The sequence below is a fragment of the Pelodiscus sinensis genome, chromosome 5 (assembly GCF_052426305.1).
Source record: "Pelodiscus sinensis isolate ZL-2025 chromosome 5, ASM5242630v1, whole genome shotgun sequence".
NCBI lineage: Eukaryota > Metazoa > Chordata > Testudines > Trionychidae > Pelodiscus > Pelodiscus sinensis.
Window position 1 is genome coordinate 7,247,982 of NC_143056.1, and position 141,079 is coordinate 7,389,060.

At 53.1% G+C, this 141,079-nt stretch overlaps 3 protein-coding genes across 3 annotated transcripts; 2 read left to right on the forward strand and 1 right to left on the reverse strand.

The window, feature by feature from the left end:
• The first annotated feature begins 486 nt into the window (after positions 1-486).
• On the forward strand, positions 487-22,294 carry RTRAF (RNA transcription, translation and transport factor). Its single transcript, XM_075926198.2, has 8 exons — positions 487-643; positions 4,687-4,811; positions 6,856-6,955; positions 8,007-8,093; positions 12,787-12,875; positions 15,329-15,397; positions 21,130-21,178; positions 21,962-22,294. Exons 1-8 carry the CDS (start codon positions 583-585, stop codon positions 22,114-22,116), a joined length of 735 nt encoding a protein of 244 aa, XP_075782313.2. The 5' UTR covers positions 487-582; the 3' UTR covers positions 22,117-22,294.
• A 171-nt stretch (positions 22,295-22,465) lies between these two features.
• NID2 (nidogen 2) lies at positions 22,466-72,348 on the reverse strand. Its single transcript, XM_075926197.2, has 21 exons — positions 72,118-72,348; positions 71,428-71,727; positions 56,223-56,455; positions 52,710-53,422; positions 48,986-49,135; positions 48,650-48,895; positions 47,409-47,609; positions 45,531-45,761; positions 43,600-43,743; positions 41,681-41,809; positions 39,391-39,534; positions 38,388-38,507; positions 36,913-37,143; positions 36,327-36,548; positions 35,198-35,367; positions 32,602-32,731; positions 31,851-32,022; positions 30,382-30,539; positions 27,715-27,838; positions 24,195-24,307; positions 22,466-23,154 (listed from the first exon to the last, which is right to left on the reverse strand). The coding sequence occupies exons 1-21, from the start codon at positions 72,310-72,312 to the stop codon at positions 23,144-23,146; spliced, it is 4,137 nt and encodes a 1,378-aa protein (XP_075782312.2). The 5' UTR covers positions 72,313-72,348; the 3' UTR covers positions 22,466-23,143.
• Positions 72,349-128,967: 56,619 nt separating this feature from the next.
• On the forward strand, positions 128,968-141,051 carry PTGDR (prostaglandin D2 receptor). Its single transcript, XM_025181326.3, has 2 exons — positions 128,968-129,793; positions 139,738-141,051. The coding sequence occupies exons 1-2, from the start codon at positions 128,987-128,989 to the stop codon at positions 139,933-139,935; spliced, it is 1,005 nt and encodes a 334-aa protein (XP_025037111.2). The 5' UTR covers positions 128,968-128,986; the 3' UTR covers positions 139,936-141,051.
• Positions 141,052-141,079: the final 28 nt, after the last annotated feature.

The window sequence follows — 141,079 nt, forward strand, 5'->3', positions numbered from 1 at the left end:
AGCACAGATGGGGAGGGGAGGGGCACAGATGGAGGGGGAAGGGATGGGGAGGGGCTGTGGGAGAGCACAGATGGGGAGGGGAGGGGCACAGATGGAGGGGGAAGGGATGGGGAGGGGGCTGTGGGAGAGCACAGATGGGGAGGGGAGGGGCACAGATGGAGGGGGAAGGGATGGGGAGGGGCTGTGGGAGAGCACAGATGGGGGAGGGGCTGGCACAGATGGGGGGAGGGGCTGGCTCAGATGGGGGCAGGGGCTGGCACAGACCCCTCCCCACGCCCTTCCCCCTCCCGCAGCCCCGCCCCGCTCTCTGCCCCGCCCCCCGTCTCCGCAGCCCGCCTGGGTCCGCCGGTGGCGCTGTCGGGAGACTTGGTGGAGCGCGAGGCCTCGCTCTCTCCCCGCTCCCCGCCCGCTGGCGTCGCCCCTCGCGCTCGTTCAGCGGCAGCCGATTGGCCGCGGCAGGTGCCGCTCTGGACCTTGGGCCAGTGGGAGGCCTGGGCCGCTCCCTTTCCCCGCCCCCTGCCCGGCGCTGCGAGCGAGCGGCTGGTGCGCGCAGACGGAGGCGCTGCGGCCCGCGGAGGGATCATGTTCCGCCGCAAGCTCACGGCGCTGGATTACCACAACCCGGCCAGCTTCAACTGCAGAGGTGGGGCCCTGCCCCGCCCCCCCCCCCCCAGGCCCCCCCCCCCCCCCCCCGGCCCCCCCCCCGCTCCTGCTCCGCCCCCCCCCGGCCCCGGCCCCGCGCCCCCAGCGTCCCCCCCCCCCGCTCCACTCCCATCCCCCCCCCCCCCCTCTAGTCCTGCCCCCCCCCCCCTCCCCCCCCCACCCGCGCCCCCCCCGCTCCGGCCCCCCCCGGCCCCCCCCGCCCCCCCCCCGCTCCACCCCCATCCCCCCTCCCCTGCCCCCCCCCCCCGTCCTGTACCCCCCCCCCCCCCCCGCCCCCCGCTCCGGCCCCCCCCGGCCCCCCCCCCGCCCCCCCCCCGCTCCACTCCCCCCCCCCCCCCCCCCCCTTCCCCCCTCCCCCTCCCCCCCCCCTAGTCCCCCCCCCCCCGCCCCCCCCCGCCCCCGTACCCCCCCCCCCTCGCCCCCCCCTCCTCCCCCCCCCACTCCGGTACCCCCCCCCCCCCCCCCCCCGCCCCCCCCGCTCCCCCCCCTCCCGGCCCCCCAGCGCCCCCCCCCTCCACCCCCCCCCCGCTTACCCCCCTCCCCCCCCACTCCGGTACCCCCCTTCCCCGCTCCACTCCCACCCCCCCGCTTACCCCCCCCCTCTAGTCCCAGCCCTTCCTCTGCTCCATTCCCCCCCCCACTCCCTCCCCCCTCCCACTAGCCCCCCTACTCTACCTCCCCCCTCGCCTCCATCTGCTCTGGCTCCCGCAGTGCCCCGCGGTTGGTTGCTCCAATGGACTCTTCATCTTCCCCCCCCTTCGCCCCCATCTCTGTCTCCACCTGCCCAGCTCGTCGGCAGCTGCTCCAGCTCCTGTCCCTGGCTGCAGCCCAGGGTTGCCCTGCCCTCCCTTCTCCCTGCCCACAGGAGCAGCACAGGCTGTGCGTTTGGGGGGTGATCCAGTCCCTGCCTTGGGCTTGCTTGAGCTGAGAAAAGGCAGCCCCAGGGAAGGTGTTAGCTAATAATCAATGCTTTGCCCTTTGAGCTAAAGTCCGATCAGGCTTTTTCTGGAGTCAATATTTTGTTTGTTTCATGAGGGTTGCAACGTTCCACAATTAAGTTAGCAAGTGTGAGAATTCAAGTTGCCTGCGCAGCTGTAGTCCAGCTGTGTGTGCACATTGTTTTACAGGGTGTTGTTACATGGGCATATTGTATTTTTTCCACACGCTAGCTATTGTTTCATTCAATACCAGGATGTGCTCAATTAGTGAGCAGTTATTCAGAATTGTATTTTACCTGCATTCAGTTTGTGGTCCTAGACTTACCAGTGTAAACAGGCGCCCACCAGTGTTAGCTGTAGGGATATTAAATATGGGTTAATTGAATAGTCGATTAACCTCATGAATTCTTATTGGTTGCTCGATTATTCTAAAGTCCTCGGAGGTGGAGCTGACAGCCAGTGCACTCTGGCCTCACTCCTGAGGAGCCCCCTTACACTTCATGCTTCTGCCTCTGTATCGGTTCCCCTCGCGGACCGGTTGCCTGGTACTGCTGCCTCTGATACAGAGGCAGCAGCATGGGGGGCGGGGGCTGAGTTCCTGGACCAAGCGCAAGCCTAAACTGAGCCAGGCTGCCTGCCCGCCTGGCTCCTAATCCAATTTAAATGCAGAGCCCCTGCAGGGGTAGGTCCGAGACCCAGCGCAAGCTAGGACTGAGTCAAGCTGCTGGCCAGCCTGCTAAAAAATGTACATCCAGTCCCTGACTTACAAACAAGTTACGTTACAAGCACTTGGTCGTAACTCGATGTGTTTGTAAGTTGGACCCCATTCATTTCAATGGGACCACGCTGTTCGTAAGCGAGGATCGCCATTCATAAGTCGGGGCCCACACTTAATGGCCAGCTGGTCGTGAGTGCAGGTGGCCATGCGTTGATGCGTTTGTAAGTCAGGGACTGGCTGTACTGACAAGGTGTGCGTGGGGGGAGAATGCGTGTAGTCTATATCAGTTAATCAATTACACTGTTACATCCCTAGGGAGCTACTCCCCTTGTGGAGATAGTTTGCCGTGACCGCACTGGGACATAAAAAGTAGTGCTACGGCAGTGCTTTAAACTTGGCAAAGACAAAGCCTTAATCATGAGACCATCCTTTCTCTTCCTGTAATCCCTGCTTTGTTCATTACACACTTTCCAACTTCTGCAACCAATGAGGGGCAGTTGTCCTGCAGATAGGTGTCCTTCATAGGTAGAGCTAGTTCATCCCCAGAAAACCTCCATTGACTGAGGTGAGAATCCTATGGAAAAAGTAGTACATGATCACAATGCATATGCACAGGCAACCTTAATTCTGGCATTTCCAAACTTGTCAGTGCTTGACTCTTGCAACCTTAATATTCTTTGGATGTAATCTTTTGGAAGTTTGGTCTGTGTGTTCAATTTTAAGCTTCAGATTTGTCAATTTCCTTGGCGGCTCTTTATGTGCTTAAAAATGAGAAGTTCTTGCATACTGACATTTGCCATTGTTTGCTTGTCTAAAGTGCTTTGTGATACACCTTCATCACTCTTGAGGCTACCTTATCAAGTCTGTCCTGTCAGGTAGCTCCCCTTCATTTGTTGGGAGTACTTTTTTTTTTTTTTCTGCTTTCAATGTTTTTTTTTTTTATTCTCTCTCCTTCCCCCGCTCCCCTCCCCCCCAAAAAAGTGGGCATTGGGAACATTGATCTCCTTGCTCAAAGAATGGCTCACTGCAAGGGTTGAAAATTATCCTGGTCTGAAGTCTATGGGCAGAAGTTACTACAAGATACTAAAGACTGAACCATTGCAAAATAGCATGGCAGTTTTGAGGGACCAGTTATGTTATTAAGCGATGGTTTCTCTCAATTTGTTTTCTGGCCCTGATGAGATATTATGTTCATGTCACTTTGATAACTATCTTGCGCCCTTTCATCCATTTCTAGTCACAATTTAGTGATTGCTCTGTAGTACCTGTTACATTTGAAATTAAAAAGCATTTTGTATTGAATCAGATCTTAGAAATCCAGGTCTTCATTCACTAAGGGGCTTAGGAGCTTTATTACCACATGGGCACCTGCATCCCAAAAACAAACCCCATCCCTGTTCATCTGATCTAAATCCCGTAGGTACCTGAACGTACTCCATTTATAAAAGCTTTAGTGGGTAGCTGAATTAGTCTGTACAGGATAAATTTAAAAAACAATAATTAGTTTGGTAGCACTTTATAGACTAACAAAACATGTAGATGGTATTATGAGCTTTTATGGGCACAGCCCACTTCTTCAGATGTCCGAAGTTTTTAGTTTAGGATGTCCAGACACAAAATAAATAGGGGGAAGGAAAAAAAATGGAAGGGGGTGGGAAACAAGAAGCAGAGGGTATGTAAATATCAAAGTGAAAACCAAACAGGCAAAATCTATAAGCACCAAAAAATTGGATAGTTAAAAGAAGCAGATAAGGATAAGTTTTTGCAGCAAAAGTTTGCTCATCACCTGTTTTTGCCTCTCAGCATGCACAGTGCTTTCTCACCCTAGACATCCGTTTGCCTAAGCTGTAGTACGTACAACCCAAGGGAGAGAGAGCTGTTTTTCCGCCTACCTTATTTGTGGGGTTTGATCTAGTAGGTATGTTCAGGCTGCTTATGGAAATAGGTCCTGCATACGAGTTCATAGATCACTGATCAGGAAAAATATCTTTCTATGCTGCCTCATGAGGGAGTAGATGGGTGAGAATGTGTATAATGTATATGACTGTCGTCTTTCCACAATATGGCATTCTTGTTTAGCTAGCAGGTCATTAAATCTGTCTAGTAATATGTGACTTATAAAAGATGATTAAAACACTCATGTAAATTCTCACTATCCACATGGTGAAAGATGATAAATTAAGGTGTAGTATTAGAGTGACTGGACAATAAATAGTGTTTAAAAATTAAAGAGTGTTGTGAAGACAGAGGTATTTAGATTTGATGCACTGTGGGGAAACACGCAAGGGTCTGCTTCTGTCCTCATAGAAACAGAAGTCAAAGAATGTTTTTTTTTTTTTAGCATATTGTTTTTTTTTCTGGCTATAGATGAAACAGAATTTAGAAACTTTATTGTCTGGCTTGAAGACCAGAAAATAAGACACTACAAGATTGAAGACAGAGGAAATTTAAGAAACATACACAATGATGAATGGCCTAAAGCCTATGAAAAGGTAACTTCATACCTAAAATAATAGAACACATTATAATCTCTGTGTGGTAGCTAGTTTTGGTGATAAACCACGTCTGTCTGTGTGTATCTTACAACAAATGTATTTGAGAGACAAGGCATGTGAGGGAATATTTTTTATTAAACCAACTTCTATTGATTAAAGATTTTACACGCAGCTGAAGAAGAGACCAATGGAACTTGGTCCAGTCGAAAATATTTCTTCATCCAGGTTGTGTCTCTAATATCTTGAGATGGTGGTGGCTACCACTGCATACAACAGATATATATGAAAGGGGGAAATGATGAATCCTTTATTTGCTGGATGCCAAAATGTAGGACTAATTGTGGTAATTTATTATACATGATTTTTGCTTTAATCTATACATGATTAATTTGTCAATAATTGGTATCCTTGCTTCTTGGATAAGATGTTCCTGCTTTTGATGCAAAAGGAAATTGGCTAAAAATAGTTTCTTCTCTGCATAAAATTAGACACCAAGGTGGAAATTGATGAGGATCAGCTAATCTTAGTCTTAGCCATGCGTAAAGAACTACTGTAACTGCTTCAGTCTGTTACTATTTCTGATGGATGATTTCCCACTACCCGCAGAAAGTATGGCAGACAGCTATAAATTTGTGGCAGTCCTGCAGTGCATGAGCACTTTGCAACTCTCCTCACTGTGACCTCCTCAGACAGAAAGGAATGTGGGCTCAGTCCGGCAAGATGCTGAACTCTGGATTTGATGCTGCAAAGCACTTAATTTTTCCGCACATTTATTTCAGTGGGTCTACTTGAGGGATGTAAAATCCTGTTTAATTAGTAAACCAGTTAAACTGAACATTTAACTGATTAATTGAACAGGGACATGTGGGGGGATGGGACACCACTGCCAGGCTGGGGGACACCACACACACTCCACACACTGTGCACGGGGGCTGCTCTGGCTGTGCTGGAGTGCCACTGCCTGCAGTGCAGCCTGAGCCAGGCCTGCCATGGACAGAACTGCCCCAGCTAGGCTGGAGCATCTCCTGCCTGTGCTGAGCCCTGCAGGGCTGGAGTAGGGATGTGAACGACTAGTCATCCCCCTTGCTGCCTCTATCAGAAAGAGGCAGCAAGGGGGGAGGGGAGGGGAGTGGGAAGGGGTCCTTTAAAGCGGTGGCGCCATGTGGAGCCTGGGGCCAGATCCTGCATGCAGTGTTTCAAGAGGCAGCACCACAGGGAGCCCGGGGTCAGCTGGGGACTCAGACTCCCCAGCTGACCCTGGGCTCCCCACAGCGCTTTTGCCTTTGGAATGTAGCTACAGCCCGGGGGCTCTTGCTACGCTCCAAAGGCGGAGGCGCCCGTATCGACTAATCAAATAGTCCATGCAAGTTGCATCAACTATTTGATTAGCTGATTAATCTACATGTAACATCCCTAGACTGGAGCAGCCCCTTGCCCATGGTGGACTTAGTTAACCAATCGGTAAGCTTCACCTATCGGCCATTAACATCCTTAGTCTACTTGTGTACTTCATTGTCTTGAGGGATGAGGTTAAAGTGTTCCATACCTTGTAGGATAGAGCCCTAAAGCACTGAAGGTGCAATTCTTTGGTTTTTCTGACCTTTTCCCCACTTTCTACTGCTTGTGCTGTTAGGAGGAAGCCAAGGGAGTGGAGGTGACAGGAAGATGGCATGTTTTGGAGTGTCTTAAATCTCTTGTGTATAATATTACCATGAAAACATCAATTATTCACTTGTTCAGAAGCAGAGATGATTACTGAGCTAAGAGACATGATGAATTGTGGCATCAGAAGCACTGAAATGTGTCAGATGAGCCACAGTAGGAATATAACATTTTTCAGAACGATATTACTCAAGATTATTGGCCTTCCAACAAAACTGGGCTTGATAGAGGAGATGACTGTTGGAAATGCTTATTTATCAAAGTAATTGTACAATGTTGAATAATTTGTGGATCTGTTTCCTCCCAACCAATAATGATAAGAGATGCGTTCTCTCTCTCTCTCTCTCTTTTTTTCCCCCCCCCCCCCCCCTTTCTACAGTATCTGAAAGATGTCAACTGTCCCTTCAAGACCGAAGAAAGACAAGAAACCATTGATTGGCTTCTTGGATTAGCTGTTAGGCTTGAGTATGGAGATAATGGTATGGCTGATTTTAAATACTTTTATTTTAAAGGTGTTAGGGAAATTATTTATAACAGCTATCATTCCAATTAACTTTTCAAACAAGCAATGAGATTACATAGAAAATGTTTATTAAATGTATAATTTACTTCAGGTATTTTTATGAATTCCTGTTTTATTTTGTAATTTTGTAACATTTGAATAAGAGGCTTCTCCTTTTTAAAGCAACTTCTCTGGGTTGATTTTAGCAGTAAACTCATAATTTCCTGGTTTGTCGGCAGAGATAGGACTGAAATAATACGCAGTGTTGTCTTCCTTATGGGATTACACTTGAGGCAAAAAGGTGCAAAAAAAGACAGTTTTTCTCTCTTTAGCACATCTTTTGATTTTAAGCAGAAATAGCAAGTTAAATGTTCTTAGCAATATATACTTATTTTTCCCCCAGTATGAAAGTAACTGGTAATATTCCTGTCATGTTATCTATAGGAATGGTGTCAGTTGTATGGTAGCACATACTAGAAGTGTTGTATTCTGTCCATCTGATGTCCAAGGATCAGGGTCAACTAAAATGTGTGACTAATGGTCCCATCTACAATGATCATGGAATGCCATCCATTAACAATGAAGAGGTTCTAGCTTAGAAATCTAGTTGGCAACCTTTTTTAGAGTAGTTCTCCACTCTACAGTCAGTTGAATTGTTCCTTCTTGCTTAGCTAGGATGAAGACTGCCATTAAAGAGTCTGTTAAGCTTTAAAGCCCTCCCTATGATGTAGCACACATCCGCAGTTCTGCCCTGCCTTTGAAGTAGTACATAATAGTAACAGCTCTTACCTGAGCACGGTTTTTAAAATCTCTGACTTTTGGGGTTTCAGTAGTGGGAAATAACACACTGATTTGGCTGCCAATGTTCCGGTAAATCTTCTCCTGTTTGCTGAAAATGCAGTTGGCCCAGTTGCAGTTAACAGTATGCACTAGTACTTTTTTCTATATTTTGAACTCTGTTAATTTTTAATTATCAGTTGTCACCTGAATTTTATATTAATGAAACAAAACTATTTTTATTTTGACAGCTGATAAATATAAGGACGCCACACCTGACGGTGCTAAAAATGCTGATAATGCAGCAAAAACTGCAGAACCACTGATAAACTTGGATGGTAAGTGCGCAAGTTACTATATCTTGTTGATCTCTAGGAAAACATTTTTGTTGCTACATCTTAAATCTGTTCCGCTTACATCTGCAGACCCCCTGTCCCCCTGCCCCTGTGTGTGAGAGTATATATTATATAATTTTTTAAAAGAGTCTGAAAGTCATATTTTAGTATTTTGGGTACCAGATAGATCCAGAAAATCATCTTAAGAGTTCTTGAAATGCATGGATTCTGATATTGTAATGCTGTCCATTGGGCATGTAATGTTTGTTTGAATGCTTTTATTTCCCAACACTCTGCATTTATACTGAAGAAAAGATGAGTACTACTGTTTTGCCCCATATTAATTCTAGTCTTTTTTAACTGGATTGATGAAGCGTGTGTTCTGGTGGGAGATTCTTTCTTGTAGAGCAAAGTACTTAGAGCTTTATTAGGGCACGAGGAAGGAAGGAATACAAGCTAGAATAAGGAAAGAAGAGAATATTCTGAAGAATAGTTAGATGTAGTCTAGTCAGCAGGGCCTGACAAAATGCACTCTAGGTACTTAGGGAACTAGCTGAAGCAATCAGAATGATGTAGTGATCATCACTGAGAACTCAAGGAGGATAGGTTAGGCCCAGAGAACCAGAAAAGGGCAAAACATAGTTATGTATTTGTAAAAAGGAGACCTAGGGAATTGTAGCATAATTTTGATACTTGGAAAGATATTAGAACAGATTATTCAGTAATCAGTTTGTAAGCATCTAGTGGATAATAAGGTGACAAGTAATAGCTAACAGAGACGTCAAGAACAAATCATGACAAACCTCTCCTTCTAATTTTCTTCTTTGACGGTTACTGGCCTGGTGGATGAGGGGTGCAGGAGAGCAATCATTGTTATATCTTGATTTTATTAACACTATTGTCACAGTTCCATGTGACATTCCCAGAAGCAAACTAGGAAAATGTGGTCTAGATGAAATTATTATAAGGTGGGTGCTTAATTGGCTAAAATATTGTACTCATAGTTCCTGAGTGATATGTTATCACAAACTGGGAGATTTATGTAGTGGAACCCCATGAGGGTCTGTCCTAGATCTGATACTACCCAGTATTTTCATTAAGGACTTGGGTAATGGGGTGGATAGTACATTTGTAAAATTTGTAAATCACACCAAAATGGCGGTGGACAGGGAGCTGTTCCAGCACCCCCTGGTTAACTGTTAAGGGTGATGCTTACTGGTTAACCTTTCACATCCCTTCGGGGAGGGGCTGAAACTCTGCCTGACTCCCTCCCACAATTTGTGTGGGAACATTGCTGGCTGTTCCCCTTCCTCAGGGAGCAAGGGGAAAGTGCACAGTTTGCTGCATTCCTCACTCTGGCTGGGGAGCACAGGGGGCAGATGAACCTGACCTGTCCCAGTGGGGAGACATGGACCTCCTCCTCTGCTGTGTCCTCTGGAGCTGCAGCAACCATGGAGAGGCGCTTCTTACCTGGCCCCAAGCTGCTGCAGTGAGAGGGCTGGGGTAGATCTCTCTCCACAGGGCAGCCTTCATCCCCAGCTCAAGCAAAGATTTTAGCAAAGCATGTACGTTTTCATTTTATTTCCCAAAAAACAAAAATTAATTGAATTAACCTGGCGTTGCTCGGGTCCTTAATCTTCTAGTGCTGTGGTGTCCAACACACTAGCCACATGTGGCTGTTTGGCTGGTTGAGTGGCTAGTTCACTAGTGGCATCAGAACTGATTGGACACTTCAGTTCTAGTGGACGTCTATAGAGGCAATATGCTATTTCCTGTCTTATCTGACCTTTGCTTAATGAGTCCCAACATTCTGTTAGCTTTTTCGACTGCCGCTGCACGTTGAGTGGATGTTTTCAGAGAACTGTCCACAATGACTCCAAGCTCTTTCTCTCTTGAGTGGCAACAGCTAATTTAGTCACTATCATTTTGTATGTCTAGTTGGGATTGTTTTGCAATGTGCATGACTTTGCATTTATTAACATTGAATTTCATCTGTCATTTTGTTGCCCAGTTACCCAGTTTCTTGCGAGCCCTTGGTTAAATCCAAAGTGGACTGTGTGCAAATTTTGCCATTTTTATGTTATGCCAATACCACTTTTATCAACCACACTTGTAATTTAATGAAACATTGTATCAGATTACTTCAACAGAATCGATTTTTCCATAAAAGCAGGCTGCTTTGCATCAATTATGTTGCCCTCTGTTAAGTCTTTATTAGAATCCCATTTCAGTTGTTCCACTGTCTTTGCTTGGGTCAGTGTCAAGCTAACTACCCAGATCACGCTGTTGAGTCTTTTTTTAAAATTGTCACCACATTAGCTTTCCTCCGGTTTTCTGTGAATTGCCCCAGATAAGCGCCCCAGCCCCAGCCCTGAGCCTCCTCCTGAACCCTAATTCCCTCCCAGACCCTGTGCCCCAGCTCTGAGCCCACTCCTTCACCCTAACTCTGACCCAGATGCCACACCCTCACCTACTCCCATCAGTCCGCTTCTGCACTCCAAGCCCATTAACCCCAGCCTGGAGCCTCCTCCTGAACTCCAGATGCCTCTGCCCCATCCCGCAGCCGGCACACCCAGCCAGAGCCCTCCTCTCTCCCTTACTCTGACCGCCCCTCCTTCCCCACACGCCAGATCCCTCGGACCCAACCCCACCACAGCTCATCCGTATGCAGAATAAATGTTATGGAGGTGATATGTTGCATGTCATCTTCCTATTGATGCACATCACAACATTTATTCTGTGCATAGACATTACAAAATTAGAGAGACTACTGCCCCCATTCCTGCTGCATACTTACCCCAGTATAACATCTCCCTCCCAGCTCTGAGGGCCATACGCATCTTTCTCATGATCATGTTAGTTTATTTTTTTTAGTTATAAAACATGCCTATGACTGGTTAGCTGTAGGTTTCAATAAACAATTTCAGCAAAATGTATCCGCTCAAGCCAGTGTTCATTAAAGCAAATAAAGTAATCACCAAACAAATACTCTATCTATTAGCTCTCAGAAAAGTCGGTCTGGCTCAGACTTCAGTCAGCAAGTACAATCCTGCTCTGCAGCCAAGAAGTGGTGCAGAGATCTTCAAAAGAGATCATATGTTGATGCAGGGCTACTCAACTTTGGAAGCACCGGGGCCACAATGACACTCACCGCACATGCTGAAGGCCACAACATAAATGTGGTTGCATATATAGGCAAATGTATTTGCAAATACAGTAAAACTCCAGTTGTCCAGCATCCAGTGGTCCGGCACTCCCGATAGTCTGGCACCAACTGGAACCCAGAAGTGCTACAGCCAGCTGGACATTTGGAGCTGCTGTGAGCCCCATGGGTGCTCGCTGCTGGGAAAGGAAAGGCGAGAAGAGGGGAAGGGGATTATACCCCTGTGACGGGTCTGCTGGACTTGCACTGTGTCCTGCTGGGGGTGGGCGGGGAACGGTGCAGCGAGGGGCGAAGCCTCCTCTGTTTTGCAGGATGGCGGAGGAAGCCCCTCACAGCCACGAGAGCTAAGTCCCCGAACTTGCCCCGTTCCAGCTGCGCTCAGCCCCGCGCCACCACCGAGAGTTTCCCGAGAGGGGCAGCACTGTAGGACCAACCTGGCAGCACCTCAGCTGCTCTGCACCGCCGCCGCTTCCCCAAGTCCACTGCTCGTCAGTTTCAGCAGCAGCGCTGCCGGACCAACCTGGCAGCACCCGGCTGCTCTGCTCCACTGCTTCTCCAAGTCTGCCGCTGCTGAAACTGACAAGCTGGGGTGCTGCCGGATTGGTCCCGCAGCGCTGCCCCTCATCCCCCCTGCTCAGTGATAACTACTGCAGTCTGGCGGGTGGGGAGCCTGCTCCCCTCCCGGAAACTCTCGGCGGCTGCACAGGACTTCCCCCGCCTTCCTGGAAAACGGCGGCGGGTTCACCCCTCATCGCGCCGTTCCCCACCCACCCCCTGGACGCAGTGCAGGTCCTGGCAGACCTGTCACAGCCCTCCTCCCAATAGTCCGGCATATCCGATAATCCGGCACCACCTAGGTCCCAAAGGTGCCGGATTATCAGAAGTCTACTGTAGCTTCTTTCTGAACAAAGAATACAAAGCACTTCCCACAGTGCTCCAGCTCACCTGGCACATCCTCCCTGGAGGCTAGAAACACCGACACCCTGTACCCGTCTGTTCCAGCCAGCCCGTCTGCTTGCGTCTTTCAGAGCTCACCTGCCTGGGAGATGCCTCCCCGTTGTGTTTTCCCAGTGGAGGCCATGTTCAAAGCATCCCACCTGTGGGCCATGTGTTGAGCCCTGCGTAAACCCAAAACCAAACAGGCCACGGGCCAACATGTGTTGAGTAGATGTATGTAGTTACATAAGACTGAGATTGACCTTCTGCTTATTAAGACATTTCCATGTAGTTAACATGCATACTGGGTTAAAAATAATGTTAATTATGCTTTGCCTATTTATATAGTCTCTTTTCAGAATACAGCTGCAGTGTAATTGCTCAGCCGTTCTCGGTGTTTGCTTGCTTTAATAAAATAAAATGTAGGTTAAACAAACTTATTGTCAGATTGTGAATCCCTTACTCACATATGTAGTCACATGGAACTATTCATGTGAACCCCTTACTCAAATTTGTGAACAGTCTGATTGATATATGCAGAGTAAGAAATCTAACCACTGCTTGGAACCAAATATAATAACTGTATTTGTTTGGCAGTGAATAATCCTGACTTCAAGGCTGGAGTGATGGCTTTGGCTAACCTTCTTCAAATCCAGCGACATGACGACTATTTGATAATGCTTAAGGTGAGGTTTACATCTTTAGTTTTTCATGTTTTGGGACTCTGGTCTGAGCAACTAATATCTACCAGAAAAACAAGCCATAGCACGGGGTGGGTGAAGTCAGTAACTTTTGCTTCTTGGGTGCAAATAAGTTTTTGTTAGTTAATACATTTTGTATTCAACTTCTGGTTGGTTTGAGTGAAAAATGATAGTCTTCCAACATGGCCATTTGTATTTCAGAATTTTTCAACAAATGGTAACAGAATTCCTCAAGTCTTGTAACTGTGAATTTCTGTTTAGTACTTGGAATGCTTCAGTGCCATTTAAAGCAGTTGTGTTGCATTTATTTCTTGCCTTTTTTCCCAGCATCTGCAAGTGCTTTAAAATTTTAATGAGTAAGCCTCACAGCACACTTGTGAGGTAAATAGGTATTATTCCATTTCTTGGAGAAACTTAGGGACAGAGAGGCTAAGCTGTGTGTCCAGAGTATGTTAAAAAGCCTGTGGCAAAGCAAGAATTAAAACCTATATCTCCTGACTTCCAGTCTTGTGCTTTTTCCACATGACACAACTTCCAATAACTAAAGCAGATTTTATTTTATCCTGAAAATTAATCATACTTTCCAGTAACCAGATGCAACAAATTAACTGATAATTTTTTTAAATTTCTGCTCCTGTCCCAAGTACTTAATTGGAAAGCATAGATCTATATTTTCAGTAGTCGTCTGTGAATCTCAAGTCAAAGCTATCAGAGGGGTAGCTGTGTTAGTCTGAATCTGCAGAAGCGGCGAGGAGTCCTGTGACACCTTATAGACTAACTGTATTCCTACATCATTGTACTAGATTGGAGCCAGCTAACCCTTCAGTCTTGATCAGAACAGAATGCAGAAATAAGCTTTGTTTTGTTCAGCAACCAAAAATATGCACTGCATTTCAAACAAAAGGATCAGGTCCTTGCCCTGCAGGATATACAATCTGGTGTAAGCTTGTTTTGGAGATTGTGTGGATTGTGAAGTTTGTGATACCTTTTTATGAAGTACATGGAAACCTGTACTAGCTATGCTAAATGTGTAGTTTTTACATCTTCACTATATCCAGTGCTAGACAGCAATAGTCGCTATATTTCTATTCTGTTTTATGATGTAAATTTATTGAAACTTCAAAATGTGGAAAAAAAGGAACTAATAAGGACCAGAAATGTGGAGAGCATGACAAAATACAAAGAGTCAGGAGGAGAGTAAGACAAAGAACATCCTGGAAGAAAGAGCTCTTTTGCTTTTAACTGGGTTAAGACTAAAACTCCACATTGGCATAAACCACCCTAACTTTGTTCACTAGCTTGATGTGACTAGTGTGTGTTAGTGGAATTGCTGTTTTATTATACATAATTTCTGTATCTGAACAATGGGATGATCTAAACTAATACTTGGATATTGTACAGTGGCTGTTTTAGAAAAGCAGACGAGTACCAATGTTCCAGTTAAAACTTACTAAACTTTAGTAGCTAGTAAAGCAAAAATTCCTTGTTCTCCTTATCACACTAACATTTTGAGAAATTTGCCAGGAAGAACATCATAGATACCAGCAATGCTAAAAAAATTGTATTATACTAAGTTTCATTATTGGTGTCTTAGTCATCACAGATCTAATGATTTCGTGATGAGACACTAAACAAATTCAGATTCAATCCCCTGCTTTGCAAGAACGTTCTGTGTTGCTTTAGAGCAATGTTGCAATGTCACACACCAACTTGAATCACGTGCCATGCAACAGGAGAAAGTGAAGTGATGCATGAAATAGTTTGAGTGCTTTTGTCAGACTTGGATAACTCAATAGCAAGGAAATGGTGAGAGGAACAGCTGTAATGAGCAGGCTTTTTGCTTTGTTATGGTCTAATTCTAGCTCTCGCCTATCCCTTGAGTTATTTTTAGAGGCCTTTATAGAGACACATATCAGTATGAATAGTAATGGATTAAAGTTGCCAAGTTGCAGATAAATTAACCAGATGGGCAGAAGGATTGTAAGATATCCAAGATCAATGCTGGACCTCCTCCCCCCCCCCCATTTTTAAATAGCACATGTCCTTTTGATTTTATATTTTATAGACAATTCAATAGCCTGATTTCCTTCACCTTCTGTGCTGGTAGATGAGGGCTCAGACTGTGGCAAAGGGTTCCCAGCTGCAGAAAGTGCCCTCATTGGAAAGGTTCCAGTAGTACAAAATGTTGGGGTCTGTGCAGCTAGCAGTATAGCTTCAAAAGAAGGCACAACTCTCTTGGCAGGAGCCATGCTAGTTTTATCCTGGGGATGAGCTAACACAGTGAATCTGTATCCTACCCTGTGTGAGCAGGGCTCCTAGAGAGCCTCTGGTAGCGGCTAACGCTGCTTCAAGCTGTTTGATTTTTTGGGGGTGCAGCACTGAACAGCCAATGCATCAACACAGAATTGTTACTTTGGTCTTCAAACTTTGTTTCCTAGGCAATTCGCATTTTGGTTCAAGAGCGCTTGACTCAGGACGCCATAGGAAAGGCAAATCAATCCAAGGAGGTATGTGCACGTAACACGAGTTCACCAGATGTAATGAGTTTCCACAGCATTCAATCGAGTACATTTACATACAGAAATGGATGTTGTTTGTGGCTGGAATCTGTGCGCAGTAGTGTTCAGGAAGGAGCAGTAGAAGATTTATCCACTTTATATAGCAATCTGAAGGACCAAGGGAAAGGTCTCACAGAATAATCAAGTGCATGTGATGTTTCATATTGCAAATCTAGCTCCATTTGTAAATGATAGGTATTTGAGCAAAAGTGTACTGAGTAATGGGGGTGATCAGTCCTTCAGCATTACATTAACGTACACGGCGACGGCTTTCAGTATCATTTCAGTGGCATGGGAAGCGAGGAAGACTGACTCTTCTTTCCAAGAAGTAATGGCTCTTTGGGGAGGGGCGTTAACTGTCTGCACAAGTTAACTAGCAGCAGGGGAACACAAATGTAAAATGTTGCTGAGCAGTGCACAAGGTATAACGCTGTACTGTGCCACAGAAAACAATGACTATCTCACGTTACACATTGTATAATGGCAACCCTTTGCGCTTCTAGAGAAAAGGGAGCCCTCTGTTTTCTAGGACTAATATTTAAAATTGTATTGACATGCCCATGCTGGCGTGCAATGACTAGACTTGGAACAGTGTTTTGCACAGCCTGGAATCAGGCAGGCTCTGATTTTATTCGCACTGGATTGTAAAAAAGAGTAGGTCACTTCAGTTATTTTTGGTCACATGAAATAGAAATTGGCTGCTTATTAAATTTGATGCTTCCTGGGCATGAGTCCACAAATTGAATTAATGTACTGGATGGAGGGGATTTTAAATGACCAGTTGTTTCCTTTCCTCTCTATATTGTTGTCAGGGCTTCGTTTCAGGTTGCCAGCTCTCCATTAGAGAGCTAAAAGCCACTTTGTGCAAAGAGCCTGGCGCCACCAGGGAAATGAGAGCACACAGCTCTCTCCGCTCCTTGCCTGCCCCGATAACGTTGCTAGAAAGGATGAGGAAGAGGAGGACTTCCCTGCCACTTGGAGCATGAACAGCTGCGGCGAGAACCACAGATCACTCTGTATCACACCACAAGGATCCCTGTTCCCCAGGCAGCGAGCTGACCCCCTTGTCCACGTGGGAAGGAGGCATTGGCGTAACAGTATTTGTCATCAGAAAGGCAACATTAGTGGCCTCAGTCCTCCAAATCACCTTAAAACTGACAAGTCACCAATTCGTTATTGGTTGTCATGTTTACATTGGTGCAAGGAGTGCTTCACCCTCTGCTCCGAAACTGAGAATTTCACCTGGATTATCTGGTCGCCTAAAAGTCAGGAGTTTTCATCCCTGTATCATAGAATACTAGGACTGGAAGGGACCTCGAGAGGTCATCGAGTCCAGTCCCCTGCCCCCATGGCAGGACCAAACACTGTCTAGACCGTCCCTGACAGACATTTATCTAACCTGCTCTTAAATATCTCCAGAGATGGGGATGCTACAACCTCCCTGGGCAATTTATTCCAGTGTTTCACCACCCTGACAGTTAGGAACTTTTTCCTAATGTCCAACCTAAACCTCCCTTGCTGCAGTTTAAGCCCATTGCTTCTTGTCCTAGCCTCAGAGGCCAAGATGAACAAGTTTTCTCCCTCCTCCTTGTGACTCCCTTTTAGATACTTGAAAACAGCTCTCACGTCCCCCCTCAGTCTTCTCTTTTCTAAACTAAACAAACACAATTCTATCAGTCTTCCCTCATAGGTCATGTTCTCTAGACCTTTCATCATGCTTGTTGCTCTTCTCTAGACCTTCTCCAATTTCTCCACATCTTTCTTGAAATGCGGTGCCCAGAACTGGACACGATACTCCAACTGAGGCCTAACCTGTAACAACTTTCTAAATTGAAACTTCAAAGCCAGCTGTGCTTCTTGCATGAGTCATTTTTAGTTCTTATACACAGCACTTGCATGAAACAATGGGCCATGACTGCTGTGAGCGCTCATTCAACGCTGACTGTGCTAGTTGTGGCTTTGTGGGGTTTCTTTGTCATTGGGAACCCACCCACAAGGAATTGACTGTCCACTTATGGCCACGGGTCTCTAAAAGGTATAATAAGGCAAGGAGGGTCAATTTAGGTCCCAAATTCTTTTTATGCTTGTTAATAAAAACACTTCCAGCTTTTCACAAATTTTAAAAATAGTTTCCACTGAAACTTAACATTCTCCAGAGCATTTGCAGTCCAAACATATTGCATCCTGTGAATGTAGAGCAGTGGTCTCCAACCTTTTTACACCCAAGATCACTTTTTAAATGTCAGACCAAGCCAAGATCTACCGCCCCGCCCCTTCCTTGGAGCCCCGCCCTCTCTCTTTTCCTCCTCTCCGTCACTTGCTATCCCCAATCCTTATACTGCTACTTTAAAAAAAAATTCCCACCATTCCTCGCAGCTACTCACCTGTGCTGTTGCTCGGTGAATAGCTGCTCCTTATATGAAGAAATCTAATGTAAATGTACTGCGCAGGGGCACAGTTCAAAGAGGGCTCAAGAGCTACTTTTAGAGCCTCTGAGATCTACCAGTAGATCGCGATCTACTGGTTGGTGACCACGGATGTAAAGTATGATACATTGTGTCAGATGAGTGTAGTAGTAAAGTTAAACAGCATACATTGTGGGAAAATAACACCTTAGATGATTAAACTTAGATTTAAAAAAAATCTCATTGATGAGGTAAGAAATGAATACGTAAGTTTGACTGACAGTTACCCTTCACAGGCGGGAGGAGAGATGGGGTGGAAAGAAGTGCTTATAAAGGACCACTTACTCTCTCGTGCTCTCGAAGCCTGGGTGTAGCTGGACTGGGCCTTCTGCTAGTTTTGACTTAATTCCCTTGGTTCGGCTGTGACCTCTCAGTTGTACATAGAAGTTGAGCTGCTTTAGTAATTCGATTGCTCCTTCTTGTGTTTAAATAGCCTTGTAGAATCACAGTTGAAACTATTGAGGTTGGTGTGCACCTAAAGCTGTTTGACCTAGCTGTGCTGCTCAGGGCACAATTGACAATGGTGTTCAGGGCTGTGAAAAATTGTGATAGTTAGACCTAATCCCCACTGTAGATGCGGGTAGGCCCGCAGAAGGATTCTTCCATTGATAAAGCTAGGACCTCTCAGCCATGTAGATTAGGGATGTTAAATTTAGTTTCATCTACTAATCGACTAATGGATGGATTTTTTCCGTTGCTAAGCGAGGAGCCGCAGCAGGCTTAGCTCCCAGCTTGGAAGCTAACCCTGCCGTGGCTCTGCCTTTTAAATGTATTAAGAGCTTGTTGGCTTTTAATGTATTTAAAGGGCTGGTGCGCAGGAGGGGGACCCTGTGCCAGCCGGGAATCAGCTGTCCCAGCTCACTCTGTGTCCCTCCTGCTGCGCTTTAGCTTTTTAAATGTATGAAGAGCCAGCAGGCTCTTAATACATTTAAAAAGCAGAGGCGTGTCTGGGACTAGGCACGAGATGGGAATCGGCTGATTCCCCACTGCTTCCCCTGCCCTCTGTGGAGACGGTACTGAGGGGAACTGGCTTTTAAGCCGGTTCCCTCCAGCACTGGCTCCTGCTCCTCCCTCCCCTTTGCTGCCTCTCTCTGATAGCGGCAGCAAGTGGAAGGAAGCAACTAGTCGAGGGACTAGTCAACTAGTCGAGGGACTAGTCCACAAATCGCTTACATCCCTAGTGTAGATTATCTACAGCTGGAGAGAAACCCCTTCTTGTCAATGTAGGAAGCTTCTCATTCTAAACTGTGGCTCTCTAGTAACATAGCTGCACCACCATAGCCATGTCACTGTAATGTAGACACAACCTTACAGCGGTGCCACCGTGAGATTTCTATTAGCGACACTGTAGGGATAGGACCTAGATTTCTATAGCCAAGTTTCTACTTCATGCTGAACGCTAGAAGAGCCTTTAAGAATTTTTTAACAAGTGGGCGGGTATTTCCAAGTGGATCAGTATTACCTGCTTAAAATGAATTTACAGCACGATTGATTTGTTTTGGGTATTTTTAAAACAAAACACTAAAATATGGCAGTTGCGCTTTGGCAGTGAAAGCCTCGACTGTGCATGCTAAGTGTGCATTTGGGTGGCTAGAGATGTTGATCCGTTGGGTAAACCTGAATTTTGGATGTTCCCAATTCCTGGATTGTGGCATGGTCAGCTTTGAGGATAAAATGTAGAAATCAGATTAATTGGAGGGGTAAGGAATTCTTGGTGAAGAATACCAACACCTCAGTGCCTTGGGGAGCATAGGTTTAAAGCAGGACTAACATGTTTTGGGTAAACTGCATCTACCAGCCATGACGATAGTCCACAAACCTGGACACCTTAAAAGCTGGCCCACAGAAGAAATCCTTGCTCATCCAAGATGGCTTTGGTAACAGATTGAACGTGGAGGCAGAATGTGAGAGTAAATAGAAAGAATGCAGCTTCTGAACTGCAGCTCCAGGATGTGAAAAATCTAGTAGCCACCCGTCTGTGTGATGTACAGTCTGTCACTCCTGAAGTTTGAAGCTCAGCTTATAAGCTTAGCAATAGTCATGCTGCTCGCATGTGTGCTATAGCTGCTGAGCTGATCAAGCACAGCAAGGATTTCCTCTTGGAAATAGCTGATCCATATTAACCAGGTGTGAAATGTTGAGAAACTACCCATGACTGGCACCAGTCTCCCATTTTGGAAAGGGAAGGATGATTCTCTGGTGTGCTCCAAACTCTGGGGCAGTGCTTTTTGCTTTCCCAAGCAAACTGTTTGTGCTGGTAGTTCATGAGTGTGTTAAACCTGCCATAAGGAATTGATGCTGTTCAGAGCTAACGGGCAAGCTCCTCGATCTTTTCTCACCTCAGAGATGCATTTCTATGTCAGCTTAAGCACTAGAATGTTTGTGGTTTTTTCTCAGCTGACTTGGAAGGCCAAACTGATGAAAGTGGGTATGGAGCTGTACTCCACCCCCATCATAATCAATGGACAAGTTCCATTTGAATATCTTGCCTCTGCATCCCAAGAGGAGAGCTTGCCTAGCTGAGTCAATATCAGTAAGGTTACAGGTGTTACGCATGCTCTTTGGAAGCCTCTGACCACATACCAACCCTTAAGATGCAAATCTATCAAGCAGTAGGGGCTTCTGTCTTGGATAGCTCTGAAACCTGGGTCTCCACAGACAAATACATACCCCAGCTGGATGCTTTAGATGGGAAATTGCTGCAGTGTATTGAAGGTTTTAGCACAATACAAATAAATATATCCGGTGCCAAACCAGCCAGGCTCCATTGTCTCCCCAAATGATTCATCGCTGTCCATACCGGCCTGCCAGCTGTAGGCATTTAATCCCACAAAAGCTGGATGGAGAAGACCTTGTGGCCTCATGATGGAGAGCTGTCATAGCTTCTGACCTTATCTGCCTCAACATAGAGCAGGCCACAACCATGGCAGGAAATCAGGCTCTGGCTCTACAAGCAGGCAAGATAATCAATGAAAGTAGGGAGTGGTGTTAAGGATGAAACTCTTTCCCTTTTATGTACAAGTAGATGACCATGTTTCTCAGAACGACAGCATTTGACCCTGTGTAGCGCAATGGGTCATCAACAGTGAATTCTGGCTGTAGCCACCTGTGTAAAGTGGGCACAATTATGGCCCACTTTGACTGAATAACTTTGGAATAAATGTCTAAAATTTTTCCCAAGCATTTCTAATGGCATTTTAATTTGTTTTCTTTAAGGGGTTGCCTGTTGCTTTAGAAAAGCACATTCTTGGTTTTGACACAGGAGGTAAGAGGGTTTTTTAAATACATATACTGTTTTTTAAACAGAAGCTGCATTAGACTAAGAATATAGTTCTTCTCTAAAATTATGTGATATGTACAGTAAAAAGACAGTTTTGCCCAAAGCTGATGGATATCTTCCTTATGTACAGGAGTTTACAAAAGTCCTTTTCCATCCTCTGCTGGAGCATAAAAGTAGAAGACTATATTGGAGTCAAATAGTGGCTAAGGATAATGTTTACATTGCTGCCCTATAACGGCTGACATTTTATTGCAGGAGAGATCCTTTGACAGTGTCCGGTTATAAAACTTTATTTCTACTGGCAGGTTATTTCTGTTGATTTAAGGGGTGCCAAAAGGACCAATGTTGATCTGCTGTGCTTTGCTTGTGGGTTTGCAGGTAGCATGCTTTACTCCCACAACGTGCTCTGAGTGAATAATGGTCAAATATCAATAGTCTATTTGGAGTGGCACAGATACTGCTTGTACCATTAAACTGCTACACACAAACTTCAACTCATTTTTAGCTCTTTTTGTTCAGTTTTGAGTGGCTTCAGCCTTGGAGAACCAGAAGGATTGTAGAAAGCCACCATTGGTCTTGCACAGAACACACTGGCCAGACCTGAGAAACAGACCCATTACTAGGGGTGCGTGGTAAACTGGCAATATCTTACCGCTCTCCGCTTTATACAACTGTGAGCTGTTAGAAATTATTCTTGTCTGAGTGTCTCATGTTTTTAAAGGGAAAGCACATTATCTATTAATCCATTTCTTCTTGTGAATGAACTAGATGCTGTTCTTAATGAAGCTGCCCAGATTCTGCGATTGCTGCACATAGAGGAACTCAGAGAGCTGCAAACAAAAATTAATGAAGCCATAGTAGCAGTTCAGGCAATTATTGCTGATCCAAAGACAGACCACAGACTGGGGAAAGTTGGAAGATGAGCAAGTTGAGACTGTAGTGTCCTGTGTACTTAGTACAATTAGGAGCTATGTACAACTGTGGCATGCATTTTGAAATGGATAGTATCCTCTGTTTTGAAAGAGAGAGGAAATGGAATTGTGACTGTTCTGGTGAATTACCATCATTTTTCTTTAAATAAAGTTGGGGAAATAAAATGCATTGTTCTGTCTCTGACCATTCTTAAGCTTTGTTTTTTTATTTAAATGGGAGTCCTGTATAAAGCTTTGGAGATGTGTTGCTGTATTCCTACGTTATGAAATCTTAGTTTAGGCACAATTACTACTACCTGGAACTCTGACACGTAACAAACACGCAAAACTAAATCATATGGAAAATTGAAAACAGACACTTTAATTACTGAAGTAACCAAATAAAAAAAAAAGTTACAATGCAACAGATTTTTATGAACATGTATTGGTCAACAATGAGTAGTTCTCTAGAGGCACTTAAGGAACATCAGATTAGCATATTCTTCTAATATAAATACTAAAAGACATGCATCAAGGCAGAGGAAAAGAGCTAGAGAATCCTTAATGCATTTGCCATTTCCCATGATAGTTTGGCGCAGTTTCTAAAATACACCCGTGATCAGGGCTGTAGGGGAATTGACCCAGGTATGACACTGCATTAAAATCTTTCCATGCTGATTTAACTTTTTGGCTATTTGTGGTAAGTTCTCGTTCCTGCCAATAAAACAAAACCCTGGCTTAAAGTTAAGACTTTTTAAAAATTGCTTACATAAGCAAAAGTTAGAGTAATGGCATAGGATTCCTAGAGCCATTTTATTGTCTTGCAATATATCAAAATGTCTTTTAAAAAAACCCACACAGTAGTAAAGATTGAGGTATAACTTAAAATACTTGATAATCTTTTGCACTAAAGTAGATCACATCATTGCCTTTGTGATGAATTCCTTCCCTTGAACTGTAGGCAGGGATAATTTCCTGGGTCTGGAATTCTTCCTCCATTTGGAAAGACTGGACTTTTTTTTTTTTTTTAAGTAGCTGATTATTTTCTTGCTGCAGGAAGAAAGGAAATAGGTACAAGTTGGTGTTAATACAGTGATATGCACATATTGGCAGTAGTCTGGCTACAGTGGTGTTCACCAACCCATGAATTGGGATCAGCTGTAGATCCTGGCACCTCACAGGCTGTGTCTACACTGGCACAATCTTGCGCAAAAGCGGCCACTCTTGCGCAAAAGCTTGCTGCCTGTCTACACAGGCCGCGTGTTCTTGTGCAAGTAAACTGACGTTCCAATGTATGAAATCAGGGCTTCTTGTGCCGGAACAATGATGCTCCTGCTCAGGAAGAAGCCCTTTTGTGCAACTGTTCTTGCACAAGAGGCCAGTGCAGACAGGCAACATGAATTTCTTGTGCAAGAAAGCCCTATGGTTAAAATGGCCATCAGAGCTTTCTTGTGCAAGAGAGCGTCTACACTGGCAAGGGATGCTCTTGTGCAAAAGCACATGCCAGTGTAGATGTTCTCTTCTGGAAGAGTTCTTGCGCAAGAAGCTGCCAGTATAGACGTAGCCACAGGGTCCTGTCCAAACCAGTCAGGATCACCCATCAAGTAACCCCCCTTCAGCTGTGCTTTGCCTCAATACCATGCTGCTCTTGCCCTCTGCCTGAAAGCTGCCCCCAGGTGCCTGCTGCTTGCTGTGCGGGGTTGGGAGGGCGAGGAGGAGAGCAGCGATGTCAGGGTGTTCCCATCTCCCTGTCTTTGTACCCCAATCTCCAGAGGAAAGGGTACAACAGGGCTCAGGCTAAATGGTGCTTTCTGGCCACTGCAAGGCAATGTCCAGCTGGAACCCACATCCCAAACCCCTGCACCTAAGCCTCCCTCTAAGAGCCCAAACTGCTCCTGTACATCTGTCCCAGGCTCAACACTCCCCCCACCCCCACCCCAGTCTGGTGAAAGTGAGTGAGCCAAGAGAGGAGGTGGAGCAAGGTTCGTTGGGTGTGATGTAGATCGCGGCTTGCACTTAAATGGAACATGTGCCCTTGTGCTTAAAAAGGTTGCAGACCCCTGGTCTGCAGTAAACAGAACAGCCTTTACCGCCTGGGCAGTAGGGGTAAACTGCTGTTATTCCATAGAGGTGTGAGCGCTGCTCTGGAAGATACTCGTCGGTAAGGATGCCGCTGGCTTTATTCACAGCGATGACGCCGTCCCTAGTAACAGAAGTGAGAAATGCTTTTTTACTTGCCCATGAAAAGAAATCCTTTCAGTTGGCGCAGGCGCATGGAATTTGACAGACACGAGAAAACAACTTACTCGGACTTCCTGCGTCACCCAGGCCAGCGACTGTCACGCAGCACCTGCATCAAGCCACTTCACCGTGCTAGTTTCATTACTGAACCAGCACAGGGCAGACTCCCTAAGCACGTCCCAAAGAGGTGGTATTCCCCCCCCCAACCCCGCTTCTCCCCCCGGCAGTGTCACAAAGGATGTGCAGGTTTAAATTCAAATGAATGCAATCCGATTAGCCTCACGTTAATACCTGCCGTGAGGTTGGGAGTGGTCCCTTGTTGCCATCACAGTCACAAAATGGGTTTTTTGGAGTGGGCAGAAGAAATGAGGCCTTTAGTTATGGGGCATGTTGCATATTTGGAAATAGGAACCGCCCATGTTTTTTTCCTGCACCAAAAGTAACTGTGTTGTATAAAATACAGCTGCAGTACCACCCTCCATAGCGGCCTGTACTGATAATGAGAAAGCTGGGGTAAGGTGTGACGATGTGTCGGGGTTTCCCCGGCACTGCACCCCCCCCCCAGCAGCAAGAACAGACTCCGCCAGCCCGTAGAATAGAGGGAGTTTATTGCTTCTCTGGGATACCGCACAGCACCCACATAATGTGTCTTACAGGAGTCTGGGCCAGTATGCCTCAGACCCCTTGAGATGGGGTCCCTGGGCCCCTAGATTCCAGCCCAAGACTGACCCTTCCCCCCAGCACTCGTTTCCCTAGTTCCCTCGCAGCTCCAATGCGTCTGACCGGTTGGGTCTTTGTCTACCTGACTTAGGCAGCCCCCCTGCTGGGCAGTGCTCACAGGCAGAGGCCAGGAGGGGTCATTCACAACCCACAACCCAAACACAGCAACCGGCAAGGTACTGTCACTACACCACCACGTGTGGGTGAGTCAGTGGGAATCACCCAGCACAGCGCAGGGGGACCCCGAGACACAGGGAAGAAAGGCCCCCCCACTATGCTACACGGGCCACGTCTAGACAGGCATGATTTTCCAGAAAGGCTTTTAACAGAACAGTTTTTCGTTAAAAGCATTTTCGGAAAAGAGCGTCTAGATTTGCGGAAAAGCGTCCGTGCCAATCGAGACGTGCTTTTGCGCAAAAAATTCAAGGGGCCAGTGTAGAGAGCTGGCAAGTTTTTCCAGAAAAGAGGCTGATCTTCCAGAAAAACTGGCCAGTCTAGACACAGCCATGGGGTCTTAAATAATCCTACACTTTGTACATTCGTGTCTGTGCATATTACGCGTGGGCCTCCCTTGGAATGACTGACGGGAGGTGACTTGAGGAATAGGGTGTTGGGTTTTGCAGTCTATTGGACATGCCTGGCTTTGGGGAACACGGGTAGCATTTTAGCAAACTGATACAACTGGAAACCAATGTCTGTAATACCAAAACAATTTGGGAAATAAGACCCACTGGCTGCGTCTACACTGGCATGATTTTCCGCAAATGCTTTTAATGGAAAAGTTTTTCCGTTAAAAGCATTTGCAGAAAAGAGCGTCTATATTGGCACGGACGCTTTTCCACAAAAGCACTTTTTGCATAAAAGCGTCTATGCCAATCTAGACGCGGTTTTGCGCAAGAAAGCCCCGATCGCCATTTTCGCCATCGGGGCTTTTTTGCGCAAAACAATACCGCGTTGTCTACACTGGCCCTCTTGCGCAAAAGCATTTGCGCAAGAGGGCTTTTGCCCGAACGGGAGCAGCGAGAACACTGACAATCTTACATGAGATCGTCTGTGTTCTTGCAGAAATTCAAGCGACCAGTATAAGTCGCTTTTGCGGAAAAACTTCCCAGTCTGGACGCAGCCAGTGCGTGTAACACGATTCAGTGCAGGTTGAACAAGTGCTATGGAACAGAAAAACTCTGGCTCAGAAGGCTCCCCAACCCCACTCTAACTCGGGGGTGAGTAATAATTGTTGATGGGGGCACTCCCAGATTTTGGTACATGGTCAATGACCGCACTTTTCTCTGGGGGAGCAGGCGCGCAGAGTCTGGGATGGAGGCTGGGTGCAGAAGAGAGCTTGGGGTAGGGCAGTGGTTCCCAACCACCATGGTGACTACCGGATTGTTCAGTGGCTCAGCTCCGGCAGTCGTGCTGGCTGAGGCACGGCAGGAGGTGGAGTAGAAGGCGCCTCCCTCCCTCCTTTGTGCTTGGGGAGGGAGGTGGGGCACAGGAGGAGGGTGCCCGCACACCGCCACTGGCCTCTCCCCACCCACGCAGCTGCTTTTGCTGGCAGTGGCACTGAGGTGGTGGCAGGAAGAGGCAGGGCAGGAGGTGCCTTCCTTCCTCCCCCTTCGTAATGGCAGCCGGCCAATGGCTCCGCGCTCCCCCCCACTGTTGGGTGCGCAAGATGCGCTTGGGGAGGGAGGGAATGCACTGCTAACGGCCGCTTCCCTGCCCGCGTGACAGTAACAGACACACTCCCTAGTGAGGGCAGCCTCACTTTGGGGGGGGTGCAAGGACGGGGTGGGGGCAAAGGAGGTGTTGGGTGAGGGCGTGGTGGGGTCAGAGGACAAGAGGGTGTTGTCATGGGCTGTAGAGGTCACAGGGTAAAGGGTCAAATGGCATCGGGCGTAGGAGTGGGGTCAAAGGGTCTTAGCCACTGGAGAGCAAGAGGCTGGGCTGGGGGTTAGCCAGTCAGGTAACGTTTTATTTGCATATTCATTACTTGCAGAATTAATATGCAAACAACAGGTAACTGGTCCGCCAAAAGTTTGTGAAGGGGCTTGCCAGTCCCCAGCATAAAGGTGGGGAACCACTGGGGTAGGAGGCTGGGGGGCAGGCGAGGGTGTGGGATGTGAGAGTGGGTTGTGACCTGGGGCAGGGAATTGGGGTGTAGGGTCTGGTAGGGAGGATGGGTGCAGGGGAGAGTCTGTCCTGGGGAAGGGTTTAGGCGGGATACAAGATTTGGGAGGGAGTTGGGGGGCATGTGGGGGTGGAGTGTCAAAGGCAGGCTCCTGACCAGCTGTCTGTGCATAGGGCTCTCTGCACTGCTGGGAGGGGTAGGGAGAGGTTTTGCCTGCTGCCCTGACCCCAGCAAAACCTCTCAGCTCCCATTGGCAGGTTTCTGGCCAATAGGAGTTAAGAGATTTTGCTGGGGGGGGCCCCTCTCCCTCCTGCCTGCAGCGCACAGTCCCAGGAAGCAGCTAGTCACTTGGAGCGGTGCTGCTCCCTGCTGCCGGCGTGGGCCGGGTCAAAAGGCACGGCAGGCCGGATCTTGCCCACCCCTGCTCTAACTGGATACCACTCTCAGAATCGGCTCGGCTTCCCCAAAGCCGACTGGCGGGGATTTAGCCCCTCCGCAGTTCGGGTGGGCGCGTGGGAGCCTACCTTCTCCAGTCAGTGTGATAGAAGTGATTGGCGTAACTGACAATGCTGAAGGGGTAGTTGAGGTTGTTCTGAATGACACGCCTTCCGGTTCCGTCCGGGAACGTGCACTCCAGCTTCTTGGTTCCTTTTGCAAAGAAAACAAGGAGTGAGGCGAGACGTCCTGTATCTTCCACGGAATGATCCGCACGCTACAGGGCCACGGCCCAGGATAAACTTGGATCCTACCGCCCTCCTCCTAAAAATGTGAAAAATCCACCCAGGGGAGGAGGTGGCGTATGTGTACACAGAGATCCAGACCAGCAAGGAGGACTAGAATGTTGGTTTTTCAGGGTGTATTGTTTTTACTCTAGGGGAATTGGTTCCATACTGGGCCTATAGTGACTGAAACGGGTTCGTATGCATGCACCTCTACACCAGCAACTATAGGGATGTAAAGGAAAGCACGTACTTTTGTCTGGTTCTGGACAGAAGCACAGTGCTGCAGTCCCCTATATTCACTGAGTCTAGACTCACTCTGCTCCTGCGTTCTCCTTAGATGCTGCTCTATGTACATAAAATATTTATCTGCCAATATGTTCTTGTGATGAAATATTCACTTATAGACTCATAGACTTTAAGGTCAGAAGGGACCATTATGATCATCTAGTCTGACCCCCTGCACAGTGCAGGCCACAGAATCTCACCCACGCCTCCTAGAATAATCCTCTCACCTATATCTCAGATATTGAAGCCTTCAAATACTTTGAAGACCCCAAGATGCAGAGAATCCTCTAGCTGTGATCTGTACCCCATGCTACAGAGGAAGGAGAAAAACCTCCAGGGCCTCTGCCAATCTACCCTGGAGGAAAATTCCTTCCCGACCCCAAAAATGGCGATCAGCTAAACCCTGAGCATGTGGGCAAGACTCATCAGCCAGACACCCAGAAAGTTCTCTATAGTAACTCCTATCATCCCTCCATTGACCTATTCCCACTCCACTGATAATGAATGGTCAATTAGTTTAAAACTTAACTTGTGTGTTAAGTCTTAAAATTCCACGTTAATATTCAGGACAGTCCAAACAGCCTGTGACAGGCTTGCGGAGAAATCTGTAGACACTAGACAAATGCTTCTGTAGACACTATGGGTATGTCTAAACTACATGGCTCCATCGATGGAGCCATGAGCCATGTAGATTTGTTTGTTTGGCAAAGGGAAATGAAACCGCGATTTAAATAATTTAGATTTAAATAATCACGGCTTCATTTAAATTTACATGGCTGCCGCGCTGAGCCGACAAACAGCTGATCAGCTGTTTGTTGGTTCAGCGCGCTAGTCTGGACGCTCCGAGGTATAACGGGGAGGTCGATAAAGGGCTTTCAGGTCGGCGCGGGAGCGTCCAGACTAGTGCGCTGAGCCGACAAGCAGCTGTTCAGCTGTTTGTCGGCTCAGCGCGGCAGCCATTTAAATTTAAATGAAGCCGCGATTATTTAAATCGCCGCTTCATTTCCCTTTGCCGATCAGCCTAATCTACATGGCTCCATGTAGTTTAGACACACCGTATGAACGGACACTTCACTTTTAGACGTAAAATTGTGTCACCTTGCCTGTAAAAACAAAAATCTAAAATCCGTATCAAGTGACGGGCACTTGTACGTTCCAGTGCTTGGGGGTAGCAGCCCTTGCTCTGTCTGCCACCCTCTCGCTGGGACTCTAATGCTGCTCTGCCCAGTACACACCTAACCTTCAGTCTCCTACATAAACCTGCAGGTGGGATACAGGCCAGCTAACACAACTAAAAAGAACACTGCACAGCCCCCATAAGGCCATTTTATTCAGTAAGATATGTTCAGAAGGCAGTTAAGTATTTTTTGCCTTGTCAATCTAAAATGTGTTATGTTTAGACAGGTCACGTCTGGGAAAAGTCCACTCCCTCATGGTTTGTTTTTATACGTGGGACAGCGTTTCTCAAACTGTGGGTCGCGAGCAACTTGGGGGGGGGGGGTCACAGCTGGATGCAGGTTTTCACTTGCGATCCCTCTCCCCCGGGCTGCGGAGAGGCAGGGTGGCAGAAGGCAGCCGCTGGCAAGCCACACAGCGTGGCCAGGGCCGCGGGACTCCAGGAGTACGGCTCGGCTGCAGGAGGAGGCAAGGCGGTGGGAGAGTGAGGCCGGTGCCGGAAGCGTGAGGGGCCGGCTGGGGTGCGGTTTCCGGGCAACCAAATATTTCTCCAGCTAGGAGAGGGCGGGGTCCCTCAGGTAGCGGGCTGGGGGATCGGGTCGGGGCAGAGGACCCAGAGGTAAATAAGGGCACGTGGAGGTCAGAGGAGAGGAGAGGAGAGGAGAGGAAGGAACCAACCAACGGGACGCGGAGCGGAAAAGAGGCACAGAGGAGGAAGATGGGGGGTGGGAGGAAGGAGCCTGCAGGGGGGAAGGACGTTGAGGGCTGCAAACGCCTTGAAGGAACCCCAGGAGGGCAAGGAGTCTGGAGAGAAGGGGGCAGGAAGCGACCCAAGGCAGTGAGGGTGGGGAAGAGGGGGTTGCACAAATTCATTTAGCATTTTAAGGGGTCGTGGTATCACAAAGTTTGAGAACCCCTAAGTGGGATCATGAGAGGTCAGGTTCAGGGAAGACTTCAACAGATGTGATTTGTCTCCAGCGTGTTTCAATCTATATTAGCCTATGTTACCTGCATCTGCCCAGCAAATCAATTTGGAGAAAGGGTCAAAAGTCAAGCCATTTGGTAAGCCGATGTCTTGATTCACCAGAATCCTTCTGTTCGCGCCATCTACAGTTGAGGTTTCAATTTTAGGTGCTTCACGATTCCAGTCTGTCCAGTAAAGGTTGCTGTGAGGGAACCAATAAGCAAACGCTGGTAAGGATGTACAGCGGGTAAACCCATTTAAAAACAAGGCAGACTGCGGTAACGATCAGAAAAATCCCAGGCCTCTCGGTCGGCTTTATGGATCAGATCGTTAGCTGCTTTGAAATCCCCTAACAGGAAACCCAACTAATCTCCAGAATGTTTTTAAACAACCTATCATTTGCAATTAAAGATATTCTTCTGTAATAAGAGCCAGTCCCGTTCACTTTCTAGCTAGCAACTGTACATACACGGGGGTTACGTCTACACTGGCATGATTTGCCGGAAATGCTTAAAACGGAACAGTTTTCCGTTATAAGTATTTCCGGAAAAAGCGCGTCTACATTGGCAGGATGCTTTTCCGGAAAAGCACTTTTTCCAGAAAAGCGTCCGTGCCAATTTAGACATGCTTTTCCGCAAAAAAGCCCCGATCGTCATTTTCACGATCGGGGCTTTTTTGTGGAAAACACTACTGCGCTGTCTACACTGGCCCTTTTCCGGAACAGTTTTCTGGAAAAAGGACTTTTGCCCGAACGGGAGCAGCATAATATTTCCAGAAAAGCAGCTGATTTCTTACAGTAGATCGTCAGCGCTTTTCCGGAAATTCAAGGGGGCAGTGTAGACAGCTGGCAAGTTATTCCGGAAAAGCGGCTGATTTTCTGGAATAAGTGGCCAGTGTAGACACAGCCGGGGAGTTAAAAGCTCTCTTCATGCAACGTATGTTCCAAATTTGTACAAGATTCAACCCTTTTAATAATATTGTAAATCTGAGCACAAGGAGCAAGTTTAGCCAAATTCACTAAATTAGTAAATAGGAGGGGAAGATGCACGGGGTAAGTGTGCCACGCTCCAACTGTTGTGATCTCGAGAGCTGCTCTCCTACACCTGTTAAGGAGATGCGCTGGAATGAGAGAGGTCTCCTTGTACCAGACATGGCTACTCTTGCTTGCTTTACTTATATTCAGAGCAAAAAGGTTTGGACCAGGTCAGGGACCGATTAATTAATTCGTCAGGGGGCATGTGCACTAGAATTCAGATCCCTCACCGGGCGTGTTGCCAACGGTGGAGCCAGGCCGCCAATGCACATAGGTTTGTCCAACCCTGCTTGGAGACTTGTCTACGCTGCAGCTTCCGTGACTGGAATGGTGCACGGGGTGAACCCTGAAAGTGCCGCGCCTGGGTTAGGCATTGCAGTCCATCGCCATGGCGGCAAATCTCCCGTTTTGTTCCAACCCGCCAGGGCGGCCCAAAGGCCTGTGAGATTTCCAAAGCACGTGCACGGCGCTGCCCTTTACCCTCTCACGGCATCCACGGTGATTGCACGAGGATTCACAAGGTCTGCGTCAAACAGAACCCGGCGCTCAGACCCGTCCAATCTTGCACGCTCAATTTTGTCCAAGCCGCTATCGGTCCAAAACATGGTTCTGTGGATGTGGTCGACAGCGAGTCCTTCGGGACTCATCAGGCCTGGAGGGAGGCGCAGAGAAGAGCACGGTCAGGGGAGTAGCGCACGTTGACACTTGGCATTTGTGTAGCACCATCAATTGTATAGCATGCAATTAATCAGCCCGCTACCCCTGTTGTTCCAGCTTGCTTGGTAATTATAACCCACCACCTCCCTCACTGTTCCCTGTAAACTGAGCACTTGGGATACCACCCAGGAGAGAGTCCAAAGCTGCCCAGCTGATTAGCAGAGCGCCCACAGCCGGCAGCATGTGTTTCTATGGTGGTGCACATCCAGCCATGCCTGGGTGCACATAATAAAATTTATTCCACACATCAATGGAAAAAAGAGGGAATGTTGACCCACCCCACCTTCTGCCCCTCCCAATTGGCCATAAATTGTGATGCCTAACGGAGAAAGCCAGGCAGATGGGGGCTTGCCAAAAGTTAGGGAGAGTGACCAAGCCAAAAGCTGGGATTAGCGCTCAAAAATTCTTCATGCCCAGCTCTGCTGCCTCTCTGCCAGGTGGAGAGCAGCTTCAACGCCTGTTCAGGCCTGTATTCAAGCCGGCCACACGAACACTCAAGGAAATGACGATTCACCTGAGTTAATAAGGGTTTCGGGTTCAGCCCCTGGTTCTAGCCTTGCTCGGTTAACTGTCCGACCAGCCACGTCCGTCCAATAGACCATTTTTTCTCGACAGTCGTAATCTAGCCCAACCACGATGGAACCCTGCAGGGGTTTCAAAATATGTGGATTTACTCATTCACCTCCACAGCACGGGCGCTCGTGTGGCTACAGCTGGCGGAGCCAGAGCCGAGTCAGACAATCCTGCATGGCTGGCTTTGTGTTTGACCCTGGTTTGAAGTTTGTCACTTAGTTCTACACAAGAGCGGCCAGACTGGGTCAGACCAAAGGTCCTTCCAGCCCAGTGTCCTGTCGGCCGACAGTGGCCAGAGCCAGGTGCCCCAGAGGAAGGGAACAGAACAGGGAATTGTCACGCGATCCCTCCCGTCATCCATTTCCAGACATACAGAGGCTAGGGACACCATTCCGACCCATCCTGGCTAATAGCCATTGATGGGCGTAACCTCCATGAGTTTATCCAGCTCTTTTTTGAACCCTGTTCAAGTCCTACATCCTCTGGCAAGGAGTTCCACAGGTTGACTGTGCGCTGAGTGAAGACATACTTCCTTTTGTTTGTTTGTTTGAAACCTGCTGCCTATTCATTTCATTTGGTGGCCCCTAGTTCTTATATTGTAGGAATAAGTAAATAACTTTTCCTTACTCACTTTTCCCACCCCAGTCATGATTGTATAAACCTCTATCCTATCCCGCTAGTCTCCTCTTAATCTCTCTTTCTATGGGAGAGATTCTGCTGCAGGGGTGCGCAATCATTTTAGAAGGGGGGGCACTTCACACATTTTTTAAATGGGCCTGGGTTGCCCCGGAAGGGGCGGGGCCTCGGGCAGAAGGGGCGGGGCCAGGACACTTCCATGCTTCCCCACCCACAGACCCTGACTGGCCTGGGCCATGTGAAGTCTTTGCCTCCCGCTCCCTGGTGCCTAAGGGTCCCTCTAGGCACCACACGCCCCTGGCAGGGCGGGAGGAGACTTTGTACACTCCCCCCCCCAGGTCAAAATCAGGGCCTGGGGGGCATGGGAGCGTGTAAAGTCTCTTGCCCCCTACCCCCGCCCTGCAAGGGGCATGTGGCGCCTAGAGAGAACCACCAGCCGTCGGGGGGAGAAGACTTTGTGCAATCCCCCATCTCCAGGTCTTTACTGGCCTGGGGGAGGAGGGGGGGGGTAGCGGCAGGGCGGCTGCAGGCTGGATCCAGCCCGTGGAGGCTCTCTTGTCTCCCCCATTCTACTGGGTACAATTTTGGTTAAAAGGTTCAGCTTTTCTGCATGTAGGATTAAGCTTATAGGACAGCAACATTCAAACGGGTGGCTGTATTTTAATTCGGTCCAATAGGGCAAATTCTCCACTGCTCTCAGTAGCTGCAGTTCTAACATCAGCTGCTTTTCAGCCATTTACCCCAGCAGACAATTGAAACCGATCTCTTAGTCTTATTTTTGTGCGGGACAGGTCTCAAGCTGCAAGAATGCAGCTGCACTTCCTTCTATTCTGCCACGGGCGTGGTTACTGTCCAGCGCTTGCTTGTTAGTTGCACGGCCTAAGAGTCTGTACTCTCGGGGAATTCTTAAGACAGATGTCCAAGGTATACGTCCATCGCCCGCTGGGCTTTTAAAAAAACCTCGGGGATCAGGAAGAGACTTGTACAAGGATTGTAGCCAACACATAACGTCCTTCTAGCTGTCAGGAGGGAATAGTCCACAATTTCTAAGCAAATTCCTCCCTCCCGCATCTAGATTTGATGGTCTTGCCACGATTCTTAGTTTCTCTCGGCCTGTTTGGCCCCTTTTGAGACGTGTGTAAGTGGTTTGTCTCTGGTGGGGGGTGAGAAAAGACGGAGAATGAGCCCTGGAAAGATTTAAATGCTTTCTCAATGCAGTATCCGAAGGCAAAGCTCGAATGGACGTTACCCTCTACTCTCAACTACACGAATGATTCCCTCTCCTCCTTTTGCAAAGCAATGATGTGGAGCAGGTCTTACAAACCAGACTGGGGCAGAGGAGTGCCAACACGCAGCTCAGGCCCGTTGAGAGGCGGGAGCAGGGGGCTTTCCACGCGGCTGGGGAAGAGGGGCTGTGGTTTGTACCGTTGGGATAACCGATCCTCTTTGCCCCGTTTTCTGGTGGCAGCAGCGCAGGGTCAGGTTTCGTTTGGTCAGCTGGAGAACGAGCAGCTGACAAAAACGAAAACACCCTGGTACACAAGCCACGCCCACCTGGGGAGGCGCTTTGTCCCCCTCTAGTGGCGGCCGTGCCACATCAAGGTTAACGGGTCTACTAAAGTCTTGTCCACAAGAGCGCGGGAGCCATGTCCGGTTGGGGTAATTCTCTGCCTCCTGGGGTGGGGGCTAAGTTGCCTCGCGATTGGTTAGTCTGCTATAGCGTTGGTTTAGAGCTGGAGCTTCGTCAGTCGATCCTCAACGCCCCCTCTCCCCGGGGTGCTAGTGGTACCTACCTACAGCTGTATACTACTTAGACTGAGCTTACGTCCCAGGGCAAAGATTCGGTGCAGACTTCTCAGCCCGTAAGCGGCTAGACTCAACGCATTCGGCAGATACTTTACATGCAGCGAGAGCAGGGTCTTCGCCATCTCCTTCTGAAGCCTCGTGCCGTTCAGCGGCAAGGAGCCGATTTGCTGCCCCTGGGCGTACAGCAAGTAGGTGCCTGCGGCGGGCGGGGTCACGTCAGGACGTGGAGTGGGCTGGACGGTGGGAGGAGCAAGGCTGGGGAGACCTGTCAGTCAAACACACCGATTACAGGCCGGTCCTCGCGCCGAGAGACTTTCCAGAGCCACTGGCCTCTCAGAGGGGGAGCTGAGCGGTTCCAACTAGCAGATTTCTGCCTGGAAACCTGCCGGGCCGGGCAGGATGGGGGACGGGGGGGCATTAAATGCTTTTGCCCTTCACGCCACCACCATGCTGTTGTCACAACTTTGACGGGAGTTTCCCACCCAGCGTTAGGACGACGTGGGCAGGTGCAGGCACATGCACAGGGACGGGGGGGCAGTATCATGTATTGGGCCAGCTTCTCTCGTGGAGGGAGACAGGCTTTCGAGCGCTTCACACGCTCTGGAAATCTACCACGCCGGGATCTGCGCGAGGGAGGCCTGCAGGGCTGGATTCACTCTTCTGGGGGGCCCGGGCTCGCAGGCTGCAGGGTGGCACCCAAATGAGGGGTTCAGCGTGCGGGAGGGGGCCGCCAGGGCTGGGTGAGGGTGGGGGGGCTGGGCAGGAACAGGGCGCTCACCCAGCATGGCTCACCGAGACGTGGAGGGGAGACACGGCTCTGGGCTCGCAGGCACCGCCTCCTGCTGCTCCCATTGGCCACCATTCCAGCCACTGGAGTGAGGGGGCGGAGCCTGCAGCTAAGCGCCACTAGTGGCAGCGCACACAGCTCCGGGGGGGGCAGTGGGAGCGGGACCCCCCAGCCAGGCAGAGCTGCAGCACACAGGGGCTTTGGGGGCTGCAGCCTCTTTCAATCCAACTCAGCATCTGATGAGCGACGTCAGGTCCTGATCCCGCAGCTGGAGCCGCACAGACACCTGCGCCCCTTTGCAGAATCAGGCCCCTAGTTAGTTCTCTCCCGGATCCGCGCCTGGGCTGGAGGGAGCCCCCGGGCGTTCCCTGTCAGCAGAGGGGCGGTTCTCTCCCCCCCACACACAGGCCCTGGGCCCCTCCCCACTGTGTACTCACACGGAGGCGGGTCGCCCGGCTCCGACCGGGTGCCTTGAACCTCGCGGCCGCTTTCGTCCACGCACCAGCAGTAGCCGCTGGTCCCGTGGCACTGCAGCGGGCGGAAGCTGCCCAGGGCGTCGCACTGGGGCACGTACTGGTCCTCCCGGGGGCTGCCGCCGTAGTGCTCCAGGAGGCTTTGTCGCCAGCGCTCGCACATGGTCTGCGGCCTTCGGGTGGGCTCTGCAGGCGGGGCAGGCGGTCAGGACGGGAGCAGGGCCGGCACACGCCCGCCCCCGGCCAGCGCGGCCAGCGCCAAGCCCGCCCTGGCGGTCAGTAGCCGTAACAGGGGTGCTGACCTGAGCCGGCCCGTCTCAGCAAGCTCAGTGGCACAGCTCGAACTGCAGCCCCTGGTGTCCGGACCCCAGCGCCTTGGCCCCACAGCCAACAAGGAGGTGTGGAGGAGGGGGCAGGAATGGGACCCAAAACCTCCACCCCTCTCCAGCTCCATGCCCCTCTTCCCCCAGGCTTTACGCCGGAAAGCGGGTTCCACTGGCCCCGCGCCGATGGGCGGCCAAGGGCGCTCAGGCGGGAGCCGGGCTCTCACCTGGAGTCCCGCAGCGCGGCGGGGCGGTGCCCGGGGGGCTTCTGCTCCCGGCGATCTCCTGCCCAGCCTGGTCCACGCACCAGCAGAAGCCCGTGCTGCCGTGGCACTGCAGCGGCCGGTACTCGCCCTGCTCGTCGCACTGGGGGACGTGGAGCCCCGGGGGGGGCAGCCCGAGGTCTGGCTTCGGGTACAGGCGCTGCTGCTCACACGGCGTCAGTCGCTGGGCAGGGTCTGCAGCCGGCAGGCGACAATCGGAACAGACAGTCACACCACGACGGTTACGCTGAGGTTCTCCGAGCACGGGATCATAGGCTGGGGGAAGCCAGGCCTCCCCCAACAGCCTGGGGTGGTTCCGCCCCGAGGCCGCCTTCTGCCCCCCACTTTTCCCCCATGGCCCCAGCCCCGGCTGCTTCTCTTCTCAGCCTTGTTCAAGGGGCAGGGGTGGGCCAGTGGCAACTCGGGCCGGCCGACTGGGACCAGGATTAGCCAGGGCTCGGGGTGGGGCAGGACTCGGCAGCTGGAGTGGGGGGCACAGGGCTGTAGTGGGGCGGGAGGGTTGGAAGGCAAGGGGCCTCAGGTGGAGGGGGTGGGCTGGGGGCTAGCCTCTCTGAGCTGGGGGGTGGGGAAGAGGGGAGGAGTCTCAGGCACCGTCCCTGGAGGCTGGCAAACATACAGAGGTTAGGCAAATCGGCAGCGAGAAAACACCAGCCAAACCGGGCCACATACGAGCTCCCTGTGTGCGTACACCAGTGAATGGTGCTATAAATACCACAGGCGGACCAACAAAGTACCCCTTAGTCCTGGCCCAGCACCACCGAACCTGACCATGGGCCCGTCGGCGGGGGCTTCTCCCCTGGGAGCAGAGCTGGTAGCAGTAGTAGGCCGTTACCCTCGAGTGGCACAGCCACTCGAAAGGGGCGCGTGGGACGTCCGCTGCCCGTGTGTTCAGCTAAAGACCACGAGGCTCGTGCACTCAGGGACTTGTGCCCAGCCGGCCTGAGCTAGAGCACCCAAAACAGGCTGCAGCAGGGACGCCGATACAAGGCTTGCGCTCGCAGGCAGCAGGTACAAAAGGTCGGAGGGGGGGGTTGGCGCCCTGGCTGTGGCCTTGCTCCCACTCAGCCCCGCTCCTGCTCCGAGGCTCTGCCCCGGCGCCTCCCGGCTCTGCCTTCACGGGGGCCACAGGGAGGGAGAGGGGGCCGGCGGGCGAGCAGGCGGAGGGAGGGAGCCGAGAGGCGTGAGGCCTGAGGCAAAGAGGCATGAGCAGCAGACGGGGGAAGAAGGGGGAAGAGGCAGGAGGGGCAGCGGCCTTGGGGAGGGGGCAGGAGCCAGGCTGGGGTGGGGGGGAAGGAAGCGGAGTGGGGGTGGGCTTTGGGGTAGGATCACGGCCTGGGCATGCGCAGCCTCCCCCCACTGGGGACGTGGCCCTGCCCACACCGCGCTGACGGTACGATGCCTCCGCCCTTGGCCCTCACCAGGAGTGCACTGGAAGCCGTCCCCTTGGTAGCCTGGCTGGCAGCGGCAGGAGAAGGAGCCGGGCGTGTTGGAGCAGGCGGCGGCCGGGTGACACCTGCCTTCGGCGCATTCATCCACGTCTGCCGGGAGAGGAACAGGGGCTTTACCCCGGCGCAGCTGCCTGCGAGCTCGCCGGCCCGGGCGGGCGGAGAAACCACCAGGCCAGGGGGCCCGCCCGGAGCTGAGCCACCGCAGGAACAGCAAAGCCGAGACCAGGGCAGGGGGACTGCAGGCGAAGGATCCCCCCACTTGCCTTGGCCCAGGACCCCACAGAACCATCCTCTGCCTCTGCCCCTAGGTGCGTTCACAATCCAAACCCAGCGAGGTGGCTGAATTTTAGGGTTGCCAGATGGTTTAACCAAAAATACCGGACACCCCCTTCCTCCCCGCCAAAAATACCACCGGGGAAAAAATTCCATTGAGGAAAAAAAAAAAGGAGAGACCAAAGTTGTTGAACAGTTAAAAAAAAAAAAAGGACCCCAAGAATTGTTAAGCAAAAAAAAATTAAACAGCGTGGCCTCTTTAAGAAATGCTTTTGAGGCTTTTTGGCCCTAACAGACCATCCTGTCTCCCTGCTGCGGACCAGACAGCTCCCCTGCGGAACCTGGTAAGCACCTGGGATTTTCACCTCTTGGCCAGGAAAAAAATTAAAAAATACTGGACATTTTAGGTGTTCGGTATTTTCTACATTTTTTTTTTTTTAAACCAGACAGGAGGTGAAAATACCGTTCTGTCCGGGTCAATACCGGACACCTGGCAACCCTAGTTTGGCCTCTCTCTTTGGAACAGGCTGGGCCAAAGCCCCCTGAACTTTGTGTCCTGCTCTGGAGTTTGCAGCCTGGGCCCGTCTCCACTTCGCTGAGTCGTCATCGGCCCACAACGGCCAGCCAGGCGAGAACGGGGGAAGCCCTCCCGCGGACGAGAGGTGGGGGGGAACTCGCCCTTCTGCCAGGCGATACGTACCGGCGCAGTCGTGCCCGTTGCCCGTATAGCCGGAGAGGCACACGCAGCTGAAGGAGCCGCCGCCGTGGGGGACGCAGCGGGCGCGCGCTGCCGGAGCGCAGGTGTGGGTGCCGTCAGCGCAGGGGTTGGATGGCGGCGCGATGGCTGGGAAGGGAACAGCAGGACACGTGGTCTCAGCGGCTGGGGGCTGCCAGCCACCCTGCCAGCATGTGTGTCTCACACAAGCTTACAGGCCAGAAGGGACCTGGGTGAACATCCAGTCCGACCCCCTGCACGCTGCACTGCAGGCTACAGAACCTCACCCAGCTATTCCTATAACAGGCCCCAACCTCTGGCCAAGTTCCTAACATCCCCAAATCCTGGGTTTCGAGACGGAGGATCCACCATGTACACTAGTGTACGCCCGTCCCGGGCCGCAGAGGAGGTTCAAAATCCCGAGGCCTCTGCCAATCTGACCCAGGGGAACATTCCTTCCTGACCCCAAATACAGAGATCCGTTGGACCCTGAAGCATGTGGGTGAGACCTTGCAGCCGGACACCTGGGAAAGAATTCTCTGTAGCGACTCAGAGCCTTCCCCCGGGTGTCCTATCACCGGCCGCTGCAGAAATTTGCAGCCTGTTCCTGCTTCCCCTCCCGCGGCACGACAGGGGAAGGCTGGGCCAGCGACGCCCACTGGCTTTACGGCTCTTGGGAGGGGGGAGGAGGCAGCGTTACAGGCCCTTTATGCTGCTTTAATTTGTGCGGATAACCTGCCCCAAGATCAGGTGGGCTGATCAGGTGGGCTGAACCATTCCCACCCAGCCTGGCTAATAGTCAATGATGGACCTAATCTAACTCTTTTTTGAACCCTGTTAAAGTCCCGGTCTTCACCACATCCTCTGGCAAGGAGTTCCACAGGTTGACTGTGCGCTGTGTGAAGACATACTACCTTCTGTTTGTTTTAAACCCACTGACTATTCATTTCATTTGGTGACCCCAACTTCTTATGTTATGGGAACAAGCAAATAACTTTTCCTTATTCACTTTCTCCAGACCTGTCATGATTTTAGAGACCTCTATCATATCCCCCCTTAGTCTCCTCTTTTCTAAGATGAAGAGTCCCAGTCTTTTTTATCTCTCTTCAGATGGCAACTGTTCCAAACCTCTCATAATTTTTGTTGTCCTTTTCTGAACCTTTTCCAATGCCAAGATATCATTTTTGAGATGAGGCGATCACATCTATATTATCTTATCTATATACATCTATATTGACATTCAAGATGTGGGCGTACCATGGATTTATACAGATGTAATAAGATAGAGAGTAAGACAGAGGCTATCCCCTTTTTTAATGATTCCTAACTTTGTTTGCTCTAAGATCTCACTCGAGTGGTAATAGCTAAATTATTCCCCCTTATTTTGTACGTGGAGTTGGGATGATGTTTTCCAACGTGCATTACTTTGCATTTAATCAACTCTAAAATTCATTTGCCATTTTGTGGCCCAGCAAAGTTCCCTCTAATTTTTCCCATTCGTGTGCTGGCTAAATTTTATGATGTGCGCAAAGGCATGTGCTATTGTGCACCACCATAGAGATGCATTCTGCTGGCTGCTGCCGGCTGTGGGCGCTCTGCTAATCAACTTGGGAGCACTTGAATCTCTCCTGGGGGGCCACCAAAGCGCTCAGCTTACAGGGAACACTGCTGCCCAGTCACCTTTGCCCCCACCTCCCAGGGCGGGTCTCTCTCTGCAGAGTTACTCCAGGGGCTTGGCACCTGGGTCCTTGCACCACGCCAGCCTTGCCCGGGGGCAAACAGCCAGCCTGCAAAGCCCTGCCTGTGGTGTTGGACCCTCTGGCGCGGTGCTTCCCCTGGCGTGTCCCAGGATGTCGTCACGGCGCCTCCCGTGTGCATGCTGGGCGCTGAGATGCGGGAGAGCGAGCCCTGCAGGGCACCCAGGGGCACTGTGGGAAGGCGACGGAGGACTAGCCGCACGAGCGATTTAGCTATGTCCTCCTCACACAGCTGGGGGAGCAAACGCAGCCCTCGAGCGCTAACCCACGCACCCAGCCAGCCGAAAGCACCCGGAGCACAGGGGAGGGGCTCTGAGCTTTGCTCATGCGGGCAGGCCCTGGCGATCCACGGGGCGGCTTGTGGGAGGGCAGCGCTGAGCAGGGGGCGGAGCAGTGGCGCTATCAGGCCCGAAGCGCACACGCCCGGCTCCCCTGACTCCAGCGGGAGCCGGCTCCCGGGAAAGGCACCTTTGGCCCGTGCAGGGAACGCACCGCGGGCAGTGGGGCGGGACACTTACGCACACACGCCTGCCTGTCCGCCGCGAGCCGGTACCCGCTGGGGCACTCGCACCGGTAGCTGCCCGGCGCGTTGACGCACACCGAGCGGGGGCCACAACGGCCGGCCCCCTCCGCACACTCGTCGATGTCTGCAGAGGAAGAGAAGCCAGTTACCCCAAGCGGGCGGGGAAAGCATTAAGTCCACGCCGCCCGGCGGCCTCAGCGCAGGGGGTCTCCATTTCCACCACCTGGCCAGGCGCTCGAGCGTTTCCTCGCCGGGCGCCGGTTTGGCTCGCTCTCCGCCGGGCCTCTCAGCCCCTTTCTTCTGCAAACAATGAGGCGCGAGGGAAGTGCCTGCAGATGTTTGCCAGGGGAAGCAGAGCTCCTGGGAAGAGTTCCTGAGCTCTTCCCCGCACACTCACACATCAGCGCGCTCGGGGAAAGATGCCAGAGCACCCGGGTGACTCACCGGCCTCGGGGAAGCGGCTCCCGTGTGGCAGGACAGTCACCAAGGGCAGAGCCGGGCTCCGAATACCCCGGGGCCCAAACCGTGTCTGTCATTTCCTCCCTGCCGGCAGAAGTGCTGGGAGACTTCCCCCCCGCCTCGAAAAACGGTCTACAGAATTAGAGCAGGATGACGGGCTACAACCTGGCGCTGGGCCAAAACCCCCAGCCAAGCTCTCTGCAACGTAGGCCCCAGCACCGCTCGACTCGGGGAACCTCTTCCCAGCCCTGCCCCGGGGCCCAGGCAGCGCGGTCCGGGGGAGATCTAGCACCAGGCCGGAGAATCCGGAGCCCTACATTCTATTGGCCTGAAGAGTCCCTGCAGACAGGTCACTGCCTCTGCCTCAGTTTCCCCTTTGGTAAAATGAGGGTGCAGCTGCTGTCCTTCCAGGCTGCCCCGCCCTCACTACCGTGGCTCCTCTACCAGCGGAGGAACTTGCCCGGCTGAGCCACCATACGCCCACCACCAGCAGCAGCTGCAGCCACGGCTGCTCGCCTGCTTCCACCGGCTCGCTGCTGCATGGAGCTGGGTGGGCGGAGAAGGGGAAGAGCAGCGGCCGCCGACTAGCACAGCCCAATCAGCAGCCTCCCCGCCTGCCCCCCAGCTGCGCGCTGGCCACGAGGCTCAAAAGGCAGCGCGGGCTCCCCGCTGTGCAGGGGAGGAGGGGTAAGGCTGAGCTCCCTCCCCACGTGCCGCTGAAACTCGGCCGCTGTGCCGTCGATCTAGATGGTGCTTGGTCCTGCCGGGAGGCCTCTCAAGGTCCCTTCCGGCTCTAGCCGTCTGTGAAGTGCCACGAAGAGGGGCAGGGGGAGGAGCGGGGCTGAGCCCCTTGGCAGCTGGCCTGGTGTCCAGGCAGACAGGCCCGAGATGGGCACTTCCCTCTGTTGCTAACCTGCTCTTGGAGGCAGGCCCCGAGCCAGGTCAATTGCCGAGGCAGCCCGGGCCCACGCAGCCAAAACCACCTGTATCTGCTGCTCATGCTCTCCCACCACCTCCCCCGGCCCGATGTTTCCCTGACTCTGTGCACAGGTGTTGTGTTGCATCCTCCCTTATCAGTGCCCTACGGCCAGCCCTCCCGCTGCGGGGCCTGGCAGGTGTCAGGCCTGAGGCGTATTGAGATCATGCTCATGGGATCACCGGCTTTGGAAATGCTGCCTGCACCTACCTGGCACCTAAATAGGCAGAGAGGCACCTGTGCAGACCAGAGCCGTACCTGCGGGGTGCCTCAGTTTCCCCATGTTCGTGACTCTTACCCTGCTTGGAGCTCAGCAGATGGAAAGTGCTGGGTTCCTTCTCCCTACGCGATACCCCTTTCAATCTCCCTTCAGCCGTCCAGGAAGGAGGCCCAGAGGAACGCAGGATGGCGTCTTGTAGATCCCCCGGCCTGACCTGCTGTATTAAGCGCCTGTGCTCAGGAAAGGGATCCCCACTTACCCGCGCAGTCTCTGCCATCTCCCCGATAGCCGGCCGTGCACTCGCAGGTGTACTCCAGCCCGGCGCCCGGCTGGCAGCGCGCCGACGTGTCACAGGCGTGGGTGCCGTCGTAACAGGGGTTCACGGCGCTCATGTCGGCCCCACCTAGATTGGCCACAGAGCGAGAGGCAAAGCTGGGGGAGGCGCCGCGGGACGGGGGTGGGTCAGTCTTCTAGGTCAGAGCACCCCCTGCAGCCCACGAGACCAGAGCCCCACGGCAGATGCGCAGCGAGAGCGTCGGAAGGAAGGTGACCTGCCCATGCTCACGCCACGGGGCAGCGGCAGAGGACAGCACAGCTCACCTGATGCCCAGTCTAGGCCCCCCACCGCTAGGCCACACTGCCATCCAAGGCCACACCCCTATGGGAAGAGGCAGAAAGGAGGAGAACAGCCCCGTGCCGGGTGAATCCGAAGGCCCAGAAAGACCCTGGCACACAAGGGGATGCGAATGCGCAAAGCTAAGTCATTTGCCCGGGGCGGGGTGGGGGGGGCAGACGGGGGGATGACCCCAGCTGAGTACAGACCAACAGCAGCAGCGGCTGGAAAAACAGCGACTGGCCGCCGGCTTGCTAACGTCGAGCTGGACGCCGCCCTGTCCGGCAGCCCAGGCAGACAGCAGTGTAAATGGTGCACCCAGCCCCCTCTCCCGCGCTGCTGTCTCTGATGCAGAGGCAGCCGGGCTTAGGGGAGCCGGAGGAATGAGCTTGCTACAGGCCCCCCAACAGGGAGATGCCCTGAGACACACGGACTCCCGCTCCAGCCATCCCACTACTGCCCTTGCGGCAATCAGGAGCGTCCTCGATGGCCGGGGAGGGGAACCTCAGGCCCGGGGGCTGGATATGGCCCCCGGCTTGCCTGGATCCAGCCCCTAAGGCCGGGAGTCAGATGTAGCTCCTGCTCGCCTGGATCTAGCTCTCGAGGCTCGGGGCTCTCCCCCCAGCGCTGGGAGCCCAGGCTAAGGGAGCACCACGGGCATTTTCTACAGGGATGTTACGGGAGCACGTACAGGCCTGTGTGCGCCCCTGGGGACTGGAACATTCCACAACAGGCACCAGTAGCTACAGCCAGCATCAGTCTCCAGCCGCAATTTAGGGACGTAAAAGAGCGGTTAATGAGTCGACTAACCGATAACCTGAGGCTTACCGGGTAGAGGAGTCAACCGCTCGCATTCCCCCCTCCCCTTGCTGCCTCTAGATCAAAGGCAACTGGGGAGTTGGGGAGCAGGAGCCGGTGCTAGGGGGAGCCAGATAAAAGTCGATTCCCTCTGGCGCTGCTTCCCCCCCCACCCTGCGCTGCTGCCTCTATCCAAGATAGCAATGCGAGGGGGGGGGCCATGGAGGCTGCTTCGGCAGCAGCCCCTGTCCGCGGGGGTCCCAACTCCCCGCTGGGACCCCCTGTGGACAGGGGATACTGGACCCTGCACATGCCGGGACTGAGCAAGCCCGGCTCAGCCCCAGCTCATGCTGGGTCCAGGAACAACCCCCGCTGCAGCTCTGTGGTTTAAATGTCGTAGCAGATGGGCTGCCTGCGTGCCGGGCTCTTCCTGCATTTAAACTGCAGAGTAGCTCCGGAGTAGCCGGGGTAGCCCCTTCTGAGCGCCTTCCCTTGTCGACTCATCGTTAGTCGATACAATTTGGGTCTAACACACAAGTACCCAGGTACCCGCCTCTTCACATCCTTACTGCAAGTCACTGCTGGGAATCACGACTCCCGGGACCAAGGGGAGCAGCCCTCCTGGACGGTCTCTGCTCCCAGCCCTGCATCTGATGGACACGGATCTCCCCTCGCCCGGCCTCACGCTACCGTAGGCCCCGTCGACCCCAGGGGCCCTGCCCCAGCAGGGACTCGGCCCTGGGTTGTAACAGGCCTACGGAGTTGAAGGCAGAGCTCACCTTCCCCGGAGCCGACCTGGTTGGTGATGGCGTAGCGCAGGACCCGTTCCTCCTCGCTGTACAGCGCGAAGAGCCGGTCCACGCTCAGCAGCTGAACGGCGGGGAGGCGCCTGTGGTGCCGGGCGGGCGGGCAGTCCTGGAAGGTGACGTTCTGGTGGAGCTGGTAGGCAAAGGTCTGGTTGACACTCCCGGAGGTGAGGAAATACTGCCGGTAAGCAGAGGACGTCACGGCTGCAAAACACAAGCACAAGCACGGCTGCTTTGTGAACTGCATCAGGGAGCAAGGCCTCGTCGGGCCAGGCACGTGCTGAACATGGAGGCCCTGCTCCAAGGCCTAAAGCCACAGGTGGCCAGACTCAGGCGATGGGGGGGGAGAGGACGAAGAAAGGCGCAAACACCACTGTATTTTCAGACTGAGTCTGTGCCTAGATGACCAGGCTACTTTCACTCGCTGGAGGTGGCATGAGCCACCAGGCTCTGGTTCGTCCTCAGCGCTGCCACGCAGGAAATAGGGTGGCCACGTGTCTGGTCAGAGTTACAGACACCCAAAATCCAGTGACTGAGGGTGGCGGACGTAGGGAGGCCCTGGGTCATTACCCATGCCAGCCCCTGCTCCGCCGGGGCCTCTTCCTCCTGGATGAGGTGGCTGGAGACAGGGCCGGCCTTACCATGAGGAGAACTGAGGCAGGCGCCTCAGGTGCCAGACTGTGTGTGTGGGGGGGGGTGCCACTAGCACCCAGAGTGTGGAAAACTGTGTCTGCTGCTGCTAGTTCTCCTTTATTGGGGTGGGGAGCAGAGCAGCCATGAGAGGAGGAGGACAGGAAGGCTGCAGAACTGAGACCTTGCAAAGTTTTGGCCCAAGCGAAGGGACGTGGGGGCGTCATTTGAGCTCCCCGCCTCAGGTGCCAAAATGTTATGGGCCGGCCCTGGCTGGAGCTCCCAGCCCCAGCTCCGCAGAGTCCCTCCTGACCCAGGCAGGGGGAAGAAGGCAACAGCAGCAAGCAACACGGGGAGAAGAGAAAAGGAGTGAATGGGAGGCGGGGCCTCTGGCGGGGCAGAGGCGGGGCCTCTGGCGGGGCAGAGGCGGGGCCTCTGGCGGGGCAGAGGCGGGGCCTCTGGCGGGGCAGAGGCGGGGCCTCTGGCGGGGCAGAGGCGGGGCCTCTGGCGGGGCAGAGGCGGGGCCTCTGGCGGGGCAGAGGCGGGGCCTCTGGCGGGGCAGAGGCGGGGCCTCTGGCGGGGCAGAGGCGGGGCCTCTGGCGGGGCAGAGGCGGGGCCTCTGGCGGGGCAGAGGCGGGGCAGAGGCGGAAGAGCCATCACTCCTGCAGGAGTGACTATTGAATGAAGTCGGCAACCCTAGTAGGAAACCTAGTGATTTCACCATGAAGCAAGCATGCACTGACTCCTGCAGCCACCTTACAACGGCGGCCAGCCAACCTCAGGCTACAAAACCCAAGTGAGGGTCCAGATCTGAATTCCAACCCCCCAATATCCTGATCTTTTCAGTTCTTGCTGATCCCTTCAGAGAGGAAGGGACCATCGGCAAAAATCCAGGGAGGATTTTATCTGGGATTCGGATGCCATCTCTGCTCCCGTCCTTTTTAGCCAGCAGGACTTTATGAGGCACGGCGTCCCGGAAGTACACCAAGTCTGCCTGGAAAAGGGAGGTGACCCCCCCCGAAAAAGGAAGCACGAGCCCCACAAGCGAGCAGTTTCTCTGCAGATAATGGTAGAAATGTTAAAAAAGCCACTAACTACTTGGGGAAAAAATCCTGCCGCATTCCAGTGTATCATGGACAGACACACCTGGCAGGCTCACCACATTTGCTCTGCAAAACACAAGCCACTGTAAATGAGATTCTGGGAACCTTCAACTCATACCTGAATGAGAGTAGTGGTACAGTTCCTTGTAGGGAGCAATGTGGACAGTGAAGTTCTCTGGGATAAAAGGCAGCTGGCCCTCAATGTGCGTCGTAATGCTGAGGTAATTTTCTGGACCCAGGCCATCGGCTGTTTGAGTGATACGGACCTTCTCCTCCCCCGGGTAAAAGGTGACTTCCAAGTTGTGGGTGAATTTAGCACCTACAAAGGAAAGGGAAGAAAACCAAGCTCTGCTACAGCCATTTTCATAGATAAACTAATGATTCTGTTGCCCAGTTCACAGATTAGGTTTGACACAAATAACCCAAGTGGAGATCTACCAGAGTGACACCAAAAAACACCAGTCAGTAAGACCAACCTTTTCTGAGGTTTTGGATTGAGGAGGCTGCTTTAAAGATCTGCATGTGCTAATACCGCACGCCACCTACCAAGCGGAGAACCGAGTCATGCACCTCTACACAGGGGAGACCCATCTGCATCGTTACCCCGCCCGGAACAGCCCACGCTGCTTGCCACTGGGATTCCAAGCCTGAACGTGCACTACGCTCTCAGGAGTACTGACCTGGCTGCTTGGCAGTAACGTTTTGGGGGCTGGGCCGACACTGGTGTAACGGGATCATGTGGAGATTCCGCATGGTGCTTTAGTGACAGAGTAGTGGGGGCTGGGAGCGTCCGGAGACAGCACTAGGCCCCAGTCCCCAGAGATACTGCAGTGCCTACCTCCCTACTGGCTCTGGCCTTAGTCTCCAGAGGGGAAAATGCCTCTTGCCCCAGTAATGAACCCGGTGGCCTTTTCAGGAGAGCTCCAAAGACCAGCCATAGGACTGTATAAGGGGAGGAATGGGGGGTCGGGTGTGGGAGGCTGAAAGGCAGCAGGAGAGGCACAGGAGGGAAAATTTAAGGAACCTGGTAAGTGTAGGACAAAATAACCTGTTAATACACCTGCCACAGGGCGGTTTGCCCTTAAGAGCTGGCCCTGAAGAGGGAAGAAATTGTTAGTCGGGCACCGCAGAAGCTCCCGTGGCCAGAAGGGGGCGCATGGGGGGAGCTGACCCTGCCACAGCCCGACCCCCTTCCCAATAACTCATTTCCTCCTTCAGCACAACCAACCCCATAACGGTGGAGAGTCAGAAGGCGAAAACGAGCCGGCGTTCCCGACGCTCACCCTCCGCAAGAGCCCCGGGCCTCAGCCCCTTCGCCCCGTGTGCAGCGCCCCTTCCGCCACCATGCACCCCGCTTACCGGTGACCCGAAAGCCGTTCTCGGAGCCTGGCTTCTCCAGAGCGAAGAGCCAGCCGAAGAAGCCGCCGATGGGCGTCAGCGTCAGCAGCGCCCGAGCCGCCGGCTGAGGGACGTGGCTAATGGCCGTGTAGGCCCGCCCGTCGTTGCCGACGATGTAGGCGTGCAAGTCCACGGCGCCGAAACGTACGGGCGTGTCCCCCACCAGCAGATTGCCGCTGACTTTCCCGTTGAGGCGGTGAACGGCCCCTGGGAAGAGGACAACGCGCACTGGGTGAGTCTCAACGAGCAGGCGGGCGCCGGAAGCCGTGAAGCCCGCCTACCCCCGCGGCCGTTTACCTTCTGGCAGGCAGTGTCTGCCGTTCCCATAGAACTTGGCCTGGCAGTGGCAGCAGAACCCGGTGGCGTAGTCAGTGCAGAAGCCATGTGGGGAGCACTGGCCATGGTTCCACGCGCAGGTCTCCGTGCTGGTGGCGTGGTACGTGAACCCTGCATCCAAAGCACAGGTTAGGACGGGGACAGGAATCGGGCCTTAGCACACCGCACGCCGCTAGCAAAGCTGGAGACACAGATAGAAACCTTCAGATCCCAAAGGGAACCTGATGCCATCGGCCGTCTCGGCTTGGGGTGGGAGAACACAGCCATCCCTTAAAGGCAGCACCATGCTACAGCCCTAGCGCAGACAAAACACTTATTGACTACAAAGGGAGCTTGGCCTGCACTAGGGAATCGATGTTCTCTCTAAGCTTTTCCATCCACATGCAGATTTTTCCACCTATGTGTGGAATAAATTTTGTTTTGTGCGCCGATGCAGGTGGAAATGTGCACCACCAGGAGAAACACAAACCTAGCTGTGGGTGCTCTGCTCATCAGTTGAGCGGCACTGGAATCTGTGCACAGCTTACAGGGAACGCTGGCAGGGATGTAAAAGCATAACCGTTTAAGCGGTTAACCAAGAAGCTTCAACTTGTCGCTTTCCGTTATGGTTCCACGCCGGCTCCTGGGCAGTCGGCTGTGCTGGGCTCCGCAGCAGGACGCTCATATACACGCTTTATACCGCTGGGATTTGTAGCGGTTCCATTTTCAAAGAACAGTTCGCATCCCCAGCCGGCAGCAGGGCCCGAGTCTGACACGACTTGCCCACTGGTGAAAGCGAGATTGGCGCTCCACTGGTGAACAAGACACTAGGTGTCTTGTTTATCGATGCCTGGGTGGTTCCACTGTCCCCCAGTTCCACCCGGATGCCAGGCAGGTAGAAGTAGAAAAATCCATCCCAAGGGGAATTGACGGGGTACGGGAAAGCGGCAAACTCCATGCTACCAGGGGGTCTGCAGACAGCCAGTGCCCCCCACCCACGGGGGAACTCCCCCCTGCCGCGAGTGAGCGTGGGAAGGATTAAACCCAACGCGCTGGCTGCCCGTTCTCAAGGGGGCACATGGGTAGGGAGGTTAAATATCGATTAATTGAATAGTCGGTTAACCTCATGGACTCTTATCGCTTACTTGACTATTCTATAGTCCCGGGGGCAGCCAGCCACTCCCAAGGAGCCAGCAAAGGCAGCAGTGTGGGGTGCCAGGCCGGAGCTAGTCCACGAGGGGAGCCAGAATAAAGACCAGCTCCCCTCACGGACTGGCTGCCTGTTGCCTCCCGCTGCTGCCTCTGATACAGAGGCAGCAACATGAGGTGGCGGCCGCCCCTGTCCGGGGGGTGTGGGGGGGCAGGGAGTGCGCTGACCTCCCAGACCCAGCGCGAGCTAGTACTTAGCCGGGCTGCCTGCCCATGTGGCTCCTAATACAGTTTCAATGCAGCTGCTGGCCAGGTGGAGATCAAAGGGGTTTTACCCCCTAATGCCTCAGCCCCGAGTGTATACTGCAGCCTGAATCCCTGCTGGGTCCCGAGTGGAGACAGTGGGACGTAGTGGGGGGCTGTCCACTCTTGTGGCCCTGCCTCCACTCTGCTTTGGCAGACACTGGCTGCTGTGTCATGCTGGGTGTGACCCCTACCGCCCAGTGCTGGTCTGCAGAGACTCTGGGTGTGTCTGTGTGCAGCGCCCGGGGGGCGGGCCCTGAGGGGAGGCGCACAGGCGGAGGCCCAGCCGCCTGACACCTGGGCTAGGTGGAGGACTCTGAACAAAGCGTGACCAGGTGCCGGGAGTGTGGCTTGGACTCAGCTGGGTAGGGTGAGGAGAGCAGAGAGCAGGAAAGGGGGGTTCAGGGCCCGTGAGCCTTTCCCTCCCCCCCAGAGGAAGGAGGCTGCCCGCTCTCGGGGACTGAGCTCACATCGCTCCAATGCTGCGCCGTGTCTCCGAGAAGCAAGAAAACCTTCTGCTGGCTGGCGGCGAGCCCCGTCTGGCTGCGGACGCGGGTGGGGGTCGGGGGCTCCCCGGCTCGCCCTCAGACAGCGAGCGCTGCCTCGCCCAGAGCCGACCGCAACCCCCTTCCCCATGGCCTCCCGTCAGCTGCGTGGCCCCAGCGCGGGGAGCTGCGGGAGTCCCCCGGAGAGGCAATGCCGTGGCATCGGGTGCAGCGCCAGGCGGGGCGAGTCTGGCCCAGCGGCGCGTTGCCTAGCTGCAGAGGCGCAAGCGCGGTGGGGCCTTTGCCTGGCAACAAGCCCTGTTCTCAGCGGCTCGTTGCTGCAATGGCTGGACGGGTCCCTTGCCGGACTGCGTTGCCTTTCACCTTCCTGGGCGGCTTTTTATCCTGCCGGGCCGGGCGCTTCCCCAGCAGCTGGTCGACATCACGCCTCAAGCTTCAGAAGGGCTCTCCCCCACCCTCTCTGCATAACAACTCCTCCTCCATCTCCTTCCCCGCTCCTGACCACACGGAGGAGCTTGCTGCTCCTGCCTGCGGGACAGACCTGCACAATGAAGCTCTCACCCAAAGACACCACCTCCCTCGGAGATGGCTCCACTCTGGGGGACGTGTTACCAGGCCTCCCTCCCATTTTTTCCCACCCGAGCGGAATGAATTCTCTGGTGTGCAGCAGTGTGAAGGTGAACGTGCGACACGGAGGGGGCATGCAACACGGAGGGGGCGTGCGACACGGAGGGGGCGTGCGACACGGAGGGGGCGTGCGACACGGCACCTTCGTATTGGTGCACATAATGAAATTCACGTGGCAGGAGGGGGGCCAAGAGGGAGAAGGCTCAGGCCTGGGGCAGAGGGCTGGGGTGCAAGTGTGAGGGCTCCACCTGAGGGTGCGGTCTCCAGGGTGGCCCGGGGCATGAGGGGTTTAGGTCCGGGGGACCTCCAGGTACAGGAAGCGGCTCAGGGCTGGTGGGCAGAAGGGGATCCAGGCTCACAGCTAGGGTGCTGGCTGCGGGGTGGGGCTGGGGATAAGGCCCGTGGGGTACAGTAGGGTGCTCAGAACTGGTGAGGGGAGGCTCAAAGTGGGGCAGGGGGTTGGGGCGCCTGTGCACTGCAGCGTCAGAGCTCTCCGCACTGCAGCCCCGAGCCCCTGCACAAAGCTTAGAGGGAACTTAGCTTATTTCCTGCTCCCGCAACCTGCCCCTGCACGAAGGGCCGAGCGATCCGCCCTGGTTTCCAAAAGTCTCCAAAACACTCTGCTCATCCCACCACCTCCACCTGGCCCTGGCGGAGCAGGGATTAAAGCGGCAAGGAGCGCAGCGTTCACTCTCCTCTGGATCATCTAACTCGCACAGGAGTCCGCACAGCTCCCCTGCCCACGGAGGCCGGGGGAGGGGGGGCCTCTCTCACACCCTTGTGGCAGGAAGTTAGAAAGGAAGACTTCCAAGCATTAGATGCATTTGGAAAATCTGGCCCCTTGGCAGTGGAGAAATCTCTCGTGCCCAAAGGGCCCCACCACTGCATTACGTATTATTCATAGCCCCCCACACACTATCGGGGAGCTCCCCGGTCTTCAGTGGAAGCCAACGTTAAATCCAGCTGGCTTCCAAGCAATCGATGCCCGTTGACACCGGTGACGGGGCTGGCTCGGTGGATCTTAATTTCATTCCCTTCCTAGTCCACCAAGAGGGCTTTAAATCTGCTCACTACCAAGGAACCCCCCAGCCGGAATTCAGTTCTGGTTCACAGACACTTACCCTCTGGGTTAAAGCTGCCATCTTCGTCCACCCCCACAACCTGCCTCCCACGGCTCAAGGGAGGGTAGTTCTCTGAGTGGCCCTGCAGCACGACCTCCCCCTCTGGGTAGGCTGGAAAGACGTCCCTCTCAGAGGGGACGGTGTCACCGTCTGGGTAGGGCTGGGCGTGGTCCTCCCCGGGCCTTGCGGCCAGCCCCTCGGTCGTTAGCTCCAGCAGGCGGTCGCTGGTCTCCAGTGAGGTTGGGCTTCCGACTCCCGTTTCCTGAGAGGATTCCACCTCGCCTTCCAAAGGAGGCACCTGGGACGGCCTCTCCTTCAGCCCGGGAGACGACGGGACAGATTTCACCTCAGGAAAGGCCGGGCGAGGGCTGGACACCGGAGCCGGCAGTGTGGACTCCAGCTCCGAAGCCAACCTAGTACCAGAGCGTCCTGGCTCGCCGTACGGCACCTCAGGCTCCGGCTCGGTCGGGTACTCGAGGTCGTCGTCTTCGTTCTCACTGTAAAACGGGTCGGGATAGTCGATATTCTCATCGGGGTAGTCCGCTTCCACGACGATCTGCTCCACGGCGGCGCTACCGAGCGTGCTCTCCTGAGGCTCCCAGGAATGCCCTTCGGAAGGCTTCTCGCCCACTCTAGCCGGCACGACATTGTCCAGCAGGGAGGTGCTGCCGATGTGGAAGGCCCATACGCCGGGAATCCCCGAGTTGCTTGTTCTAGATACAAATGACAAACACTAACATCAGACTCCTCTTCGCAGCTGCTGACTGAGCACAGTGCCCTATCCAGCCACTCCACTTGGGCTCAGTCGGGGATTTGCCTGAGAACAGACTGTAGAACGCAAGCTACAGGTCTAAATGCTCAGAAGTGGCTAGTGATTCGGGAGGCCTTGATTTTGGGGGGCCCAACCTGAAACACCTTAAAGGAGCCTGAATTTTAAGCAAGTGCTAACTACTCACCTTCTGAAGAACAAGCCCCTTTTGTAATACCTAGCCCCTGTCAACAGTCAATCTCCAAGTGCTTTACAAAGGAGGTCAGTGTCATTTATCCCCATTTCACAGACAGGAAAACTGAGGTACAGCAGGGCGAGTGGCTTGCCCAAGTTCATCCAGCAGGCCAGTGGCCAAGCAGAAATAGAGGCCAGCCCTCCCGAATGCAGTATTTGATCCACCACCCTGCCTCCCATAAGGGCCTCCGTTGGGGTCCCCCTCAATCGAAACCCCTCATCCCTTTTGAAAAGGTCAGCATTGATCTGTCTGGCAGAGGAGAGAGTCAATATTTTACTATGCAAGGAGGAAACGGGCAAGTGTAATGATTATAAAAATCTCCTCTCCATTTTCACAGCTGTTTTTTTCATTCAATTGTACCAGCTAAACTCCTCCTGCTCTTAGGGCTGTAATGGTGCCTTGGGGCGGCGGGGCGGGGGGGAGGGGAGAGAAGAGGGGCGGGAGTTTCTTTAGAAACAGTTGCACTTTTATGTCCACATTTTCCGCATTTTTTTCCCCTTCTCTTGTTCTTTATTCCCGGGGTCAGCTGTGTGCATGAAAACAGCTGGGCCCGGAGAACAGCGAGCCTGTACAGAACAGCTGCCATTTCGCTAGCTCAACGGCTCTCATTGTTTGGAGGCAATCCTCGCTCTGCGCAGAGGGCCACGACGAGGCCTGTGTGCCACTAAAGCATCATCCAGGCCCAGGGTTGAAGACTGAACCGGAGTCCCGCCTCCGGGCCCGTGGGTGAATTTCAGCCCTACTAGAATCTTTGTCATGTCCCCAATCCAGCTTCACCACCCCCACAGCAGTTCCCATGTCTCTGGCTCCCTCACTTCCATAGCGATCATCCTGTGTCCTGATTAGGAGTGGGAAGGGTTAACCAGTTAGCTGGTAAGCGTCACCTGGTTCCGGTTAACCTGTAGGGGCTGGAGCCACACCCCGCCTGCAGGTTGCTTCAGCCCCACAGGGGGCCTGCTGGCAGGGGTGTCCGAAGCAACCTCTGTCTGCAGGGGGCCTGGGAGCCCCACAAGCAGAGGCTGCTTCAGGGGGGGCAGGGAGCCGGCAGAGACAGCCCCAGCACGGCGGAGGGAGGGGGATGGGGACAAGACCCCTCAGGCTGGGGGCTACTCCAGCTGAGCTGGAGCGGCTCCCAGCCCGGATCCTGCTTAGGCCACGTCTACACAGCTTCCCTCTTCTGCAAAGGCCTATGCAAATGAAGAGCAGATTAGCATATAACCAGGCTTCATTTGCGTAATTAATTAGGAGCCGGTTTTTGCACAAGAGGTTTTTGCCCAAGAGCCGTTCTTCCTCATTTTTTCAGGAAGAACGGCTCTTGTGCAAGAAGGGGTTTTTGTGCAAAAGCCTCTTGCGCAAAAACGGCTCCTAATTAATTATGCAAACGAAGCACGGCAATATGCTACTCCGCGCTTCGTTTGCATAGGCTTTTGCGGAAGGGGGAAGCTGTGTAGACGTAGCCTTAGCTGGTTACACTGATTCACCAGGATTTTACGTCCCGAGGCGGGAGTCAGTTTACCTACCCACGCCCTGACAGGTGCTTGCTCTGCCTGTTCTTTAAAACCTCCAGTGACAGGGTTTCCACAGCCTGCCTTGATAGCCTGTTCTAGTGCTTAACTAGCCTTGTACCTGGAAGGTTTTTCCTAAGTCTCCCCCGCTGCAACATACACTGATCAGTTCTTGTCCTACCCTCGGCAGGCACGGAGAACAAGCCACCACCGGCCTCTTCCTAGCCCCCCGACGCCCCGGCAGACAGCGATCAGGTCGCTCCAACAGCCTGACAAACCTGGACTGCGCGCTGCCTTTCCAGGAGCACCGAGGAACATGGGACGAGAACAGGTGAAATCCTGGAAGGCTGAAACGTTAATCTCCCACTGACTTCAGCAGAGCCAGGGCCGCCCCACCAGCATGTGGGCTCGAGCAGTGTCAATACACAACCCCTCCTGCCTGCTTGTTTCCACACTTTCCAGGTCTCGGTTGCCCCTCTTTGGTCCACCAGCCAGCCAGCTGATTCAGCTAGTCCATGGCCCCCCAACTTTTTACTTCTCCTAGCGAGCCCGGTCCTCGCCCGCCCTCCTCGGAGCGGCTCTGGGAGGAGGGGAACACAGATGGGGTAAGGGGCCCGAGGCTGGGGCCACACCTGTGACACAGCCAAGGGCAGAGCCTAAGCCAGCAGCAGGGGCCAGCAGAGAACTGGGTGGCGCTTTCTCCACACCCCCCCAGATGTTCTTCCGCACTCTCCTAGTGGGGCTTGCCCCACAGCCTGGGGACCTCCGAGCTAGCCCATGCTGCCTTGCACTAACGGGGCAAGTACACTGTAGGTAGCCACCAATCGGGGCAATGGGATCGGTCTGCGTTCCTGCAAACCAGGCTCCCAAAGCACTCGACTGCTTCCACAGGGGATGTTTTCCCGGAGCGAGACCTCTCTGCGTTTAGCGCCGACCGATTCGCCAGCAGGCATTCCCGCAGCACAGGCTCACGCCAGCGCCACGATCCCGGCCGCGCTACTTACTGGTAGAGATTTTTCACAGACTGCTCGCTGCTGGTGAGGGTGTAATACGGCCCCTCTCCCTTCAGGTGAGCCGTGTCGCCTCTGCTGAAGCCCACCCGGGCAGGCAGCTCTAGCTGGACGTTGTAAGACTCTTTGGGGCGAGTCCCAAAGAACTGAAGGCCGTCGGCGGGATAAAGGAAGAGGGCGTAGCTGTCCGAGTCATTGTAGGCTAAGACTGCCTGGAAGGTGTTCAGCTACAGAAGGAAAACAACAACGTCACGGATGGACGGGAGAGAGGCCGCTTGTTCATCTGAGAACGCTTGGATGTGTGACATAGTGGAGAGAAAGCCCTGGGATGAGGGACACAAAACTGTCCTCCGCTACACGGGACTGGGGTTCGGCTGCGATCAATTAAAAGGGAGCATCCAAGGTGCGTGGAACTTTTGGGACGAGACTAGGTGACATCTTCTGTGATGCCAACTTGAGAGGTAGGAGTAACAGCTAGGATATCACAGGAGAAATATGCCCCCTTTGAAATTCTCTGGGAATTTGGCATCTCAGTCCCTTGAAATCCTTGGGGGGGGGGAAAAAAAAAAATCACAGCCAGAAAACGTGTCAATAGCAAATCTCTCCTATCCTCTCTCTCCTGTAAGTCCAGCGTTAGAATTGTTACAAACCCCCACATCTGTTTCGCCGAAGAGGATATTACTCCAGCCAATGCCTTGGGAATCTAAGCAAGTAATTAAGTGTCACCATATTCCCTGTGTTGTGAAATGATCCATATGTTTGATACGTTCTGTGTGTTTAAAACAGGAAGGGGGGGGGATCATCCCTCTAGTACTAGGGATGTAAGCAACTAGTTGACTAAGCTTATAAATAGTTGACTAGTGATGCAACTAGTCGCTTCCCCCCCTTGCTGCCTCTCTCAGAGGCAGCAAGGGGGGGGGAGCAGGAGCCAGTGTTGGGGGGAGCCAGTTTAAAAGCTGGTTCCCCCCAGCACCATCTCCACAGAGGGCAGGGGAGGCAGAAGTACAGCAGGAAGCGGCACGAGCGGGGACTGAAACAAACAGCCTCCGCTTGCACCAGTTCTGCTGCGATTCTGCTTTTGAAATTTGGAGCCCTCTGGGGCTCCTGTACATTTCAAAAGCAGGATGGCAGCAGAACCGGTGTGAGCAGCTGGCCGCTCCACGCTCCCTGCAGCACTTGAGCCTCTGAAATGTACAAGAGCCCTGCTGGGACTCTTGTACATGTCAAAAGCAGAAGCCCCGCAGGGAGTGTGGGGCCGGCAAAGGTGGAGGCGCCCTTGTAGACTAATCGAATAGTCGATGGAAATCCCATCGAGTATTCAATTAGTTAGTTCATCTAAATTGAACATCCCGACCTGATGCACACTCAAACTGAACGCAGCGACAGCAGTGAATTGTTTAATTCACTTTATTCAACAATATTGTATTATTGCTCCCTCCGAGGCGATGGAGTACGAGTCCTGCAGCAACAGTGCACGTTGCAGCACAACCCGATCGGACTTGCAGGGACCCGCTCCATCCTGTTACCGTTCTGCTCCTAGGAAACCGCTGGCAAACCCCATGAAAGGTCGTTTTTGATTCAGGAGGCGGGTAGTGAAATATCATATATAGAAAAAAAAATGTCTCTGGGGGATGGACGACAGAGCGATGTCCCGCCACTCGCCTCCGCCCTCGGTCACGTGGCCTCCTCTCCCCTAAGTCGGGCCTGGCCGTGGTACGTCTTCTAGGGGTAGCACTTATCGTTCCCGAATTCCGGGTCTGCTGCCCTTGGCCAGTTCCTGTCACCCATGGTGGAGCAGTCCTGGGGGCGGGGCTCCAGAATTTTGGTTGATGGCAGCAGCACTGTCACGTCTTGTTACCTACTCGCGGCCCCCTCCCTCTTCGGTGCCAGGAACAAACATACACACACACACACACACACACACACACACCCCGTTTTTGCCGTTTTTCCGACAAAACTCTGTAGTATAGACATACCCTAAGGCTACGTCTAGACTGGCATGATTTTCCGGAAATGCTTTTAACGGAAAAGTTTTTCGTTAAAAGCATTTTCAGAACAGAGTGTCTAGATTGGCACGGACGCTTTTCCGCAAAAGCACTTCTTGCGGAAAAGCGTTCATGGCCAATCTAGACGCGCTTTTGCGCAAAAAAGCCCCGATCTCCATTTTCGCGATCGGGGCTTTTTTGCGCAAAACAAAGCTGAGCTTTCTACACTGGCCCTTTTGCGCAAAAGTTTTGCGCAAAAGGACTTTTGCCTGAATGGGAGCAGCATAGTATTTCTGCAAAAACATTGACAATCTTACATGAGATCGTCAGTGCTTTTGCAGAAATTCAAGCGGCCAGTGTAGACAGCTGGCAAGTTTTTCCAGAAAAGCGGCTGATTTTCCGGAAAAACTGGCCAGTCTAGACACAGCCTAAGAGAAGAAATGTCAATGTTCTTCGAAAGAGAGAGAGATCTGCTAAACAGCAACAACTCTCTGGGGAAATAATGGATCATACATTCATTCTAAAATTGGCATAACTTGCAGATTTCTTTACTGAAATTAATTAGCTAAACCTCTCACTACAAGAAAATATGGTGAATATTCTCGCAGCTCAAGACAAGGTGCTAGCTTCCTCAGTATGCTCCAGCTTTACCGACATAGGGCTGAAGCCGGTGATGTATTCACATGGTTAGAATTGACAACTCTGTTTGAGGCAACCAAACAGAAATTGTTCATTTGCTGCTGATGTCGTAAGGCACTTACTGTCAGTAACAGAATCCATCAGTGAATACTTTCCAGATATAGAACAGCATCACATGAATGCATGGATTGTGAAACCGTTTACAGTAGAAGAAAAAGTCATCGAAGACCTAGATATCAAGGCAAAAGCAGAATTCCTCAGTCTGTGAGAAGGTAACACATTGAAAGCAGATTTTCAGGATGCTGATCTGGCAACGTTTTGGCGAAAAGCTGGTTTAGAATGCCCAATTCTCTCTGACAGAGCTCTCAAACTCCTAATCCCATTTGCCGCTACGTATCGCTGTGAGGTCAGCTTTTCTACAACGGTCAACGTTCAAAAGAAGGCAAGGAATAGATTAGATCTTAGTCATGACTTGAGATGTGCATTAGCCGTGACAAAACTTCGTATCTCTAAGCTAGTCAAGCAGAAGCAGTATCAACCTTCACACTGGGAAATTCATCTGAGAACTGCTGTTGGTCATGTGTTTTCATTTTCTGAATAACGAGCCTAATATACGAATACGTTTAAAATAGATAGTCAATTTTGTTCAACATAATGCACGAGAAAACAAAACACAATAAAAATGATGAACGTAATTTCCCTTTTGTCTATTGCCCTTTAAAAAAGGAGGAGGGGTAATTTTGGTTTATTGGTTAAACTTAAGGGATAACAGTGCCAAAGAGGTTAAGAACCACTGATCTCATCTCAGGTTTCCTTGCTGAAAATTAAGCCACTCCTTAGCCTGCCCTAGATGGGCATGGAGAACCACTAATCACTGTCCTCTTTCTAACAAGCTTGGACATATTTGAGAACTGATTTCATCCCCCTCTCTTCTCCCCCGGACTTCTCTTCTCTAGACTAAACACGCCCAGTTCTTTCCGCCTAGGTCAGGTTCTGTAAACTGCCCCCTCCACTTTGCAGCTCTCCGCTGGACTCTCTCCCATGTGTTTGCGTCTTTCTTAAAGTGTGTTGTCCAAAACAGGGCACCGCACTCCAGCTGGGACCTCACCAGCACTCGGTAGAGCGCAACTGTTAACGCCCCCGTCTCCTGTACAAGGCCATTGACTTCCACAAAGCCCCTCCGACGACACGACCGTATAATGGGAGATTAGAATCTGTGCCAAAAACTGGACATTGTCGGTTTACGATTATTTAGACCGGGGTGGGCAATTACTGGCCCATGCTGCTTCCTGCAGCTCCCATTGGCTGTGAATGACGATCCATGGCCAATGGGAGCTGCGATTGCCCGTGCCCGCAGAGGTGCAGGTAAACATGAAGGTGGCAACTCGCTGGGGCTAAGCTTGGCAAACTACCATCATTTTATTGTCCACCCCGACTTAAGACTACAACTACAGGAGCAATGATATACCAGCATGCTGCTCTCCCAAGCTGTGTCTAGACTGCAGGGATTTTTCGAAAAAAGTAGCCTTTTTTCGAAAAAACTTCACCTGCATCTAGACTACAGCCGCGTTCTTTCAAAATTAAATCGAAAGAACGCGGCTTTTCTTTCGGCGGTGGTACTCCTCATTTCACGGGGAATAATGCCTGGATGCTCTCTTTCAAAAAAGCAGCTTGCTTTTTCGAAAGTACTGGTTGCAGTCTAGACGCTCTTTTTCGAAAGAGGCTTACAGTCTAGACGTAGCCCCAGTGTGGACACAGCTATATTACTTTGTCGGAGTAAGTAAAACCGTTGTACTGGCAGACGGGCAGTAAGGCGGCTCTAACTGCACATACGTTAGGGCTGTCTCTAGACTGGCCAGTTTTTCCCGGAAAAATCAGCCGCTTTTCCGGAAAAACTTGCCGGCTGTCTACACTGGCTGCTTGAATTTCTGGAAAAGCACTGACTTCCTACTGTAAGAAATCAGTGCTTTTTGCGGAAATACTATGCTGCTTCCGTTCGGGCAAAAGTCCCTTTTGCGCAAAAGGGCCAGTGTAGACAGCTCAGATTTGTTTTGCGCAAAAAAGCCCCGATCGCGAAAATGGAGATCGGGGCTTTTTTGCGCAAAAGCGCGTCTAGATTGGCCATGAACGCTTTTCCGCAAGAAGTGCTTTTGCGGAAAAGCGTCCGTGCCAATCTAGACGCTCTGTTCTGAAAATGCTTTTAACGAAAAACTTTTCCGTTGGGGGTAGAGAGGAGGCAGCTCCAAGGAGCCAGTGCTCAGGATGAGCCAGTTTTTAAGATGGCTGCCCCAGAGCACTGGTTCCCGCCTGCCCTCTCCCTGCTACCTCTGTGGGAGGCAGCAGGGGGAGGGGAGGAACTGCGTGGAGCCAGCACACGTGGAGAGCTGGCTTAAAAGCCGGCTCCACATGCATATCAGCTCCCGCCTGCCACCCCCTCCCACGCACTGCTGCCTCTGATAGAGAGGCAGCAGCGGGGCAGGGGGGAGGCAGAAGGCAGTGGGAAGGTGGCTCCGTGTTAGCCGATACGTGCAGGGAGCTGGCTTGAAAACTGGCTTCCTGCATGTACCGGCTCCCACCTGCCCCCCCTCACCTTCTGTCTGCTGCCTCTTTACCAGAGGCAAAAGCACGGGATGAGGGGAAAAGTGGCTCCCAAGGATCCGGTGCTTGTGGGGAGCCGGCTTTTAAACTGGCTCCCCCGGGCACCAGCTCCTGCCTGTTCCCTGCACTGCTGCCTCTACGGGAACCAGCATGCATGGGGAGCTGGCTTACAAGGCAGCAAGGGGCGGGGAGGGTACGTGTAGTCATTACAGTTAACCAATATGCCTTATCGGTTTATCGTTTAAATGACTATACGCTAACATCCCTAGTGCAGACAAGGCCTCGTGCACTGGGAAGGAAGCTGCTAATCCCTCAGAAGGTCTATCAGTATAGGTCTCCTTAGAGCTGATGTGCCTTAAAACCAACCCCGGGACAGATCTTCGGCTGATATAAACGGCATTCAAGCTGGTAAGTCTATGCCAATTTACACCAGTGTTGTCTAATAATCAGTAAAAGCAGGAATTTTTAGACTAAGGAGCGGCTCCAGTTAGTGATGCTTATGGAGTGTCCCAGAATTAAAATAGCTCCCCAACATTGTCCTTGGGTGACATCCCCCCGAGCAGCAAACCAGCTCTTCTGTCTCTCTGTCTACTTCTAGGAGACCCTCGTCACCAGAGCAACCAAGGACTTCCCCAACACTACTGGATTTCATCCTCAGACCCCAGGTGGGGCAGTGCTCTGAGTCCCAATCTACAGTTGGGAAACTGAGGCACGGGGCAGCTTAAATGACGTGCTCAAGGTCACAGAGGAATTCTGCGGCTCAGGCAGGAACTGAGCCCAGAGGCCAAGCCCAATGCCCCTATCCTCCTCCTTCCACCTCCAGATAGTGACAGCAGAGTGCTGCGTTGGTCTCCTGCTGGCTGAATTTATCACTCGCGGGGCGATCGGCCACAGAACAAGCACCACATTGTGACTCCTGCCTGGCTCCAGCCTGAGACATCCATCTGCTTCAACGCTACCCTAAGCCGACTGCACTTCCCTCCCCGCAGACAGATCGCACACATCTCCCAGTGAGTTATTACCAGGACGTTCTATTCCCCAGCAAGGGGGTTCCTCCATCATGTGTCTCGGCTTTATCTTCCTGGCTCTTCTTTTCCCGAGCACACAGGAAACTCCTCCACAACAGCTGGTTTTTCCCTTCACAACCAAAGAGCCCTTCTTCTTTCACTACCCTGCTCTCTTAGCGTCTCCCAAATGCTCTGGCCCCAAAGAGCCCTGAGTCCTGGCTTCACAATACCCGCAGCCAGAAGAACGTGGAGCCATAGGGAGAACACACGGTTGGCCAAGCTCCTGACCCTGTTCCTTTGTTAGCTCAGTGGATCTCCACAGGGAGAGCCGGGCTCAGAATCTGACCCCCTAGTACCGTATCAAGCATTAACAGGAGCATGGGGAGCAAGACACGAGAAGTCATGCTTCCGCTCTACTCCGCGCTGGTTAGGTCTCAGTTGGGCTGTGTCTACACTGGGCCACTTATTCCGGAAAAGCAGCTTTTCCGGAATAAGTTGCGAGCAGTCTACACTGGCCCCTTGAATTTCCAGAAAAGCAGTGACGATCTACTGTAAAATTGTCAGTGTTTTTCCGGAAAAACTATGCTGCTCCCGCTCGGGCAAAAGTCCTTTTTCCGGAAAACTGTTCCGGAAAAGGGCCAGTGTAGACAGCCCAGTAGTCTTTTCCAGAAAAAAAGCCCCGATCGCGAAAATGACGATCAGGGCTTTTTTCGGGAAAAGCGTGTCTACATTGGCCACGGATGCTTTTCCAGAAAAAGGGCTTTTCTAGAAAAGCATCCTGCCAATGTAGACGCTCTTTTTCCGGAAATACTTAAAACGGAAAACTGTTCTGTTTTAAGCATTTCCGGAAAAGGGTGCCAGTGTAGATGTAGCCCAAGAGTCATAAGAACAGCCATACTGGGTCAGACCAAAGGTCCATCTAGCCCAGTATCCTGTCTACCGACAGTGGCCAGCACCAGGTGCCACAGAGAGGGTGGACCGAAGACAATGATCAAGCGATTTGTCTCCTGCCATCCCTCTCCAGCCTCTGACAAACAGAGGCCAAGGACACCATTTTATCCCCTGGCTAAAAGCCTTTTATGGACCTAACCTCCATGAAATTATCTAGCTTCTCTTTAAACTCTATTATAGTCCTAGTCTTCACAGCCTCCTCTGGCAAGGAGTTCCACAGGTTGACTACACGCTGTGTGAAGAAGAACTTACTTTTATTAGTTTTATGTCCAGTTCCGGGCACCGCATTTCAGGAACGATGTGGAGAAATTGGAGAAGGTCCAGAGAAGAAGAGCAACAAAAATGATGAAAGGTCTAGAAAACATGAACTATAAGGGAAGGCTGAAGGAATTGGGCTTGTTTAGTTTGGAAAGGAGAAGACTGAGAGGGGACATGACGGCAGCTTTCAGGTATCTAAAAGGGTGTCACAAGGAGGAGGGAAAAAGTCATTCTCCTTGGCCTCTGAGCATAGGACAAGAAGCAAGGGGCTTAAACTGTAGCTAGGGAGGTTTAGGTTGGACATTGGGAAAATCTTCCTATCTGTCAGGGTGGCTCAACACTGGAATAAGTTGCCCAGGGAGGTTGTGGAATCTCCATCTCTGGAGACATTTAAGAGCAGGTTAGACACACACCTGGACAGGGACGGTCTAGACCCAGGGCAGGGAACATATGGCTCGGGAGCTGGATCTGGCCCCCGTCTTGCCCGGATCCAGCCCCCGAGGCTCCTGCACTCTCCCTTCTGCCACCCCCTTAACCCATTCCCAGAGGCCGCCTCCCACACATTGAACCCCTCATTTTGACCCCACCCCAGAGCCGAGGAGGGCCCACAAGATCTCCTATCCACCTCCCCTCCCCCCAAAGGTCTGGTGCGTGAGGGAAATGTGGGGAGTGTCAGTGGGTTCGGGGGTTTTTTGCTTCTCAGTTGCGTGGCCCTCGACTCAAAAAAGGTTCCCCACCCTTCATCTAGGCGGTGCCTGGTCCTGCCGGGAGGGCAGGGGACTGGACTCGATGACATCTCGAGGTCCCTTCCAGTTCTAGAGTTCTATGATCATCAGGGATGGGCCCATATATCGCTGCTGCCTCTGTTACCAGAGTGCACTCTACAAGGCGGGCATTTCGAGAGGCCCTGAAAATTTGGGCTGCATCCTGCCGCCGGGATGGGATTCTCGTCACAGACTTCGACTGAGCGAGGGCGCCAACCTTCCTCAGCTGCGAGTGCCCTACGATGTTCTGCAAAGCGATAATTATCAGGGGGCGTTCACAGCGCCCCCTTCGCAGGCACCCAGGGCCGGATTAACTCTTCTGGGGGCCCAGGGCTATTCATTCTGGGGGGGACCCCTAGGCTGCTGGGCGGGGCAGTGCGACAAGGCGGATCCAGCCACAGGAAGTTGTGCTCCCAGGTCTGAGAGCCTCTGGCTTGCTGGAAGCTGTGCGGTGTGGAGTGTTCTCATTGCAACAGGACCCCGGCTCTAAGCCCGTCTGCAAGGCAGTCATCAGCCCCGCCACACAAAGGGAGTTTGTTGGGACGGGCACACACCCACGCTCACACCCCTATGCCCGGGGGGCAGCCATTCAGCCGCTCAAACAAAGCTACACTGACAAAAGAGCTAAAAAGTGGGGAGGGAGAGGGGGGCGAGAGCCTCTATACAAAGCCGGGCAATTGGAGACTGCACCAAACCCCTCCCTGGTGCAACTTCGCCGCCGCCGGCAGCAATTTACTCTGGGGCTTAATTCTGCCCAGTAAGTCCTCTTGGAGGATCACGAGACAGGATGGCGGCTCCAGTCTGTTACAGGGACATCGGACAGAGGAGAGGGATGGCTGGCGTGTAAAGGTCAGAGGTCAGAGCGAGACGGGTCAGCTCTCAGCTTGTTACTAGGCGGATCTCAACGGAGTCTGGCCGTTTAACATTTGTTAAGACGAGCTACAGAGGGTAAAAATTCCACCGCAGTGCAGATTCCCCGAGCTCCGGCTAAGGGTAAGTTGGATTTAAACACGCTTCGCCGTGCCGGCTGCCAGAGCCTGTCCCGCTCACCAACATGGCTGCGGTTTCCAGTGACTTGATCAAGAGCGGGCCGTTATAGAAACACACGGGGGAGCCACATCCGTGAAAGGCCGAGCAGCAGTGCCAACAACAGCACAGAGCTTCTGCACTACCAAAGCCTGTGTGTGCACTGAGAGCCTCGTTGGGTGTTTGGTTGAAAGCCCCTGCTCTTGGAGTCATGTGATTACGTGAAACGCCCAGCTTGCATTTAACAGTAGGGGAGGGTCTCTTACAGATGCAGAGAAAAGCGCGCACACACACACACACACACACACACACACACACACACACAGCTCAAGCCCAGAAGGCAACCAAAACACCCATGTTAAGAAAAGCCTCATGAATTTTTTAAGTGGAAAGTTCAGATTTTAGAACAACTGAATTCTACAGAAGTGCTGCTCCTGGAGCGAGCTATGCTGGGCACGTTGCAAGTAGTGGCTATTTTAATTAGCTGACCGCGATTGTTTTCCCTGGTGCATACAGCAATTTCCTCCTTCACAACAAACACATTTTCCTTCCCTCCCTTTTGGTACCGGGTTAGGAAGTCCAGAAATGCTCTATTTCAAGCTCACTGTTCCCCAAAACTGCCATAAAAAAACCCTGCAGCACAAACCCCACCGGTCACCCACACTTCCTAGGTCAGCCCAACATCCTGCAGCGGAGATGCACCGGCACGCTGCCAAGACACACAGCTGGGCCAGACGGCTCCAGCAACAGAGCAGTCCTCCTAAGCGGCAGATTTGTTTGAAGAAGATGCACTGAGCTGCACTCCTGAGCGCTGCTGAGTATGGTGTAGGATTTTGCTTCCAACCTGCAGGCGCCCCACTGGGTCCCTAGAGGAAGGCAGCAGATGGTGAGAGCCAGAGATGTGTGGAGTGCAGAGATCACTGCAGTGCTGTTCCACAGTATCCCCACCTCAGCACTGGGTTCTTCTGTGTGTCCTCTCATCATGCAAAGCCCAGCGGATGGGCAATGAAACAGAAAGGTCACAAATTTAAAATATGATTAAAGGAAATATGTCTTGTATACCAGTGCTTAGTTAGCATGTGGAACTCCTCGCCACAGGATACCATAGAGCTTGGGGTTTTGCAGGATTCAAAAAAAGGATAGGACATTTATACAGACAACTAGATAAACTGTATGTTCAGAGTTACCTTCATGTGACTGCACCCTCAGCAAATTTGCGGATGACACTAAGCTAGGCGGAGAGGTAGATACGCTGGAGGGCAGGGATAGGGTACAGAGTAACCTAGAGAGATCAGAGGATTGGGCCAAAAGAAATCTGATGAGGTTCAACAAGGACAAGTGTAGAGTCCTGCACTTGGGACGGAAGAATCCCGAGCATTGTTACAGGGTGGGGATCAACTGGCTATGCAGCAGTTCGGCAGAAAAGGACCTGAGGATTGCAGTGGATGAGAAGCTAGACAGGAGTCAACAGGGCGCCCTTGTAGCCAAGAAGGCTAATGGCATAGTGGGGTGTATTAGGAGGAGCATTGCCAGCAGATCCAGAGATGTGATTATTCCCCTTTATTCGGCTCTGGTGAGGCCACATCTGGAGTACTGTGTCCAGTTCTGGGCCCCCCAGTACAGAAAGGATGTGGACACATTGGAGAAGGTCCAGTGGAGAGCAACCAAAATGATGAGGGGACTGGAGCACATGACTTATGAGGAGAAACTGAGGGATTTGGGCTTATTTAGTCTGCAGAAGCAAAGAGTGAGGGGGGATTTGATAGCAGCCTTCAACTTCCTGAAGGGAGGTTCCAAAGAGGATGGAGAGAGGCTGTTCACAGTGGTGACAGATGGCAGAACAAGGAGCAATGGTCTCAAGTTACAATGGGGAAGGTCTAGATTGGATATTAGGAAAAACTATTTCCCTAGGAGGGTGGGGAAGCACTGGGATGGGTTCCTTGGGGTGGAATCTCCATCCCTAGAGGTGTTTAAGTCTCGGCTTGACAAAGCCCTGGCTGGGATGATTGAGTTGGGATTGGTCCTGCTTTGGGCAGGGGGCTGAACTTGATGACCTTCTGAGGTCTCTTCCAGCCTGATGATTCTAAGTCTATATGCAGAGTAGCCATACCCATGATTTAAATATTATATGTTCATATAAATAATAATATCAATCTTCATACTTCAGGCTAAAAACCAAGTCCTGCCTGATAGGTCAGGAAGAAAATTCCCTGCTGCAGTTTATTCAATAGTTGCCCATCTCTGACGCATCTGATACTAGTCACGGTCAAAGACACGGATCCTAGATTAGATGGAGCACTAGTCTGACCTGGGATGCCAAATCCCACATCCCTATCACACTGTATCATGGCAGCAGCATGCAGCAGCACGCTGCACATGGGCAGCTCCGAATGGAAATTCAGTGGCATTTTCAGGAAGTTTTCCAAAAGAACTGCAGATTAAGAGACGACACCACAGCCAGGCTTTCAAGGCACATGAGAGAGGTACAGCAGTGGGGCCAGCGCTACAGAAGTCAAAGATGGTGGTGATCACACTCAGCGCTCCCTAGCCCCTCAGTAAGGGATCATACCCACGAAAGAGAGGTCAGTGTTCATCCTAAGCACAAGTTCTGCCGTCATGGGCCAGAGCCACAAAATGACTCGGGAATCCAAGTGCTGTGAATCTGAAAGCATTTCAGTCTATTCACCAGCGTTATCAGCGCATGTCACTGAAAAACATGCATCACCGCAGGAAGTTCTCCAGACCAAATCTCACTGGTCCAGACACAGTATCACCCCGCTGGGGAACAGCTTTCAGAATTTCCACTGAGTCACGTCGTTAGGAAAACAACCCCCCAAAAAAGAGATTAGGATCCCAAATCAAGAGCAATATGTTCGTAGTACTTAAAAAAAAAAAGTCACAAATCCACTAATACCCTCCTTGATATACCCATAAGTATCAGTCCCTCTGAGCTGGATTCTGATCTCAGTGGTACCAGTGTAAATCCAGACAAATGCACTGCCACATTTGCAGGCAAACGATTGGGAGATTTCTGCATCACCTCTAACTTATCACCCAGAGCATTCTCAGCGCCTGGTTGTTGCATTTTTTTGGTCTATACTTAAGCCCCTTCATTTTAATCTGATTGTTACTGGGGAAAATCCCAGGTTTTACAAAAAGTATTGTTTGGTTTTTTTCCCCCATTTTCACACTGTTTTTGTATCATCTGAATAGATTAAAAATGTGCATCGTCCTAATAAAGCACAATACATTGCATGAAATAAACGTACTTCGATGATCCATTACGCTGTGAGTATAGATACAGCTTCCTGCTGCAGTAAGGTCGTATATCAGTCTAGAAGACACACAGAGTAAACAAACAGGCAAGTACATAAGCTCTGAAGTACGTGCACATCTAAACATACGACTGACTCTCACGCCCACCACTTACACAGTTCAAGCTGTTAGCAGATAACGATGTAAAGAGCTGACACGCTAAACAGGGAAGGAAATGAAAATCTGTCTCAGAATACATTTCAGAACACAAGCAGGTAGTCAAAAAAGTTAAACACAAACAGGAGAAAGGGATGAAGTTGCGTGTATGCCCTGCAAATGGTGCGCCCCGGTTATTAAATGTTTATAGGCTACAGCAGTAAACTGTTGATTCAAAGGGAAAATTTTAGTTGGGGATTAGCGATGTATTGTCTTAAACTCAGTTCCGTGTTTTGAGTTCTGTCCGCAAACCACGCTGAATTCTATTCATCGAAGCATTTATCTACAGAATACTTTTTCCTTCCCCATCCCTCCGTCCAGCAAAATAAACTTTGATATTTACCCAGAAAAAAATGTTAATCGTTTCCCCCTCCCACTGATTTTCATTGGTTTTTGTTGTAGTAACAAACACCAATAAATTCCCCAGGAAAAAATTAAATAAAATAAAAACTGAAAACACAGGATCCAATCTATACTGTACTACAAAGTCTTAGCAGCAGAGATCGAGTTTCTGTGTATGTTGAGTAAATGCGGTTGGCAGTCAGATTATAAGGGCAAATGATTTCCTCCACCAGTGCTTGCAAGAGAGATTGGGACTCCCTTGTGTGACAAGAGTAGCCCAGTAGCCCAGCTGGCCAAAGCAGACTCCTTGTACTAGGAGTAAAGGTTTCATAATCGGTCCTTGAGGGTTCTGTGAATGACATTCTAGCCTCTCCATGCAAGGTCCAAGATGCTTAATTATGGACACTCTAGCCCAGGGGTGGGCAATAATTTTTGCAGGAGGGACACAATGAATTTTGGTACTCGGTCACAGGCCAGCTCCACCCCCAGAAGGGGTGTGGCCTGGGCAGAAGGGGCGGGGCTGGAGACTAGCCTCCCGCCAGAATTGTCTGGGACTGGAAGCTTTGAATTAAAAACAGAGCAAAGGGCTCCCGGCTCCAGTCTCTGCTAGGCTATCGCCACGACTGAGAACTGTGAGTTACTTAAATGGGAGTTATTTAAGAGGTGGGCCGGATCTGGTCCCAGGGCCACATCTTGCCCAGCCCTGCTTAAGCATGACTCTTACCCTAAATCTGAGTGCTAGCTCAGCAGATGCTCTATAAGAACACAAGCATCCAGTTCTTCCAGTATGTCCACACTGCACAGTTAGCCCAGAGCCACTCGAAGCCCACGCTAGCCCATCCTGCTGCGGTAAGATTGCCAGGAGTCTGGTTTTCAACAGGAACATCCAGTCAAAAAGGGATCCTGCTGGCTCTGGTCAGCACGGGGCTGGCAGGCTTCCTCCCCAGCTCTGCACTGCTCCCTGGAAGCAGCGACTTGTCCCTCGGACTGCGAGGCAGAGGGACAGCCACGGGGATCCACGCGCCGCCCCTGCACGGCCGGAGCGCCAACGCTGCAGCTCTCCCAGGCTGGGAACCGCCAGCCAACAGGAGCCGCAGCCGTGCTGCCCGAGGGCGGAGCCAGAGCTCAAGCCCGCTGGCTACGCCTCCGCCTAGAAGGCGACATGGGCGGACCTAGTGCTGGGGGGAGGCAAGCCTCCAATCCCGCCCCTTCTGTCCACGCCCCTATTCCTGCCACCCAGTGCCCTTTGGGAGCCACCCCTCCCAGTGCAGGCGACAGACACATGGTCCCAGCCTGCCTCTTACGCCTGCTCTTCCCCTGCCTCTTACGCCTGCTCCTCAGGAGCCAAGAGACATGTTGCAACTCCTGGGGATCTCCGCCTAGGGCCTGCTTCCCAGCCCTCCACCACAGCCCTCCGCCCCCTCCTGCATCCTACACCCCAACCCCCTGCCCCAGCCCGGAGCCCCCTGCACTCATTTCTGGTCCCACTCCAGAACCCAAGCCCCTTACCCCCTCCCCAACCCTTGTTTCAGCCCAGAACCAATGCTCCAAATCCCTCAGCTCCACCCCCAGCTGAGTCCCCTACTGTATCCCAAATGCCTCATCCCCAGCTCCACCCCCCGAGGCAGCCTGGCGAAAACGAGCAAGTGAGAGAGGGTGTGGGAGAGGAAGGAGGAATGGTGAGAGGGGCGGGCTGGGGCAGGCAAGGTTAGAGGCAGAACTCCACTTTCACTGGGCTTGAAAGCCACTCACTTCGCAGGGAAGAGAAAGGCCGAGTCACTGAAGTAATTGATAACCCTCCACCGCCCTTCCCTCAATGCCCTCCCCCCATCAAAGGAAAGGCAAGTTCTGCAATCGACACAACAGACGGGAAAAGCATCCTCGAGTTGCCTCAGCACAAGGGATCTGCCCCAGACACACATAGGGGGTGAGCGTGGAAACAGCGAGGACACAATAAGGCAGGTGGGACTCAGGGATGCTCGTGAGGGAGGCTAACCCAGGCGCTCACGCTCTGGAGCCAGGCACCTGGGATAACCGTGCAGTGTAGACACAACCTTAGACTGTGGACCTGGGTAATACGTGCACGATCGGTTTCTGATGAGACACGTTCTCCCGGCCCCCGTGGGGTCACAGCAGCGAGCACGAACATTGGCCTTACTTTCTCGGAGGGCGCCGCGTTTCCAGAGACTTCCTCATAGGCCCCCACGTCCTCCCAGGTGGCGATGAAGGCTCGGGTGGGAGAGAAGGCCCCCGGAAAGGCAGCCTGGACGAGGCCAGCGGCCTGGGCCAGCACCTCGGGGGACTCCTCCTCCCGGTAAAAGACCTTCCCCCTGCCGCCGCTGGTGTCGATGTCGGACAAGAAGGGGGCGATGGCCGGGAAGTCGGTGGGGAAGTCGTCGTCCACGTACTGGGTCTCCCTGGGGAAATCCTGGGTGGAGATGATCCCGTTGGTCCCTACCTGCAGGAGACAGCACAGACCATGGCACCGGGCGCGCCAAACGCACCGGCTGCAGCGCAGAAAGAGCCGGTCCGGGGCCACCTCTCCATCGCCCGCTCCCCCAACCAAGTCTCCCCCCTCCAGGGCTTTCCGGCCAGAGGGGACTGGGGCAAGGGGGCCTCACTCGCCCAATGGGCTGGGGGGGGGGGGCAAAGCTTCCCCCCTCTGGCCCATGAGCGCGCCCACGGCAGCGGCGGGGGGGGGGGGGGAGATGCACGTGCGGGGCGACCTCCGGCTGCGCGCAGCCCCGGGGTTCTGCAGAGCTAGCGCGAGCCGCCCGCCCCCCAGGCCGCGGGTTCGAGCCGCCCGCCCGCCGGCCGCGGGTTCGAGCCCCGGCCCCGGCGCACTCACATGGAGCCGGCTGTAGCGCGCCTCGTAGAAGGGCAGCGGCCGCCCCAGCGCCAGCCCGCCCGAGCTCTCGTCGTCGCCGGCCGGCAGCTGCCGGTCGCCCCGGGCCGCCCCGTAGGGCAGCAGCTCCCGGCGGGGCAGCGCCGCCGCCCAGCCCAGCAGCAGCAGCTGCAGCGCGCGGAGCCCCCTGGCCGGCATGCTGGCCCCGGGGCTGCTCGACTCCGGCGCGTCCGCCCGGCGCTGTCCCGGGCCGGGGCGGGGTCTGGCCGCTCCCCGCGCCGCCATTGGGCCGGCCCGCGCCCAATCAGGCCCGGCCCCCAGCTGGCTCGGGTCAGCCCGGGCCAGCGCCCCCCACTTGGGGGCCCCGAGTCCGCCCTGCGCCCCTCCCGGCGTGGGGCTGTGGCTGACCCGCCCCCGGGCTGGGGAGGGGCTGAGTCAGCCCCCAGTTCCAGGGGAGCCCTCGGGGGGGGGTGCCCCCCTGCAGGCCCTTAGGGCAAGGCGAGGGCCGTGGGGTGCCTGCCTGGCTGGGAGCCCCCCAAGCCCACAGCACAGCCCCCCGCAAACTCTTTGGCCCGGCCTGATTCCCTGGAAGCTGAGCCCCCCCCCAGCCGGGTTTGTGTCTCTCCGGGTGGTGCGCATGCACCCGTGCACTGAGACACGGTATTCCGCACAGGGCTGGAAATTCCGAGCCCGCCCTTGGCGGGTTTGGCCACTGCATTGATTTGAGCGTAGTTTGGCTCCATCGCCGCCAGGCCATGGGAGGCTGCCAGGCTTGGAGGAAGGCCGGGCAGGTCTCTTGGCCAGCTGCCAAGGAAACACCCCCAAGCTGGGTTGATGAGACTGAAATTTTATGCTGGGGCTTTGCAGACACCTCACATGCTGCTGTGCCCCTGGCCTTCCCTGAGACTCCCTTCCGGCAGGTCCCAGCGGGGATGCAGACAGCCCGAGAAGGCACGCCAGCCACCCAGGACAGCCACGACTTTCACCAGGGGCGAGTGATCCTGGGGGCCTCCACTTTGGGGTGCCCACATGGAGCCCCCATTAAAGGAGCCAGATTTGCCAAAGAAGGGTCTGGAAAAATGGAGGCAGCCAGTCTCACTAGCCACTTCTGAAAATCTTGGTCTGATCATTTACCAGGCATGTGTGTCCTAAACCTACTGGAGCTTCTCTGGCGGGGTGGCTGGTGGCACAACGGGAGTGCTTGGAGGAGCAAGCAAGCTTCCTTTTTCACCCTTCCTCCCCCCAGGAGATGTGAACTCCCACCAAGGCACTTCTGAACCCTGGGGCTTTCCTGACCAAAGATAACAGCTGGGAGAGAGGTGTGCTGGAGGGAGAAGGGAGGGGCATGTGGAAGGAATTTTTGGTTGTTGGACTTAATAACCCGAGGCAGGCCAGCGGGCTCTGGGGTGTGGATTATTTCCAGTAGCTAACACCAGAGTCTTTGTTTGCCGGGCTTTGATTGTTTGGGTTGTTCTGCCTTTAACCGAGAGACAGAGAGACATGCTTGTTATCCGCAGGGTGGGTTCCTTCAGTTTGGTCCTGAAAGGCAGACACAGAGCTGAGCACCTTTTTTTGCACCCCAAAGGGAACATCACGGATTTTTAACAGCCATGAAACCATTCAGGGCAGCTACTAAGCTTGTGCATTGGGCAGAAACAGAACACCCATGGGCGGTGTTAACCTAGCACCCTGCGGATCCATCCCTGCTGTGGCTAGTCCGCACTCTGAGGCTGTGTCTAGACTGGCCAGTTTTTCCAGAAAATCAGCCGCTTTTCCGGAAAAACTTGCCAGCTGTCTACACTGGCCGCTTGAATTTCCGCAAAAGCACTGACTTCCTACTGTAAGAAATCAGTGCTTCTTGCAGAAATACTGTTCTGCTCCTGTTCAGGCAAAAGTCCCTTTTGCGCAAAGCTTTTGCACAAAAGGGCCAGTGTAGACAGCTCAGATTTGTTTTGCGCAAAAAAGCCCCGATTGCAAAAATGGCGATTGTGGCTTTTTTGCGGTAAAGCATCCGTGCCAATCTAAACGCTTTTCCGTTAAAAACAATTCCAGAAAATCATGCCAATCTAGACGCAGCCAGACTGTGTTCCCAGTCGGCTCCCCGTTTGCTGCCTTGCCTCACTTTGAAGTCTCGGAAAAACTTAAAAAACAACGAATAGTCCTGCAGCACCTGAGAGACTAACAAAACATGTAGATGGTCTCATGAGCTTTCGTGGGCACAACCCACTTCTTCAGATGAAACAGACTAACCCGGCTACCCCGCTGAAGCTTTTGAAGTCTGGAGTGGCCATGGACGCTTCCCCACCTACTGATTTGCGGGGGGTAAACCCCACAAATGATCAGCCCCTGTTTTGTGCCTTTCCACACACATCATTGTAAGCACAGTTTGGGGGGGGGGGGGTTGTTTCACCCGGGGCTTATTCTGGAGAGTTCCCACAAAATCCCTTAGTTTGTTACATTGTCTGCCATTCACCATTCCGCACTTCCCAGAAGGAATCCAGCTGGACCCAGATTTAATGGCGTTCAGGGCAGGCGACAGCAGATGTTTTCTGTAATTGCCTCCCCGTTTCTCTCCACTCAAGGTCATCTCATCCGCGGAAGTGGGTTTTGCCCACGAAAGCTCATCTCTCTATTAAAAAAAGTTTTTCCCGCAGGACGACAGAGTGATGTCATCACATCACCCTGCATCCCGCCTGCCTCCTCCCTCTCCTGGCTTGAGCCCAACCTCGCTGCCGCCCCTCCCCACTCGGAATTGCTATTTGAAAGCAAACCCCTACTCCCCCTTCACCCCCCACTCCACCGAGCTTTCAACACCAAGAAACACAGCACAGTAGCCAATGCACACGGCACCACCTGCGCCGCACAGTGCCCCACGTGGGGTGGGCAGGCACCCCTGCACCTCACCGGCCACCGGGTTAGAACTGGGCCGTGGCTGGCAGAATGGGGGGTTAAGGCTGGGGGGGAGGGGGAGAAAGGGTCCTGGCTGGTGTGGGGAGGGAGAAGGGACCCTGGCTCACGGGGAGGGGAGGGATCCGAGCTAGCAGGATGTGAGAGGGAGAAGGAGCCCAGGGTGTCGTGGGGAGGGAGAAGGGGCCCAGGCTGTCTGGGTGGAGAGGGGAGAAGGGGACTCAGGCTGGCCGGGGGCCAAGGAGGGAGAAGGGGCCTGAAGGAGAGCTGGGGGAGAGCCGGGGGGCACAGCCCCCTAGTGGCCCTATATCTATATATTTGCTAGTCTCGGAGGTGCCACAGGACGACTCGTGGTTTGTACAGTGGCAGAGTAACCCGGGGACTCCTCTCCGAGGGCAACGTTGTTACACAGACCCTCACAGCCTCTGTTATAACACACTGCACCCCCGAGCGTTCCTTCCTTTACACGGCTCGTGAAGCTGCCACCCCTTGGTGGTCACAGAGGTCCGGCAAAGCCTTAGGAGGCCACTTTCTTAGCAGTCGCCCCCCCCTCTGTGCCGTCCCGTGCTGCTCTGTGGCTCCACAGCGCCCGATCTGGCCCCATTGCCGTACCATGCCCGGGCCTAAGGCTACGGCTACGCAGCAGCCTTTGTTGGCAGAGGTGATGCAAATGAAGCGCTCCTTAGCAGTTCTCGCGCTCTCATTTGCATCATTTCTTCCACTCTGTTTTGCGGAAGAGGTTTTTGCACAAAAAACCACAGTGTAGACGGGGCCTCAGAAAAGCAGGGATACAGGATCTTGCGCAAAAGAGGTTTTTGCCCCGTCTACACTGTGGCTGCGTCTAGATTGGCATGATTTTCCGGAAATGCTTTTAACGGAAAAGTTTTCCGTTAAAAGCATTTTCAGAACAGAGCGTCTAGATTGGCACGGACGCTTTTCCGCAAAAGCACTTTTTGTGGAAAAGCGTCCGTGCCAATCTAGACGCGCTTTTCTGCAAAAAAGCCCCGATCTCCATTTTTGCGATTGGGGCTTTTTTGCAGAAAACGAATCTGAGCTGTCTACACTGGCCCTTTTACGCAAAAGCTTTGTGCAAAAGGGACTTTTGCCTGAACGGGAGCAGCATAGTATTTCCGCAAGAAGCACTGATTTCTTACAGTAGGATGTCAGTGCTTTTGCGGAAATTCAAGCGGCCAGTGTAGACAGCTGGCAAGTTTTTCCAGAAAAGTGGCTGATTTTCTGGAAAAACTGGCCAGTCTAGACACAGCCTGTGGGGTTTTTGCGCAAAAATCTCTCCTGCAAAACGGATCAGAAGAGACTATGCAAATGAGAGCAGTGTGGACATACAGTAAATGACCACAACCTCACCTCTCCGGCGCAGGAGTAAGGGACTTGCCCAAGGTCAAAGAGGATTGACTTTGGCTCTCCTGAGTCCTGCTCCAGTACCAGGATCTCAGAACCCATGGGATTTAACGGTGCGGTCTGCAATAAGGGGCAGTGGCCCTGCTGGGCACTTCTGGCCTGGGAATAGGGCCTGCGAGCCAGGTGACCACCCGGAGTGCCAGGCCTGGGGGGCATTGGGCAGCACTAAGGAAGAAGGTATTCAAAATGTAACAGATGGAAGGTGTGAATGGCACTCCTTGCCTAGCTCACCATTTGTCTAGGGCCGGCCCCACATAGTGTAAGCTACTCTGGGCAGGGGCCTCTGTATCTGTCTGTAAGCGCCGCTGGCACCTATAAAGCCGAACAGCCGGCCCTAATTAACCATGCGCCCTGGAACCACGGAGGGAAAACTCCAGCTAGAGTCCATCAGCTGGAGAGTGTGAGAGAGTTTATGGGGCTGCAGCGTGGACAGGAAATCCCCACACAGCCCTTGGAGAGTTGATTAGAAAGTGCACCACAAGGAGCTAAGAAAAGAAACAGGAAACGCTGATTGCTCCTGGGACGTTTTGAAGACAAAGGCTGATTCCAAGTGACTGTCTCGTTGTGCTCCTGTTTTATGTTCTGCATCTTAGAACATAAGAGCGGCCAGACTAGGTCAGACCAAAGGTCCTTCTAGCCCAGTGTCCTGTCTGCCAACAGTGGCCAATGCCAGCTGCCCCAGAAGGGGGTGTACAGAACAGGAAATCAACACGTGATCCTTCTCCTGTCATCCATTTCCAGCATCTGACAAACAGAGTCTAGGGACACCGTTCCTACCCATCCTGGCTAATAAGTATTGCTGGACCTAACCTCTGTGAATTTGTTTAGTTCTTTTTTGAACTCTGTTAAAGTCCTGGTCTTCACAACATCCTCTGGCAAGGAGTTCCACAGGTTGACTATGCACTGTGTGAAGAAATACGCAACACACACATTACAGTTTAAGGACTGTGGTGAGACCAGGCTGGTTTGGGTTGCATTGTGCTACTGCAAGGATCAGAACAGGGGTGACAGAGTCTTCCTAATGGGGGGGGGGGATGGACCAGACCGGGTGTGGGCACCGCTGAGGGCGTCAGCTCAGGGCAAATTGCTCCAAACCAGGGCTACTTACAGCCCTCGACTGAAGACCTTTCCCAAATAGGCCACAAACCAGCCACACCAAGCACTTCAGCTGCCAATCCGGCCAGCAGGAAGCCTCATGAGCAAAACCCCTCCGGCACCCCAGCTCTCCCTGTGCCACAATCCGCCCCAGGCCTACACACAGGTTAGGGGTTACAGAACCCAATCTCACCAACCCCGAACAGATCCTCCCAGTCCCAAAGAACCAGCCACAATTCCTCAGTCAGTTTACGCTTTGGATCTTACCCACAAGCTCATGCTGGGTCAATCCTTTAGCAGCTAAAATCTAAAGGTTTATTCATAAAAGAAAGAAAAGCTTGAGAGTGAGGTTGCTAAGGAGAATATGTCACATACATACATTCCTGCCTTGAGGGCAGGGGGCTGGACTCGATGACCTCTCAAGGTCCCTTCTAGTCCTATGATTCTATGCTTCTATGATCAGTCACCAAGTTCTTGATGCAGGCTCTTGAGCAGAGATGTTACTGCCAGCTTAAAAGTCTTGGGTGTACATCCTATGTCAGGATGGGTCAGCAGTCCTTCCCGGCTCTCTGTCCCTCACAAGGCTGCATCTGGGATCAGTAGCCAGATTGGAGACAAGATGGAGACCGCCTCATGGCCCCTTGATATTCATTCCTGGTGTCTCCCAAGCTGGAGCGGGTCGCACGGTGGCCTGTTTCACATGCCGGCAGCCATGAGGTACTGACTGGTCTGCAGGTTTCCAGACGCATTCCTCAGGTGCCATTGTCCCCGGAGCCGTGCTAGGTAGCCCAGCCATTCGCCAAACATTCCTTCTGTACAACAGGCAGCTCAGGCCCACTGCTCTGTCTCAGCCATAGACCATTCCCAGTACCAGCCCAGATTCATCACGCCACAGACAAGCATCACACAAGCACGTGAGGAGCATAAATAGACTCAGCACAGCATCAGCTTTCGTTTGACACCTCACATGGCTCCCTTTGTACAGACTTTGGGGCAACCCTCCCCCCCATGGGCATAGCAGAGATCTGGCTGCTCTCTTTAAAATCCAATAACGTGACAGGGGGGCATGAGGTCCCTGCCCCTCCTTTCCCCCCCAAGGCCCTGTCCCCCAGCTAAGCTGGAGCCAATGCAGGGAGCTCAGGGGGTTAAGTCCCTGACCCATGTCCCCACCCAGGGCAGCAAGTGAAGCACAGGGGGAGGGGCTGGATTTCCTAACTTAAAGCCTCGGGGGGCAATCCTGGGGCTACTGAACCCTGAGCGAGTTTTGCCACCAAAAGCACAGTTTCAACCGACTTTCGACCTGGTGCCCCTCCCCCACATACATCTGAATTGTGCGTGCACCGACCCAGATGGTGGCCCTGAGTGACTTCCCCAGTTGTTTCTATTTCACGTTATCAGAGACATAAGAACGGCCACACTGAGTCAGACCTCAGGTCCATTAGCCCAGTGTCCTGTCTGCTGGCAGCGGCCAATGCGAGGTGCCCCAAAGGGAATGAACAGAACCGGGAATCATCGCATGACCCCACCCCCGTTAGCCATTTCCATCTCCCGACAAACGGAGGCTTGGGTCACCATTCCTACCTACCCTGGCTAATAGCTATTGATGGACCTAGCTCTTTATCTAGCTCTTTTTTGAACCCCATTAAAATCCTGGCCTTCACAACATCCTCTGGCAAGGAGTTCCACTGGTTCATTGTGCCCTGCATGAAGACATAGGCCCTGACTCGGAGAAGCGTGCCACTCCAGGAAAGCATTTAAGCCTGTGGTTCTCAACTGGTGGTCCATGGTGATTTTTCAGTGGTCCACAGGAACATTATCCAAAGTCACACGGCATGAGCAGGCGCAGCCGTTAGGCTGTTTTACGCCTTTTTGTCTGCTCTTTTTTATCATGTCTCAAAAAGGAGGTGGCCTGGTGGTCTGTGGACTGAAACGAGTTGAGAACCACTGATTTAAGCACATGCTTATGTTCCACTGGCTACCGCAATATTGGTGGCTTAGCATATTCTTTACCGTTTCTCCCTGAAGCGGGCTCAGTTGCTGAACCTGGGGATGCGGGAAGGAGGGCTGCAGCACCCCCTGATTTAGAGTGGTTTCCACCCCTACCATACAAATGGTTCCAGCACCCCCAGAAGCAGGGCTTTTGTTTGTAAGCTATGGGGCACAGGCTGTTTTTTTCAGAGGGGTCGCTGTGTGGGTCCGTTTCAGCCAAAACAATGAGGCGGCTTGTGCCCCCAAAAGTTTGTTGGTCTTTAAGTGGCCACAGGACTCCTCGTTGCTTTTGTCTATTTTTGTTGTGAGCATCGGGATTGGGCCAAAGGATCCTGCTCCGAGTCAGGACCCCTGCCTGGCTGGCCCCACAGTATAACTGTATGTCGCCTACAACCGAGGCCAGACAGCTCGCTGAGTCGGACTCACTCCTGTCAAGGCACAAGTCAGGCGGGAGCTGTGGGAAACAGCTGGAAGCACAAGCAGGGATCGTGGGTGGCTTGCCTTCCAAAATGCCTCACCCAGCCCCAGCTCTGTGCCACGCCTGCTGGCCAGTTCTCCAGAGCTGGGGAAGTTGGGGGGGTGCCACCCTGGGGCAGGGAGGGGCAAGAGCCACAGCCACAATGCAGGTTGGGGAGAGGAGGCTGAGCAGGGACCAGCAGGCCACAGTGTGTGGGGGGAGCATGGGCTCTGATGGGCAAAGCCGGGGCTGGGGTTTTGCCTCCCCAAGCCATGGGGGTCACCCACCGCACATGACAGGGATGCTTTAACCTACCCCATTTCTAGGGAAGTCATCTGCTAGTTGTTTGCCCGGTTCACGTCCCAGGGTGGGGGGAGGTTGGGTAGATTTCTAGTGGAGATGTGTTTGTGTTGTTCACCACAGGCATGTTTGTTGGATAAATGCTGCTGGGCAGAGCAGTATTTGCTGCCCGTTATACACGCCAATCTGGCCATGACATGTGGCAGTAATAAAATCACAGAATACGACCAACACATATTCGGTAGACAACTAAAGAGCTATTGGATGACCACAACTTTGGGTCACCAGTAGGGTTGCCAGGTAGTTTCATTAAACATGGTGAGGAAAAAATTGGTTGAGCAAAGAAAAAAAAAGGTTGTTGAAACAAACGAACAAAAAAAAAGGCACATAAAAAAAATAGTCTCTGCGCCTTTAAATCCCCACACTCCCCACACCTCCATCAGACACAGCAGCAGGAGAAGAGTGGCCCCTGCGTCCTTCCGTCCAATAGTTTACATGTCCGGTATTTTCTGCTTTTTTTTACCAGTCAGAAGACACAATACCGGATACCTGGCAACCCTAGTCACTAGTGGTAGTAGAGATCCTGCGTTTAGTCTGGTGGTTCCCAACCTTTGAGGGTATGGACCAATTATCACTCTGTTAAAATTTCATGGACCGCTCCCTGGGGAAGAAAAGGAAAAGAAAAGGAAAAGAAAGGATCCTTACTTTTAAACTTTCCACCGACCCCCTGCAGCACTGTTGCGGACCACAGGTTGGGAACCACTGGTTTAGTCCATTTGGCCTTCTTCATAGCCCGGAGCGTTTCTAGGGATGTAATAATATAATCGATTAACCGATGAGCTTATCGGTTAATGCTGTAGACTACACGCATTTCTCCCCCCTCCCCTCCGCCAGTAATTTATTTATTTATTTAAATATTTTTACCCCCACCTTTCTATTTAAAATAGGATAGCAGGCTGGCCAGCAGCATGGCTCAGTCCTGGCTCCCACTGTGTCCAGGACCTACCCACCCTGCAGCTCTGCAATTAACGTGTATTAGGAGCCAGGCGGCAGGCAGCCCGGCTTAGTCCTGGCTTGTCCGGGGTCGATTTGCTCAGCCTCCTCGGACAGGAGCTGCTGCCACCCCACCCTACTGCCTCTGTATCAGAGGCAACAGCACAGGGCGACAGGCAGCCGGTCCGTGAGGGGAGCTGTTTTTTCACCTGGTTCCCCTCGCAGACCAGCTCCCACCTGGCACCCGGCACTGCTACCTCTGATACAGAGGCAGCAGTACGGAGTGGCGATGGAGCGCACTGCCTGCCGGCCCCACCCCCAGGAATGATAGAATAGTTGAGTAACCAATAAGAATTCATCAGGCTAATCCATTATTCAGTCGACGGATATTTAACATCCATAGGCCAGTCGGGTGGTTTGCCCCACCTAGCATACTGGTCGCGCATGTTCTGAGAACCTCCTGGTCTGGCATGGATTGAGTCTCACGACCCCTCGAGAGATGGGGAGAGAGACTTAACTGTTCCAGGTCACATAGGAGGCCAGTGGCCGAAGAGAGTCGAGAGTCTACTGAATCCCAGGCGAGTGCCCTGACCCCTTCCATTTCTGGAGCGGGGGCGGTGGGGCGGAGGGGCTAAACGTTTCTGCTCCAAGGTGTCAGCAACGGAGGTGATCCAAATGAACTGCTGCTGCGGCGGAAAAGATCCTGAGCTCTGTTGTGGGCAGCTGAGCAGCAGCTGTGATTTGACCCCAGAGATCCTCGAAAGATGCAGTTGCTCAATAGCCAACTGGTAGGTTAGGTCTTTCGCCCGGGCCACGGAAGGGCAACCATGGGAAACGCTCCTCTTGAACCTGTTCACGCTGCTCTTCGCCCATCACGTCATGAGGCAAGCACCAGGAGGAAGGAAGGAACAGGAGAGCTCAAAGCCCTCTACAAAGGAGAGCTGGGGAAACTGAGGCACAGAGCAGTCAAACAAGCTGCCCAAGGGCATTCACTGCAAGTAGAGTCTGATTCTGCCTCTGAGTCAACAAGCGCTGTGCCAGGAAAGAGTCGTGGGCAGTGTTCCCTGCAAGCTGAGCACTTGGGTGGCTGCCCAGGAGAGATTCAGGTGCTCTCAGCTGACCGGCAGGGCACACACAGCTTCTCACAGCTGGCAGCCTGTGTTTCTATTGGTGGTGCACTTCTGCACATGCCTGGGTGCACATAACAAAATGTAGTCCGCCCATGGACGGGAAAAAGGAAAGAACATTGGTCGCAGGGTCCGATGCTGACGATTTTCTCGGTGGGATTTGCTGTTTCCCTGTTATTGAAAACTCCCAGAGAGTTACAAGGAAATTCTTAGACCAGGGCTCTTTGCCAGTCAGGCTGAGGGTGATGGCAGCATGTTCTCCCCACGCGTCCCTGCAGCGTGCGAAAGGCTAACGCCGGCGTCTCAGCCCAAGGGTGATTATCCAGCAGCGCATAACCACCGCTCATAGGCTTCGGAAGGGAACATTCGTTTCTTCGCCAGCCCCCTCCTTTTCCATGGGATTGTGGCAGCTGCAGCGAGAACGGCTGACGTTCCCCCACAAATGAGCAATTCTCCTCGCTGCCGCAACTCCCACAGGTCACAACACGAGGAAATGGGGGAGCCTGTTTGGAGCCATGATCCATGCAGGCTGGAGCACTTAGCCTTTTGCTGGGTCTGCCACAGATGGATCTAATTCGAGTCCAGTGGGCACGCTGGCTGGAGGCTCGGATTTCTTCCCTTAAATTGATCCAAGCTGCCGAAGCAGGAATGTGAAAAGCCTGATTACAGACGAATAGCAGCCTCGCACACACATTGCTAGGGGCCAGGAGAAGATTGGTTCACTCTGGCCCGCATTCCGCAGGGTTGCTTGGCTCCTAACGCCCACTGAAATCAGAGATCTGGGCCTTCCAGCCTAGTTGTGCCCTGGCCTAGAGCAGCCAGACGTGTGATCTTTCTAGTATCCACTCTGTGACTGTGGCCATGACTAGCTGCTTCAGGGGAAAGCTACTGGAGTCTCCATAGTGGACAGCTAGGGAATAAATTGGGGATGGGTGATGTTTCATTCCCTCCCCCAAAGCTTGGTGGTAATTCAGTGAAATTGCATAGCGGAGGGGTGAGGGATGCACCCCCAGCTTGTCTGAATCCAGCCCCCGAAACTCAGGGCTCCCCCTCCCAGCACCAGGGAGCCTGGAGCAGACAAAATCTACTAGCCAGGGTCCCCCCAGGCTCTGGTGTGTGAACAGGATGTGGGTAGGGTCTGTGTTTTTTCTTAGATCTATAAATAATGAATTATTAAAATGTATTTATTACCTTGCAAGATTACTTAGAAAGCCATGAAATGCCAGCAACAAGGAGGTTAAATAGAACAACTTAAAAATGTTACCAAGGGTCTGTCTCCTCACTCCGGGGCCACATCAGTGAGAATTTGGAGTGTTTTTTGTTGTTGTTTGTTTTTGTTTTTTGCTGCTCACTTGTGTGCGGCCCCCGACTGATTTTCCTCGTGGAATGAGGTTTACAGGGATGTCGGAATAGCGAGCCCAAAATAACGGGCTTGCCGTGAAGACGCGGGATAGCTATCGCGGGATACTCCAGTATCCCGAAATAGTGTTGCAGTGTAGATGTAGCCTAGGAGTGGCTCTGCTTGGGCTTTGGCAACATGGATTATGCCTATGGTGACCATATTTTCTGAACCAAAAATAGGAACATCTTAGCCATACCCCCTAAAACCACTAGCCAATAGGGTTGCCAGATGGTTTAATCAAAAAAATACCAAACACCCTCCCTTCATCCCCCCCAAAAAAACACCGCGGAAAAAATTCTGTTGAGGGAAAAAAAAAAAAGACCCTGAGAATTATTAAACAAAACAAAACAAATTTTAAAAAAAAATCAATATGGCCCCTTTAAGAAATGCTTTTGAAGCTTTTTGGCCCTAGCAGGCTGCCGCTGGCCATCCGCCAGCTTCTCTTTCTGCTCTGGGCTGGACAGCTCCCCTGCGGAACCAGGTAAGCACCTGGGATTTTCACCTCCTGTCCGGGAAAAAAAAACCAGAAAACACCGGAGATTTTAGGTGTCCAGTATTTTCTGACTTTTTTTACCGGACAGGAGGCGAAAATACCGGACTGTCTGGGTTAATACCGGACACCTGGCAACCCTACTAGCCATACCGCTGACCCCTTAGGCCCCACCCACCTGCCACAGGAAGTCCCACCCCTGGAGTAGCACTTCCTGGGTCAAGATGAACACATGACTAGAAGTAAAGGGTGTCATGTAACCCCTCTAAGAACTCCTCCCACCATCCTCTACCAATAGGGATGGGTTTGGGCCCCATTTTTTAGCCCTTAATTCATTTCCACCCTAAATATGGCTCAGAAACTCCTGGATCCACAGGGATCCATTTGTGGGTTCCTCCGGCAGCGTAAAACGCCATTTCCATCAGCAGAGCAGCTGGCCCTGTGACTCTGGAGCCTCATTAATATTTCCCCTTTCAGGGAAACAATCCCATTTTATTTTCATCTCTTTTCTTCGGAGCAGGAAGTGACTTCTCCAGCTGAGTCATCTCCCTGCACTCTCCCACTGCTGGGATGGGGAAGGGCACAGACCATCCCTCCTTCCATGCTGGTGTCCATGGATCTGAACCATGTGGGGTGGAGCTGTTGTGGCCCCCAATCATCCTTGAAATGAGCGCGGTGAAAAGTTTCACTGAGGAGGCGGAAAAGAGAGGCCTCCACACGTGGAACCACATGAATCCCAGCGGGAACTCGTCGGAGCCCAGCTGCGGAAAGACGGCTTCCCGTGCGGAGAAGAAATGTAGATCGGTTACTTTGAAAGGCTAGTTCCTGAGGCTGATTTAGTCCAGGTTCTCCCTGGCAGAAATGTAGCAAGGCTGCAAATTTCCAAGTCAACCCCTGGATTGGAGTGCTTTGTCCTAGTTAAAATGAACAGTGTTGGGGGTGGGGACTCAAATCCTGCAAACAGGCTTGAAAATCGCAGCTCAAACGATTCGTTCAAATGCTTTAAAATGTAGGTAAGAGGCAAAGTTTGAAAAGTAAATGGAAGTGTTTGGGTGGTGCCCTTTCCTTCCTTATCAATAGCTCACGCTTGCTTTGGTACCATATGCGATGCTGTGACGATTAAACGGTGTCAAGACATGACAGCCCCAGCTCCTCAGCTGTTGTAAGTCAACATAGAGCGGTTGACTTCAGTCGAGGTGTCTGCCCAGCCATGGAGGACATCTGTAACTGCATCTGACAGTGATTGATTCTCTTAGGGTATGTCTACACTACCACCCTAGTTCGAACTAGGGTGGTAATGTAGGCAACCGGAGTTGCAAATGAAGCCCGGGATTTGAATTTACCCGGGCTTCATTTGCATCTCACCGGGCACCGCCATTTTTAAATGTCCGCTAGTGCGGACTCCGTACCGCGCAGCTACACGCGGCACGGACTAGGTAGTTCGGACTAGGCTTCCTATTCTGAACTACCGTTACACCTCGTGAATGAATGGACATTCTCTCGCATGTAAGCTGTGATTACAGTGGACGGAATGGCTACCAGGGCACCTGTGCTTTTTCCTCTTTCCTCTTCTTTTGAAAGAAATCCCTCTTCCCCGTCCACACACCCCTTTTTCCAAAAGAGCTCTTTCGGAAACAGGCTTCTTCCTCGTAGAAAGACGTTTACCAATGTTGGAAAACCCCCTCAGTTCTTTCGATTTTTTTTTCAAAAGAACGCTATTGCAGTGTGGACGTAAGTGAACTTTTTTTGGAAAAACGGCTGTTTTTCCAAAAAAAACCCTCTGTAGTGTAGCTATACCCTGAGATGTATTACAGAGGTGGTGATATTTTCATTGCTCAAGGAGCCACACAAAGCTAATCGCCTGGCAAGGTAAGACCCGACGAACGGGGCGAGCAGCATGTCTTTCGACAGGACAATCCAACATTCCAAACCCTGCTCAAACATGCCCCAGAGCTCAGAGCGAGACCCTAACGGAGGGCAATTTAAACAAGGGGCTGTGTTTGAAATGGAGCAGGGCACCTCCTCAGGGCTGGGCACAGGTCCCCTCTCCTCCAACGCAGGCAACCCTTAGTGCTCCGAGAACACGCAGCCGGAAACCGCGTGGTGTCCTTTGGCATGTGGCCTCGGATTCGCTCCAGCGGCTTTGGCCCAGCAGCAGCAGCATTCTTTACATTTTTATGCAGATGTGGCGGCACAGGACGGGCTGTAGCATATGAGGAAATCCCTCACGACGGCTCAGATGGAAAGTTCTTCCAGGGGCCGCTGCAGGAAGCGAACACAAATGGGAGATTCTTCGATGCACTGGACTGCGGGAAGCCCACGTCCCGTTACTATAGTAACCCCGGAAAGGCCTTGGCTGGCGCCATGCTGGTTAGGGTCGGTACACAGGTGTGGGGGGGGCTCTAAATAAGCTGGAGCCAGGACCCTTTGGCTGGAAAGGGTTCTACAGGGAATAGGTTTCCTTTTTAGCTCTTCTGTATCCTTCCTACGGTCGGGGCCTTGCTCAAAGCCCACTGAAAACAATGGAAAGACTTCCGCTCATTTCAATGGGCTTCGGACCAGGCCCGGGGGCTGCGGGATCACCGTGCAGGGTGTCGCTCCATTGACAGCAATGACCTGCACCAGGATTGTTTCCGTTCCTGGTTTCTTCTCCCCACTCTGCTTCAGGGTCTTGGGGAAGGATCCTGACACCCTCCCTCCTTGCGGACTCGAGTCTTGCGCCAGGTGCCATCCTGCTGGAATCACAGTGCAAGGTGCGACTCGGCGCCGGCCGGCCCTGTGGAACGGGCGCGGGTCACGCGACCGTGAGAGACGTCCCTCGGTCGTCTGCAGACTCCTAGGCTTTCGATCCGGAAGCCGGCGGGAGAGTCACGCGGGGTGATCCTCAGTGGCAGAGCGAGCCAAGCAAGGACTGAGTCCGTGCCCGAGAGAAGAGGAAGAGAAGTTGACTGTTGGCTGGTTGTGGTCTAGGACCTATTCTTGAAGGTAGTGTTTCCCAATTGGTGCTCCGCGGAACCTGGGGGTTCTGCGAAACGAACACACGGGTTCTGCGAAGCGCCATCACTCCCCCGCCCTCTCTTAAAGAGATCGGCGGGAATCGCAGTGGCTTTTTTTTTTTTTTTTTTTGCTTGATGGTGATGGGTTGTTTTTTTTAAGGCAGCCCTAGGGGTTCCATGGCCAAATAAAATTAGGAAACACTAATTTAAGGAGTCTGACAGGAATTCCCATGAGTACGTGGGCAGGCGTCCAACTCAAACAGCAGTGGCTCTTACAGCAGTTTTGAGACCCTCCCCAGAGTTTGGCTCTAGCTCTGCTCATCTCATCCTAAAATACAGGTTGGACCTCCCTGGTCTGGCCCCCTGGGGACCTGACCCGTCCCGGAGGAGGGATTTTGCCAGACCAGGGGAGGTTATTTCTGGCCCCCTTGCTGCCGGCCCCCAGCAGCAGATGCCGGCCTCCCAGCCAGCTCCCCCCTCTCGTTGGCCCCGCTGCCCTGTCAGCCCCCGCTGCTCTACCCAGCAGCCCCACCTCTTCTGCGCACCAGGCTCCTGCTGCAGCGCCCGGCAGCCCCGCTGCCTTCATGCACCGACTCTCAGTGCCACGCTGCGCAGCCCCACTGCCTCTGCATGCTGGGTCCCCACTGCACAACCTGGCTCCTACTGCTGCTCCGGGTAGCCCCGCAGCCTCTGCACCAGGCTCCTGCCGTTGTGCTTGGGGCTCCCGCAGCCATGCCAGGAAGCCCCCGCTGCCGTGCATGGGGCTCCAGCAGCTGCGTGTGGGGCTCCTGCTGCCCTGGGGCTGGTCCTCCACCAGGATTCTCTGCTCCTGGAACATCCATTCTCCTGCTGGACCATGGCTGTTGCCAGACCAGAGAGTCCCAGTTAAGAGGTTCAAACTGTATTTCACTGGAGCTTACTTGGACTCTGTAGTCTCCATTCAGGAGAGCGGCATTCCTCTGTCTTTTTGTCTTTGCCTATTTATTGCAAGTGCTCCGAAAAGCTAAACATTCACCCACCTCGCCACGGCTCTGCTTTTCCATCAGACTATGTCAGCTCCCCATTACCGTCCAAGGGTCTACACAGCACGGCTATTTCGGGATACCTCCGGTCTTAACAAGCCGCCTGTTATTTCAAAGTATTTTTTGAAATAATGGGCACACTATTTCGCCATCCCTGTAACCCTCGTTCCATGAGGGTTAAGGGATGGCTCGAAATAGCACGTTATTTCAAAATTTGGCACTGTGTAGACGGCGCCAAATTTCAAAATAAGCTATTTTGAAATAGAATTGAAATAAGATACACACTTTGCATAGTGCAAATTGCAAATCTTATTTCGACTTCAGGGTGCTGTGCAGAAGCACCCAAAATCTAGGCCAGAGTGGAGTGCACAAATGTGTTTGCTCACTTGAGCTAAACTGCAAGAAAAATACACCCTTTGTTACTCAACCGCACAGTGCATTAGCATCCATTTGCCATGCATTTCTGTGTGTTGGTCAGGCACAACCATTCATGGGAACCCAGCAGACTCCCTGAGAAGAGACAGCAAACTGGCTTTGTTAAACACTAGAACTTTACATTTATGGGCTTTTTAAACAAATTGTGGGCTAAGCAAAGCAACTGTGTGGGTGTTTCACAAGAAGGATGTTTTAGGCAGGAGTGATCTTATTTAAACGTACAGCAGGTTGGAAAAGTTTTGGAACATTCTTGAGAAATCACAACACATATTGGCAGCAATGAAACTGAAACTTCCTCCACCTTGTAACCAACTCCAATTAGCCAAAATAGTCTAATAAAAAGAGGGGGAAATCCCCAAGACTTCGGAAAGGATCCCGCAGACTTCCCAACTTCTAACTAAGCTCTTGTTTACACAACAAAATGGCACCAGTTTCATTTAAACCTGCTTTCAAACCGGGTGCGAACAGCAGGCAGTTATTTTGATTCAAGAGTGGTTTATTCCAGTTTAGCTTAAGCAACTCCTATTCAATGCACACTAGCCAAAAGAAACCAGTGTTAGCCTATAGCAGGGCGGGGCTCACCCCGGTGGCACCTCCTGCTGGTAGCTCTAGGGGAATTAGCTCCGTTGTCGACAGGGGGCCTCCCTCAGGCCTGAGTCTCACCCGTCCCTTGGCAGTGTCCACGCTCGGCTTCTGACCTCGCATTGCTCCCTGGACCACAGCATCCTCTTCAGACACTGCCCTCCGGCAGGGCCCGCTCCAACCGTCTCTCACCCCCTTCCGGGGGTAGTAGTGGCAGTCCTTAGTTTCTACTGCTTCTGTGGCAGCTGTGGCCTCCAAGCCTAGCTCCTCTGTCTCGGGGCAAGCCACAGTCTGTACGGGCCACACGGTGACAAGGTGTGGTGTAAGGAGGGGAGGACCCAGGCCTGCCCACTGCTTTGGGTCCTGAACTAGGGAACCTCTGGTAGTAGCTTTGTCCTGCCCTCCTCTGCTCCCCTTTACTGCCTCTAGTTCCCTGGGCCAGTTCCCCTGTGACTCCTGCACAACTTGGCCTTTGTATCTAGCTCCGCTCTGCTCCCCTTCCCTTCCCTTCCCTGGCCTGGCCTGGCCTGGCCCCTGGTCCTACAGTCCTACACCCTCCCTGGTCAGGACTCAACTGTCTCTCTCTGCTAGTGAGCTCCTTATATACAGGGCTGCCCCAGCAAGCTGCCCTCTGGTTGGCTCCTTAAAAGCATCTCTCTGATTGGCCAAGGCTCTTTGCAGGCTCCCTCCTTCCTGCTTTAGATCCTTTCCAGATGGTGTAGGGGCAGTTGCCCCGCCACAGAGCCCTAAATAAGGGCATCCGCATAGAGGTTTGAACTCACTTAACGAAATCTGTCGCAATTCACACTTTATGTTAAACCGATTGAACTTCCTCGTGTAGACACGGCCCAATAGGGGTTGAAAAGAAAGTCTCCCCTAACTACCTTCAGTAAAGCTTCTTTCTCTGAAGCAGCTGGTGCTGGCCATAGCTAGGGAAAGGATCTTGGCATAGCTGGGCCCCAGGCAACTCCTACTGAAATGAAAGGTCTGGCTTGAACATCACGTTGCAATCGGGGTGAGCTGACCCTGAAGATTTGTCAAATAACCGTAAGCGCCACTGCGGAACCCAATGACAGCGCACGCAATTGCAGCATAACTAATGGCGGTTAGATACTTGCACATCATCTCCTCAGAGCACGGACTGAATAAACACATCCCCAGGGAGAGGACGAGTGGGTGAAACAAACCAGACGTGACAGATATGAGTCAGGCTCTTCATGCCCCGCTTAAGGCGTGCGAACACTGCGGTAAGACGGGCAGAATAAGAATCAAAGTAGAATCGGGTTCCAGGGGGCAGCAAAGGACTTTGCCCCCGCAAGCTGTGCCCTCGCTAGCTGCTGCATCCCCCACCCTTTCAGGGCCATGGTGGAGACAGCTACAGAGACGCTGACCCACCCGCCTGCCTACCCCAGCATGACTTGCACGGCTGGCGCTCTCTGAATTCGGTCCCCTTTCCGAGCAGTGGAATCCCAGTTCTGCTGTGCCCAGCGCCTTCCACGGGAGGGCTAGGGTGGAGATGAGTGTGTGTCCGGGTTTGCCTCTTTCAGATTTAATACGTAAGGGAGGGGTTTCCGAGATTTGACTTTGCAATGGCCATAAGAACATAAGAACGGCCATTCCGGGTCAAACCAAAGGTCCATCCAGCCCAGTCTCCTGTCTGCAGGGCCGGCTTTAAACCGATTCGCCCAATTCCCCCTGAATTGGGCCCCGTGCCTAAAAGGCCCTGTGTAGTGTGCTGGCGTGCCAGGCGCGCTGTGGGAGGGGGAGTCGGCCACTGGGTTTGGTGGGAAGGCAGGACTCTGCATGTGCTGGGTTTTTTTTTTTTTTGCTCAACCAAAATTTGTGTGTGGTTTTTTTTTTTGGTCAACAAAAAATCCTGGCTGCCAGGGCCCCGTCGAAACGGTTCGAAATGGGCCCAGCACTTCCTAAAGCTGGCCCTGCCTGTCTGCCAACAGTGGCCAACACCAGATGCCCCAGAGGGATGCAACACAACAAGTAATCCTCACGTGATCCCTCTCCTGTCATCCATTTCCAGACAAACAGGCTAGGGACCCCATTCCTACCCATCCTGGCTAATAGCCACTGATGGACCCAACCTCCATGAATCTATCTAGCAATTTTTTGAACCCTGTTAAAGTCCTAGTCTTCACCGCATCCTCTGGCAAGGAGTTCCACAGGTTGACTGTATGCTGCATGAAGAAAAGCTTCCTTTTGTTTTAAACCTGCCACCTATTAATTTCATTCAGTGACTCCTAGTTCTTATATGATGGGAGCAAGTAAATAACTTTTCCTTACCCACTTTTTCCACACCAGTCATGATTTTATAGACCTCTATCCTATCCTCCCTTGGTATCCTCTTTTCTAAGCTGAAACGTCCCAGTCTTTTTAATCTCTCCTCAAATGGGACCCGTTCCAAACCCCTCCTCATTTTTGTTGCCCCTTTCTGAACCTTCTCCAAAGCCAAGATAGCTTTTTTGAGAAGAGGAGACCACATCTGCACACAGCGTTCCAGATGTGGGCGTACCATGGATTTATACCGAGGTAGTAAGATATTTTCGGTCTTATCCTCGATCCCTTTTTTAATGTTTCCTAATGCATCTGAAGTAATGCATTGCAGATGGGAACTTCCCCACCCCGGCTGCTTTGCTCCCTTGTATTTTCCATCCGAGGCAGATTTTTTTTTTTTAAATGTAACCAAAAAACTATGAAGCTTTCAGGGCCTGCCCCATACCAGGCGGCGAAGGTGGGGATATGTAATGACAATTGTGCCCTCTGTTGGGTAAAGTGGAAAAGACACCCTCCTGGCTCACGTCAGGAGCAAGGTGCCCAGGAAGGATGCACCAGCTCAGAGCCGCACCAGCCTCCGCCAGCACCAGAGAGGCAAAACCCGCTGCCATTTCTCCACCGCAGTCACAGTCAACACCCCTCGCGGCACAGGAAATGCTCCCACAACAGCTGGGGTGAAACCCGACAAGCCCACTGCCCCGAAGGCACTAACCTAGAAAATGACCCGTCCTAGCAGCCCTTGCACGCCTTAAGACAAAAAGTGCCCAGTCGCCTGTGCAGAGGTGAAAGTGGGCTGGTGCGGGCCCTGGCCCCCAGGCCCGGCCTGTGCGTGGCTGACGTTATACCCCGCTGCCCCTTTGGCTCCCCCAGGATCCAGGCCAAGGGCGGGAGGGGCTGTCCCAGGACCTGCACCCTCCCCCCCCCCCCCCAGGGCAATATGAGGAACTTGGGGCAGGGCAGCAGTCGGAGTCGGGCCCTTCACGCTCACCCAGGTGACAGGCGCCTGCTTATTCTGCCGCCCTCTCCCAGCCGGGTCGCTCCGCTTCACTGCAGCGGCGGGAAGCAGAGCACCCCAGGCCCACTTCTCTCTGCTCCCCGCACTTGCAGAGTTCTGCACGGCACTCCCAAATTCTCTGCCTTGCTGGGTACCAGCGAATCTAGACCCCTGCCTGTTGTAGGTCTAGCTGGGATGACGTTGTGCCATGTGCAGTCTTTACTATGCAGTCAACATTGAACTGTTTCTGCCATTTTGTGCCCCCCCATAGGGTTGCCAGATGGTTGAAACAAAAATATGGACCCCCCCCCCAAAAAAAAACCCACGGGGAATAAATTCTGTTGAAAGGGGAAAAAAGGGGGGGGAGGCCAAAATTGTTGAAGGAAAAAATAGGGGGGACTCCAAAGACTTAAGCCAAAAAAAAAAAATTAAATAAAACAGCATTAAAAGGAGCATGTCCCCTTTAAGAGTGAGTGCAGGGATAGGAACGGGAGAGGTTGAGAACTAAGACCTAGGGGAACCAAGTAAGCCTGGGGGCTGGGGCTGTTGGGGGCCAGGGGAGGCTCTCGGGGCGGGGGGGAGGCCGGGTGCTGAGTGTTTGTAGTGTTGCCCGGCAGGGCCTCATTATGACTTTTGTGGGCCCCAGGCACTTTTGCCTTCATGGGCTCCTTCCTCCATAAAAAAAAAAATATTAAACATTATTTTGATATAACTTTAAATACTTCAACATTTTTGTTTGTTTTAGGCAAAATTTAATAGATTTTCGTGGGCCCTAAAAGTTTCATTTTTTTCTGATGTTAGAAAAGAATGAAAACGTTTCCTTCGACCCTGAACGTTCATTTTTTTTTCTTCTGATTTTAAAAGAAATTAAAGCATTTTCACGGGCCCCTAAAAGTATCATGGGCCCTAGGCACTGTGCCTACTGTGCCTAATGGATAAGCTGGCCCTGTTGCCAGGTGCCCAGCATTTTCGACTCCTGGCCAGGGAAAAATTCAGCTCCGGTGTCCGGTATTCTCTGAATTTTTTTTACCAGACAGGAGGAGAAAATACCGGACTGTCCAGGTGAATATTGGCACCTGGCAACCCTAACCCCCCAGCATTGTGAGATCCTCCCGTGCTCTGCTCTGGACTTACCTACCCCAAGTAATTGTGTCTCACCTGCACGTTTTCCCACCGCACCGTTTGCTCTGCCCCGGATCAGTTATGAACATGCTGAACAGCGCTGGGCCCTGGACAGGCCCTTGGAGGCTTCCACGAGTTACCCCTGTCCATTCGGAAAATGGGCTGTTTATTCCTGCCCCTTGTTTCCTGCCTTTTAACTGGAGGGCCTGGCTGGTGCTTTCAGGGACGATCTAAGGATCCTTCATGTAATTTAATGACAAGCCTTGTGTTATCTTAATCCCCCGGCCTCTGCTACAGACACACTCGCTGCCCCCGGGCAGACACTGGGAGCAGCAGAGAGCGGATCACATTCCACATTCCACGCTCAAGCGCCAGCTGGGACATGCGCTGGGAGCCGATCTGAGGTCCCACGCTCTGGGGGGGTCCAGAACCATTATGGCTCATGGGTGCTGCACACCCCCTATTTTTTCCCGTGGATGCTGGAGACCTGGAGAACCCACCTATGCGTAAGATCAGTGTTTCTCTAATGCACCATCGGGGCTTTTCTTGCAGCCCCAGACCCCTGGGCTGCGATCGGGGTGGGGGAGCAGTGCCCCCATCCTGTCCCCGGTACTCCTGGATGCACAGCCTTGGTGTTGGCTGCTGGGGCTTCCAGTCGCCCCCTCTCCCCCTGTCCTCTGGACCACCCTGAAGCATAACGCTGGAGGAGCAGGCAGCTGGTGCGTTCCCCACCTCCCCAGCATGGGGGGCCCCAAGATCTGGATTTCGGCCCAGGGGTTGCATAGAGGGCAGGCTCCGGCTGTGGGTGCATGAGGCACCATGAAATTCGGGATGCCCCATGAAGTGGGGTGCTGTGTATGGTCTCCAGCAGCCCCCAGTCCTCTTCCTCAGCCGCCCCCCCCCCCCGAGGGCTGTGCCCAGTCCCCACACACCAGGCGGCAGCAAGTTGCATGAGCAGGGGCTGGAGGACTCGGGGGGGCAGGGGTCGGCTGCATGGCTGGCTGGAGAGAAGCGGGCCTTTGAAGGGGAAATGGCCGCTTCTCTCGGGCTGCTCCTTGAGTCCTCCGGCCTGTGTTCATGCACCCCCCCGCTATGGGGACGGTCTTGAACAAACAGACAAAGGGACAGACAGACAGACAGGTGGACAGACGGACAAACTCTCTCAGCTACAGAGTAGATTTGCTGGGAACAAGACAAAAAAACACGGACGCATTATTTGGGCCTGCTCATTGATTGACTGATTGATAACCCGACGTTTGGCTGCAACTACGTCACGGTCATTAGCGTCGGCCGCATGCCGGCGTCTTGCGCGGGGTCGCGGGGCGGCACCCGTCCAACACCCTCCTCCACCCTCTTGCCCTCCCCGGTCCCTCTTGCTCTCCCAGCTCGCTCCCACTGACTTGCTCTTCAAGGTCACCGGAGTCCTTCCTTTCTGGGGTTACCCCCGCCCCATGGGACATCTCTCTCAGCCGCTTCCGGTCTGCTCCCCACGCTGGGTCCTTCCCCAGTGACTGGGAGCGGAGCCCGGGTCCACCCACTACTCTGAGTTCCAACCCAGGGCCGCTACTTCCAGCAACCTGGGTCTGGCCTGCCCCAAACCTCGCTGCTGTTTCCCTGGACCGCGTCCTACTTCTCAGGGGTACGCCCTTCCCCCTCAGAGGCAGGGCATTAGGCCTCTGAGGCCTCGCAAAGGGGCTTCATCCCATGTACATATCGGTCCTAATGGCTCAGGGCCAATATCCACATCCCGTCCCTATGAGGTAGTCAGGCCTAGCAGCCACAAGCCATAAAAACGCTCCCTTCCCTCAGGGCAGCGAGGCCCAATGGGCAGAGTCAGTAACAACACTCCCTGCTCTCAGGGCAGTGAGGTCTAGTGGCCAGAGTCAGTAACAACAGCGTAGCCCCCCCGCATTGGGTTAACGGGGAGGGAGCAGGGGGACCCGGGCCCCCCCTCTCCATCGGGTCCCAGCCCAGCAATGGAGTGGTCCACCACTAGCTCAGCCGGGAACCTGCCCAAAACATGCTGAACTCCTGGGGGGTGTCACTTCCTGCCCTGGGCTGGGCTGCGGGTTTGGTTGCCAGCTTCCTCCAGACTGGGAGCATCTCCAGTTGTTCCCCACTGACAGGCGTTTGTGGGTCTGTCCGCAGCTCTTCCCCCAGCGCCTCCTTCCCGGGGGGACAGTCGGCCCCGACTGAGCGGCTCCACCCACCTTTATAGCTGCACTCCAGCTGGAGCATGCCCAGAGGGCTGTGGGGGCGGGGCTCTCTCGGCCAGGTGGCCCTGGTTAACCCTTGCAGGTCCAGTCCCTTCCTGGCCATGCCCTTCCTTCAGGGCCTGAATCCAAGGGCTTCAATTCACCCCCCGGCTCCCTCCTTGCCTTCGCTGAGCTCAGCGCATGACGGCAAGCGCATGATGGTCTGCTGCAGACTCTTTCTCACTGCCACCTTCCTGGCTTTATGCCAGCCCCACCTGCTCCTTCTCAGCTGGGCTCCAGCATCCTTCGGGATTCCTTAGGAACCTAAGTCCCCTCCGCGGCAGCATGTCCGACTCTCAGCCTCATTGGCCCGTTCCAAGCCGGCATGGGGGTGAGCACCCCATTACACTTTGGAGGGCAACCGACATGATGAGGGGGCAGGAGCACATGACCTACAAGGAGAGGCTGAGGGATTTGGGCTTGTTTAGTCTACAGAAGATTTGAGAGCTACCTGAAGGGGGTTCCAAAGAGGCTGGAGAGAGGCTGTTCTCAGTGGTGGCAGGTGACAGAACAAGGAGCAATGGTCTCAAGTTACAGTGGGGGAGGTCTAGGTTGGATATTAGGAAAAACTATTTCCCTAGGAGGGTGGGGAAGCACTGGAGTGGGCTAACTAGGGAGGGGGTGGAATCTCCATCCTTAGAGGTTTTTAAATCCCAGCTGGACAAAGCCCTGGCTGGGATGATTGAGTTGGGATTGGTCCTGCTTTGGGTGGAGTGCTGGACTCGAGAAAGGGACCATCACAGCCCCGTAGACAGGCACCGATTCCCTGAGGTGCCCATTAAACCGAGCGAGCTGAGCCTCCTTTGCTGTCCTCCTGGAGTTCCTTTGACTCCGAGAGAGCCTGACCAGAGCCCAGACTTCAGGCTATGCCTGATGATGTACAAGCCAGTCATGGGCCGTGTGGCCGTAAGATAAGCAATTTCCGGGGCTGATGCCACACCTAGCCCCCGCAGAGGAGAAAGGCTGCTAACAAGCTTTCCTTCCTGTCTTATCATTCTGCCCCTAGCACAGTAAAACCCACTTACAATAATTGGAGCCTGATAAATGATGCAGCTGCTCAGCTGGGACATTGACCAGGGATGGGACCGGCGACCCAGCTGCAAGGACCAGGCCGCCGGCTCAGCTGCTTGCATGCAAACCGCTTGCCTGGCTTTGCTGCGCCTGCAGCCGAGGGGCAGGTGGGAGCGGGGCTGGAGTTTGCTCAGGCCCAGAAGCAGCCCTACGCTGCTTTAAGCAATTGGCTGTTGCTTGTGGGTCTACTCCAGGGGGAGGCTTTGCACACTGCCCTCGCCCCCAGCACAGTCTCGCAGCTCCTATTGGCCGGTTGCAGAGCAGAGACCTGCAGGAAGCAGCCAGCTGTTTTGAGCAGCCTGGAACTGCAGCAGGCAGGGAGCCTGCCTCGGGGTCCTGCAGGGCCGGATGTTGCCTAGGTAAGCGCCTCCTGGTCAGAGCCTGACTTGGCACGCCAGCTCCCCCCATCCCCCACTCCCTGCCCTAGTCACCACCCCTCCTGCCCCAGGTCACTACCCGAGCCCTCTGCACCCCCACCCCCATCCCAGCTCACAACTCCCTCCCAAACCCTGCACCCGTTACATGTCAGAGTCCTCTCCTGCACCCACACCCCTTCCCAACCCTGCACCCAGATCACAACCCCCCCTTCACCCAAACTCCCTCTGAGACCCCACGCCCTCTCCTGCACCCCAGTCCCCTCCCCCGAGCTCCCCTCTGCACCCCACCTCCACCACAGACCCCCACACCCCGTCCATTGAAAAGTGACCTCTTACTAACATCTTGGAGTGCCCCCCCCATCAAAAATTATTGCCCACCCATATCCCAGAGGGTGCCCTACTCCTTTGCAGCCAGGCCGAAGGAAAAGGGGCACCTCACCCCAGCTGCCCCGTAGCAACATGGAAATACTCCAGTCTTGGGCCAGGTCACGCATACTCCTGCCAGGCAAGGAAGAGGGGAGGGGAGTGGCTGTGTGTGTGACGGGTGGGGAGGAGACAGAGCTACACCTTCACCCCACTGGAGGCTTGTAGAGGGTCGTGGTAGCATGTGGCTCCATGCGGCCCACAAGCACAGCCTGGGGAGCTCACCGCTGCTGGCTGGAAGAGAAAGATGAGGTTGGCAGCGTGGCCACTGCTTCCTGCCCCCTGAAGCGGACAGGGGTCGGGATCACGCTCACCCTCCTCGCGTGCCCCACGAGGGTGGCCACGGAGCCTGCCACGACCACAGCGTGTGTCCACAGCGTCCCCACGCACTGGCATAGGCGGGCACAGGCCCCACGCCGCCCGGCCTGGCCTGCACACCTCAGCTCCACTGGGGGGCACGGTGCTGAGCCGTAAAGCCCCCAAAGCGGGGCACTGCCAGCGTGGGCCAGGCCTGACATGTGAGACGTCGACTCAGCGCCTCTCGATAGCCACTGCTCCTGTCCCTGCTCGCCCTCCACAGAGCTTGTTCCCAGTGCTGCTTCCAGCCCTGCCTTTGAAGCTGAACATCCCCATGGGAGCAGGCGGAGGGGGAAGGACAGAGGCACCCTGATTTATACTCAGCCGCTTGCCTTGTCCAGACACCGCGAGTGCAGTCCTGGCTATGTGGAGAGCCCTTTTCACCTGTGCTAAATGAGAATTTGAGGCCTTTACAAGGGAGGGGGGCGGAAGCTGGAAAGAGGTGGGGTGGGGGACTTGGTGGAATGGGGACGGGGAGGGGACAGAGCAGGAGCAGGAAGAGGCGGGGTGAAGGCCAGACCTGGGGCAGCCGGGGGTCGTCCCGAGCCCTGCACACACCCCCAGGGATTGAGAGCCAAAACAGGCGCCATTGTGCATGCAAAGATATGGGCGCGAATGCATGCCTATTTCTGTCTGCCATGGTGACTGCCTGCACACACTGCGTATTTGCACGTGCAAGTGGCCGGTTCTACCAACAGAAAGAGGGTTGCTGCTGAGCAAGGAGCAGAAAGCATTTGTTCTCCTTCCAAAGTTAACGAAATCCCCGCCACTCTCCAGCCGTAGCTGTAATATTCCTGCCACGGCTTTTCTGTCCGAGTGTTTTCTGCTGTGAGCGTCACCAGGCTGTGCAGCCGAAACGGTTACACAGTAGGTGGCGTAGCATCTCCACGAATGTTCAGCCGCGCTGGGCCCGTGGAACAACATTTCCACAGACTGTCACTTGCTAGCAGCCTACTTCTTAGCCCTCCGGGTCCTGTGGGAGCCAGAGCACAGTGGTTTCCAGAGGGTAACCACACAGCAAACCGCCCCCCCCCCATCCTGACGCAACGTGGTGCCTTGCCCACCCTGCACTGGGCTGAGAAGTTCCCCTCAGCTCTGCCTGGACTCAGGAGGCGCTCCGGGGAGGAACTGTGACTCACGGAGAGGCCTGAGTCAGAGTTCCTGCCGAGTGCCCGTACTGCACGGGGCTGCGGGGAACAGCATGCTGCGTCAGCTCTGTGTACTCCCTGCCCATGCCCCAACCACGCTTCTGTGGGAAGTTTGTGGGGGGGAGGGCAGCACGAGACACGCAGGCCCTGTGGTCTCCCATATGTCCAGACCCAAGATCCGGATAGGTCTGGACCTCTCCTGTAACCTCTAACCTGCACCTTCCTCCCCTGGGAGCGGCCGATCTTGCCTAGCAGGGACGCAGTAAGAAACCAGGAGGCAGCCAAGACGCCTGTGAGGGTGTCGGTGTGGCAGCTCGTTTCTATCCCAGCCATTGTTAAATCTGGGCCATGTATTTCCTGTGCAGGCTGCGGGCAGCGTGAGGAGATAAGACGGCCAAGCGCAGCTCTGCACAGAGCCAGGGATGGACTGAGGCATGGGCGAGCCGGGCAGCTGCCTGGGGCGCCAACTGATGGGAGGTGCCTGACGGCAGCTGTAAGAGGCGCATGGCATCCCTTACAGCTGCCCACCTGGCTCCCGCAGAGCCGGCCAGCAGCGCCCTCCCTCCCCCGCACGCCCTTGGGGGGCGTACCTGCGCCCAGGCCGCCAATATGGCTCGGGCCAGCCCTGCACAGAGCCACCTTACACCAGCCCAGCTAAGGAACATGCTGGGAGCGGAGCCTCCGCTGCTGGTCTCCTTTCCTTGAGAGCATGTGAAGGTTTAGCCAGTGGGCGCTGGAGCAGCTCCCTGCCGGTGGCAGGAGGGGGGTATCGGGAGGGGTGATTTAGCCGAGCAGCAGACGGGGGGCCCCAGCTCATCTCCCCTTTAACACAATTGTGACGGCGCGTCGGGGTCCCTCCGATCCTGCAGCCCCGTAGCAGCAAGAACAGACTCCGCCAGCCAGTAGAACAGAGCGGGTGTATTGCTCCTCCAGGATACAGCCCAGCACAGACGTGATGTGGTTACAGGAGTCAGGGCCAGAATGCCTCAGACCCTTTGGGTTAGGGGGTACCTTGGCCCCCTCCTCCCCCCCAGGCCCTCAGCTTAGGCTGTTTCCTTCATGTTTCCCCACCAGAAACTGCCCTGCTCCCAGATCCTGCCCCTAGCCAGGTGTTCGTCTCTGCCTCCCTTCCTTCGTCTGTCCCTTCCTTGCTATCTGCTCAAGCTGGCACTAGGTGTCTGGGCCATGTGGGTGAGTCAGCGGGAATCACACATCACAGTGCAGGGGAACCATGGGTCACAGAGCAGACAGCCCCCCCCCCCCCCACTACGTCATGACACTATATTTAAGGATTAGCCAAGTAAACGGGATTTTACATCCCCAGTGCACACGGATCAGGACCAATTTCCTCAACCCTCACTTCCCAACCCGTCTGATTCGGTCCTTGCCCAGCGACGCCAGCACCATCCGCCAGCGCAACATCCAGCGCAGCAGGCGACAACGACAGATTGTGGCCCAGGGCACACTGCACTGTGGGGGCGATCCGAGTTTGAGGATTCAGGGTTTCCACGCAGCCCTGTAAGCTGGGCCCTGCTGTGCTAATGTCCCTACTGCGCTACGCAGACCGTCTGGCTCAGGGTTGCGGCGGGAGGTACGTCCACACGGCAAAATGACAGGGTCTGGACCTGCATCACGGTGGGATCCTGGTTCTGATCCACCCCCACTGCCGGGCCCTGAGTTTTGGCTTACCCACGTCAGACTGATTTCTGTATGGGCAGAAGACTGTCCTTGGACTCACACTGGAATCTTTTCCCGGTCTCATTCTGCAGATCCGAGCAAAGTCGTGCACACGCGAAGTGCAGCTGGAAGACTCGTGCACACGGCAGCTCCGCCTCTCCATCCTGCTAACATCAGGGCATGCATGGTCCCACCACCACGGAGCGGGGCGCCTCACAGCCTGTTGTGGCTCCCTCTTCCCATCAGCTCAGAGCAGCCAGGACGCACCATTACCCCAGCTCAAATCAATGGAAGTCAGGAGCCTAAATGCCTTGGAGGATCTGGGCCTCCGAGCCTCCGGAGTCTCCCATTTTCCAAAGTGACGCAGGCAGTCAGACCCCTTGCAGGGACGGAGGCCTGTAAGGGCCAAAAAGTCACTTTGGAAAATGGGTCTTTGAGGGCGAAGTTATTTACATCTGCAGCAGTGAGGGGAGGGGAGCGTGACAAGCAGCAAGTCTCAGAGCCCAGGTCTAAAAACAGCCAGACAGCTAGTCCCTCTTGGGCTCTGAAACCCGCTTCCACACCCTGGCTTCACAGCTGGGACTCAGCAATGCACAGGCATGCACGAGGGGTCACATGCCCCCCTGCCCCCCCGGCCAGAGAGGTGGGCCAGCAGCCGGTGGGGGGGGAGAGCGAGGCCAGAGGGTCAGCACCCTTCCCCCCAGGAACTCACCAGCAGTGCCATAGTGAGGAAAGCACAGCAGGGTGTCCCCAGCGCACGCTGGTCTCCAGCCACGCCGTGCCACATCTGGTGAGTGTGGGGGCGGTCCTGCCCGGAGCAGTGTGGCCCGAGAACAGAGCCTTGCTATGGGGCCGGGAGAGGGGGGCCTTGGGACAGAGGGGGATTGTTCCGGCCCTCTCCAGGCTTGGAGGTGTCCCCCCCCCCCATGAGCCTCCTTCACCAGTGGCCTCAATCTGCAGGGAAAGTCGGCAGCATAGACCTGTGCTTAGGCACTTCTGAGAACGTTACCCGGAGAGGCTGCTCGATCTCCATGGATGATGCTGGGGGCTGGACTCCTCTGAAATTTGGCCTCAAGCTTTTCTTTGGATTCTTATGTGCCAGAGCGAGAAAAGAAGAGTCTGCAGAACAGGCGGGAGTTCCCGGGAACGGCTCCCCAGGAAAGGCGTGGCTGCACGCATCTGCCATGCCTTCCGGGCTGCTGGAGAAGTGACTCGCAGGCTGCTTTTCAGTCCACCTTGCATTTCGTGATGTCCGGAGCAGCACAGCAAGTCTGCCCCGCACAGAACGAGGCCCGTTTTGCAGCAGCCCCTACTGTCATTACCCCGACCGGGCTGTGCTCCTTGGGAAATCTGACCCACGTTGCTTGGGAGTGGCTAGAAATAGGAGCCATTTGCTGCTGGCCCGGTTTTCTTTGCCATTAGCCCGGCTGATCTGTAAACGGTCCTGCGAGACAAAGCGCAGTCAGCAAATCCCGGCTGTGATCCTCTGCCTGTTGCATGGAGGTTTCTGATGTAAAAACCCAGCAATCAGCTCACAAGAACATCTGACAACCACGGCATTCAGACTAGATTCTCCTGCAGCAGCCGGCCCTGGCATTTCTCTGACAGCCCATCGGACTGGCTCGGAGACAGACCCTTTAAACAGCCGGACCCTTAACTCCTGTATGGAGTGCCCGCTCCGAAATCCACAGCGGGAAGGGCCAACTGGGGATGCTTGCGGGATTGGTACATGGAGACTTCCAGGAAATCAGGAACTTTTCTGCTTGCAAATAAATCTGCTTCTTCCACTCACCCCCCTGTACAGGCAGGAAGGGACAAGCTACTTGGAGCCACAGAGGAGGATGGGGGAAGAGATGAACCCTGCAAGGACGCAGGCCAGGTCATTCCTTCCCTCTCCTTCCGCCTCCCCTTAGGCTGGGGCTGGTCACATTCTGCTGTGAATCCTGGCAGTACCCTGGAGGGAGGAACTTGTGACCCTGCATGAGCCCCCCATATTGCTTTGGGAAGACGCAGTGGCAGGTATCCAGAGAGATGGGTTCACCCTGGGCGCCCAGTCAGGCATGGACGGTGGAGAAGGCTGTGCTGGGAAGGTTATAACACTAGAACTGGAAGGGCCCTTGAGAGGTCATGACGTCCAGTCCCCTGCCCTCACAGCAGGACCAAGCACCCTCTAGATCATCCCTGACAGGTGTCTGTCCAACCTGCTCTTAAATATCTCCAGCGATGGAGATTCCACAACTTCCCTCCGCAATTTATTCCGGTGTTTAACTACCCTGACAGGTAGGAAGTTTTTCCTAATATCCAACCTAAACCTCCCTTGCTGCAGTTTACACCCATTGCTTCTTGTCCTATCCTCAGAGGCCAAAGAGAACAATTTTTCTCCCTTTAAGATACTTTAAGATACTGCTATCATGTCTTCTCTTAGAGCACATCTACACAGCACGGCTAAAGCCAAAATAAGTTCCGCAACTTGAGCTATGTCAATTGCGTAGCTTAAGTCGAAATAGTTTATTTCGGCGTTTGGCTTTATCTACACAGCAGGAAGTCCGAGTTTGAGAACTCTTCCGCCAACTTCCCTTACTTCTCGTAAAATGAGGGTTACAGGAGTTAGAGGAAGAAGTACTCTGGCTCAACATTATTTTGACATTATGTCGAATAACTGCTTGTTGTGTCGATGTGGACTATGTTATTTCAGAATAACGTGCGTCATTCTGAAATAACACTGTGGTGTAGACGTACCCTCAGTCTTCACTTTTCTAACATTTCTTTCGGTCTTCCCTCACAGCTCACGTTTTCTAGACCTTTCATCGTTTTTGTTGCTCTTCTCTGGACCTTCTCCAGTGCCTCCACATCTTGGGTCTGTCGGTCACTACCCCCCACTTCCCTGCATAAGTGAGGTGTATGAGAGTCTCTGTCACCTCTCCCTGTGTGAACCTGAAAGCCTTAAAGGTACGAACGTAACTACACAGAATCCAGACACACAGAATTCCTTTTCAACAGGGGCTCAGCCAACCCGAGGTTAATTTCAACGGTTGCGCTGCACACATCGGACCACCTGCCATTGAACTCGCGTGAATACAAGCAATTATAACACATGTCCCAGAGTCAGCACAGGAGACTATGGGCACCCTACCCAGTTACATCATCCTCACATCCTCTGTTTCATCATCGCAGCTTCCACAGCAACCAGCTACATTGCCACCACCGCCCTTGTAGGATGTCTGCTCAGCACTGAACCTCAGTGGGGAGGGAGAAGGCAAAAGGACGTTCCCTCCCCCCTTTGTGACTGCCTGATTTGGGGGTCTGCTGGGGCTGGCTTGGTCCCCGGTGTAAGTTAGACTAGCCTCAGGCTGGGGGGCATGTTTTATGGGTATTTTATAACCTTTCTGCCAGGTGGAGCCGGCCGCAGCCAGGGCCAGGTTCAATAGCTAGGGGTTCTTCTCCATCCACTCAACACTGACCTGGCTCAAGCCCCAGCCCAGTAACCTGGGAAATTCACACAACACTTCTGGGTGTCTCTGAGAGGCAATGCTCCCCCATTCACAAGCACAGCGTCTGAGTGAGCGTAGAAAAGAGACTTTTAACAAGGGAGAGGGAAGTAACTTGGTATTAATTTGGGAACACACCACAAACAGGGCTCATAAACAACAACCACGAGTAACAGTCCCACCCCAAGCAGGTTGGACAGTGTCCTTTTCCTCTCAGGTTCTTAAGTCCAGCAACCTCAATGTCCCCGTCACATGCCCAACCCTTCTCTGCACCCCACTCCCAGTTGCTGCCCTTGGCCAGGGCAGACCAGAGTTCAAAGGTGCATCCACAGAGTTCAACTCTCATCCTGAGTGGGGGGAGGTAAAGAGGCATCTTAATCTTACTTGCTCTGCTTACTCACTCACTTAATCTTACCCACTCGCCATCCAGCTGCTCACTGCTCTCTGTCGCCGCCCTGCTGGCTGCTTGCCGCCCCTCCCTGTCGCCGCCCTGCTGGCTGCTTGCCGCCCCTCCCTGTCGCCGCCCTGCTGGCTGCTTGCCGCCCCTCCCTGTCGCCGCCCTGCTGGCTGCTTGCTGCGCCTCTCTGTCGCCGCCCTGCTGGCTGCTTGCCGCATCTCTCTGTCGCCGCCCTGCTGGCTGCTTGCCGCACCTCTCTGTCGCCGCCCTGCTGGCTGCTTGCCGCACCTCTCTGTCACCGCCCTGCTGGCTGCTTGCCGCACCTCTCTGTTGCCGCCCTGCTGGCTGCTTGCCGCACCTCCCTGTCGCCGCCCTGCTGGCTGCTTGCCGCCCCTCCCTGTCGCCGCCCTGCTGGCTGCTTGCTGCGCCTCTCTGTCGCCGCCCTGCTGGCTGCTTGCTGCGCCTCTCTGTCGCCGCCCTGCTGGCTGCTCACTGCTCTCTGTCGCCGCCCTGCTGGCTGCTTGCTGCGCCTCTCTGTCGCCGCCCTGCTGGCTGCTCACTGCTCTCTGTCGCCGCCCTGCTGGCTGCTTGCCGCCCCTCTCTGTCGCCGCCCTGCTGGCTGCTTGCCATCCCTCTCTGTCGCCGCCCTGCTGGCTGCTCACTGCTCTCTGTCGCCGCCCTGCTGGCTGCTTGCCGCACCTCTCTGTCGCTGCCCTGCTGGCTGCTTGCTGCACCTCTCTGTCGCCGCCCTGCTGGCTGCTTGCCATGCCTCTCTGTCGCCGCCCTGCTGGCTGCTTGCCCCCCTCTCTGTCGCTGCCCTGCTGGCTGCTTGCCGCCCCTTGCTGTCGCCGCCCTGCTGGCTGCTCACTGCTCTCTGTCGCCGCCCTGCTGGCTGCTTGCCGCCCCTCTCTGTCGCCGCCCTGCTGGCTGCTTGCCATCCCTCGCTGTCGCCGCCCTGCTGGCTGCTCACTGCTCTCTGTCGCTGCCCTGCTGGCTGCTTGCCACACCTCTCTGTCGCCGCCCTGCTGGCTGCTTGCCGCACCCCTCTGTTGCCACCCTGCAACATTGGTCACCATATTTTAGTGATCCCAGCACTGAATACAAACATAGCTGGTGTGGGGTCATAAATCAAATTGATTACAATGGCCAAAACACCGCTCCATCAGCTGAATATCTAATACATCTAAGCAAAGCAGGAACAAACTGTATTTACATAGACACACCCAGGGTTTCTCTCTCAGGCCAGCTGGCTGTAAGGGATGCATTCCTTCTGATCCTACTTTCACATGCAAATCACAGGACGGAGAATCAGACCTGATGATTTCAAGCAGGGAATGAGAAACAGAAATGGACAAATTCCTCCCGAGCTAGTCTCTGCTCAGCATACACATGTAGCAAAAATAGGAGCTAGGCAGGTGCCTAACTCCCATTGGGGTCAATAGGAGGAAGGTGCCTGAATCCCTTTAAGAGAATCCTAGAATCCTAGGGTGGGAAGAGACCTCAGGAATCATTAAGTCCAGCCCCATGCCCAAAGCAGGACCAACCCCAACTAAATCATCCCAGCTAGGGCTTTGTCAAGCCAGGACTTAAAAGCCTCTCGGGATGGAGATTCTACCCCCTCCCTAAGGGACTCATCCCAGTGCTTCCCCACCCTCCTAGGGAAATAGTTTTCCCCAATATTCAACCTAAGACTCCCCCAATGCAACTTGAGACCATTGCTCCTCGTTCTGCCATCCGTCACCACTGAGAACAGCCTCTCTCCATCCTCTTTGCAACCCCCTTTCAGGAAGTTGAAGGCTGCTATCAAATCTCCCCCTCACTCTTTTGCAGACTAAATAAGCCCAAATCCTTCAGCCTCTCCCCATAAGTCATGTGCTCCAGACTCCTCCTCATTTTTGTTGCCCTCCGCTGGACTTTCTCTAATATGTCCATATCTTTTCTGAAATGGGGGGGAGGGGAGGGTGGAGCGAACTGGATGAAATATTCCAGATGTGGCCTCACCAGAGCTGAATAAAGGGGAATAATCACTTCCCTAGATCTGCTGGCAATGTTCCCCCTAACGCGCCCCAATATGCCGCCTGCCTTTGCAGATCTGAACTGCTGCCCCTACTACAAACAGCAGTGGATGTAGGATTTTACAATGTTGGGTGCACATTGGTGGCTGCACTTTGCTTGGTAAGCAAACTCTGCGTGTGCGGACGTCTCAGGTGGTGTCTTAGGTTCCCCTTTGGAGGGATACCCCGACACTCACTTACCAGCTGAACCGCTCACGTCTGGGCCGCCCAAGGAGTCACACTACACAGCAGAACTCTCAAATCCCCAGCATGGAAAACCCGAGGGCTTCTTTGGGGACAGATTCTTTGCATTTGCTCCAAAGATCTAGTGAGGAACGTGGCACAGAGCTGCCAGGGCACCAGGGGGGAAAATGCATATTTGCTCAGTGCACAAGGCCAAACCTAATGGAAAGGCACCAACTGACTCTTAACAGGTTTGGGATCTCCCCCAAAAGCAGACACTGTTTTTTCAACCTGCGGGTACATGCTGAAACAATTCCTTTCCTCCATGGGCAGTGGCTGATGCAGGCAAAGGAAGGCATTGCCTTCCCAAAACTACCTATACTGCCCGGCTGCCTGGGAGGGCTCAGACCTGGTCCTCCAGGTGGCCAGGAAGGATCGGGCTTGAGAACTGGGATTGGGCGCGGCTTGGCTGGAGGGGAGGTTGCTGAAGGGGCATGGTCTCCGGGAAGGATTGTGGCTTTGAGTAGAAGGCTTGGGCCTGCCTACCCCAACTGGGCCTTCACCCGCCGCTCATGCTTTCCTTCCTTCCTTTGGCTTGTTGCCGAGGTGTTTAGCTCAGACTAGATTCTCCTTTCAAACAGTTGCCATGCACCCACCCCTCGGCCAGCCTGAGGAAAGACCAGCCTGATGGATAGGGTAGCCAGAGACTTTCACAAAAAATCCTGAACATGGCGGGAGGAAAAAATTGGTTGAGCAAAAAAAAAAAAGTCACTGCGCCTTTAAATCCCCGCTCCCCCTGCTCTCCTCATCCCCACCAGGCACGGCAGGGGAAAAGTGTCCCTTCCATCTGGATAGGGGCCACAAATACTGGACTGTCTGGGTGAAAACCGGACATCTGGCAACCCTATCAATGGAGCACGGGTTGGCCAGAACGAGGACGTGCACGCGCTGGCAGTGGTCGGGTATCACAGTCTCACTTTGCATAACACAATCTTAGATCTCTGGAAGATGCTTGTTGCCTTCCGATGTTCACCACAGATCTCCACCCTGCCTTGTCTTGCCTTTCCTGCTGCTCAGCTGCCGGGTTTCCTGTCTTGTAATCTGACCACGATCAGAAAGCGCCTGGCACTTACCCTCAGTCACTTTTGCTCCAGCGGTCGCAGGCCTCAGGGATGTGGGGGGTTCCCAGCTTGCTCGGGACTCACGCCCTCACCCACAAGCAGTGCCGGTGTCCCAATTTCAGCACACAGTTTTCCTCAGCTCCCCCAGCTACAGCTCCCCCGGGCCTTTCCCCGTTAGTGCTCAGGTTCCTTCCGCCTCCCCTCCCTGGGACTCTGGCTGCCCCGCTGTTCCTGCCCCCCCTCGCATCCTAGCTCCGCGGGACTCTCTTCCCTCTGCCGGCCTGGCTCCCAACCTGACTCATCCAATCTCCCTTCCCCCCCTTTACCAACTCCTGCTCTAAGCCCAGCTGCCCTCTTTGCAGCTGGCCAGGCACAGCTGGGCTGACTCGGCTCCCTCCTGGAGGGCCAGTGGCGCTCTGGGACAAGGCCTGCTACGAGACGCACGTGCAGGCATCAGACGGCAGGTTTGTGCACAGCAATGGAGGGAGAGCTCCCCGGCTCTGGTTAACTTGGGCATTTCGTCGGCCTCCCCCGTTACCACGGTGCCGCTGTTCTGAAGGCCAAGCCCTAGCAACGCTTGCAGAGGTGGGGAACGTACGGCCCTGGGGCCGGATTCGGCCCCCAGCTTGCCTGGATCTCACCCCTGAGGCTTGGGACTCCCTCCGCCCCCCAGCATTGGGGAGCTGGTGCTCCAGCTCTGTGGCCCCCCTCACACACCCCACACCTCCACTCCACTCCTGCACCCTGCTCTGCCCTCCCTCCTCCAGCCCGTTGCTGCACCCTACCCTCCTCCCAGACCCCCAACCCCCCCAGCCTACTCCTGCACCCTCCCTCCCACCCAGACCCTACACCCCAAGCCTGCTTCCTTACAGCCTCCCCCCCTTCCCCCTCACACCCTGAATTCCTCCTTTCTGGCCCCACCTCAGAACACAGGGTAATGTGGGAATGTGGGGGTGTGTTTTTCGTCTCACTTTTGTACAGCCCCCGACTGATTTCTTTGTGGGTCAGTGGCCCTGACCCAAAAAAAGGTTCCTCGCCCCTGGCTTAGGGAGACATCCCCGAGTCTTTTCAGCCCTGGGCAGAGGCTTTGCCACAGTGTCATATGTCTTGACTCTAAAGGGAACCGCATTTCCTTGTAAATAAGACAAACAACTTCATGATTCCGGACACAAAAGATTTCCTGTGATAAGGGCTTGTGCAAATATGACTTGGCTGCTACTGAGTTCATCTAATCAGATAAGGCTGTCAGCAATATGTGATCTTTGGCCATGTACAACATTAAGGTTTCACTCTTAAGCGGTTTGGGGACTGCATGATCACTTTTTCCGGGGACTCGGAACTCACCAGAGAGCGGTTTTGTCTGGTGAGTCACAAACACGCCAGAGACAGATGGAGGCAGAATTCTGCCGCTCTCTGCAAAACAGGCAGAATGAGAAAATTACAGTCATCTCCCACTTTCACTGTGTCCAGCATGACATCATGGAAAGCCAGCAGCATCTGAATCTGTTGAGGTTCCACTGGAACACAGAGCAAGGGTTTAAATAAGTAGAAGAGTCTGGATGGATTTTAAAACGTTTCAGGGAAATGTGATGGTCTGCAAGCAGCAATCACGCCATTGCCAGGCAGTTAGGGAATCGGTACAGCTGTAGGATCAGGACTTTGGAGCTGTCCTGCATGGAATTATTTTCCTAGCAGAATAAAGTTTATGGCCTGTATACTGGCCAAACTGGACAGTCTCTGTGACAAAGGAAAAATGGACACAAGTCAGACAGGAACGGTAACACACACAAACCTGTAAGGAACATTGTAACCTGCATGGACACTCAATCGTGGATTTACAAGTAGCCATTCTTCTACCAAGGAATGTCACCAGCCAACTACATGGAGAGAGAGTGCAGAATTGACCTTCACGTGCAAAATTGACACTGTTTCCCTGGGCCTGAACAAAGACATTAACTGGATGACCAATTATAAAACCAGCCTTCCTTACATTTCACACCTCATTGACATCAAAAGCTAAGTATGGGACTGGTTCACTCAATTAGCTTCATTAGTAAAGGCACTACAATTGACAGTTAATTCTCCCCCCTCTCCCTTCATTTTCTGTTACAAATTGTAAGGTTCTCCCTTTTCCCCCCACTCAAACTCATCTGAAGAAATGGGTTTTGCCCATGAAAGCTCATGATCATTCATGTCATGGCTCCTTCCCCACTCTGGCATCATAAATGCAGAAGTGGGGGCCAGCAAGTGTACCCCAAAGCCTTATCTACCAGGCTTTGGTATAAAACTTCCCCCCAAGATCTTAAAACCCTAGATCTTGGGAATAAAACTTCCGCTGCCACCACCCAAATGTTGATAAAGAAATCAGGGGAAAGATCATTTGGGAAATCTTACCCCTAAAACAAAAATCAGGGCACACCATTAACCACTGCCAGGTTAATAAAAAGAAAAGAAAGAACTTTTATTATTACAACAATATTCCGGTTGCAAGTATAATGACTAGAGAGGAAGGTAACAAAATATACTCATGGAGAAACTCCATGGGCCTAGAACTTAGTTACAAAGAAAAGCCAAAACATCTTTTAAGTAGTACCAGATCTCAGCTCCCATACCCAATCCTTAAAACAATAAAACCTAACGAAACTACCTAAACTTTACCCTACTTACAGAAAATGAAGAATGGTGTCTTGGGGAGAGAGAGAGACATGCTTGTCCCTCTCTGTAGCTGCAGAGAACTCTCCAAGAGACAAAAGGGAGAAAGGAAAAAAACCCAAATTCCTTTGTCCCAGTTTGAAAAGTCCCACTTACATTCCTATTGGTCACTCCACCTGGCTAGGTGTAGTTAACCCCTTAATCCCCAGGCTGCTGGCTAACCCTCATAATCATGACAATTCATATTTTTTTTTCCCGGGGACTCGGAACTCACCAGAGAGCGGTTTCGTCTCGTGAGTCACAAACACACCAGAGATAGATGGAGGCAGAATTCTGCTGCTCTCTGCAAGACAGGCAGAATGAGAAAATTACAGTCATCTCCCACTTTCACTGTGTCCAGCATGACGTATATATATGTGATCATGAGCTTTCATAACTATCTTATCTATCTATGTGTCTTGTTAGTCTCTAAGGCTACATCTACACTACATGACTCCGTCAACGGAGCCATGTAAAATAGTTTACTCGGCATAGTCAATGAAGCGGGGATTTGGAACGGGTCCCATATGAGGAGAGGTTAAAGCGACTGGTACTTTTCAGTTTAGAGAAGAGGAGACTGAGGGGGGATATGATAGAGGTCTATAAAATCATGAGTGGTGTGGAGAGGGCCGATAAAGAAAAGTTATTTATTAGTTCCCTAAATAGAAGAACTAAAGGACACCAAATGAAATTAATGGGGAGCAGGTTTAAAACGAATAAAAGAAAGTTCTTCACACAGCGTGTAGTCAACCTGTGGAACTCCTTGCCAGAGGAGGCTGTGAAGGCTAGGACTATAATAGAGTTTAAAGAGAAGCTAGATAATTTCATGGAGGTTAGGTCCATAAAAGGCTATTAGCCAGGGGATAAAATGGTGTCTTTGGCCTCTGTTTGTCGGAGGCTGGAGAGGGATGGCAGGAGACAAATCGCTTGATCATTGTCTTCGGTCCACCCTCTCTGGGGCACCTGGTGCTGGCCACTGTTGGCAGACAGGATACTGGGCTAGATGGACCTTTGGTCTGACCCAGTACGGACGTTCTTCTGTTCTTATGTTCTGTAAAATAAAAATGGCGGCCGCGCTGTGCCAACAATCAGCTGATCTGGCACAGCGTGGCAGTCTAGACATGGCGCGGTCAACAAGGGAAGCCTTTGTCGACCGTTCCGGTATGCCTGGTGAAACGAAGTTTACCAGAGCAGTCGACAAACGCTTCCCTTGTCGACCGCACCGCATCTAGACTGCCATGGTGTGCCGGATCAGCTGACTGTCAGCACAGTGTGGTGGCCATTTTTATTTTAATGAAGCGGGGATTATTTAAATCACCACTTCATTGACTATGCCGAGGAAACTATTTTACATGGCTCCGTTGACAGAGCCATGTAGTCTAGACGTACCCTAAGAGTACGTCTATACTGCAATGCTATTTCAGGATACTGGAGTATCCCGAAATAGCTACTCAACATCCTCGCAGCAAGCCCATTATTTCAGGCTCACTATTCCGATGTCCCTCCTCCTTCTACGAGGAGTATGAGATGTTTCAGAATAGTGCTTTATTTCAAAATTTGGTACTATATAGACAGCGCCAAATGATGAAATAAGCTATTTCAAAATAGCATTGAAATAAGATATGCGATTTGCATAGCTCAAATTGCGCATCTTATGTCAAGTTCCGGTGCTATGAAGACGCGCCCTAAAGATCCCCAGGCCTACTTGTTTTTAAAGTTAATGGCAGTGGTTCCTAAACTGTGGTGAGCAGTGGATTTACGGATCAACCTGCTCAACGCAAATCCTCCACAGTCGAGGAACAACATGTGCCACGTTGCACCAAGAGACAACTAAAACCACAACCCTAATAACCACTGGCCATTAGCCCTAAATCACTGTTGTGCCTGGATATTACCCGGTTGCCTACGGGAGTGAACAGAAGGCTACCTCCACAGGACAATCTCTCTCTGGAGATGTGGCCCATGCCAGTAGACCATGTGGGATCCCCCGGCTTAGGGAATTTGATGTGTGTTTTCTACCCCCTGTATGCAAATAGCGACAACTCTCTGTTAATGGCTTTGGTGTCCTGGCTAGACTCTGTCGTGCCTATGCTGAGCCCTGCAAGGATTTCTCCCCTCAGATCAGGGAATAAAGTCCTCAACTGAATATACAACAGATGCCATCTTTACTACATTTATCCGTCCTGTTTGTTAGGCCTTGCTGTGCTCCATTTCTCAGTACAGAAGGTTTCTAGATACATCGGAGGAGCTCTTCAGCTGGTATAAATTGGCATCAGTCCACTGAAGCCAACAGCACCACAGTCATGTCAATTGGCCAGTGAGCTCGCTTGTTATTCCTTTGGTAACCATCCGAAGTCCAGGATTTCACAAGCTGCGTTGGGGATGTGCCTTGTGGCTGGTGTTGGTCTGAACGCATCCCCGTGTCCCATCATGACAGCTACTCTGGAGGGCTCCGTTTACATCCTCTGGCCATTACCTCAGGCTTGGTCGCGGGTTTCTGTGCCACTCGGGGAATGTTTCAGTGTTCCCAGCTACCCCTTGGCCAATATTTTCCCAGTCACGTTCCTCAAAGGACATAGGAGGGCAGCTTCCCTCCGTGTTTCTGCTCTTGGCATGTGGCATTTGGGATAGGATGAAGTGTGCTGGGCCATACTGTATTGGCTGCAAAAGGGAAGTAAAATAGTTTGTGGTCAAGGGGGGACAATGGGACATATATACGGCGTACGGCTACCATGCACGTTTTTTCAATCCATTCGGCCCAGGCCTATACCAACGGTTTGGCTTCAGGCTCGACTAGTTTGGGGATATTGCTTGGCCCAGCTCTCACATACCGTAGTGTGTGGTGAATATTTTCTTTGTGGTATAGCTGGCTAGAGGCAAGCTGGAGTGGAATCCTACAGCTGGGGATAATTATAAGAGCTTTTTGTGGGAGGAGGTGTCACGGGCTGACTCAGAAAAGGCTGACATTGAGAGCTGGAAACTTGTTCACACTGTTAGGATTCAGTTATGCCATCGCCCTGTTCGCAGAGCTACCACACGCCTGGGCTATGTTTACACTACAGGGCTGTGACTAGACTGGCCAGTTTTTCCGGAAAATCAGCTGCTTTTCCAGAAAAACTTGCCAGCTGTCTACACTGGCCGCTTGAATTTCCGCAAAAGCACTGACTTCCTACTGTAAGAAACCAGTGCTTTTTGCAGAAATACTATGCTGTTCCCGTTCGGGCAAAAGTCCCTTTTGCACAAAACTTTTGCACAAAAGGGCCAGTGTAGACAGCTCAGATTTGTTTTCCGCAAAAAAGCCCTGATTGCGAAAATGGCAATCGGGGCTTTTTTGCGGAAAAGTGCGTCTAGATTGGCCACGGACGCTTTTCCACAAAAAGTGCTTTTGCGGAAAAGCGTCCTGCCAATCTAGATGCTCTGTTCCGAAAATGCTTTTCATGGAAAACTTTTCCGTGAAAAGCATTTGCAGAAAATCATGCCAGTCTAGACGTAGCCCAGGGGTTTTGCGCAAAACCCGCCATTTTGCGCAAAAACCCGCGGAGCGTCCACACCTCAAGCGCATTTTTGCGCAAGAAAAGGTACAGTAACACGGCAGAACAGAGGGCTTTTTGCGGTGCAGGCATACCGCTTTCTACGAGGAATAACACCTTTGTGCGCAAGAGTTCTTGCACAAAAAGGCGTGTGTGGACGCTCCACAGGGGTTTCTTGCGCTACAAGAGCCTATCCGAAAAAGCACAGGTGCTCTGATGGCCATTCTGTGCATGGCCATCAGAACTTCCTTGCGTAAGAGTGTCCATGCAGCATGGACACTCTCTTGTGCAAAAGCACAGCGCTTTGGAGGTGTGGACGTGCTTTTGCGCAAGACGATTTTGCAGAAGATCTCTTTCCCAAAAAGCTTCTTGCGCAAAAACCCTGCAGTGTAGACAAAGCCCCAAAGGAGACGTGAGCCTGGAAGGTGTTCAGATTAGAACTTAAGAGGCCTTTAAGTCCTGACTCTGTCTGGGTCTGCTTTAACGAAAGAGAGTCAAACGGTAACTTCTGTGAGAGCCACAGGTACACAGCCCTGACCATAGACCAGTGAGTTAGGTGCCTCGCTATAGACTGGCAGAGCTCCAGTTGTACCTCCTGGGTCCTGTGCTTCCTGGCGGATTTTTGGGATGCCTCAGAGGCTCATGGCGACTCTCCCACTGCCTCTCGTTTCTCTCAGAGGCGAGGGCTCCCCGCTTAATGAGCCATTTCGTCAGAGGCCAGTCACTCATTTGACGGGGAAAACCTTTCCGTGGTCCAAAAAGTCCCCTTTCCCTAGTGGTGGCCCACTGGGCATGGGGAGAGTTGGGGGGAACCCGGTGCCACCCACTTGCTCCAGGTTCCGGCCCAGGACCCTAGGTAGCGGCCTCTAGTGGGACTCTTGCCCTTGTCCCCACAGAAGAGCAGCCTCTCCCCCAACTGCTCCCACAGCCCCTTCTCCCTGGCACCTCGGAGAAAACCTCTCCCGCTCGCCCCTGCAGTTTGCATTCTGCGCCGCCTCCTCTCCATTCCGTCCCTCTTCTCCTTCCCCCGCCTCACCTGAGGGGAAGCCTTTTACAGTGGCCCAGCAGGCCTTCAATGGCATCAGGTGTCCCATTAGCCTGCTGCTGCAGGCCGGCTCTGAATGAGACCCAGGTGCCCGTCTGTCTTAACTACTAAGCAGCAGTCTCTGGCACCTACGGAGGAAACAGGAGCCTGCTCACCCCTCTCCCGGTGTACCTGCCCTCCACCCAGCGGCGGATATAGGGCAGGGCGAGCGGGGCGGCTGCCCCGGGCCCCACGCTTCAATAGGCCCCACGCTCCGCAAAACTCTCATCCACCCCTGCCTCCACCCAACTCCTGCAGCCCGCTGCCCTTGGTTGGCCACAAGATTTACAGGCTAATTTGAGAGACCCGCCCTGGAAAACATTGGCCTTCATCAGGCTCCTGTTCAGGAACCCAAACCACCCCTCTTCGGGAAAGCACCTAAGGACTGGTCACTTCAGCCGCGTGATCCCAAGAGCCGTGTGGTTCCTTGCCACTGGCTGCCCCATAACGGTGTGACTGAGCGCCAAGTGCCTTTCAGCCTGGGGTAATGGACAGTGGCAAAGGCGAACGGCTTTGGAGGTGGAGCTAAGAATGGTTCTTTTCATACGTTCTGGCTACCAGACATTGGCCTTTCCAGACCCCACCTAGAGCAGCTAATGCTTTTGGTTGTAACCATGCCGTCAGGCCTTCTGATTGACTTGGTATGTTTCTCGGAACGAAGGCGATGCGTTGGGCTGAATGACTCAAGGGAGCGATCGCTTGCAAGGGGTACCTCCCCCGAGCACAGTTTGATGATAGTGCCAAGGGAATCACCAGACCTGCCGGCCTTTTTGCAGCCAGATGCTTTTCCTGCGCCTAAGCACATGAAGTCATGTCTGTGCGGCATATTGACTCACGAATGGTGCAATCCTGCTTCCCCTGCCATCAAGCTGCTTTTGTGCTCTGAGCTGCCTGGAGCACAGGTGGCATGAAAGGCCGACCCGGTCACCGGCAAACTGCCACCATGTGTGGGCAGCTGTTTGCTTTTGGGCTGCCCTACCCACACACCAGGATCGGGGACAGAAAATGCTGCCTCTCCCCATTAGCAGCCCACCTTCCACCACATTTCTAACTGGGCTTTAACTTTTCCCAACTGAGATTTCACACCCCAGGTGTAGAACTGTGCGAGTGAGGACTGGCTGGATGGAAGAACATCCTGATCCCACCCGAACACCAATGCCAGCCTCTTCCCAGCATCAGCCCACTCTGACACACCCCTGTAGCATACAACTGACTCCTCTGGCTTTACATCACCGACTTTAGGGGAATTCCCCACTGTCATTCCAGGGCAGATTTCCAGCTCCTTTGTGCTGTCGGAGCACTGCAAAGCAGCCAGGATACACTCCAGGACATTGGCCCTGAGTTTGTATAAAGCTTGAACTGTTTGCTTTCCTTTCCTTTCCAGTGGCACTGCTCTGATTATTTATTAAAGTGATTGTAGAGGGTCTAAGTGGCAAGTGAACTCAATGGCAGTATTTGATCTGACGTGCCTCTCACGTAGCCCTGTAGGCTATGTCTAGACTGGCATGATTTTCCGGAAATGCTTTTAACGGAAAAGTTTTCCGTTAAAAACATTTTCGGAAAAGAGCGTCTAAATTGGCACAAAAGCAGTTTTTGCGGAAAAGCGTCCGTGGCCAATCTAGACGCGCTTTTCCGCAAAAAAGCCCCGATCGCCATTTTTGCGATTGGGGCTTTTTTACGCAAAACAAATCTGAGCTGTCTACACTGGCCCTTTTGTGCAAAAATTTTGCGCAAAAGGACTTTTGCCCGAACGGGAGCAGCATAGTATTTCCGCAAGAAGCACGGATTTCTTACAGTAGGAAGTCAGTGCTTTCGCGGAAATTCAAGCAGCCAGTGTAGACAGCTGGCAAGTTTTTCTGATTTTCCGGAAAAACTGGCCAGTCTAGACTCAGCCCCGTAGTGTTTCAAGGAGGACACTCAAAAAGCCACCTCCCCCCATCCCATTTCTCTTTACATTCTAGCACAGAGCCCTCAAAGAAGAGCTCATGAACAGGAGGCGAATGGAGAGGGCTGGAGAACAGGAGCCCTCAGAACAGGATGCTACACAATCATGAAGAACATAGGTCGGTCGTCATCATCATGTTCTCTTTTTGTCCTCAGCAGGGTTGGATGCTGTTGCAACCTAATATACTGCAGGGTCCAATCAGGGCATCACAATGCCAGGGGCTGTTGGAAAGATGATCCTGTCCACAAAAAAGCCACCAGTGTAAATATAGGCAAAGCCACTGATACACCGTTCCTCGTCCGGTCTAGTCCAGATCTGGAGTATTGCAGCCAGTTTGGGGGCCCCGTAACAGAAAGGATGTGGTCAAACTGGATAGAGTCCAGCGGAGGGCAACCAAAATGATGAGGGGGCTGGAGCACATGACCTATGAGGAGAGGCTGAGGGATTTGGGCTTATTTAGTCTACAGAAGAGAAGAGTGAGGGGGGATTTGAGAGCAGCCTTCAACTGCCTGAAGGGGGTTTTCAAAGAGGATGGAGAGAGGCTGTTCTCAGTGGTGACAGATGGCACAACAAGGAGCAATGGGCTCAAGTTGCAGTGGGGGAGGTCTAGGTTGGATAGTAGGGAAAACTCTTTCCCTTAGAGGGTGGGGAAGCACTGGGATGGGTTCCCTAGGGAGGGGGTGGAATCATCCTTAGAGGTTTTTAAGGCCATGCTTTACAAAGCCCTGGCTGGGATAGTTTAGTTGTGGTTGGTCCTGCTTTGAGCAAGAGGTTGAACTAGGAGGCCTCCTGAGGTCTCGTCCAACCCTTGTCTTCTATGATCTTCCAATGCACTAAGGCTTGTACTGGAGACAAAATCGGATCAGGCACCTTGCAATCAAACGGACTGATCTGCGCTCTTTCAAAGCTAAGGTTAAACATCTGGAGAAGTGCGTAGAGTTACAAATTAGGGGCTGTCCTCCTGCCATTGGCAACGTGCCGACGGACAGCCGCTCGAACACCGTGCATGCATTTTGATTGAGAACGAAGCCATTCTTCACCGCAAGTATGAGGTGAGTGACAAGGACATTAATCCGGCAGTGTCAGGATAAGGGGGTTGTGACAGCTGTGGTGATCCAGATCTCTGTGAGAACTCTCTCCTTGTTTGACATAATGGGGGGGGGGGGATCTGAGACTCTTAGAGGATGAAAATGAAACCATTCAATATTCCATTTGTGTTTTCTGCCTCCTTGTGCTGACCGGGGTAAATCCCTTTTCCCTCCACAACTGATACATGCAGAATCAAGCCTGAAGTAAGGAGAAATATGGGAAATGGATCATATTTCAGTGACAAAACTTAGGTTTTCCTGACAGGCCGAATTTGACAGGCAGAACTGCGGATCCTAACTCTGTGTTCTGAAATCAGGCTATAAATATGCATCATACTGCTTAGGAGCCCATCACAGGCCAGCATGGCATTAGGTGAGGTGCTGTACAAACACTGAACACAAAGCCAACCCCTGCCCCCGCAGAGCTGAGAGGCTACGGCTACAGCTATGGCTATGCCTACACTGCACACCTCACAACAGCACGACTGTCCACACCAGTGGTTTTCGGCATTACTTTCGTTGTTTGGGGGGGTTCTTTTCACACCCCTAAGTGACAAAAGTTATCGCGATGAATGTGCAGAGTGGACACAGCTTTTGGGTAAGACAAGAGCTGGCTAGAGACAGAAGAATGCAAGCAAACGATGAGACAACAACGCAGCCTCTTCTTCCTGCAAGGTTTAAATTGGGAGTAGATGGGAGACGCTTGCCTTTGTTAGGGTAGTAAGTTGTGTTACTGTGGTGCCTCATCCAAAATCAAGGTTCAGTGTGCTGGGAGCTGTACATACACATAGGCACAGATGTTCCCTGCCCAACGATCTTGGTCTTATAGACAAGATCGTTGAAGAACGGGAAGGGAAACAGAGGCAAAATGATTCATCCATGGCTAGTCACTACTGGAGGCAGGAATAGAACCAAGGTGCCCAGGCCAGTGCCGTAACTACTAGGCCATGCTGCCTCCCTTATGTTTAACTAAGGATGTTTTTCTTAGGTGACATATAAACAATGTGAACAAAGGACCATGAGAACAGGGAGGGTCTACGAGCTCAGAGGACAAGCTGGTGGCAGATGAGGCTGTAAGTTCTGACTTTCAGCCAGGTATTTTGACCTATAGTGGCATTTCATTGCACAGTAGCATGACTGCCCCCTAGAGTACCCCTTATGCTAATGAATTTATTACCACGTTTAGGAACGCTCGGTAGCCATGTATTTTCCCAATATAGGATCGCAAGAGGCTTGAGGGATTGTGAGATTTTTTTTCCCCCCAGAAAAATTCCCCTTGAATTTTGTCCTATTTGCCATTCATCAATGGGGTCCCAATCCTGCAAGCTGTGCCACGTGGGTAGATCCCCAACAATGAAGCAACTGGCCTCATCTAAACCAATAGGAGTGAAGCAGCGGGTGACGGCACCAGCAAATTATAGTGAGACTCTTTTAAAAAGCCCTTGTGCGATTGATGTATGGGTGACAGTGAATCATTTAGGGCCTCAATCATCCACTTTGTCTGAGCCCAAAACTCCCCCCGAAGACAAAGGGAACATTAGAGGCAGGAGCAGGCTCCCGGTGAGAAGAAACATCTCCGTCTGTCTCCTGCACTGTTGAGATAAAATATATGTTTGGACAACTTTCCCATTACCGTAAGCGTTCAGCGGGAAGCTGCTTGCGTCTCCAAAGTAATTTGGAACACGCCGTCTCAGAACTCAGCCAGAAAGTGTACTTCTAAAGGACTCGTGGCTCTTGATTAATGGATAGCAGGATACCTTAAAAAAGACCATCTGCTCATTTCGGGTCACGTAATCAGAAAGAAAGGGGCTAATTAAATCAATCCATTTTATTCTGGTTTAGATGCTAGGTGACCTTAAATTGCGAACATTCTTTTTATTGCCTTTTCTGTGTCAAGCCAGCACAAAACTTGTATGTTTAAAAAGCGGGGAGGGGAGAGGAGGAGGGAAATAAAAGCAACAACTTTGTTCTCTTGGGCCTCCCGTAGCCTTTGGGACAGAACTGAGTGCTTCCAAGAACATTTGTTCTGGCTGGTATGCACTGCGTGGCAGCCCAGCTACTCTGGCCACTGGGGAGGGATGGGCTCATGGCACAGCAGCACGGCTCACTGGCTACTGGGGAGGGCTAGGCCAGACCACAGCACAGCAGCCCTGGCCCTCCATGTGGCCAGGAAGGATGGGGCTGGGAGTGGGCGGGGCTTGGCTCCAGGGGCAGGGCCTCAGATGGAAGGGGCGGGGCTTGCCTTCCCCAGCTGGGCTTTGATCTGCCACCCATGGCGCAGGGCCAGGATCTACTGGTGTTTGCTTTGGTATATCTATACAAGGTGGGGAGCAGAGGAAGGAGAGATTGAAGGGAAGGCAAATAATGGTCCCTCAATAATTTATCCACCTAGTTATTTACCCTGCACCCATCACCATAGCATCAGGCCACTTTGAACACAGATTTGTAGATTTTAAGACCAGGCGGGATCACTAGATTAGCCAGCTCCACCCTCTGTACAACACAGGCCAGAACTGGTATTGATATCGATCTTCTAGACTTAGGCCTGGTCTACACATCAGTTGACTGCTGGAAAATCCACATCTCTGAGCTATGCCGCCCTACCCCCAGAAAAGATGTAATGAGGTGGTGGGTTTTGTGTGTGTGTGTGTGTCCCTCCTCTTGAGGTGTTTTAGCAGGTTTTATGTACACACACACAGATTATGTTTTAAACATTTTGTTAGCTGCCTCGAATATTTAGAGAGAGGCAGGGTAAAAAAAATTTTAAATAAATAAACAATAAAAGTCACCAAAAGTGAAAACCGCTTATTGGAAAGGGTACAGAGAAGAGCGACAAGAATGATTAAAGGTTTAGAGAACATGACCTATGAAGCCAGGCTTCATGAACTGGGCTTGTTTAGTTTGGAAAAAAGAAGATTAAGGGGGGACATGATAGCGGCTTTCAAATATCTAAAAGGGTGTCACAAGGAGGAAGGAGAAAATTTGTTCCTCTTGGTTTCTGAGGACAGGACAAGGAGTAATGGGCTTAAAGTGCAGCAGGGGAGGTTTAGATTGGACATTAGGAAAAAATTCCTAACTGTCAGGGTGGTCAAATATTGGAATAAATTGCCAAGGGAGGTGGTGGAATCTCCCTCTCTGGAGATATTTAAGAACAGGTTAGATAGACATCTGTCAGGGATGGTGTAGACGGAGCTTGATCCTGCCTTGAGGGCAGGGGGCTGGACTCGATGACCTCTCGAGGTCCCTTCCAGTCCTATGATTCTATGAAAATGTTTTTTCTGCCTCCCATTGTCGACATTTCCTGGCCACATGGCTAGCTCCTGTCGACAGATAGAGCAAAGCCACGTGGGCGAGCATCCCACAGTGCAGTGCTGTGTGAAGGCAGAGCTGATCCCTGTGCTTCTTGGGATTCCCTTGTAGCTCTGTGAGCTCTCCGTGCTGAGGAATGCCAAAGCAACACAGCAGTCTCAGCAGCCCTCCTCCTGCAGCAGCAGCCTGCCTGCCGCTGTGTTCCTAGCAGGGCAGAATGGGAGACTCCAATTATTTGTTCCCCAAACGGAGCAGCTCACTCAGCTGACAGATACTGCCCTGAATTTTGAAAGAGGAAAGGGCACATGCCTGCAGGGCAGCAGAGATCACAAAGCACTGAGCAGAGTTATCAGGGCAGGCATTGTGGGATACTGGCGGAAGCCAGTTCTCTGCACAAAACAAACAGCAGAGTCCACACGGGCTGTATGTCGCCAATAAAGGGAGAGGAAAAGACAAAAGTCTCTTTCAGGGGCGGAAGTTTTTTGTCACCAAAACTGGGTGTTCTTCTCCCCCCCCCCCCCAAAGTTGCATTGTAGTGTTTACGCTCTCACTGTTTTGTCAACAAAAGGCAGTTTTTGGCGACAAAATAAGCCAGTGTAGGCAAGGTCTCTGTGGATCTAGCTAACCAAGATCTACCTTAAACCCAAAGGGTATGTCTACACTACCCCGCTAGTTCGAACTAGCGGGGTAATGTATGCATACCGCACTTGCTAATGAAGCCCGGGATTTGAATTTCCCGGGCTTCATTAGCATAAGCGGGGAGCCGCCATTTTTAAATCCCCGCTGCTTCGAACCCCGTGTAGCGCGGCTACACGGGGCTCGAACTAGGTAGTTCGGACTAGGGTGCCTATTCCGAACTACCGGTACACCTCGTTTCACGAGGAGTACCGGTAGTTCGGAATAGGACCCTAGTCCGAACTACCTAGTTCGAGCCCCGTGTAGCCGCGCTACACGGGGTTCGAAGCAGCGGGGATTTAAAAATGGCGGCTCCCCGCTTATGCTAATGAAGCCCGGGAAATTCAAATCCCGGGCTTCATTAGCAAGTGCGGTATGCATACATTACCCCGCTAGTTCGAACTAGCGGGGTAGTGTAGACATACCCAAACACCCTTGTCCCTCCTCCTTTGTGCCCCTTCTCCAAGGCCTCGCCCCGCTCACTCCATCCTCCCTCCCTCCCTCCCTGTCACCAGGCTGGGGCAGAGGGTTGGGGTGCAGGCTCTGGTCTTGGATCAAGGGATGTGGAGTGTGAGGGGGGCTCTGAGCTGAGCTTGGGGCAGGCAGTTGGGGTGCTGGAGGGGGTTCTAGGGGCAGGCTCTGGGAGGGAGTTTGGATGCAGGGATACTCCGCGCTAGGACAGGGACTTGGGATGCAGGAGGGGGTCATGACTGGGGTAGGGGTTTGGGATGTGGGCTCCAGTTAGGCATTGGTTACCTCAGGTAACTCCTGGGGGGTGGTGCAGTGTGGCTAAGGCAGGCTCCTGGTCTTGCACCCCTCCCCAAAGCAGCCAGCAAACTCCATCCCACGTCCAATTGTGCCCCCTCTCTGCTCTGTGGAGATAGGATACAAGGTGGGAGAGCAGGGGGCACCGTGACATCAGCGCCCGCCTCTCCCTCCCCTGCCCTGCCCAGAAAGCAGGAAGCTCCTGAGGAGACAGCTCCAAGGAAAAGGCAGGAGTAGCACAGCAGTGGGGGAGGGGCAGCTGACGTGCCAGCACTTGACAGCCTCTTGGCCAAACCAGTCAGGATCCCCTGGCAGAGGTGCCAAGATCTACCTGGTGACCACTTGTGACGTAGTGGGGGTACCTGGCTGGTTTCTATGCTGCTAGCTCTGGGGTAACCCCCACTGGCTGCCGTGGGTACCACGACCCAGCAAAACAGGATGAGTCACTATGCAAACGAGTATGGCCAGACACCCCCATGGAGAGGAATAAAGGAAGGTGGAATGCTGCCCTGGCTGGGGGGCAGGGCGGGAAGAGAGATAGTTAGTTCCTGTCTGGAAAGCAGGGGAGAAGGAGCTGGGGAGGGGGGCTGGGACTCCCCTATCTCAAGGGGAGCACTGAGGCCTCTTAGCCCCAGTTCCTGTAACCAGATTACATCTGTGCTATGCTGTATCCTGGAGGAGCAATAAACCACCCTCAATTCCACTGGCTGCTGGAGTCTGTTTGTGCCATTTCGGGGTGCAGGAGACGGGGGACCCCAACGCGCCGTCACACCACTACACTAGTGCAAAGCCGCTCTGCAGCAGTGCAACTCCGTGTGTAGCTAGGCCCACCTACGAGCCTAGTTGCTAGGAGGGGGTATGGCTAGATTGGTGCTAGCCATGGCTTGTAGCAGTTGTGCCTATACTGGCAGGGGTTTTCACTGATCCAGCCACGCCGTCGGCAACGCACACAGCACACGGGACAAACAAGGTCTGCTTCCCTATCTGTGTCCCAAGGGCTACAATTACTCGGATCTTCGAAACAGTCTGGGCTTGATCCCAACCAAAGAGAGAAACAACAGAACGCTTTTGTCTCCTCCACGATTCCGGAGCACAGTCTCAGCAGGAGTCAGTTATCTGTGTAACTCTTCAGCAGGGGTACATAAGCTGCGGATCTGCTCTCTCCCCAGGCTGCAAAGGAGAGCAAGAAATGCACTTTATGCTGTCCAAACCACTTCCCTTTTCAGCAGAAACCAAATGGCCAAACAACAGGCTGGGCGGTTTTAGGAGCGGCTTGAGCCGACATGCTTTACCCAGCTGGATGTTGCTGAGGTCTTCGGGAGCAAGGAATGCAGGATCTGGTCCTAAATATGCAAAATATTTATGATAGCCGAGTTTCACATAAGCATAAATACATCATCTAGTCAGGACACTAGCAAGCAGACAGGAAGAGAAAAATGTGTTCTTCAGAAAAGCATTTTCTGTTCTTCATCTAAAAGATGCTGGCATGTTGTCTCGTTGTCCAGCTTGCTTGGCAGCACTCAAGAATGTTGGATGTTTCCTTTTAAGAGTTGGATGCTCTGTTCGCCTTTGGAAGATTTCATGTGCAGCATGTTCACACTGCAAATTGGGGGTTTTTTCCCTTTTGTTTCCTCCTTCAGGCCCACGTTCAGGAAAGTGTGGAAGAGCGGTGGTGGCCGGGAGGTCACTGCATGAGTCTGTATCTGCCAAAACAACAAGGAGTCCTGTGGCACCTTGAAGTTTAACAGATTTCTCCTGCATATATATGCCTGCCTCTGTGATTTCCCCTCCATGCATCTGAGGAAGTGAGTTTTTGCCCACGAAAGCTGATGCCTGACTAAATCTATTAGGCTTTAAGGTGCCACAGGACTCCTCATTCTAAGAGCAGCATACTTTCCTGAACAGAGGCCTTATCTTCTTTCTACCACAGAAATTACAGGGCAAGAGGGACCATGAGGCAGGACTTAGACTATCCCTGACATGTTTGTCTAACCTGTTCTTAAATTCCTCCAGGAACAGGGATTCCACAACCGCCCTATGCAGCCAGTTCCAGTGGGTAACAAGTTAGAATTACAAGTTTTTCCTAAGAGCCCATCTGAACCTCCCTTGCTACATACTAAATCAATGATTTCTTGCCCTATCTCCAGTGGACATGGAAAACAACTGATCACCAATTCCTTTAGTAATAGAGATGTAGCCGTGTTAGTCTAGTTGAAACAAAAAACAGGACTATGTAGCACTTTCAAGACTAACAAGATGGTTTATTAGGGCATGAGCTTTCGTGGGCCAGACCCACTTCCTCAGATCAAATAGTGGAAGAAAATTGGCACAACCATATATACCAAAGGATACAATTGAAAAAAGTGAACACATAAAAAGGACAAATCAACAAAGGAGGTGATTAGCTCACAGACATTTACCTCCCCCACTCATCCCCCCTCTGTTCTGAAATTTGATTTGTCCTTTTGATGTGTGTTCACTTTTTTCGATTGTATCCCTTTGCTATATATGGTTGTGACTATTTTCTTCCACTATTTGATCTGAGGAAGTGGGTCTGGCCCACGAAAGCTCATCCCCTAATAAACCATCTTGTTAGTCTCGAAAGTGCTGCATCGTCCTGTTTTTTGTTTCAATTTCTTTACAACACCAGTTACTTCTCATGCAGCGGCAGCAGCTGGGAACTGTCAATGAATCTTGCTGACCCCTGCAGGGTTCTTGTTCCTTTCGCCCCGCCCGGCTGCTCCGGGTAAAGCTGTGCCGCAGGGTAAGCGCTGTCCTGGGGCAGGTTGAGGGAGAGGGCAGCGCCTCCCTTCGCTCAGGGGGGTCTCACGGGCCAAATCCTTCCTTCTCGTGCCAGACCCGGGAAAAGCCCGGATCGACACAGTCCACGGCTCCCCCCCAGCTTCCTAGCAGGCAACTTCCCTCCTGCTGGGCTTTCAAGGGCCCCTCGGGCGCTCTCCGAACCAGCTCCAGCCCGCCCCGGCGAGAGGCCAGCGAAGCGTCCGGGGTCACAGAGCTCCGAGCCCCGCAGCCCGGCAGGCGGGCGGAGCGGATGGAGGCGTCGCTGCTCCGGAGAGACCCGGCCCGCAGCGGGCTGCCCCGGGGATGCGGGGAGGAGCCAGGGCGGAGCGGCCCAGGCCGGGAGCGAAGGCGCGTTCACTCTCCCCCACGGGGGCTGCCGGACCTCGCCCTGCCGCCAGCCGGGCTGCTGGCGCGGGTCCTGCGCGCTTCTGCGGAGCCGCCGCCCCACTTAGCCCAGGGGGCCGAGCGACGGACGGACACGGGCCCCCACGCGCGGGCGCAGCAGCTTCTCGGGCGGGTCCGACCCCCGGGGCGCCTCTTCTCTGCCGGGCACCCAAAGGAGACTGTCCCCTGCCAAGGTGCCCCGGGCTGCAATTCCCGGGCACCCTCCCTCCCGTCTGCTCCCCCGCATCCCCCAATCCCAGCCCCTGCACCGCCCCCCGCCCCCTCCCAGCCCCGGACCCTGCACCGCCCTCTCCACCCCCTCCACGCACCCCCCAGCCCCGGACCCTGCACCGCCCTCTCCGCCCCCTCCCGCACCCCCCAGCCCCGGACCCTGCACCGCCCTCTCCGCCCCCTCCCGCATCCCCCAGCCCCGGACCCTGCACCGCCCTCTCCGCCCCCTCCCGCACCCCCCAGCCCCGGACCCTGCACCGCCCTCTCCGCCCCCTCCCGCACCCCCCAGCCCCGGACCCTGCACCGCCCTCTCCGCCCCCTCCCGCATCCCCCAGCCCCGGACCCTGCACCGCCCTCTCCATCCCCTTCCGCACCCCCAGCCCCGGACCCTGCACCGCCCTCTCCGCCCCCTCCCGCATCCCCCAGCCCCGGACCCCGCACCGCCCCCTCCGCCCCCTCCCGCACCCCCAGCCCCGGACCCTGCACCGCCCTCTCCATCCCCTCCCGCACCCCCAGCCCCGGACCCTGCACCGCCCTCTCCATCCCCTCCCGCACCCCCAGCCCCGGACCCTGCACCGCCCTCTCCATCCCCTCCCGCACCCCCAGCCCCGGACCCTGCACCGCCCTCTCCATCCCCTCCCGCACCCCCAGCCCCGGACCCTGCACCGCCCTCTCCGCCCCCTCCCGCACCCCCCAGCCCCGGACCCTGCACCGCCCTCTCCGCCCCCTCCCGCACCCCCCAGCCCCGGACCCTGCACCGCCCTCTCCACCTCCTCCCGCACCCCCCAGCCCCGGACCCTGCACCCCCCAGCCCCCCCAGCCCCGGACCCTGCACCGCCCTCTCCATCCCCTCCCGCACCCCCAGCCCCGGACCCTGCACCGCCCTCTCCGCCCCCTCCCGCACCCCCCAGCCCCGGACCCTGCACCGCCCTCTCCATCCCCTCCCGCATCCCCCAGCCCCGGACCCTGCACCGCCCTCTCCGCCCCCTTCCGCACGCACCCCCCAGCCCCGGACCCTGCACCGCCCTCTCCGCCCCCTCCCGCACCCCCCAGCCCCGGACCCTGCACCGCCCTCTCCATCCCCTTCCGCACCCCCAGCCCCGGACCCTGCACCGCCCTCTCCATCCCCTTCCGCACCCCCAGCCCCGGACCCTGCACCGCCCTCTCCGCCCCCTCCCGCATCCCCCAGCCCCGGACCCCGCACCGCCCCCTCCGCCCCCTCCCGCACGCACCCCCCAGCCCCGGACCCTGCACCGCCCTCTCCGCCCCCTCCCGCACCCCCCAGCCCCGGACCCTGCACCGCCCTCTCCACCCCCTCCCGCACCCCCCAGCCCCGGACCCTGCACCGCCCTCTCCACCTCCTCCCGCACCCCCCAGCCCCGGACCCTGCACCGCCCTCTCCATCCCCTCCCGCACCCCCAGCCCCGGACCCTGCACCGCCCTCTCCATCCCCTCCCGCATCCCCCAGCCCCGGACCCTGCACCGCCCTCTCCACCCCCTCCCGCACGCACCCCCCAGCCCCGGACCCTGCACCGCCCTCTCCACCCCCTCCCGCATCCCCCAGCCCCGGACCCTGCACCGCCCTCTCCACCCCCTCCCGCACCCCCCAGCTCCGGACCCTGCACCGCCCTCTCCACCCCCTCCCGCACCCCCAGCCCCGGACCCTGCACCGCCCTCTCCGCCCCCTCCCGCACCCCCCAGCCCCGGACCCTGCACCGCCCTCTCCGCCCCCTCCCGCATCCCCCAGCCCCGGACCCTGCACCGCCCTCTCCGCCCCCTCCCGCATCCCCCAGCCCCGGACCCTGCACCGCCCTCTCCACCCCCCCCGCACCCCCCAGCCCCGGACCCTGCACCGCCCTCTCCGCCCCCTCCCGCATCCCCCAGCCCCGGACCCTGCACCGCCCTCTCCGCCCCCTCCCGCACCCCCCAGCCCCGGACCCTGCACCGCCCTCTCCGCCCCCTCCCCCCAGCACCGGACCCTGCTCCGCGCTCTCCACCCCCTCCCGCAGACCCTCTCAAGCCCCCAGACCCCGCACCTCCCTCTCCCCGCCCCGCAGGGCTGGGCTCTTCCCACCCCCACCCGGGGACCCTGCACCTCCCCTCCCCTCCCGCGCGGGGCCGGGCTCTCCCTGTCCCCTCCCCGTCGAGCCCCGCTCCCTCCTCCCCATCCCCGGGCCGGGGCAGGCTCGCTCTGGCCGCCCATGGAAGCCGACGGCTACCGCTGCCGGAGCAGCCGCGCCCTCGAGGGCGGCCAGTCGGCGCTGCCCAGCGCGCTGCTCTTCTCCGCCGGGCTGCTGGGCAACCTGCTCGCCCTCTACCTGCTGGGCCGGCAGCGGCTGCGGCGCCGGCGGGCCTCCGCCTTCTACCTGCTGGTGAGCGGGCTGGCGGCCACCGACCTGCTGGGCAAGTGCCTGCTGAGCCCCGTGGTGCTGGCCGCCTACGCGCGCAACCGCAGCCTGAGCGCGCTGTGGCCGGCGGCGGGCGGCGCCGCGGGGGAGCCGGGCCGCCTGTGCCAGCTCTTCGCCTTCCTCATGGCCTTCTTCGGGCTGGCGCCCACGCTGCTGCTGCTGGCCACGGCGCTGGAGTGCTGGCTCTCGCTGGGCCACCCCTACTTCTACCGGCGCCACCTGCCGCGCCGCCGCGCCGCCGCCCTGCTCCTCGGCCCGGCCGCCGCCGCGCTGTGCGCCCTCTTCTGCGCCCTGCCGCTGCTGGGCGTGGGCGCCACCGTGCAGTACTGCCCGGGCACCTGGTGCTTCATGCGCATGGCCGGCGGGCCGCGGGGCTACTCCGTGCTCTACGCCAGCCTGCTGGGCGCGCTGGGGTTGGCCATCGGGCTCTGCAACCTGGCCAGCATGCGCAGCCTCTACCGCATGGCCCGCCGGCCCCACCGCCGCAGCTGCGCCTCCGCCTGCCCCGCCGACGCCCCGCCGCGCATGGAGGAGCTGGACCACCTCGTCCTGCTGGCCCTCATGACCGTCCTCTTCGCCGTCTGCTCGCTGCCCCTCGTCGTGAGTACCGGCCCCGAGCCTGAGAGGGGAGGGGGCCCCCGACGCGCGCCCCTACCCGGGGAGGGGCCTGAGCCCCAGCGCGCCCCAGCAAGGGGCTTCCCATTGGCAGCAGGATCTTCCCTGGCAGCGGGATCCCGGGAGTAGCATCCCGCTCCCCTGGGGTAGCCTGACTCCCCTTCTTGCCAGGAGCTGGCTTGCCCCCTGCGTGCCCCGAGCAAGGGTCTTCCCATTGGCAGCAGGATCTTCCTTGGCAGCGGGATCCTGAGAGTAGCATCCCACTCCCCTGGGGTAGCCTGACTCCCCTTCTTGCCAGGAGCTGGCTTGCCCCCTGCGTGCCCGAGCAAGGGTCTTCCCATTGGCAGCAGGATCTTCCCTGGCAGCGGGATCCCGGGAGTAGCATCCCACTCTCCCGGGTGTATCCTGACCCCCTTTTTGCCAGGAGCTGGCTTGCCCCCGGGGGCTCACCTAGCCTAGGCGCACCTGTCAGCGAGGTAGGGATGCAAAATCCTGTTTAATTGGTTCACAGATCAAATGTTATATTTAACCAGTTAACTGATTAAAGGGGGTTTGGAGGGATTTGCTGGGCTGGAGTCCCCGCTTCCTCCCACCCGGGCAGCTCCATCCCGCCTGGCCAACTGGAGTCCGTAAGCATCACCCACTAACTGGTTAACCCTTCGCATCCCTCCAGTGAAGTCAGAGGAACTGCACTGGTGAGGATCGGGCCCCCTGCTATTAAAACACTAGTCTCTCCCCACACCTGCACCAAGGGGATCAAAGACAGGCAGTGAAATCCTGTCCCCACGCCAGGATTTTCCATCCTGTTTCCCCTGCTCCCTTTATATTCTTCGGGAGGCTCCAAAGGGGCTGAGAACAGCACCAGGGCCCCAATGTTAGCGGGGGTCAGGAGGAGTGGGGCTAACCCCTGTAGGCATGTGAATGAACGTGTGCAGTGGAGTGAGGGCAGATAGCGGCGGTAACTAAAAAGTTGGGGGTCACATGTTGGCATCACCCCTTCCGGAACTGCTGTCAGGGCATTGCTCTTGGGTGAGGAGGAGGGACGGCGGCCCATGGGCTGATAAGCCAGCGGAAGGCTCTGGGTACAGCTGAACGCTGACCAGGGCAGCAGCAGCGGAGGAGGGTTGTTTTACTGCCCTGCATCCTGAAATGGGTGAACAGACGAGTCCTTTGGCACTCCTGTTGACAGCCCTGAACGGCTGTGGGAAGTGATCTGCCATCTCAGCTCACAGGCGGTGCTGAGCCTTTCCTTGGGGTGAGCCTAGCACCAGGCCACCAGCGCTAAAAACTTTTTAAAGAGCACACAAAGAAGGGAAAAAGTGACATGGGAACCACCAAGTGCTTGGGTAAAGATTCTCCCCTTAAACTGTGGCTGTGCCCACACAGTGACCCTCAAAATGACACATCCTTGCTCCATTTACTCTGTAAGCTCTGCGTCTCTCCTGCTTGAATTGACTAAGAAACCCCACGTTAGTTGTAAAATGCGGGAGATGAGCCCCTTGCAGACGTCATGGTATTACCAGGAAGACTGTCATACGGTGCTTTGCTTACACTACAGAGTGATCTATTAAAAACAACTGCGTGTTTGCCGTGGTCCATATTACAGATCCAAGACAGCAAAACTTGCAAGCTGCACTTGGTGCGGAGGGAAAAAATATTATTCCATCAAAACGCAATTAGTGGTGCTCGTTTGTGCAGTTAAGGACATTTCAGTATTCAAGATTCCTTTGCCAGTGATTCACAGCTACTGAGTAAGAACAATTGAAATGGGAGATCTTAACCACAAGAAGAGACTTAATCACTGAATTCAGAGGAAAAGAAACCAAAGAAACAAAACCACATATGTAATTTTAGAGGGTATTGTGTGGCAGGAAATATCATAGAATCATAGAACACTAGAACTGGAAGGGACCTCGATAGGTCATTGAGTCCAGTCCCCTGCCCTCATGGCAGGACCAAATACTGACTAGACCATCCCTGACAGACATTTATCTAACCTGCTCTTAAATATCTCCAGAGATGGAGATTCCACAACCTCCCTGGGCAACTTATTCCAGTGTTTAACCTCCCTGACAGTTAGGAACTTTTTCCTAATGTCCAACCTAAACCTCCCTTGCTGCAGTTTAAGCCCATTGCTTCTTGTTCTATCCTCAGAGGCCAAGATGAACAAGTTTTCTCCCTCCTCCTTATGACACCCTTTTAGATACCTGAAAACTGCTATCGTGTCCCCCCTCAATCTTCTCTTTTCTAAACTAAACAAACCCAATTCTTTCAGCCTTCCCTCATAGGTCATGTTCTGTAGACCTTTGATGATTCTCGTTGCTCTTCTCTGGACCCTCTCCAGTTTCTCTACATCTTTCTTGAAATGTGGTGCCCAGAACTGGACACAATACTCCAACTGAGGCCTAACCAGTGCAGAGTAGAACGGAAGAATGACTGCTCGTGTCTTGCTCACAACACACCTGTTAATGCAGCCCAGAATCATGTTTGCTTTCTTTGCAACAGCATCACACTGCTGACTCATATTTAGCTTGTGATCCACTATAACCCCTAGATCCCTTTCTGCCGGACTCCTTCCCAGACAGTCGCTTCCCATTCTGTATGTGTGAAACTGATTGTTCCTTCCTAAGTGGAGCACTTTGCATTTCTCTTTATTAAACTTCATCCTGTTTACCTCAGACCATTTCTCTAACTTGCTAAGATCATTTTGAATTATGTCCCTATCCTCCAGATTAGTCGCAACCCCTCCCAGTTTGGTATCATCTGCAAACTTAATAAGCGTACTATGCCAATATCTAAATCGTTGATGAAGATATTGAACAGAGCCGATCTCAGAACAGACCCCTGCAGAACCTCACTTGTTATGCCTTTCCAGCAGGACTGTGAACCATTAATAACTACTCGCTGAGAACGGTTGATCGAGTAGATTTTATATTGTTAGTATGCTTCATCCACCACACCCCAGTCATCCCTCTTTAGCTCAGAGAGGTTTAATTTAAAAAAATGACAGCATCATTTTGCAGGTAATCAATAGCCCTTTTGTTTCACCCTGCAGATTTTGAAGGAAACCATTATTTTAAAAAGAAAAGGAGCATTGTGCTTGGGAGAATGAGTTGTTACCTGTCATGCGTAACGATTTTCTTGATGGCCAAAAAATTCATAGGTTTTCAGGGTAGGGCGGCAGATGCAGTGCCAGTCTGCTTGAGCTGTGGTCCAATTTAGTCAATCAAGGAGATTTCACTGTATAAGTGAGACTAAAGTTTAGGAAGTGCAGAGAGGCATCCTTTAGTACCCAAATTACATTTGGGAACTGAGCAGAATCCCACATCTGTACACTGCAGTGCAAATTCAGACAGAGTATCACGACCAAATGTTTATACCAATAAAATTGAAATGGACTCAAAGCAAAACAAAAGAACGTGAAAGGTCTTATAGGACCACAAAAGGAAGAAAACGCACAGTTGAGGATCTTCCAATGCCTATTCAAAATGCCCTATCTCCTTATCGATGTATCTGAGTCTTGTTAGACTCTTCATTGTAAATGTCATTGCTTTTGTCTTGGGTTAGCCCATTAATGGGAAACTCTTTTAGTGGAGTTTTTAATAGGTAAATTTATAGTGGTTCTCCAAGACAATAAACATCGCTTAAGGGCTATATTTGTATATGGACTTTCCTATCCTTTTTTAGAAAAGGAGACAAATATAAAATATGATGCGTCAGGGGGTAGCCGAGTTAGTCTGTACAGGATAAACTTTAAAAAACAACAAATAGTCTGGTAGCACTTTTAGACTAACAAAACATGTGGATGGTATCATGAGCTTTCATGGGCATAGCCCGCTTCATCTGAAGAAGTGGGCTACACCCGCGAAAGCTCATGATACCATCTACATCAGTGATCCCCAACCATTTGAAGCTGCCGGGCACTAGGGGGTGTAGCTGTTCGCCTGCTGGGCACCAGGGGGTGTGGCTGTTCGCTTGCCGGGCGCCAGAGGACGGGGACACTTGTGCACCCGGGGCGGGGCCGCGCATACGCCACACCCCCATGAGCCACGTGCCTGGGGCCAGCAACCCTATGCGCCGTGTGACCACGGGCAGGGCCACCCATTTGCAGCAAGCCTGGGGCCAGCATCCTGCAGAGCCATGTGCCCAAAGCCGGCACCACCCCCATAGCTGCGTGCCTGGGGGTGGGGATGCCAATTTGCCATGCTCCCGGGGCCAGGGTGGCCAACTCGCCATGCGCCCAGGGCCAGCGCTCCCCATGTGCCTGGGGAGTGGGCGGCCAATTTGCCGTGTGCCCGAGGCTGGTGCTCCCCGATAGCTGCGTACCCGGGGTGCGGGCGGCCAATTTGCCGTGTGCCCGAGGCCGGTGCTCCCCGATAGCTGTGTACCCGGGGTGCGGGCGGCCAATTCGCCGTGAGCCCGGGGCCGGCACTCCCTATGTGCTGCACACCCGGGACGCGGATGGCTACTTCACCTCGCTCCCGGGGCCGGTACCCCTCATAGCCACGCTTCCGGGGCCAGCGCTCCCCGTGCGCCTGGGGCCGGCTCCAGTACCTTGCATGCGCTACGTGTCCGGGGCGGGGCCAGCCCCAAGCACTTGGCGAGTGCACACAAATGCCCCCGCGGGCGCCATGGCGCCCACGGCACCGTGTTGGGGACCACTGATCTCTATGTTTTGTTAGTCTATAAAGTGCTACCAGACCATTTGTTGTTTATAAAATATGATGTTGCATGGAGCTCTATGGGTGGCATGTACCTCCTGATAGAAATGTTGTTATGACCCAACGATACAAGTTAAAATTGGCAGAGACGGTTTAGCAGGCTCGGGGCAAAGAAGATAAAGCCCATTAGCTGCACAAAAGTACCACAATCTCCCCTTCAATAGAAACAGTGGCTAAAGACATAGAGCATAAGTCCAGATCTAGTCAAAGTAAAAAGTGGGCATGGTCTGTTTCATATAAATAGTGATTACTAAACTTAGAAGTGGAAGTCAACACACATGCTGATGTGTTTACACGTTTCAATTTTTTCCCCACCCATTTTCTATTATTATTACTTATTTGTAACATGGTAGCTCCCAGGACCCCTACAGACCAAGAAGACAATCCCCATCCCAAAAAAATTATAGTCTAAGTACCTAGAATCACAGAACCACAGGATAGAAGGCACTGTAAGCAATGTTCCTGCTAATCTTTTCCCCCCCGGGTGGATTTTTCCATTCGCATGTGGAATAATTTTTTAATGTGCACCAAGGCATGCATGAATGTGCACCACCAAGTAGAAACAAAAACTAGCTGTAAGCACTCTGATAATCAGCTGGGCGGCATCTGACTCTCTCCTTAGTGGCTACACAAGCACACAACTTACAGGGGACAGAGACTGCAAGAGTCATCTAGTGTCTAACACCCTTATTGTACACCACTTCTGCACCTCACCTGGAGTCTTCATGCCTGTACAGGCGAAAACAAAATGGCACCAGACTTTAAAGATATTTAGGCACCCACCTGTACTGTTAGGTACCTAACTTGTCATGGGAGATAGGTACGTTTATCTCATTAGGTGCCTCTGTATCTAAATACCCTGACAACTCGGATCCCACGAGATTATTCATGATGCCAGCCTCCAGTCCAACTCTACCTGATTCTGAGCTCATTTATATCACAGAAAAGCCTGTGTAACTCCAACAAAGTCAATAGAAGTATGCTGGATTTGCTCTGATGTAACTGAGGGGTTTGTCTACCTGTGGAGTAATGTAGGAACAGCTGTTGCAGCCTGCTTCCACCTGTAGAGAAGAACCTAAGAACATAATAGTGATAGAGATGCAACCGTGTTAGTCTGGTCTAAGCTCTGTCTTTTGTTTCAGCTAAGAACATAATGGAACTCAAAGGTGATATGTTCCTGTGTCCACAAGGGGGCAGCCTTGCCACACAGTCATTGTAATATTAAAAACCTTACAAAACAAGGAACAGCCCACAAAAGCTCAGGCTCCCATGGACGTGTTTTGTTAGTCTTTAAAGTGCTACCAGACTATTTGTTGTTTTTTAAGTTTATCCTGTACAGACTAACTCGGCTACCCCTCTGACGCGTAAAAAACAAGGAATAGTCTTGCAGCACCTTAGAGACTAACAAAACATGTAGCTGGTATTGTAATACTAAAACGTGAGAACGCAGAAGTATTTCTTTCTCGTTAATATTGTGTAATTTTTTTTCAAAGCAACCTGCAACTTTCAAGACGTGCAGAAATGCAAACCGTTAGTTACTATAAAAACAACAGAGAGAAGACGAGAGAGGGAGGGAGGTAAAGATATTGGGTCAACTTCTATCTGCAAAAAGTCTCAGAGGAGTCGCCCTGCTAGTCTATAACTTTAAAAACAACGAGCAGTCCTTTGGCACCTTAGAGACTAACTAAAGTATGAACTGGAATAGAAATAACAGAAACCAGGTATTATATAACAGAGAAGACAGGGAGAGGGGGAAAGTACCTGCCGATTGCTGGACTGGTACTAATGAGGCTAATTAATTAAGTGGGCTGGAAATGTCCCATCCTTAGCTTTGGATGTAAACATACAGTGGTAAAGACAAGGAAGACTGGCTCCCCACCCCCTTCTTCTCTGTTATAAAGTACCTGGTTTCTCTTCTTTCTACTTCAGCTCATCATCTGATGAAGTGGGTTTTGCCCACAAAAGCTCATGCTACTGTATACTTTGGTTAGTCTCTAACGGCAATGTCTACACTAGGAAATTATTTTGAAATAACTTATTTCAAAATAACTCTTGAAATAACTATGTGGAAATACACTTATTCCCCAAGGAGGCAGGAGTTATTATTGGAGTTACTATTTCGAAATAACCAACTCCTTATTTTGAAATAACGGGCTTGGTAGGGTAGTTGCTCTGCTTCTGATTTCGAAATAAGATGAGTTATTTCAAAATACCCCCCTAGTGTAGACATGCCCTAAAATGCCACAGGACTGCTTGTTGTTTCTTTTGGCGAGAGAGAGAAGTTTTCGAGCTTTGCAGACCTGAGGAAGAGCTTGGTAGAGCTCAGTTTTTTCTCTCTCTCTCTGCTCTTCCCTCCCAACGGCAGTTCGTCCCATCAACAATATTACCTCCCACTCACACACAGCCTATCTCTCTAGTATCCTGGGACTGACATGGCTACAAGGACACTGCATATAAAAACAAGTGCACTTATGAAAAACTTAAAAACAACAAAGAGTCTTTCAGCACCTTAGGGTACATCTACACTGCACGGCTATTTCAAAATAAACTATTCCAGAATATTTATTCCGAAATAGATTATTTCAAAATAGCACATCTGCACTGCAGGGAAGCCTCAAAACTAGTCCGAAGCAGGCTTCCATAATGTAGACATGCTATCTCGATTTACAGCCCCAGGAGGAATAACTTAGAATGGCCCTAGTGAGGGGCTATTTCAAAATAGCAGCAGTGCAGCGTCTAAACGCGCCTTATTTCAAAATAGCTATTTCAGAACTCTTCAGAGGGGTAGCCGAGTTAGTCTGTAACAGATAGATGGTATTATCAGATGAAGAAGTGGGTTGTGCCCACGAAAGCTCATGATACCATCTACATGTTTTGTTAGTCTATAAAGTGCTACCGGACCATCTTTTTTTTTTTCTTGTTTCAGAATAGGCGTTATTCCTCGTAAAATGAGGTGTACAGATTTCGGAATAAGTCTGTTATTTTGAAACTATTTCAAAATAATGGAATGGCTGTATAGACGCTCACATTGTTATTTCAAAATAAAGCTAGTTATCTCAAAGTAACGGTGCAGTATAGACGCACCCTTAGAGACTAACAAAACATGTAGATGGTATCATGAGCTTTCATGGGCACAACCCACTTCTTCAGATGAGTGGAGTTTAAGGGGTCCAGTTTTCTAATAAATAGCACAGAGAAGGGATGGAGGAGCGGATGAGGAAGAAAGAAGAAAAAAAGGGGAGAGAAATCTCAGTTAGTGTCTTTGCTAAATGAAGCTGATAAGAATACTTAGTACCCACTTTAAGTACCCTTTGTTTGGTTTTTGATATCACTAGGATGTGGAATGTAGCAGGCCATGCAGCCAATGTCTTTGTTTAGACTTCTATTGTAGGAATCAAATTTGTAAATGAAATTAAGTTCTGTAGCTTCCCTGTCAAGCTGGCTTTTGAAATTGGTTAGAAATAATACGGTGACTTTCAGATCCATTAAGGAGTGGCCGGGCAAGTTAAAAAGTTCCCCAATAGGTTTCTGTGTGTTTCCTTTTCAGATATCTGATTTGTGTCCATTAATTCTTTCTCGTAGAGACTGTGCAGTTTGGCCAGTATCCATGGCAGAGGGGCATGGCTGGCACTTGATGGCACAGACCACATTGGTGGCTGTGCAGCTGTACAAGCCTCTGATGTGTTGGTTTATGTGGTTAGCTCCTGTGATGACGTCGTTTGTGTAGATGCGTGGATAGGTTGGGCACCGGGGCTGATTGCTGGGGTGGGTTCCTGGGTGATTACGATGGAGGTGTGCTGCGTGGTTACTGGAAAGAATTTGTTTGAAGTTCAGGGGTTGTCTGTGGGTGAGGATTGGCCTTTTCCCCCAACATCTGAGAGAGTGAAGGGTCGTTTTCCAGGATAGGTTGTAGATGGCTGTGGAGAGGTTTAAGTTGGGGGCTGTAGGTGATGACAAGTGATGTTCTGTTGTTTTCTCTTCTTGGCCTCTCTTGACGTAGCTGATGTCTGGGCACTCCTCTGGCTCTGTTAATCTGTTTTTTCACTTCTCCGGGTAGGTATTTCAGTTTTAAGAACGCTCTACATAGATCCTGTAGGTGTTTGTCTCTGTCTGTGGGATTGGAGCACATTTATGGTTCTGGATTAGGTGCGCTGGCAATCTCAGAAATACCAGGCTTCATTTTCTTTCCCTCCCCAGCTCAGTACTGCTGCAAATCTAGCCTGGGGACACTGAGGCACAGATCAGTTTGGAGTAACCTGTTTATTTCCATCTTATGAAGCAGGCTTTACACGTCTTTTATTTGGCACCTTTATTTGCATTCATGTAGGAAGGGCAACTCTGTCCGCTCCGATCTACATGTCGGCTACTAACATCCAAGCCCCGGGACCAGAGGCCTGTAATAGGGATGGAACAAGGGCATTGATTGGTAGCCAGCACACAGCAAGAAATGCAGAGCCCCTTTCTGCTCCCACACCAGTGCAATGCCATAGATTTCAGTGGGGTTAGTCACGATCTACCCCCACACGACATAGGTCAAAATCAGGCTGGTTTCCTCATGGTACCATTAGTTTATCAAAATCAGTCTGTTAGCTGTCAAAGCCAGCTCACGTACCTGAGCTATATTCTGCTATGCTCACCAGTGAGTGCGTTTGCAGTCTGTTACTCAGGACCAGCTCCTCACTTGCCCAGCTGAGCATCTGGCCCATGAAACGTAATTACGGGCACAGCAGTGTTGCCTGTTAGGTGTGCACTTACGTGGCCACTCACGAGAGATTCGGATACCGCCCGGCTGATTAGCAGAGCTCCCACAATGTCCACAACTAGGTTTTTGTCTCTACTGGTGGTGCACATTCACACGTGCCTCTGTGCACTGAGAAAAAAATATTCCACACATGGATGGAACCATTCTGCACATGGTTGGAAAAGATTAGAGGGAACATTGGAGCACAGGAACTGTTAGTTTGTTGCATGGTCCCTGATTGCTTAGTGCTGGATTCATCTGCCTTCCCAGTGGGTTTTAGTTAAGCTTGATGTCGGGCTAAGTGAAGTGCAGTCTCAGAACAAAACGTGCTGATTCAGTGTGGAAAAGCAGTTGAGGCCGTTAATTGAATTTAGGGAGTTTACTCGAGTCTTTTCCAAAGTGTTACATGTTATGGCCAGCACTCGGCTTTTAGGTTTTATACTTACATCTTTTTATATTTAAAACAGGTTCGTGCTTACGTCGGAGCGTTTGCTGCTGACTTTAATGAAAATGCCGACCTTACAGCACTGAGGTTTTTATCGGTGAACTCCATTGTGGACCCCTGGATTTTCATCATTTTCAGGACTTCAGGTTTTCGCAAGGTCCTTCATAGGGTCTGCAGAAGACTGAACTCTAAAAAAGCCGCACCGCCTCAGCTTCTCTGAACTAGCCACCGAAGCGGCAGCGGTGACGAATGTGGTTGCTTCCTTTCGTAACGTGAACGGGAAGACTCTTGATCCAGTAATTGTTTACAGAGTCCAGTGGATCTCAGGAACGATGCCAGATGTGGTGATTGTGACATGTGGATCATCTCTAAACACTGTAAAATAATATAGCACTGTGTTCCGGGGCAGGTAGAGTGCCTTAGTTGTTCTGCTGTGTGCGTGTGTGTGTGTGTGCGCACTACAGAGGGGGACATGGTCCTCTGTTATTGCGTGTTTGCCTTTCTAGTTGCAGACTGGAAGTGAAAGTGTGTGGCTCAGGCAAATAACCGTGACTCTTACGAAGCGACCACGCGCTGCTTTCCAGAGAACTTGGATGACAGGACAAATCATGTGTTTGCGGGATAAAGCGCTGCCCTCTGCTTCTCGGGCCCGATTCACCGCTCCTCTCCGAGCAAGGCCCCGATCTCTGCATGGGCGAGCCCTGATGCCTTTGGGATTTCTCATTGATTTCAACAGGCTGTAGGCAGGCAGATACATCTGCCCACTCGGGGATGTGAAAGGCTAGCCGGTTATCTGGTTAGTGGGCAAACATCACCCTAAACGGTTAACCCTACCAATTCTGGTTAACCGGTAACCAGTGGGGACTGGAGGAGCGCCCTGCTTGCCATGGGTAGGGGGCTGCTCTCATCTGCAGCAGCCTCTGTCCATGGGGAGCCTGGGTGCTTGCAGGCAGGGATGGGCACCAGGAAGCAGTGGCAGCCACAGCCCCTACATGAGGGATACGAGCCAGCCCCAGCGTGGGGGTCAGAAGCTGGATGCAGCCCCAGCTGGGAGCTGGGGGCCAGTCACAACACTGGGCTGGGGGTGAGAGCCTCATGGGCTGGGGGTTCACCGGTGAAGCGTTAGGTCCACCTGACGTTTAACTGACCAACTGGGAATTTACATCCCTGCTCCCCGCAGGGATCGGCTTAGAGGCTCCAGGCCGAAATCAGGACTCACCCAGGTCTGTCAGGGAGAAATAAAGCTCTTTGTTCTGAAACGAAACACAAGCCGCCTCCAGTCATTTGTCTTGTGGCTGCTCCCCAAGCCCTCCGACAAGTCATAAGAACATAAGAACAGCCATACTGGGTCAGACCAAAGGTCC

Bases quoted from the DNA above. Each gene is read 5' to 3' on its own strand.
- NID2 (XM_075926197.2), bottom strand. From the start codon at position 72,312: ATGCCGGCCAGGGGGCTCCGCGCGCTGCAGCTGCTGCTGCTGGGCTGG. The intron at 41,810-43,599 runs GTAAGTGGGGAT...CTTCCTCTGCAG, and splicing joins AGATGGCAGAGACTGCGCGG to ACATCGACGAGTGTGCGGAG. The intron at 36,549-36,912 runs GTGAGAGCCCGG...CCCCGCCTGCAG, and splicing joins GCCGCGCTGCGGGACTCCAG to AGCCCACCCGAAGGCCGCAG.
- RTRAF (XM_075926198.2), top strand. From the start codon at position 583: ATGTTCCGCCGCAAGCTCACGGCGCTGGATTACCACAACCCGGCCAGC. The intron at 644-4,686 runs GTGGGGCCCTGC...TTCTGGCTATAG, and splicing joins GGCCAGCTTCAACTGCAGAG to ATGAAACAGAATTTAGAAAC. The intron at 15,398-21,129 runs GTATGTGCACGT...GTTTTCTTTAAG, and splicing joins AGGCAAATCAATCCAAGGAG to GGGTTGCCTGTTGCTTTAGA.
- PTGDR (XM_025181326.3), top strand. From the start codon at position 128,987: ATGGAAGCCGACGGCTACCGCTGCCGGAGCAGCCGCGCCCTCGAGGGC. The intron at 129,794-139,737 runs GTGAGTACCGGC...TATTTAAAACAG, and splicing joins TCTGCTCGCTGCCCCTCGTC to GTTCGTGCTTACGTCGGAGC.